At 45.7% G+C, this 142,580-nt stretch overlaps 3 protein-coding genes, 1 long non-coding RNA gene, 1 other non-coding gene and 1 pseudogene across 19 annotated transcripts; 2 read left to right on the top strand and 4 right to left on the bottom strand.

Moving 5' to 3' along the window:
- Positions 1 to 24,829: 24,829 nt before the first annotated feature.
- On the top strand, positions 24,830 to 40,956 carry P2RX4 (purinergic receptor P2X 4). Its single transcript, XM_086347695.1, has 12 exons — positions 24,830 to 25,053; positions 27,778 to 27,925; positions 31,022 to 31,093; positions 31,210 to 31,282; positions 31,732 to 31,828; positions 35,016 to 35,096; positions 35,201 to 35,342; positions 35,869 to 36,005; positions 38,934 to 39,027; positions 39,150 to 39,215; positions 39,581 to 39,676; positions 40,379 to 40,956. The coding sequence occupies exons 1-12, from the start codon at positions 24,920 to 24,922 to the stop codon at positions 40,403 to 40,405; spliced, it is 1,167 nt and encodes a 388-aa protein (XP_086203821.1). The 5' UTR covers positions 24,830 to 24,919; the 3' UTR covers positions 40,406 to 40,956.
- LOC147355416 (uncharacterized) lies at positions 28,090 to 40,425 on the bottom strand. Of its 2 annotated transcripts, none has more exons than XR_015144490.1 (3): positions 40,304 to 40,425; positions 33,173 to 33,257; positions 28,090 to 28,207 (listed from the first exon to the last, which is right to left on the bottom strand). It is a non-coding gene; the product is annotated as an uncharacterized LOC147355416 (long non-coding RNA). The 2 variants fall into 2 exon arrangements; XR_015144489.1 differs by lacking the exon at positions 28,090 to 28,207 and adding an exon at positions 30,736 to 30,851.
- Positions 40,957 to 43,085: 2,129 nt separating the features above from the next.
- On the bottom strand, positions 43,086 to 95,609 carry CAMKK2 (calcium/calmodulin dependent protein kinase kinase 2). 9 transcript variants are annotated; one of them, XM_086347690.1, is made up of 17 exons: positions 95,504 to 95,609; positions 77,206 to 77,720; positions 73,186 to 73,233; positions 72,459 to 72,512; positions 71,696 to 71,747; positions 69,365 to 69,498; positions 67,493 to 67,529; positions 61,038 to 61,082; positions 60,844 to 60,932; positions 59,574 to 59,773; positions 58,932 to 58,985; positions 55,989 to 56,062; positions 55,815 to 55,902; positions 54,593 to 54,721; positions 49,624 to 49,724; positions 49,082 to 49,124; positions 43,086 to 46,292 (listed from the first exon to the last, which is right to left on the bottom strand). In XM_086347690.1, the coding sequence occupies exons 9-17, from the start codon at positions 60,923 to 60,925 to the stop codon at positions 46,128 to 46,130; spliced, it is 936 nt and encodes a 311-aa protein (XP_086203816.1). In that variant the 5' UTR covers positions 60,926 to 60,932; positions 61,038 to 61,082; positions 67,493 to 67,529; positions 69,365 to 69,498; positions 71,696 to 71,747; positions 72,459 to 72,512; positions 73,186 to 73,233; positions 77,206 to 77,720; positions 95,504 to 95,609; the 3' UTR covers positions 43,086 to 46,127. The 9 variants fall into 9 exon arrangements, with proteins under 9 accessions (XP_086203816.1, XP_086203807.1, XP_086203808.1 ...); XM_086347681.1 differs by having other exon boundaries at positions 61,061 to 61,082; XM_086347682.1 differs by lacking the exon at positions 95,504 to 95,609 and adding an exon at positions 94,594 to 94,873 and having other exon boundaries at positions 61,061 to 61,082.
- Positions 79,663 to 79,735, bottom strand: TRNAR-CCU (transfer RNA arginine (anticodon CCU)). Its single transcript has one exon. It is a non-coding gene; the product is annotated as a tRNA-Arg (tRNA).
- An 8,343-nt stretch (positions 95,610 to 103,952) lies between the features above and the next one.
- Positions 103,953 to 139,247, bottom strand: ANAPC5 (anaphase promoting complex subunit 5). 6 transcript variants are annotated; one of them, XR_015144476.1, is made up of 17 exons: positions 138,955 to 139,247; positions 135,522 to 135,601; positions 134,990 to 135,099; positions 133,950 to 134,142; positions 126,535 to 126,601; positions 123,639 to 123,740; positions 122,481 to 122,671; positions 118,274 to 118,355; positions 117,519 to 117,608; positions 116,177 to 116,358; positions 114,470 to 114,605; positions 108,781 to 108,855; positions 106,889 to 107,706; positions 106,316 to 106,423; positions 106,086 to 106,233; positions 104,645 to 104,807; positions 103,953 to 104,286 (listed from the first exon to the last, which is right to left on the bottom strand). XR_015144476.1 is itself a non-coding variant. In XM_086347654.1 (17 exons), the coding sequence occupies exons 1-17, from the start codon at positions 139,159 to 139,161 to the stop codon at positions 104,075 to 104,077; spliced, it is 2,268 nt and encodes a 755-aa protein (XP_086203780.1). In that variant the 5' UTR covers positions 139,162 to 139,247; the 3' UTR covers positions 103,953 to 104,074. The 6 variants fall into 6 exon arrangements, 3 of the variants coding, with proteins under 3 accessions (XP_086203780.1, XP_086203781.1, XP_086203782.1); XM_086347654.1 differs by having other exon boundaries at positions 106,889 to 107,010; XR_015144477.1 differs by lacking the exon at positions 134,990 to 135,099.
- LOC147355412 (tetraspanin-33 pseudogene) lies at positions 128,433 to 130,548 on the top strand (annotated as a pseudogene).
- Positions 139,248 to 142,580: the final 3,333 nt, after the last annotated feature.

The raw sequence follows: 142,580 nt of genomic DNA, 5'->3' as shown, positions 1-142,580 counted from the left end.
CACATCCACATTTGGGGAGAGTGGTACACCCCCAACTCCACAAGGACAAAAGCTTCTATACTCAGGACGCTTCTGGCCCTCACTCTATGTAACTCTTCATCTGGCTATTCATCTGTATCTTTTATTATATCTTTTATAATAAGTGAGTAAATGTGTTTTCCTGAGTTCTATGAGCCACTACTGAACCTGAGGAGGGGGTTATAGGAACCCCCAATTTATAACGAGTTGGTCAGAAATACAGGTGACAGCCTTGGATGTCTGAAGTGGGGGACAATCTTGTGGCACTGAGCCCTTAACCTGTGAGGTTTATGCTAACTCCAGGTGATTCATGTCATAACTGAATTGCAAGACACCCAGTTGGTGTCTAGAGAGTTTTGGAGAATTGCTTGTGTTGGAAAACCCCACACATATTTGGTGTCAGATGTGCTATGAGCAGACTACAGGTAAACAGGAGTTTTCTTTTAGGCATTTGCCGGGGTCCAGCCCCGGCTGATCCAGGGTATTCGAAGGAGAGACGGCATCGGGGATCATCAGGAAACAATAGATCAATTAAGCGTTAATTAAAGATATAAAGAGTGGTTAAATAAGGATAGCTCAGTGAGGAAATTCAGTGGAGAAAAGAGGCTGAAATAACTCAGCCAGAAGGTGAGAGAAAGAACGACATGGGGAGACCAAGTCTCCGTGAACAAGGCCCGCACTTTATTTTTCAAAGTAGTTTTTATACCTTAAGTTATGCATAGAGGATAATGGGGGAAGGGGTAGAGTCATACAGTAAGCCAGGCTTTCTTCCTGCAAACTTATCATATGCAAAAGTTTAGGTGATTTGCATCATCTTCTGGCCCGGAGGCCTGTTAACATTTTAAGACCCTTTCTTCAGAAAACTTATTTTTCTCTAAAGGTGATTAGGCAGGCGCCACCCTCCAAAAGCATTAAAGTTGCATTCCTATAGGGCAAAGGTGTGGTGGGCTACAACAAAAAAGAATTAACTCAAGGGTCCAAGGTTACAAACATTAAAGCTACTACTTACACCAATTATATTAATCAATACACTGCCAGGGACACAGCAGGTAAGGGATATGGAGACTTAGCAGCAAACCTTGGCCCAACAAGTGAAAAACCCTTCACCAATACAATTTCTAATCAATCTTTTAACTGCTCAAAGGAGTCTGTATTTAGACAGTTTAGAACATCTCATGCCTCTCACAGCTGGGAGGCTTTGAGCAATCACATGTGGCCGGAAAAACCTATTCAGGCAGGCTAGAGGATTTCCAAAGGAGTTTGTAGATTGAGACACTATCACACCCAGGAACTTTATTAACTGGAGCTATAAGTTAACTCTTTTTTCAGAGAGAGGTAGTGGGGGACAGCCTCCCCCAAAAGTCAGAGGTGTAGGTGAGAGCACAAAGCAGAAAGTAGGCAGACTTTGGTTTTGGGGGTAGATGCTCGAGAATTTCCAGGGGGACTCCTGAGGCTCGATCCCGCCTTTGCGTATGCCGAGCCTCCTTCCTCATGACCTTTGCCACAGGCGGAGTTCCTCACTCTGGCTCCTGGCAGTGATAGAATTCCAGTTGAGCTATTTCAGATCCTGAAAGGTGATGCTGTGGAAAGTGCTGCACTCAATATGCAATATGCAATATGCACTCAATATGCAATATGCCGGCTCCTGGCAGGCATTTACTAGAGATCAAAGATAAATAAGTTGCTGCTCTCATGGTGATGCGAGGAGATAAATGTTAATCAAATAATTCAAATAAATGTAAACTTGTAACTTATGATAAGTATCATGATGAAGAAGATGTTTTCGGAGCCTGTAATAGGGGGACTTGACCTATTTGGGGAAATCAGAGAAGTCTTCCCTGAGGAAGGAGCCCTTCAGCTGAAATCTGAAGGATAAATTCTAGATGAGTTAGATGAGCTGGGGAGGAGAGAGTAATCTGGACAAAGAGAATAGAATGTGCAAAGGTCCTGGGGCTGACAAAAACCATAGAAGCTTTGTAGAACTTAAGAAGACTTGTATGCCTATTCCATAAATAGTATGGAGAAGTAAAGAATGAGGTAAGACTGGATAGGCAGGGATTGGACTGCATAGGGTCTTGAAGGCCATGGCAAGGAGTTTTGTCCTTCTCTTAAGAAAGACCAATGGAGACCCATTGATAGGTTTTAGGTAGGAGCCTGGTAAGATTATATTTGATTTTTAAAAGATAATTCTGATCATTAAGAGTGGTGGTAGATATAGTTTTAATTTTCATTTCAGTCTTTCCCTACTCCATGAAACATCTGTCCCAAACATGCAGCAAAACAGACTGATTTTCTATTCTCTCTTGCTCTTCCCCTTGGGCTTGCAGGATCTTAGTTCCCTGTTCAGTTCAGTTCGGTCACTCAGTCATGTCCGACTCTTTGCAACCCCATGAATCGCAGCACGCCAGGCCTCCCTGTCCATCATCAACTCCCGGAGTTCACTCAGACTCACGTCCATTGAGTCAGTGATGCCATCCAGCCATCTCATCCTCTGTTGTCCCCTTCTCCTCCTGACCCCAACCCCTCCCAGCATCAGAATCTTTTCCAATGAGTCAACTCTTCGCATGAGGTGGCCAAAGTATTGGAGTTTCAGCTTTAGCATCATTCCTTCCAAAGAACACCCAGGGCTGATCTCCTTCAGAATGGACAGGTTGAATCTCCTTGCAGTCCAAGGGACTCTCAAGAGTCTTCCCCAACACCACAGTTCAAAAGCATCAATTCTTAGGGATCAAATCAAGGGCCTCTCAAGTCCTAAACATTGGACGGCCAGGGAATTCCCATTGTGCCTTGAATTTTAGAGTATCTCCTGTCCCAGGTAGATGGGGATGAGAACATTCACTGACTTTGAGTCAGGAGCAGGAATGTGCCAAATCTAGAGACAAGGGGCAGTCAACAGAGCCTACAGATGCATTCCATCCTGTAGTGTAAAGCCTAAAATCAAGGTCTAATATCACATGCTGCCTTAACATCTGGTGAAATCAGGAGGGTCTAGCTTGGCTTAACTGCAAGTTTCTCTTCTGATAGAAAAGGTCACCTAGTTCAACAGCTTTCCCTCCTTATTAGATGGACCAGATGCAGTTCCTGCTGATCCCTGCAGAGTGGATTTGAGTTCCCCAGCAGGCCATGGAATTATCCAGAAGAGCCAATGACATCCCCCTGTGGGAAGCACAGGACACCGCACCTTCCTAATACTACCAAGCAAGCATGACTTTCACTGCTTCTGGTTGTGCACTCTGTCCCTAAATGCCATCCCCATGTGACCCCGCAAGGCATGTGGTGCCCATCTTCCCTGTGCTGTGAGTATATGTGACTAATGAATTGCTGCCTGTTTCATCTATCCAGTGCTAGGTGTCGTATGCTTGGCCATCCCCATACCCTTAGGGTGGGAATCCCTCCCTTACCAATGGGGTGAAGAGGAGGTGATTCAGGTACCCTTAATTCCAGTTGCCCTAAAAAATTAGAGGCTTGGCTTCTGTGTAGTCACTGTGCAAAGTCCTGTTTCCTAGAGCCCACGAGACCTGGGACCATCACCCCCGTTTACTTAATTAACCATTTGAGGGCACTGGGTGTGGTCACACTTTCCGCTGCTTGTGTGTTTTTCAGCGCATACTCTGATCCTATGCAGTCATCATTCTGGGAATCCCAAGTCCCCTGACTGAAATCCTTCCGCTCCCTTTTGAATGGATGTAGTTAGTCATCACTGTCTTCTTTCACTTTTACTGTGATCTTTCAGATTCCTCTTTTTTAGTCCCAGGAGGGTTATGAATCTTGTTTCCAAAACAGATGATGATCTGTGGAGAGGATTTTGCATTTCCAACATTCTTATTTCTTCTAAATGAATTATGAAGGTCACATGAATCTGAGTCTTCAGGAATCAGAGGAGGCTAACACTAGTCATTTTAATCAAATAATTACTGTACTTGACAGGCTTGGATAGGAGCCTGAGGCAAGCCTGTGAGGACAGTTTAAATTATGAGTTATATTTTACTTCCCCAAGCAAACAAGAAGCTCCTCAAAGGCAAAGGGCTTGGCTCTGCGTGCCTGCTTGCCTACTCCAGCACAGTGGTGCAGTGGGGAAGAGCTGGGACGCTGGAAACTGACCACCTGGGTTCAAATCCTAGCTTGCCCATTAATTTGCCAAGTGGCTTCAGGCAATTTATCAAATCCTTAGAAACTTTCACTGTATCTTTGTGTCCAAGGGTTGTATTAAATATTAAATGTTCTAAGTGTAAATGTATGTGAAGCACTCAGCACACTGCCTGGTACAGACTAAGCGATCAATAAATGTGAGGCATGATTATTATTTAACTATGTCTAACGATGCTGGCTATATTGTTATTTGGACAGTACCCAAGCATCACTCCTAAGCTCTGCTGCTGCTGCTGCTGCTAAGTCAATTCAGTCGTGTCCAACTCTGTGCGACCCCATAGACGGCAGCCCACTAGGCCCCGCCATCCCTGGGATTCTCCAGGCAAGAACACTGGAGTGGGTTGCCATTTTCTTCTCCAATGTATGAAAGTGAAGAGTGAAAGTGAAGTCGCTCAGTCGTGTCCGACTCTTAGTGACCCCATGGACTGCAGCCTACCAGGCTCCTCTGTCCAAGGGATTTTCCAGGCAAGAGTACTGGAGTGGGGTGCCATTGCCTTCTCTGTCCTAAGCTCTAGGCCCCTATATTTAACTGCCTGTGGGTGAATATTCTACTTAAACAGTGTAGAGGCACCTCAAATAAGCACAGAGGAGAAATCATCGTCTCCGTTTCCTCCACTCCGCCCACAGGTGCTCTTCTAGAACTCTGAAGCTCGGTTAGCAGCAACACCTGCCATCAGCTCAATTTCCCAAGCCAGAAATCCAAGGGACAGCCTCAGCATCCCCCATCTCTTTCTCCATTCCATCCAATCCCACACCAATTCATTCAGCAAAAATGTATTGAACACCCTGGCACTATGTAGGTACGGTACCAGGTTAAACAAGTGAACAAGAGGTTAGGTGCAATGGGAAAGATGGGCAAGCAATGTGTAAATAAATGAAATGAACATAGCCTGGGACACAGGGTCTGAAGGAAACAAGCAATGTTCTTTAATTTTTTTAAAATGGAGTTACTTATCTCTTTTTAAAAGAATATTTATTTATTTCGTTGTGCCAGGTCTGAGTTGCAGCACCCAGGATCTTCTATCTTCACTGCAGCATGTGGGATCCTCAGGTGCACCATGTGTGATCTAGTTCCTTGACTAGGGATTGAACCTGAATTGGGAGAGGAGAGTCTTAGCCACTGGACCCCCAGGGAAGTCCCAGCAATGGGGTTACTTCTGACAGGGGTCAGGGATGGCCTCTCCAAGGAAATGACATTTAAACTAGATCTGAATAATAAGAAGGAACTAACCATGATGAGTTGGAGGCAGAACATTTCAGGCAGAGGGACGGCAAGCACCAAGCACCGAAGTGGGAAAGAAATGAGTACATCCCAAGAATGGGTGGATGGCCAGTGTGACTGGGACATTTACAACAAAGCCCTTACCTTCTAGTCTAGCCAGGAAGGGACACAAACTTACTTATTTTCTTACTGCTTCATAAACTGTGTGGTCCCATCTCAGTGAGACAGAAGCTCAAAGAAAGGCAAAATAAAAATCCATACTGACAAGAATAACCACAGGGGGCTTCATACAGCTTATGATACATGTGCTGGCCCTCCTAGATGAAGACTGCAAATATTCAGTGAGATGAGAAGAGGGATTCCCAACAGGACGTGGCACCAGCCAGGTTCAGAGAAGTAAGTATGATATGTGCTGAGATTATAAGTAGACTTGACTGGCTCCCCATGTTGGGAATTAAGTGGATTAAAATCAAATAACGGGTGATTTGGGGAAATCTTTTTTTAAAAAAGGCGGGGGTTGGGGGAGGGGAGGACTTCTCTGGTGGTCCAGTGGTTAAGAATCCATACCTTGCAATGCAGTGGACACAGGGTCAATCCCTGGTTGGGGAACTAAGATCCCACATATCACAAGGCAACTAAAGGAAGCCTGAGTGCTGCAAAGACCCAGCTCAGCCAAAATTTTAAAAATAAATTAAAAAAAAAAAGGGGGGGGGGATTTCGTAGTGGTTCAGTGGTTAGGACTCTGTGTTTCCACTGCAGTGACTGCAAAGTTAAGATGGAGCCATTCTTGGGTTGGCGGGTGAGGTGAGGAAAGCAGTGACTTAAGAACAGTCTTCAGACAGCTATGAGGATGGTGGGTGAAGGGGGAGATCCCAGGAACGAAGATTACTTTTAGACGTCTGCTGGAATCATGTCAGAGGGATTCAAAACAGCAACCTGGACTACTAATTGGGTGGTGGTGATAGAAAGAAAAGAATCTGAGTAAGAATTTTAAAAATTCCATTAACTCCAACACTAGAAGGTTGGTTAAATAAATTATGGAACACTCATATAACAGAGTTGTATGCAGCTATTTAAAATGATGCCATAGAAGGATAGTAAGTGACACTGAAATATGTTCAAGACAAAACACAATTTGCATGATGTTTCTTGCTTAGGGAAATGCGAATCTTCAATTAGAGTTCATTTTTTTCTTGCAAAGATAGTATTTATTACAAACCTTTAACCCTGAATGCACATCTAAAGAGACAAAGAATCACCTCATTCCACACTGGAAAATGTCACGGATAATGACAAATTCAGAGACAGCAGGAAAGGTTGATGGCATTTCTTGAAATCCAGAAATCAAGTTTAAAAACCATCTTTTGGGTTTTCCTATACCCTGATTTGTCTTGGGTAAGTCACTAATAGCATACCCACCACCACCAAAATGTATATATTGAAGTCCTAGCCCCCATTATCTCAAAAAATGACTATGTTTGGAGACATAGTCTTTAATGAGGCAATTAAGGTAAGATGGGATCACATGGGTAGCTCCTAATCCAATCTGACTGGTGTCCTTATAAGAAGAGGTGCTTAGGACACAGGCAAAGAGGGAAGATCAGATGAAGATACAGGGAGAAGATGGCTATCTAAGAAACAAGGAGAGGAGCCTCAGGAAAAATCAACTCTGCTCACACCTTGATCTCATACATCAAATTTCTGCTATTTAAGCCCCACGCCCACTCCCCCGCCACAGCCTATCCTGGATCGGGAAGATCCCCTGGAGAAGGAAATGGCAACCTGCTCCAGTATTCTCGCCTGGAGAATCCCATGGACAGAGGAGCCTGGTGGGCTACAGTCCATGGGGTCACAAAGAGTAGGACACGACTGAATCAACTGAGCCCCCACACATGCCCCAAGTCTGTGGTGCTTTATTATGGTAGTCCTACCAAATAACTCTCTTCCTTTTAACTGTGATGAATATATTTTAAGTACAAAGTCTAATGCTTGAGTTCGTCAAGTATTTGTTACTCAAATACTTATATACAGAATTACCTTACGATCCAGCTATTTTGCTCCTAGGTATATACCCAAAAGAACTGAAGGCAAGGGCTTGTACACAAATGACCATAGCAGTACTATTGACAATAGCCAAAAGATGGAAACAACCCAAGTGTCCATGGAGAGATGAATGGATGAACAAAATGGGTTATACACATACAATGGAATATTATTTGGCCATAAAAAGGAATGGAGTATTGTCATTATGCTATAGCATGGATGAACCTTGAAAACATTATAGTAATTGAAGTAAGCGAGACACAAAGGCCACATGTTGTATGACTCCATTGATATGAAATATCCAGAAAAGACAAATTCATACAGACAGAAAGTAGAATAAAGATTACCAGGGGCTGCTGGTGGGAGAAGAAAATGAGGAGTTCGTGTTTAATGGGAACAAAGCTCCTGATGATGAAAAAATTCTAGAACTGGATAATGACCACAGTTATACAACACTGAATGTGTTTAACTCCACTAAATTGTACACTGAAAAGTAGTTAAATTTATGTTATGTATATTTACCACAATTTTTTACATCTACAAAAGCAGAAACCAATGCTTAGGCAACTGTAGGATTTTTACATTTCATGGAAATTTCCGTATATCATTAAAAGCATAAACTTTTTTTTTTTTTTGCAGCATCTAGAATCTTTGTGACAACAGAGGATGAAATGGTTAGGTAGCATCACCGACTCAAAGGACATGAATGTGAGCAAACTCTGGGAGATAGTGGAGGATACAGGAGCCCCGGTGTGCTGCAGTCTGTGGGGTTGCAAAGAGTCCAACACGACTTAGCAATTGAACAGCAGCAATAATACATTGTTTTAGTCTGAGTTTCAGTTGGAGGCTTGGCTCAGCTTGTTGTTCGTACATTTTGTTCCCTCCAAACACATATAAATGTATCCTGTCAGAAAACATTCCAACGGAGATCCCCAGCCTGGTCAGCAAGCCAGGAGAATAGTATTTGTTCAGGACACGATCCCCAGCCTGGTCAGCAAGCCAGGAGAATAGTATTTGTTCAGGACACGCAAGGTATAAGGGATAAGCCAGTGGTTGGTGGATATATATCTTACCTTGGGCTTTCTTAGTGTGGAATTTGAGGCACTGGCCTTGCCTGAGGCACTGACTTTGCCATCCACTATCAGGAAAGACATTTTCGCTCTTCTGGGAATAAATCTGCCTTCAGCTTCGGATAAAGCACCAAAGGACTTGGTTCCCACAGGCACTTGCTGCTGCCTGTGAGGATTCAGGCTCATAGGTAGGGAGGCATCCATGCATACCATGGGCACATGCATACCATGCCCATTCACAGTCTGAGAACTGCCTAGAGAGGCACCTGAATCAGCTTTGCTTGCTCAGGGTGCATCCACATTAGCTCCTGTGCTGCTGAGAGAGCAGAGTGGCTCGGCCTCCAAGGTGGGTAAGGTGAGAAAACCCACATGCAGCCAGGCAGCGCTGGTGGGTAATTACTTTGAGTGTCTTTGCGATGCGGAGGTTTCAGAATTTGCCACAAAGGCATCATCAAAAAAAAAAAAAAAAGTGCTGGGGTAGGTTGTCCTGGAGAGGGACAGCAGCGGCCTGGAGAGTATAGGGTGGGTTGAAGCTGCTGCCTCAAAGAAACAGATCCAAATATTGAAGTGAAGCAGAGAGGGGTATAATCAGAGTGAGCAGAACATTTGAGCAGAGGAAGGAATCTCTGTGGGAAACTCATGTTGTTTTTTGGATTTTTTTTTCTTATGGAGAGCTGATTAAAAAAAAAAAAGTACTTATTTACTTACTTGGTTGCATCAGGTCTTAGTTACGGCACATGGATTTCTCTCTAGTTGAGGCACTCATGGATTCAGGAGTTGCAGCAGCACGTGGGGTTAGCTATCCCCTGGCATATGGGATCTTAATTCCCTGACCAGAGCTCAAACCCATGTTACCTGCACTGGAAGGTGGATTCTTAACTCGTGACCCCCAGGGAAGTCCTAGGAAACTCAGTTTATAAAATAACTGGATTTGAATAAACCTCATCTATAAAAGTCTAGATTTACAAAATAAGTAAATAGGATGGGTAAGCATGATTTTTGCTTATAACAAGGTAAGATTCCTTTCAATAACGTTTGAATGAAATTATATAAACGTGGAGTCCTCTCTTTTAGGATTTTATCTATCAGAGTAACAGGAGATGTCCAAAGCCTGAACTTCAATTGGCTAGCTGTGAAACCCCTCTAAACCTCAACTTAGTTTTCATATTTGCAAAAGGATTGGGCTAAATATGATCTCTAAGCTATCTTTAATCTCATAGTGCTTCCTCCAGTGCATAAAATCCATTTGTACTTGTACTCTACAAGACCTTTTAGAACTAACACCCAAAAAAGATGTCCTTTTCCTTATAGGGGACTGGAAGGCAAAAGTAGGAAGTCAAGAAATACCTGGAGTAACAGGCAAATTTGGCCTTGGAGTACAGAATGAAGCAGGGCAAAGGCTAATAGAGCTTCGACAAGAGAACGCACTGGTCATAGCAAACACCCTCTTCCAATAACACAAGAGAAGACTCTACACATGGACATCACCAGATGGTCAACACCGAAATCAGACTGATTATATTCTTTGCAGCCAAAGATGGAGAAGCTCTATACAGTCAGCAAAAACAAGACCGGGAGCTGACTGTGGCTCAGATCATGAACTCCTCATTGCCAAATTCAGACTTAAATTGAAGAAAGAGGGGAAAACCACTAGACCATTCAGGTATAACCTAAATCAAATCCCTTATGATTATACAGTGGAAGTGAGAAATAGATTTAAGGGACTAGATCTGATAGACAGAGTGCCTGATGAATTTAGGACAGAGGTTCGTGACACTGTACAAGAGACAGGGATCAAGACCATCCCCATGGAAAAGAAATGCAAAAAAGCAAAATAGCTGTCTGAGGAAGCCTTACAAATGGCTGTGAAAAGAAGAGAAGTGAAAAGCAAAGGAGAAAAAGAAAGATATACCCATTTGAATGCAGAGTCCCAAATAATAGCAAGGAGAGATAAGAAAACCTTCCTCAGGAGTCAATGCACAGAAATAGAGGAAAACAATAGAATAGGAAAGACTAGAGATCTCTTCATGAAAATTAGAGATACCAAGGGAACATTTCATACAAAGATGGACTCAATATTAAGGACAGAAATGGTAGGGACCTAACAGAAGCAGAAGATATTAAGAAGAGGTGGCAAGAATACACAGAAGAACCATCCAAAAAAGATCTTCACGACCCAGATAATCACGATGATGTGATCACTAACCTAGAGCCAGACATCCTGGAATGTGAAGTCAAGTGGGCCTTAGAAAGCATCACTACGAACAAAGCTAGTGGAAGTGATGGAATTCCTGTTGAGCTATTTCAAATCCTAAAAGATGATGCTGTGAAAGTGCTGCACTCAATATGTCAGCAAATTTGGAAAATGCCATGGCCATGGCCAAAGGACTGGAAAAGGTCAGTTTTCATTCCAATCCCAAAGAATGGCAATGCCAAAGGATGCTCAAACTACCGCACAATTACACTCATCTCACATGCTAGTAAAGTAATGCTCAAAATTCTCTAAGCCAAGCTTCAGCAATATGTGAACCGTGAACTTCCAGATGTTCAAGCTGGTTTTAGAAAAGGCAGAGGAACCAGAGATCAAATTGCCAACATCCGCTGGATCATGGAAAAAGCAAGAGAGTTCCAGAAAAAACATCTGTTTCTGCTTTATTGACTATGCCAAAGCCTTTGACTGTGTGGATCACAATAAACTGTGGAAAATCCTGAAAGAGATGGGAATACCAGACCCCCTGAATTGCCTCTTGAGAAACTTGTATGCAGGTCAGGAAGCAACAGTTAGAACTGGACATGGAACAACAGACTGGTTCCAAATAGGAAAAGGAGTATGTCAAGGCTGTATATTGTCACCCTGCTTATTTAACTTATATGCAGAGTACGTCATGAGAAACGCTGGGCTGGAAGAAGCACAAGCTGGAATCAAGATTGCAGGGAGAAATATCAATAACCTCAGATATGTAGATGACAACACCCTCATGGCAGAAAGTGAAGAAGAACTAAAGAGCCTCTTGATGAAAATGAAAGAGGAGAGTGGAAAAGTTGGCTTAAAGCTCAACATTCAGAAATCATGGCATCCAGTCCGGTCACTTCCTGGCAAATAGATGGGGAAACAGTGGCTAACTTTATTTTTTGGGGCTCTCAAATCACTGCAGATGGTGATTGCAGCCATGAAATGAAAAGATGTTTACTCCGTGGAAGGAAAGTTATGACCAACCTAGACAGCATATTAAAAAGCAGAGATATTACTTTGTCAACAAAGGTCTGGTTTTTCCAGTGGTCATATATGGATGTGAGAGTTGGACTATAAAGAAAGCTGAGCACTGAAGAATTGATGCTTTTGAACTGTGGTGTTGGAGAAGACTCTTGAGAGTCCCTTGGACTGCAAGGAGATCCAACCAGTCCATCCTAAAGGAGATCAGTCCTGGGTGTTCATTGGAAGGACTGATGTTGAAACTGAAACTCCAATATTTTGGTCAGCTGATGCGAAGAGCTAACTCATTTGAAAAGACCCTGATGTTGGGAAAGATTGAAGGCATGAGGAGAAGGGGACGACAGAGGATGAGATGGCTGGATGCATCACTGACTCAACAGACATGAGTTTGGGTAAACTCTGGGAGTTGGTGATGGACAGGGAAGCCTGGCATGCTGCGGTTCATGGGGTCGCAAAGAGTCGGACAAGACTGAACAATTGAACTGAACTGAACTTGTACTTGACATCAGGCTTACACAAAGTACATAGCACATCATATGGTAAGTGTGGTCAATGAATTTACTCTGTTACTTAAAATCAAACATCCATACCATGGCCTCTGAGGCCCTGCTTGATCAGGCCCCTGACTACATCTCAGGGTCTGACCTCACCTCACTCTCCTCCTTGCCCACTTTGCTCCAGGCCTTCTTTACATTCCTGGAACACATCAAGCTCATTTCTACCTCAGGGCCTTTGCATTTGCTGTCCCCTTGGCCTGAGATCCTTTCCCCACTGATTTCCAGCAAGTTGACTCTTTCCGGACATTCAGATCTCAGTTCAAAAGTACTTCTTTACAGAGGGTCTCCCTGAAGCTAATAGATAGAGAATTCAACACCCACCAAGAATCCAAATTCTTTCAGGGTACACATGGAACAGTTACAAAAATAAACATGTATGTATCTCCTTCAACATATTCCCAATGAAAAATATGATATAGATCAGGTTCTCCAATGGCATTTCAGTGAAATTTGAAATTAATTTTTGAAAGATAATTGTTTAGAATATTTGGAAACCAAATAAAATATGGCTCAATGACTCTTGGAAATATTTTAAATTGGATGATAGTGAAAACACCACATGTCAACATTGGTGGGGCACAGACAGTGAAAGTACTACATTAAAGGCAAATTTATAGCTTCACATACACTTATCAGAAAACCAGAAAGGTTGAAAAAGACACGAGCTAAGCATTCAACTCAAATACGGGGAAAGCAGCAGCAGAACCAACGGAAAGAAACAAAAAGAAAATAACTAGGAGAGCAGAAATCAACAAAATACAGAACAGCTGAGACGCTACGAAAACTAAATGCTTCCATGAAAAGATTAATAAGATAGAAGTCTTATTGGAGGTGTGTCTAAGAAAAGGGAGGGGGGAAGCAAACACATTATAGAATAAAAAGTAGAATATAACCACAGTCACAATGGATTTAAAAAAAAATATTAAAAGAGTTATAAACGATCATGGGGTAATAAAGCCACATGGCTTTCCCTGACTGCTCCTACTTAGTATTGTTATCGTCTATTATCTGTCCCCTGGAATTGAAATGTAAGCTCCTTGAGGCAGAGATTTTTGTCTCTTTGGTTCACAGATAACCAGCAACTATTTGATGAACGCACAGATGAATGTCCTCAATAAGCCAGCACAATGAGGTCAGATAAGCTCTCAACAGAGATGTTTTGGTCTTCCGCAGATTTGCCCAGAGCAAAGACAACTGAGAAGGAATCCCGCTAAAGGTGTCTGGGATCCGATCACACCACTGGCACACTGTTCTGTACCTTAGTAATTTCAAGAGCAACTCAGAGGAACTACGAATTTCTGCCTCAGCAGGCCACAAGTGTGCAGCAATCCTGAATATGAAGACCAAAGAAGTAAAACAGTTTGGTGGTCCCTCAAAAAGCCAAACATAGATTTACCATATGACTCAGCAACTCCACTCTTAGGTATATACCCCAAAGAACTGAAAACCCAATTCAGAGCAACACTAATAGACGAATGCTCACAGCAGCACTATTCATGACAGCCAAAAGGTGGAAGCAACCCAAATGTGGATATGAAAGTGAAGTTGCTCAGTCGTGTCCAACTCTTTGTGACCCCATGGACTGTAGCCTGCCAGTCTACAGAGGACAGGTTCCTCTGTCCATGGAATTTCCCAGGCAAGAATACTGGAGTGGGTTGCCATTTCTTTCTCCAGCAGATCTTCCCAACCGAGGGATCAAACCCAGGTCTCCCACATTGCAGGCACTCTACCATCTGAGCCACCAGGGAATCCACCCACAAAATGTGATGTATCCATACAAGAGAATACTGTTACTGTGACTGTTGTTGTTTAATTGCTCAGTTGTGTCTGACTCTTTTGTGACTCCATGGACAGCTCCTCTGTCCATGGGACAAAAATAAATCTGAAAATTGTCCTGATGTTTATTTACTATTTCCATTTTATTCTTATATCTTGCTAATCAAGTGTTAGTTTGGTTTCAATACTATACAAGCATTCATTCCTCAAGATTGCTCCTATGATTGCTCCACTGAACACCTGGATATTGCTCAGATATTTGCTTACGACAGTTCGCGGGTGGAGCTAAGTAAGATATTTTCAGCTGTTCTGTCAGAACAGGACAGAGCTTGTCATGTTGCCAGCACATGACCATGATAAATATGTCCTCTTCAACTTCCATAACTTGAAAACCGGGTGGATGTTGGAGCAATCCCACAAATGAAGCTTTGTGCACTGTTTGAAGATACTTTCTGAATATTTTCCAGAGCAAGTGAAAGATTATTCCTTCACTCACATTTTAAATTCCTAACATCTTGAGGCCTTTATTATTATCCAAATTATCATCTAGCCAACAAAACTCCTAATAGTCTATCCATCAATTTATTCTATTAAACGTATAAGCTATTGATAGAACTTCAACATGTAAGGAGATATTCCACTTCACTTATAACTAGAATGCTCATCTACATTTGAAACTAAATGTTCACATATTAACAACATATCCCAGGCCTCATTCATATACATTTTGATGCTCTGATTAGAGATGATGGTTACTCAAGGGCTTCCTTAGCGGCTCAGCTGGTAAAGAATCCACCTGCAATGTGGGAGACCTGGATTCATCCCTGGGTTGGGAAGATGCCCTGGAGGGGGGCATGGCAATCCACTCCAGTATTCTTGCCTGAAGAATCCCCATGGACAGAGGAGGCTGGCGGGCTATAGTCCATGGGGTCACAAAGAGTCAAAACACAACTGAGCGGCTAAGCACAGCACAGCACACACAGCATGGGACCCCACATTCATGTGCAAGTTCAGAGAGGCCACACACAGTGCTGAAATAGTCATTTGACCACCTGGCCTTCCAAAGGCTGAGACTAAAACCCAAGCCAAATGACAGATTTGGGCAAAACAGAAGGCTGAGGCTGATGGTGTTTCACCCCTAGTAAAGAGGCGAGACCAGGGAGCCAGAGGAGCTGAGCAAGCTGGATAATTCTCAGGGTAAAAAAGAGGCATTTTTTGCCCTCACTGACCCAAAGAAAGTGACTGCAGTTTGTCACCCCATTTTCCATGGAATTTCCTACTGTCAAGGAAACAGAAAAAGGGAAGCAACCAAAGAGATAGGATGCTACCCTCCACAAACACTTCCTGTTGTTTGTGCTAAAACTTATACAGCTCACGTCAGCACACCCTACAGCACAGCTCTCGTCACACACACCTAACACTGAGAGTTCTAAAACTACTCAGGTGCACAGTGTTCACTAAGTTTTCAGGGCCTACACTTAAGGTTAGAAAAGAATTGAGAAAATCCCAAGAGGATGCTTTGTTATTTGCTTATGTGAACTTAGAGGTTATTCTTGTCTGTGTCCAGACAACAGAAATTCAGTCATTATTATCAGGTGGATGGTTTTAGAGTCTAATGAATCCTTGCTTTCCTCTGTGCTTTCATCCTCTCCCAGTCACCAATTAGGAAGAGAAATCTCTTACCGACAGAGGCCTAATAACTAGAAAAAGCAAGAAACTCCAGGATGTCTTATAAAACATTTATGAGGTTTGGGCTTCTTCGGTGGCTCAGAGGTAAAGAATTCACCTGCAACGCAGGAGATGTGGGTTCATTCCCTGGGTCGGGAAGATCCCCTGGAGAAGAAAATAGCAACCCATCCCAGTATTCCTGCCTGGGAAATCCCATGGACAGAGGAGCCTGGTGGGCTAAAATCCATAGGGTCGCAAAGACTGAACACGCACACACACACACCATGAGGCTGAGCTTTCACTCAACTGTAAAAAGGGATTCTGAGTATTACTCACTTGAAAGTGGTTTGCAAAATAGAAACTGCTGTGAAGAGCCAAAGAAACCTGAATTCCCACTATGCTGGATTTAGATTTGCTACAGGCTGTTTATTTGGCTAATAATCCAAAAATTGCAGGGGTGGGGCAGGGATGGAGGATGGGGAGAGACAGTCTATATGTTCCAGAAAATTCTTTTGTCTTTACCAGAGAAGAAAGCTGATGGGTTTTCATTTGAGACAAATCATATAAAAGGTACACCTTTGATGGTTTTTGTTGTTGTGTTTCATTTTCACTCAGGCTTCCAAGAAAGCATAAGGTTATCTGATACAAGATCAGGAGAAGTATGAGTTAGAGGCTACATTTCTTACAAAGACTCCCTGCTTCTTGCAAAAGTCTTTTTATTTTTTTAAACAGATCTAGTTCCAGTTTCGGAGAAGGCAATGGCACCCCACTCCAGTACTCTTGCCTGGAAAATCCCATGGACAGAGGAGCCTGGTGGGCTGTATGTAGTCCATGGGGTCGCTGAGGGTCGGACACAACTGAGCGACTTCACTTTCACTTTTCACTTTCCTGCATTGGAGAAGGAAATGGCAACCCACTCCAGTGTTTTTGCCTGGAGAATCCCAGGGATGGGGGAGCCTGGGGGCTGTTGTCTATGGGGTCGGACACGACTGAAGTGACTTAGCAGTAGCAGTTCCAGTTTAACCTGTACCAGTCCCCAGAGAATGAAGCTTGAAGTGGATGAGTGGAGTGGGGTGGGTGGCGTCAACAGCCTGTGGGGCCCTGGGTCAGAATCCACGCTATCATGAGCCTTCCCGAAGCTAGCTGACTTAGTCATTCTGGCGTTCGCCAACTCATCCTGCTTGCCATGGACTTTCCCAGTTTTAGCAAAAGTCCACGTCCCTGGGCTTCCTGGGTGGCACTAGTGGTAAAGAACCTGCCTGCCAATGCAGGAGACATATGAGACGTGGGTTTGATCCCTGGGTTGGGAAGATCCCCTGGAGGAGGGCACAGCCACCCATACCAGTATTCTTGCCTAGGAGCCTGGCTGGTTACGGTCCATAGGGTCACAAAGAGTCGGACATGACTGAAGCTACTTAGCATGCATGCAAGCACATCCCAGGAAACTTCTTAGTCCCAGGCAAACCAGGATGTTTATCAATCATCTGAAGATTTACCTCCCTTGCAGAAGCCATACCTTGTTTAAACAAGACACCGAAAGCCGGATTCAAAGTACTACAAACGTTTCAAGTTAAATCTCTGTATTTTGCAGCCTTTGTTTCTGTGTGTCACCAATCTCATCATCAGCCTCTTTCTACCACTGAATAGGAGGCCCGTCTAGTTACCACAAAAAAGTCATAAAGAACACTAAATGGTGCAACATTTTTACTCAGTTAAAGATCTTTATTTTCCACCTTTTTTTTAAAGAAAAAAAATCTAAATTCATGCAAATAGTCTTGAATTTTTTTTAAAACTTCAAACCTGTTTGGCTGATTTATTTTCTGTGTTTATAAAAAATATGTTGTGGGGAGAAATAATGATTTACCTGGAGGAATAATGATTTACCTAGTTGAGTTAGCTTTGTACGTCTCCGTCAAGCTCCAGTCCCTTGCCATGTATTCGAGTATATATAGAAAAACAACACCAAAATCCTCCCCAAAGACAATAAATCAAGCTGTCCCAAGATTAAAGACTAAAAGATAGTAAATTAAATTCTCTGTGGCTTAATCTGAATTAAGAATCTTGTGCTTATAGTGTTGCTATAGAGTTAGTAACTGTATTAACTTCCTACTGATGCTGTAACAAACTACAGTGGCTTAAGAAAATGCAGATGTTATTTTACAGTTCTGGGGATCAGAAATCCAAAATGGGTCTAATGGGCAAAAACCAAGGTGTTGGCAGGGCTGTGTTCCTTCAGGGAGGCACTGGGGGAAATACACTTCTCACCTTTTTGAAAAAAGCTTCATTGCTTGGTTCACGGCCTCCAATTAGCAGTCTCATCACGCTCACCTGTGCTTCTGTTGTCACTGGCCTTTTCTGACTCTGATTCTTCAGTTCCTCTCTTCCATTTTTTAAAGAACCCTTGTGATTAAAATCAACTGGATAATTCAAGACAGTCTCTCAAAATCTTTAACTTAATTACATTAGCAAAGTCCCTTATGCCATATGAGGTAACATATTCACAGGTCGTGAGGAGGAGAACCTGGATATCTCAAGGCGGTCATTGTTCTGCCTCCCACAGTAATTAAGACACCATCTTGGAAAGTTATCAGATTTGACGTTAATAGGATTGTATCTTGAGGTCCTATGTTCTTGAAGTCCTATTATCTTAAATCTGTTAGGTAATCCTTCCAAACATTTAGGTATCTAACAGTTTCTAAGTAAATCTGAAAAGATATTACATTACAGGCTAACGTCAGGAAACAGGATGAAATGTATGGGGGTTCCAATAATGATCACCTCCACAAGCACAACTTCTCCCATTTCAAGGTGACCCCCCTAATCCTCATTATTGCTTAAACTAACATTACATACCAAGCAATGGAACCACAAAAAGAGTCCCATGTAATATTACACAATTATTTAGAACGGACAAAATTTCACAGCATTTTAAAACTACATAACGAAATCTTTAAGAGCAAAAATCTTGAAATAAAACAGACATGGACTCAAATCCTGACTCAATCCCTTGCAAGATCAAGCCCCGGTTTTATTTCTCAGTGTCTACCTCACAGTTCATGTGAGACTGAATGAAAGGAAACCTATAAACTTTTTAGCAGCATGTTAGCTGTGGTTATCACTGTCATAAAAGCGATATACTTGACACAGTAACATCGACCCCCATTTTACATATAAAGAAACCAACTCCCCCAATATAAACAGCTCTTCTAAAGGATGCATAACTAGTAAATAATCTTATACATATCCCAGTGCCTGGCACACATTGTATCCACTCCTGAATACCTTTGTTTTCAGCAACGTCAGATACAATTCCCTACAGGCTGACCTCACAATTGTTTCATCACCTCGAGTATTCACAGCTTTTTCCCCTATCCGTCCTCTACTCAAAGGATGTGGTCTCTGATATCATTTCGCTTCCAAGAAACCAAATGTACTGAGATTTCAAGACACAGTTTCAAAAACAGGTCCAGCTCGTCTGCAAGAATATACTTTCCACTTTTTCCATTTCGATAAGCTATAACTCCTCCCCACCGCTGATCATACACCTGATAAGGAACTGAAACTACAATATATAAAGAACACTTACAACTTAAAATAGACACATAACCCAAATACAAAATGGGCAAAGGATCTCAACGGACATTTCTCCAAAGATGTACAAATGGCCAATAAGCACATGAAAAGCTCAACATTAATCATTATGAAAACGTAAACTAAATGTTTATGTATATACACGCACAATGCACATTCACATATATATATGAGTGTAGGCCAATCATATTTCATATTAATTTCTTTCAAGTCTCCTAATGGGGTATTAGAAAATATTTCTTCTTAAAGGAATGTTGAGTCTGACAGGGTTGCGATCCAGTGATCTAGCAGATATGATCAACACATGGCCTGTTAGATAAGAGTCAGGGTTTTTTCCTCTGCTGTGTTCCACAAAGGCTTCAGCCTTAAGGACTCCATGGGAAAAGCAACAGTAAAATTAAAAGTAACTTATTCCTCACTTTTGCTACCAACTTGTTCTTTATTTAGGGAATGTGCTGTTTCTGGAGATATATAATTATACATGTGGAGCTCATGCATCTGTCATTATGTTATACAATGACATATTTTACAATGTCTACAGTGCCAGATAAGTGAATCTTGCATCTATAAATGCCTGAACGGTAATTTAAACTTTTTTTTTTTTCATTGAAGATACTCCTGAACAAAAGATACAGCTTCATCTGGCTGACCGTTTGCAGCTCAAGGCCACTGTAACGACATGCAATTAAACGCCCTAACATGAGACAGGGTCAGCTACTGCTGGCCTCTCGACTAAATGATCCCAGACAGATGAGGTTTTTGGAGTTCCTGGCTCTGCTTTTTATAGGAACTTCTTTCTTTTTATGGGCTATTAATTAATTTATTGCTGCTTTTAGCACTGGTAGCCTCAAGCAGTGCCTCCTACCTCTAAGATGCTGCATTCGTACAAACATTTAACACCCACATTACCAGTGACAGTACATTTTTCATCTCTTGGAACCTAGTGCCATAGCCAAAGCCTTTCCAACCACAACTTTTAAAAGTTTACTGGCTTAAGAAAAAAACGAAGTTCTTACAAGCTTATGGGGGTACCTTGAGGGCAAAAGTGACCCAAGGAGTCAGAACCAGGAAGTGGAAACTCAGCAGAAACCAAAAAGGCCATTTTCTTAGTATCCTCACCTCTGCTCCCTTTGCCTGCCCATTTCTTTCTTTTGATTCTGTAAACTCCCTTTTTCGGCTTCCAACTCTACAAACCCTGAAGTTACATCAACTCACTTGCAGAGAACCAAGAGCTACCTCTCTCCCAGTGCCAATCTAGAGGAGAGAAACCAATCTAGAGGAGAGGAAGGCCCTTTTGAGTTAAGTTCCCCTATGGTCCAGTTGATCAGATCGTGTAGTATAAAAATGGCTGCTGGGGCCACCTTGGTGAGGAAGGGCAGTTTCTAAGAGGACAAATGTTGTGATAAACTGGCTTAATGTGCAACAAAGGAATCGGATAATCCAGACTGCTGGAGCTTAAGATTCTAAAATAAGAATTAACTCCATATGAGGGCCTGAGGTGCTCCCCTATTAGGAAAGAACATGAGGTTTGGCCCCATTATGTGGTAGGTACTTCTTTTTTTTTTAGGTCTTTGATTGTCTACTCCCTGTGTCTTTCTTTCTGTTTTTAACTTGATATACTTCACACACCATAAACAGCTTTCCTGGTGGCTCAGCAGTAAAGAATCCACCTGCTGATGCAGGAGACACAGGTTCGATCCCTAGGTCTGGGAGATCCCCTGGAGTAGGAAATGGCAACCCACTTTAATATTCTTGCCCGTCTCCCATGGACAGAGGAGCCTGGCTGGCTACAGTCCGTGGGGTCGCAGAGTTGGACAGAAATGAGCACACACACACACATACCATAAAAGCCACCTTTTTAAAAATGTGCAATTCAGTGACTTTTAATAGATTCACAAGAGTTCTGCAACTATCCCCATTATCTATTTTTCAGACCATTTTTATGATCCCAAATAGGAACCTCAAACTCAGCAGCAGTCACTCCTGATTATTTTGTTTCCCTAGTTCTAGGCAACTACAGATCAACTTTCTGTCTCTATGGATTTGCCTATTCTGGACATTTCATAAAAACAGAACCGTACAATTTGTGGCCTTTTGTCCTTGGCTTCTTTCACTTAGCATAGTTTTCAAGATTCATGCACATGGTAGTATGTATGAGTGTTTCATTTCTTTTCATGGCTGAAGATTTCATTATATAGATGGACCATATTTATTTATCCATTCATCAGCTGATGGACATTTAGGTTAATTCCCCTTTTTGGAGCTTACAAATAATGCTACTATGAACATTTATGCATGAGTTTTTATATGAACGTATCTTTTTCATTTTCTTGGTATATACCTAGGAGTAGAAATGCTAGGTCATATGGTAATTGTTCAACGTATTGAGAAATTGCCAAACTGTTTTTCTAAAGCAGCTGCACCATTTTACTTTCCCACCAGCAGGATGTGAATATCCCAACTTTCTCCAGCCTCATCTTTTTGACTGTCAATTGGTTTGATTACAGCCATGCTAGTCGGATGAAGTGGCACCTCACTGTAATTTTAATTTGTACTTCCCTAGTGACCAGTGATACTGAACATCTTTTCATATCCTTACTGCCATTTGTGTATCGTCTTTGTAGAAATGGCTATTCCAACCTTTTGCCCATTTTTTGTCATTTTACAGATGAGTTATGAGTTAGAGAACTCTTATTTAAGATTCTAGACCCTTATCAGATATATGGTTTTCCCTATTATGCGAGTTGTCTTTTTTCAGTAGTGTCCTTTGATGCACAAAAGTTTTAAATTTTGATGAAGTTAATTTATCTTTTTTCTTTTTGTCAGCTGTACTGCAGGTGTCCTAAAAAGCCACTGTCTAATCCAAGGTCACAAAAATTTACACCTATGTTTGCATATGACTCATAGTTTTAACTTTTATATTTAGGTCTTTGATCCATTTTGAGTTAATTCTCATAGATGGTAAGAGGTAGGGGTACAAATTCATCATTCGTGTTTAGATATCCAGGTGTTCCAGCACCATTTGTTGGAGAGACTATTCTTTCCTTATTGAGTTATCTTTACTAAAATCTTTTCAAGAAAAATTTCCAAGGTTTTCTCAATAACTGACTATACTCAGGCACACAATACGGAACTCAATGTGATTAAGACATATGCAAAAAGTCCCAACTGTCATCTGCAGTCACTTTCACTTTATACACTAAAATTACTCTGGCTAACATATTGGATATTCACTATCTTAATTGTGGTGATGGTTTCATGGGTGTGTACATATGTCAAACTTATAAAATTGTATACTTTAAATATGTGCAGTTTATTGTATGTCAATTATGCCGTAAGAAAGCTGTTTTTAAAAGAGATGAACTAAGGGCAAGTAAATGAAATAATTTTCTTTTCCTAATTATTTTTCAGGATCAGCTTCTCTGGTTGGCCCTAGGGGTACACTATCAACTAGGCACTCACAAAAGCTTTTTATTTCTACATTTCTCTTAACTGAGTATTGTTTCAGGACACAATCAAACATTTAAATTTCAGATCTGTAAGGCAGGGACCATCATTACTACGAGATAAGTATTGAGAGCTGGAAATGTGTTTGACTTTTAAGGAAAAGTATTTTGAAGTCTCTTTCCAATGAGAACTGAGTGGCTCAGTTTTCCTTTTCTGCATAAAATTTAAGCCCCACCTCCACCCCAACGGCACAAAGTTCCATTTCAGCAGAGACTTCATCTGTCTGTTCCCCTCCTATGCCTAGAACACTGTCCAACATACAATAGGCACTCAGTAAATATCTGTCAAAGAATGAAATAAAATCCCATTTAAATTATTACCACCTTTTCCTGGGGCCATTTTGGACTGAGGGAGATGGCAGCTCTATTCCTCCCTCTAACATGACAAGTCCATCTCCAGAGGCACGTACTGTCTTCCTCAAATTTTATTATTCACCTTCTTATATTTGGAAAAACAAGGCGATGTGGCTTAGGAATCTCACTTAAAGGAAAAGAACTAAAAGGGTGTGTCAAAGATTATGCACAGGATCCAAAAACTAGAAGCAATCAGATGAGAGCAGTTAGGGAAATTATCCCTAACTGAGTAAACAATCCATAGATTTATAATGACAAGTCTGCGGTAACATGGAAAATGAAGTGTGAATTAGGAACTGGAAAGCACTATGCTTACAAATTATATACAACTATCTGCTAGAAAACTTACTCCATAAGGGTAGGATGTTTGGGTTTGTTCTGTTCACTAGACAGTCCCTGGTATATGCAAGGTGTTTATTAACACTTGAACGAATCAATGAAACTAAATATAAAACATACTTATGAAAACATACCTGAAGGGAATGAACACAGGTGGAAAATTATGTTCAAGTGGTGCAACTGTGGGTGTTCCTTCCACTTTCCCTCTATTTTCCAATTCTCCCTAAAGTTGTGATAAAACTTTCTCAGTTCAAAGGATGGTCACAAAAATCCCTCACCAGGCTCAGGCTGCTTCCTCCTCTGTCCTGCAACTAGGAAGCATCCGGATTGGAGTAGGGATGTGCCTGCCTTCAGTTTGGGGAGGGGTATTTTACAGCGTTTCTGGCTCCAGCCAAGAGCTACTTGCTGCTGCTGCTAAGTCGCTTCAGTCGTGTCCGACTCTGTGCGACCCCATAAACGGCAGCTCACCAGGCTCCTCCTTCCCTGGGATTCTCCAGGGAAGAATATTGGAGTGGGTTGCCATTTCCTTCTCCACCAGCCAAGAGCTCCTGGGGTACCAAATATTTAGGCTTTTCCCCCTGGTGGCTTAGATGGTAAAGGGTCCACCTGCAATGCAGAAGACTGGGGTTCGATCTCTGGGTTCCCGGGGGCGGGGGGAGATAGAGAAGAGAATGACTACCCACTCCAGATTTCCATAAACAGAGGAACCTGGTGGGCTACCGTCCATGGGGTCGCATAGAGTCCTGCATGACTGAGCAACTAACTCCCCTCCCCCTCGCCCCGCACCCAGCAATACAGAAGGCGGCCGCTGCACCGCCCCCATTGGAGCCTGCACGAGTTTGAACTTGCAGTCGGACTACACTTTCTCCAAAGCTGCCGCATCCTTAGCCTCCCTCCTCTCCGCCTGCAGTCACTTCTAGACATCCCACGGGGGTCGCACTGCCCGTCTAAGGTGGGGGGTGAGGGGGCAGGGTATCTTGTTCCCAAGGGGGAGGTCACTCTCTGAGGGCTCTATCTCACCTGAGCTTCATTGGTCCTCCCTGGACCTCCTCTTGGGGTCATTCGTCCCCTTAGAGTTCATCCCCCTGGAAGGGGGTCGCTCGCTCCATTATTCCCTCGCCCCTCTCCTCAGGGATCATTCGTTCCCAAGGAGGAGGTCACCTCAGCCCCCGGGCTAATTCCCCCTGAGAAGGTGGCTTGTTCTCCGGCCCCACTGAGGCGGCTGGGCACTCGTACCCGAGGGGCAGGTCACGCCTTCCGCCCGGCCCCGTCCCCTCAGGGTCAGCGCCGCCTCCTTCCGGGCCCTCCCCACCGCGAACGGCGATTCCAGGCGGGGCTCCCGGGCAGGGACGCGGCGGCGGGGCCGGCAACCGGGCCTAGAGCGCAGAGCCGGGCGGCGCGGCGGCGGCGCCATGACGGGCTGCTGCACGGTGCTGGGGGCCTTCCTGTTCGAGTACGACACGCCGCGCATCGTGCTCATCCGCAGCCGTAAAGTGGGGCTCATGAACCGCACGGTGCAGCTGCTCATCCTGGCCTACGTCATCGGGTGAGCGCGGCCGCGGGCATCCGCTTCGCGGGGGTCCTGGGGTCAGGGCGTGGCCCGAAGGCCGGGAACTCCTCCTGGGTCCCGGCCGCGCACCTGCTCATCCTGGCCTAGGTCCTCGGCTGAGCCCCGCGAGCGCCCTCCAGGTGGGGTCCTGGGGACAGCGACCCGAAGCCTGTGACATATCCCCACTCCCCGAATCCTCCATCTACTCCACTCCACCCCCAGCCTCGAGGGGGACCGGCTCTGTCCCGGGTCTGGGTCCGGAGACTGCTTTGATGTTGTGTCTTGAAGGCAAAGCCTAGCTAGACCTTCATCCTCGCCATTCCTGCTTCTTGCCCTTCTCACTTGCTCCCCGATGGCCTTTGACGGGGGCTGGGAGGGCTTCGCCCTAAACCTCTCACTCTTTGCTCTTCACTTCCCATTCTGATGGTCAGCTGACAGAAGCCAAGTTTTGAGACTTCCACTTGGTTCCTTTGGGCTCTGTGGCTTCCTGTCCTTTCCTTTGAGCATCATGTGGTAACCCAAGATACCAGGTCACACTTTGAAAAATCACTTAAAGTTCATTTCCTTCATATTGTGGGGTTGTTGGAGTCTTTGGTATAAGCACCAGCCCTAACCTCATCATTTGCCATGCTGCCCTCTTTGCTTACCTATCCTGCCACCATAAGTCCTTACCGAGTGCTTAACGTTAATTGGTGTACCCATTACACTAAAATTAAACTCTAGCCAGGAGGTGGAAATTAATTTACCAACTGGGCCCGCCTTCATGGTCCACCTGGAGTGTGTACAGGTGCTGAGCTGACAGATGTTATCTGCTGCATCATTTTTTGTTTGTTTGTTTTGTTTTGTTAAAAGGCCTAATACAGTGTTCCCCAAACTGCACATAGAGCCATTTGGGGATCTTTAAAATATACTGATTACCGGCTCTCAGACCCAGATCTTCTGATTGAAGTGCTGTAGAGTATGACCACCTCCCCAGGTGATTCTGATGTGCAGCAAAGTTTAGGAACCAGTGTCTTAGTGTTTCCCAAACCTATCTGATCATGAGAGACTCATCTGTGGAATTAACGGTAACAGGAATCCACCCCCCTCCACTGGGGTGGGGCTCGGAATCTGTTAACACTGCCTGAAAGAATCCACATGATCTGGCAGGTTTGGCTTCTAACCATCCATCGGCACAGCAGCAGTAGGTACTGACAGTGTTCACTAAAATGGCTTTCCAGGTATGGAGTCTACATCACAACCACCTGGCCAACCCCCAGGTTTGGATTCATTAAGTCACAAAGTATCGTCACAACCAACCCAGTGATTGGGATGGACCCCTCAATTTTGAAACCCATTACTAATGGGTTGGGCTTCCCTCATAGCTCAGTCGGTAAAGAATCTGCCTGGAATGCAAGAGACCTGGGTTCGACTCATGGGTCAGGAAGATCCCTTGGAGAAGGAAATGGCAATCCACTTCAGTATTCTTGCCTGGAAAATCCCATGGACAGAGGAGCCTGGTGGGCTACAGTCCATGGGGTCTCAAGAGTCAAACACGACTTAGTGACTAAACCACCACCGCTAATGGGTTCACTAAACTCACGGTGCTAGGTTGGACCTTTGGAATCAGGAATTGTCATGCAGCTTTTTCCTTTTGGCTTTTGCTGCTCGTAGGAGGATCAGTTTACACCTACTCTGGGGTATCTTAAAGTTCTAGACTACACACAGTACACTGGCACTTGTACTGTATGGAAGCCAGAAGTCCCATGAGGCTGTTGCGCATTTGAAGTATTCCTGCTCCGAATCGAAATGTGCTGTCACTGTAAAATGCACGCCAGATTTCAAGGGCATAGTACGAAAAAAAAGTTAAATATCATATTAACACATCTTATATTGATAATGTTAAGATATATTGGACATATTGAGTTACATAAAATACATCATTAAAATTAATTTTACCTGTTTCTTTTTAGCATCACTACTAGAAATGTTTAAATTACATATATGACTTGTGTTGTATTTCTGTTGGGCAATGCAGCTTTTTTTTTAAATCAGTTTATTTTGGGCTGCACTGGGTCTTCACTGCTGCAACACCGGCTTTGTCTAGTTGCGGCAAGTGGGGGCTGTTCTGCGCTGCAGAGCTCGGGCTTCTCATTGTGGTTGCTTCTCTTATTGCGGAGCATGGGCTCTAGAGCACTGGCTCAGTAGTTGTGTTACACGGGCTTAGTTGCCCCAAGGCATGTGGAATCTACCCTGACCAGAGATTGAACCCATGTCCTTTGTGTTATCAGGCAGATTCTTAACCACTGGGCCACCAGTGAAGTTCCTGGGCAGTGTAGCTTTATAGGGTTCCTGTGGAGGGTTGTCTGCCTCTGTTATGAGGATTTTTAAGCAGTAAATGCTTTGCTTTTATATGTCTTGCTGTGATCAAATCTGACTCAGGATCTGAATTTAGGGGATTTGGAAAAGAAAAAAAAGAAAAACACCATCTCTTAACTTCCTGATTCAGTTCCTCTTGGTGAAATTGTGATCTCTTTTCCAAATGTGATCAAAGGTAATTCTTCCTTCAAAAAGAGACTGAACACTTCTCAGTTATCTAATTGTGTTATCAGTCACAGGATGAGGTAATATTTATTTATATAGCGACTGTTGTGAAACCATTTGTTTCTGACTTCTGACAGCAACTCACTGTCCAGTAGGCTCTCCATATCTGCAATTTAAGAGACCTGTTTTATTTTATAGGTGGGTGTTTGTGTGGGAAAAGGGTTACCAGGAAACAGACTCTGTGGTCAGCTCAGTTACTGTGAAAGCCAAGGGCGTCACCATGACCAACACCTCTAAACTTGGATTCCGGATCTGGGATGTAGCTGATTATGTGATTCCAGCTCAGGTAAGCCTCCCACTGTGACTCTGTCTTTTAAAGCTCAGGCCTGTAGTTCACTGCTTTCCCTTTGACTTTGCCCACCTGACTGGTGATCGGCATGCCCAGAGTGCTAATGATCACCAGTGCCCACACTGATTGTTCTAGTCCAAGAAAGCAGAGTAGACAGGCCTCTTTTTGGCTTAGGGTCCCACAGGCAATATTCAATCAGCTGTGTTTCTTCAGCCCTAAAACATGGCTGGCTTAAACATAGGAAGCTTTCCATATGGACATCTCGGTCTGTCTCAGGCCCTGAAAGGTGAAAAAGCATATGTTTTAAATCCTGGGAAAAGTGCAGGTGAAACTTTCACCTTTCCACATTTTATGATTTAACTTTATTGTTGTAAACCTGCAAGGTAGATCTTTTCAGTCATTAGAGTTGTTGTTGAGTTGTGGAGTTGTGTCCAACTCTTGCATCCCCATGGACTGTAGCTCACCAGGCTCCTCTGTCCATGTGATTTCCCAGGCAAGAATTCTAGAGTGGGTTGCCATTTCCTTTTCCAAGGGATCTTCCCTACCCAGGGTTCGAACCCACATCTCTTGCATTGTAGGCAGATTCTTTACCACTGAGCCACCTGGGAAGCCCCAGCCATTAGAGACCCAAAGCCAAACAAGAAGGAAACAGACCTACCCACACCTACCCACATGGGATTCCATCAGGAACAAAGGGAAGGGAAGAAGCTGACACAGCATCGTAGTCTTCCATCTGTTAATCCACAAGCTCCAAGTTAAATATTGACTCTCTTTAACCATGATATGACTGTGATCCATAGCCAGTCCCCACATATCTTTCCAGATGGCCCCCATGCTCAGGTGACTGGGCTGGCCAGGTGCAGATACGCTGCCAACTCTTGGCTCAGAGCAAGGACTTTAGAAACTCTTTTTTTTCTTCAAGTGTGTTCATTTTCCTTTTGCCTTCTCAAGGAAAGGGTCTAGGGGGATGCCCAGAGAGAAGTCAGAGCTAATGGAGCCATAACGGTCAAATGGAACAGAGGATTTATAGTTTGCTGGAGGCAGCTGGTCCTGTAGGTGCCTGTCCCGACAGAGAGACCTCTGCTTCCTGCAAAGCCACAGCCTCATCGAGGCAGGTTCTAGGAATATCACGCTCAGCCTGTTTACTGAACACGCAGAAGGATACGGCACCCTGCTTGTGGCCCTTGGTAGAAGGGAAAATACAGCAACTTCTCCTTCCATCTCGGATCAGGGCTGGGGTCCACGTGAGTTCTGCAGGGTTCTCCTCACGAGCTCTCATGATACCCTTCTGCTTCTCCAAAGACGGAACACAAATATCTGTTTGCACCACATCTACTCAGCTCACCTCCAGACCGAAATTTCTTTAAACTTAAAGGAAATAAGAAATAGGAACCAAAAAGTAAATCTCACTGACTGGTTCAGGTCTAACTCAGGAGCGATGTGGGAGCAGTCTTCTGTAAACACCGAGCGAGCAATGTGTCTGTGTATGGAACATGGGAGCCTGACAGGGCACCTGCCCCGGGTCTCCTGCCCCATCATCATGCCTCCCCCTCCAGCCATTTCCTCCACTCCTAACATGCTTTGCTCCAGGCCTGTCCTTGAAAGGGGCTTCCCTGGTGGCTCAGACGGTAAAGCGTCTGCCTACAGTGCAGGAGACCTGAGTTTGATCCCTGGGTTGGGAAGATCCCCTGGAGAAGGAAATGGCAACCCACTCCAGTACTCTTGCCTGGAAAATTCCATGGACTGAGGAGCCTGGTAGGCTACAGTCCATGGAATCGCAGAGAGTCAGACATGACTGAGCGACTTCACGTTCCATGTGTCCTTGAAAGATGCCAACTGTTCCCAGAGCTTCCATCACCTTGTCAGACCTGGGGGTGGAGACATCTGGAAACTCTTTGGTCCCTGAGTTTCCTTGATGGCTCCCCGCACTGACTGCTCTTCCTGGAAGTGTGAACTGCTCAGAGCATTTCATTTTAGAGTATCAGTGGCCATTGTGGAAGGTCCAACTTGAATTTGCAGGACCTTTGTCTTTTATTCCATGTACTAGAAGGTCACTACCCACTCCGGTGTTCTTGCCTGGAGAATCCCAGGGATGGGGGAGCCTGGTGGGCTGCCTTGGGAGGAGGAAACAGAACCTTCTCTAAGGGAGAAGTGTCAGTGGCTAACCCTGATTGGGTCTTCTGTATAGTATGTTTGATGTATTTACTTTAGTTCCTGTTAGGAAAGAGAACCAGCCAAACTTGTGCTCTCATGTTTCTGGGCCTCTGAGGTAGTCCAGTTGGCAAAGGATATTCCAGGCACTTCTTGGCTCTTTTCCCTCAACAAATCAAGCTTTATTAAGGAACTGTTTCAGAGTGTAGACATGTTTTATTTTTTTTTTAATGGAGGTGAAATTCACGTATTGCATTATTAACCAATTCAGAATGACAAATTCAGTGGCATTTAGCACATTCACAGGGATGTCCAACATCACCTCAGTCTAGCTCCAGAACATTTTTATCAGTCTGAAAGAAAACCCCACACTCATTAAGTTATCACCTTCTCGTCCACCTTCCCCCCCACCCCGACCCCATTACACCCACTAACCTACTTTCTGTCTCTGGATTTGCCTCTTCTGTACATTTCATATCAATGGGCTCACAGACTACGCGGCCTTTTGTATCTGACTTCTTGGACTCAGCGTCATATTCTGAAGTTCATCCACCTTGTAGCCATGTCCGTGCTTTGCTCCTTTGTATGGCTGAGTCATATTCCATCACAGGTGTGGACTGCAGTTTGTTTATCCATTCACCCATTAGACAGTTTATTTATCCATTCACCCCTTGATAGATGCAGAGTTATTTCCACCTTTGGCCTGTTGTAAATGCTGCTGCTGTGAACACATGTGCAGGTGTTTGAGTCCCTGTTTCCAGTCGGTTATAAACTGTCATAGGCAAGAACGGGAGACCCTAAGATCAGTGTTTAATTACTTCTGGTGTGGCATGTGGGAGGAGTGAAAGGTGCTGTCTTAATAATGTCCGACCCTCCTTGTGGCTCTGCCTGGCTCCCCTGAAGGTCACACGCAGCTCTGTCTCCCCTCTGCCCTCTCTGCAGGAGGAAAATTCTGTCTTCATCATGACCAACATGGTCATCACCATGAATCAGACGCAAGGCCTCTGTCCTGAGGTAGGGAGCTTCTTAGAGAAGAGCCTTGGGCCTCATACCCCCATCTCCATCCTTGTCCCTCAGTAGGTGGGGCCAGGCTGTGTGAAACCTGTTTTCACTGGTTCTTCCTCCTCCAGATCCCGGGTAAGACCACTGTGTGTGAAACTGATGCCAACTGCACTGCCGGCTCTGCAGGCACCCACAGCAGCGGTATGAATCTGTGACCATGACCCCACAGGAGACACTTAGGCTGGGGAGGGCAGCCTCCAACCAGACTGCCTCCCCGTGGTGAGGGAGGGGCCCTCTCAGAGGGAGATCTCCGTGGTGGAGGAATCCCCCGCACCCCCCAGTGCCTTCACATGACCCAGACGGGGCTCCCGGGACCCTCTCGAAATTCATCTCTGTCCTTTGCACCCCAGAAACCATCCCAGATCTTGCCCTGTCCCGTGGCTCAGCATCACCCTGTGATCGGCAAAGCAGAGATGTGGCTAGGTCTCAGGCAGATCTTTTCCTCCAGTTTGAATCTCTGGACAGTGTAAATCCCAGGATTGGAATAGCTTGAGACTGACTGCATAGGATGCATGGCAGAGCTTCCACTCTGACTCACAAAGTAGAAAGTAGAAGACCCCCACAGACCTGGGTGCCCCTCTCCCCTGTAGGAGTCGCGACAGGGAGGTGCGTGTCATTCAATGGGACCTTGAAGACATGTGAGGTGGCAGCCTGGTGCCCGGTGGAGGACGACACAGAAGTGCCAAAGTGAGTCCTACTCAAGGAACGCAAGTGTCCTCAAGGCTGGGTCTCGGGCTTGGGGGAGGCAACCGGGAATTGGGCTTTGTGCTCTCAGTGTCAGCCTGTGCTGGCAGGCTTCCCTGGGCTGACGGTTCTCAACCATCAGTGGCGGATGGGCCACGGTGTTTATCACCCATGATAAGAGTGCAGATGACTTATTTCTATGTTAGAAATCTGTCAGTTGCAAGTAACTGACAGGAAACAGTTCTCAGGGCCTTTAGCGGGTATGTGCACACACACACACACACACACATATGCATGCTCACACACATGCATTCACAGTGGGGGCGGTTTATTGTTCAGCTAACCACAGAGATCCCAGCATGGCTAGATCTGGGCCTCAGGGGACAGCGTCTGAGTCTCCACCTCTGGCCTCTGCTTTCTTCCTTGTTAGCTTCATTCCCAGGACCCAGGACGTATCCCAGGTCTCCCTGCCCAGCTGTCCATAGAGGTTCTGTGTGTGCTCAGTCATGTCCGACTCTTTGCAACCCTATGGACTGTAGCCCGCCAGGCTACTCTGTCCATGAGGATTCTCTAGGCAAGAGTACTGGAGTGGGTTGCCATGCCTTCCTCCCAGGGATCTTCCCAACCCAGGGATCAAACTTGTGTCTCTTGAGTCTCCTGCATTGGCAGGCAGATTCTTTACCACTATGCCACCTGGAAAACCCATAGAGATTCTAGACCTGTCCGTCTTTACATTTTCAGCCACATCTGTCAACCCATCCAGCCCATTCCTGTGGTTGGGGGATGGATTTTGCTTATGACTCAGGCCTGGGTCACAGGCCTTCCTGGCTAGAGGTGAAGTCAGATCCACCCAGATGACACAGGCTGAGTGGATTCTAAAGGAAGCATGGAGTTCTGTTACCAGAAAAAAGGGGAGCAGATGCTGGGCAGGAAGATTATTAATGTTCATGGACATGTATTTGATAAACTAGAGCAGGTTCAAGGTTGCCTTGAGTAACATTGAGTAACACAGCCTAACTGTGATCATCTGTGCTGTGAGTGGGTGGAGCTAGAGGTAACGCTTTTGGAGTCTGGAATCGCTAGCAACCTGGAGGCCTTCCTTACTCAGAATTCAGACTGAGGCCTAGATAAGCCCAGGGGAGCAGGTAACCAGATGAACGTCATCCTGAGTGTGTCTCAACACAAGACAGTGTTGAGATCTGCAGGTTGCTGAGGGCAGCGGCTCCGGCTACGGAAGGGAATTCCACAAGACAAGGAATCCTAGCGTTCTGGGGCTGGAAAGGACCTTATGGAGCTGGTGGCCACGTGTGGCTACTGAGTTCTTGAAATGCAGCCTGGGGGACTTACCTGGTGAGTAGGTGGTTAAGACTCCGTGCTATCAATGCAGGGGTCATGGGTTCCATCACGGCCAGGAAATTAACATGCTGCATGCCTAGGAAAGAAAGGAAGGAGGAAATGCAGCTGGGTCCAAAATGAGCTCTCAGGGTAAAATACACTCCAGGTTTTGCATACTTTAAATTATTTAAGAAAAGGATATGTAATATCTGATTAGGGCTTCCCTCATGGCTCAGCAGTAAAGAATCCACCTGCAATGCAGGAGATGTCAGTTACATCCTTGGGTCAGGAAGACCCCCTAGAGAAAGAAATGGCAACCCATTCCAGTATTCTTGCCTGGGAAATACAGTGGACAGAGGAGCCTGGTGGGGTACAGTCCATGGGGTCACAAGAGTCAGACACAACTTAGCGACCAAATCACAGTATCTCATTAATAATATTCTTTGTTGTTTACGTGTTGGAATATTATTTTAGACACATTGAGTTATTATAGAAAAGTTCATTTCACTTGTTACTTTTTAATGTGACTATCAGGAAACTTAAATTACAACACAGTTTGTGTCTTGATCCCTGGGTTGGGAAGATCCCCTGGAGAAGGGAATGGCACCCCACTCCAGTATTCTTGCCTGGAGAATTCCATGGACAGAGGAGCCTGGCAGGGTACAGTCCATGGGGTTGCAAAGAGTCAGACACAGCTGAGCGACTAACACTTTGTGTCTCACAGTATATTTTCACTGCACAGCACTATTATAGATTACATCAGTGTAGGATGGTTTTTAAGTGTTTACTGATAACATGAAATAACACTGAGTCACATGGAGAGAAAGGCATTCCTGTCTTCACTCTTACTCAGCCCTGAGCCAATGTCAAGGAGGAGGTGCTGGTCAGGAGTCTGTATCCCTCACTGATTTCCATTTCTCACCAAGAACAAGCCCCAGGCTCAGTACACGACAAAATGGGAACCACAGTTTGTAATGACATTGTTCTGACTTAGTTATATGTATTTGAATGATGACCTCTGACTTGTGGCAAATGATATTTTTTTATAGTCATGATGGAAAGTTTTATTTCGAAATGAATGTCAATTAAAAAAAAAGGTGAGTTGAGGGATTCTCTGGTGGTCCAGTGGCTAAGACTCTGCACTTACGCTGCAGGGGGCACAGGTTCAATTCTTGGTCGAGGAACAGAGATTCTGCATGCCAGGTGATGCAGCCAAAAAAAAAAAAAAATTCGACCAGGGTCCGGGGGCCTCCTCCACCAAGGGGTCACTTCACAGTACCACATCCCCCTGTAGAAATGCCCTAAGGCAGAGTACCCGCCCCCCATCTCGGGACAGATTCTGCTCCTGCCGTCAGCAGAAGCTGACGTGGCACTTCCGGGAAGAGGTGGTGCAGCAGCAGTCTCGCGCCGCATGCTGTTTCCAGCCTCTAGGTGAACTCACCTTTGCTTTCACTTGTTAAACCAGATCTGTTGCGGACACCTGAGGTAAGCCCTGAAATCCAGCACCTGCCAGACCCAGTGATTGCTAGGGAGGCCAGGAGGCCCTGCCCCTCCCACCCAGGTCGGTAACTGTTCCTCGGGTTCTTAAATTCCCATGGCCTCAAGGAAAAGGCCCTGCCCTTCTGTGCTTGGAAGAAACCAGAAACCTTGGTTTACTGTCTCCTCTCTTGACCTAGTGTTTATGCAAAGGAGAGTAGCAAAAAAAAACAAACCCATGAGAAATGTTTTACTTTTTTTTTGGCAAAGTGATATTGTAAGACACACGTGTATCTGCTGCTTAAAAATATTACCTAGGTATATTAGGAGTGTACATATGTTTGTACTTTTATTAACAATATGTTATAATTTTTTTCAGGCCTGCTTTTTTAAAGGCTGCAGAAAACTTCACTCTTTTGGTTAAGAACAACATCTGGTATCCCAAATTTAACTTCAGCAAGTAAGTGGCGACCAGCCGTGTGAGTTCACCAATGTCTTGGAGAAACTTCTGGCTCTTCTTTGAGGTTTTCCTCGCTCCTATTTTCTGCTTCCTCCTGACTTTAGGAGGAATATCCTTCCCAACATCACCACCGCCTACCTCAAAACGTGCATTTATGATGCGAAAACAGATCCCTTCTGCCCCATATTCCGACTTGGAAAAATTGTGGAAAGCGCAGGGCACAGCTTCCAGGACATAGCCATTGAGGTGGGTGCAGGTCTTGGCTTTTCTTTAAAAAAAAAAAAAAAATTATGTATTTATTTATTTGGCTGTACTAGGTCTTAGTTATGGCTTCCTTGGTGGCTCAGCTGGTAAAGAATCCGCCTGCAATGTGAGAGACCCGGGTTTGATCCCTGAGTGGGGAAGATCCCCCGGAGGAGGGCATAGCAACCCACTCCAGTATTCTTGCCTGGAGAATCTCATGGACAGAGTAGCCTGGCGGGATACAGTCCATGGGATCGCAAAGAGACATGACTGAAGCGGCTTAGCATGCACACATGGTCTTAGTTGGAGTGCATGGGATCTACACTGTGGCATGCGGGGTCCTTAGCTGCCTCATTCAGGGTGTTTAGTTGTGGGACCTAGTTCTCTGATCAGGGATTGAACCCAGGCCTCTGGCTTTGGGAGTGGAGAGTCTTGGCCACTGAACCACCAGAGAAGTCCCAGTCCTGGCTGTTCTAGCACGACCTTTGACACATCACCTTCTAGAACGGGCTCTGCTCGCACCCCACAGGGAGGCATCATGGGCATCCAGATCAAGTGGAACTGCAACCTGGACAGGGCCGCCTCCTTCTGCCTGCCCAGGTATTCCTTCCGCCGCCTAGACACCCGTGACTTGGCCCACAACGTATCCCCAGGCTACAATTTCAGGTGGGTGCGAGCTTGGGCCCCATGCCTCATGTGTTGGGGGTGATGGCAACTGGATCACTCCCCAGTGGGGGCCTCCACGCCCACCCAAGACCAAGGGCAGGAGGGGAGGCATGCTCCAGGGAGAGTGGTCCAAGCAGGGCCTCGCCCCTGTGGCATTCCAACCCGTGAGAGCCCTCCCTGCCTTTTCTTGCCTCCAGGAGAGTCTGCCTGCTTTAGCTTTCCCAGACCAGCCTCCACCAGGACCGTGCCACTAATTCTGAGGAATGGCTGAGTCTGTGGTCCTCCAGTCCAAAGGCCTCTGGGGCCTGACTCGTGAATTGGCTTCTTAGGTGATCTGGCCCCTAGAATCTCCAAGGAGCAGGGATACAGGTTTTCGTCTCAGGAAAGGCCTTTGCTGGTACATCCGTGTGGGAAGTGCTGTGCATTCGTTCCCCAGGACTGCCCTAACAAACGACGACAAACTGGCTGGCTCCAAGTGGCAGGACTCTGTTCTCACAATTCTGGAGAACAGAAGCCTCAGATCAGTGCATCTGCAGGCCAGGCTCCTGTATATACAGGCCAGTGTACCTCCTGGCCTCTTCCTGCTTCTGATGGCTCCTGACAACCCTTGGTGGTCCCTGGCTTACAGATGCATCGCTCCAGTTTCTGCCTCTGTCATCCCATGGCCTCCTCCTTTCTGTGTCTGTGTCCCTGTGTGTCCTTCGTCTTTTATAAGGACACCAGTTGTATAGGATTTGGGGTCCACCCCAATCCCGTATGACCTCATCTTAACTGTGATTACATCTGCGGAGACCCTATTTGTAAGTAAGGTCGCACCCACAGGTTCTAGGTAGACATGAACTTGGGGGACAGTATTCAAACCAGTGCAGCTGGTAATCTGAGGAGAGGGCTGAGGGACCAGTCACTTTTTGGCTGACAATTGTCACTTCCTTGACCCAATGAAATCTGCACCATGTACATTTTCATGCGGTCTTTGTTGCATTTTCCACACCAAAACCAAGCACCAGGGAGGACCATCTGAGCAGGCTGTGCTGTTGTGTGCTAAGTCGTTTCAGTCACGTCTGACTCTTTGTGACCCTGTGGACTGTATAGCCTGCCGGGCTCCTCCGTCTGTGGAATTCTCCCAGCAAGAATGAAGAATGGTGCTCTTGTCCTGCACTTATCGCCCTCTAGTGGTGATGAAGTGAAGTGACGTGAAAGTTGCTCAGTCCTGTCCTACTCTTTGGGACCCATGGACTACAAAGTCCATGGACTTCTCCAGGCCAGAATACTGGAGTGGGTAGCCTTTCCCTTCTCCAGAGGATCTTCCCAACCCAGTGATAGAACCCAGGTCTCCCGATTTCAGGCAGATTCTTTACCAGCTGAGGCACAAGGGAAGCCCAAGAATACTGGAGTAGGTAGCCTGTCCCTTCTCTAGTGGATCTTCCTGACCCAGGAATCTAACCGGGGTCTCCTGCAGTGCAGGCGGATTCTTTGCCAACCGAGCTATCAGAGAAGCCTAGTGATGATGTGTGGAATCAAATGCATGCAGGATCTGCTGTCCTTTTGAACCATCTGGTTCACTGATTAGAAGGGAAGATACTTACATTTTTTCCTAATAAGGAAGTCTGATTTGCACTGCTCTATCTCTGTGGTTACACAGTTCTTGTAGAAACCACTGTGGAAAACCCTCCAGCTTGGGCTGGAACCCCAGAACAGAGAAAAGTCCTCACAAGGACACCCGTCAGCATTAGTCCCACCTGAGTTCCCCAGGCCTGGACCACAGCATGGAAGTTGGGAGCCATACAGATCTCAGGCCACAGCTTAGGCTCCTGGTGGATCCCCTGTGTAACATGGGCAGCAACTGGTAAAAATCTCAGTGGTTTTCCCCACAACATTCCCTCTCTTGTTCTTTTTAAGTGGCTTTATTGAGATATAGTTCATATTCTACACAGTTCACCCATTTAAAGTAGAATTCAGAGGGTTTTTTTTTAAAGCATATTCATATTCAGAGTTGTGCAATGATTACTGCAATTTTAGAATGTTTTCATCACCTCAGAAAGAAACCCCAGCTTCTTAAGCTTTCACCTCTCTATCCTTCCATCTACCTCAGCCCCTGGCAACCAGTAATCTACCTAATTTACTGATTCTTGAATTTCATAGGAAGGGACTCATATCATAGGGGTGGCCTTCTGTGACTGGCTTCTTTCACTTAGCATCATTTTTTTCCAGGTTCATCCACGTTGTAGCATTTATCAGTATCTCTCTTTTTATGGCTAAATAATATTCCACTGTGTGGACATACCACATTTTTTTCATCTACTCTTCCTACTGATGGGTCAAAGGTTCTTTAATTTAAAAAAAAAAGGTCCATTGCTGATGCTGTCTTTCCCACCCACAAAGCAGTCTTCATGATTGCTGCTGCCTGGCCACCTTTTATTAGTGGCCACGGTCTCCTTTCTCAGAGAGGCAGGGGGCTCAGCAGTGTCAGGAAGGACTTTCAGAGGAGGAAGTTCTGGTTTTAAGTCGTAGCAGGTGACAGAGATGACAGATGGGGGATCTCTTTGTATGCCCTTCTGCCTGCATTCCAGGCCTTCTGCACTGTGGGCCCAGGCGCCCTCCTCCTCAGCAGGCCAGCCCTTCTCCCACATGGCTCACATTAGCCAGGAAAGGCCTTGAGGAGCTAGAAGACGTGAAGTGAAGTTGCTCAGTTGTGTCCGACTCTTTGCGACCCTATGGACTGTAGTCTACCAGGCTCCTCCATCCATGGGATTTTCCAGGCAAGAATACTAGAGTGTGGTCTATACAGCATGCAGGCTTGAGTGAATCCTTAGCCCGTGCCAACTCTGCCAGGGCCTCAGCAGTTCACTCTGACAACCCTTGCCAGGATCCAGATGCTGTCTCAGGCTGCCTGTGCCTTTGCACTGTAGCCTGGCCTTCTCTCCACAGGTTTGCCAAGTACTACAGCGACCTGAACGGTGCTGAGCACCGCACGCTCATCAAAGCCTATGGCATCCGCTTTGACATCATCGTGTTTGGAAAGGTAGCCTGGCCACCGGCTCCCCTTGTTCAGAGCCCAGTAGTCTTCTTCTGGGTTGGTCGGGGGGCAGAGGGCCCACTCTCTACCCCCATCACAACTTTTTCTTTTTCTCCTATCGCTCGCAGGCTGGGAAATTTGACATCATCCCCACCATGATCAACATTGGTTCCGGCTTGGCACTCTTAGGGGTGGTGAGTGGCTCATTTAGACCTTCCAGTTACTCATCCCCACCCCCCACCCTGCCCCAGGGTTGCAGCCCTCCCAGCAGTGGCTAGCACAGCAAATTGAGACTCTCCACTGCCACCCCGGTCCTTCCCCTTGACCCCAGACTTGTTTCTAGACTCAGCCCTCCAGCCTCGTTTCCCTTTCCCCATCCTGCTGCCTCCACCTGCCATTCTCTAAGAGCATGCCCCTTGGGGCCTAATCGTTTGCCCCGAGAGATGGGGGAGCCTTTCCTTTCCTTGGAGGATCCCAGGTGTCATGGGAAGGGGCACGCACAGAAGAGCAGAGACCACAGCAACTTGGCTCATTCTTTCTTGCCCTGCGCCACATTCAGGCCACAGTGCTGTGTGACGTCATAGTCCTCTACTGCATGAAGAAGAGATACTACTATCGAGAGAAGAAATATAAGTACGTGGAAGACTATGAGCAGGTAGGCCGCCTCCTGAACTCCCAGCAGGCAGGCCAAAGCACCTGACCTCACCTGCCTCTTGTACCAGTGGTGAGAACCCAGCACATTTAGGTGTATTGTCCACCCAGGCGGTCACACACCACTCTCATCATCCACTCCATTTCTAGACCATCCGTACTAACATTTGCTTCATACTTTTCTTCAGATGGACTCACCCTTTAAAATCTAGCACCATTTTAAACAGTGACGTCTCAGGCTAGTTAGGGCTTCCCTGGTAGCTCAGCTGGTAAAGAATCCACCTGCAATGCAGGAGACCTAGGTTTGATCCGTGGGTTGGGAAGATCCCCTGGAGGAGGGCATGGCAACCCACTCCAATATTCTTGCCTGGAGAATCCCCATGGACAGAGGAGCCTGGCGGGCTACAGTTCATGGGGTTGCAAAGAGTCGACTGAGCGACTAAGCACAGGTTATTTATGAGAATGTAGCATGACGAAATCTGTATCCACACTCTACTTAAATTTGACTTGTAGAGCAAGAAAGGTTGGGTACCTCTAGGACCTACCTGAGTACTTTCAGTTGTGGAGGGTCATCCAGATGTCCTTGGGGAAAGTGCCCAGCCCTCCTTTGTCCCAAATGGTCCAGGCTTACCTGTAGGCAGCAACTGGTGGGTGCACACGTATCCATAAGCACATCAACTGACGACAGGCATGTTGCTCTTTGCAGGGTCTTGGTAATCAGATGGACCAATGATGCCCACCCCTCACCTGGGCTCTCCACAGGCCTCATCAGAGCACAGCGAGTAAGGAGAAAAGGCTGCCACGTCATCCCAGAGAAAGTTCCAGATTCTGAGTCATCTCCACAAGCACTGCAGGGTTGCCCAGCTGCTCCTGCGTTCTCTGTGTAGGGTTTGTGCAGTAAACCACTCTGCACAGTGGCAGCCAGCTCACCTCTGCCGTGCCTTCAGTTCAGCCTCACTGGGCTGAGCTCCGGCCCAAGGCCAGTGATGCGGCAATGGCTGCCTGGGGGCCTTCTCCAAGGCCGGCTTTCCTCAGAATCTTCCATCTCCAGCCCCCTGGGAGACCAGGCCGGTCCTCCAAGGCCCGACAGCTCCATTAAGCACTTTATGAGAAAGGCAGGACCCCGGGTGTGGTCGTAGCTCTTTAGCACTCTGGGCCGCTGTTCCTCTTCCCCCGACCGAGGCTTCAACCCCACACTCGTGAGGTGGAGCCAGCGTTTTTCCTTTGTGAAGAGCTACACTAAGATGACTGAGGACCAAGCATTAAAACAATTGACTTTCTTAATCTCTGTGTGGTTTCACAGCATGGGCTAGAACTTTCCTTCCTTCCCTTTTATTTCAACCAGTAAATCCACCTGTTACCCCAGCTCACTGTGTTCAGAAAGGTTCCTGAAACAAGTCTATTGCTGGAGCTTAGTTTTTTTTCCCCCCTACTTTAACCTTCTCTTAAAAGCCTAAGAAGTCTGGTTCTTCATTAGCTTATGTTCCTATGGAGTTTACAGGATTTTTTTTCCTGTGGTGTCTTACCTGTGCTTACATTTTACATAAAAGTGTGGGTGTATACTACAGGGAACACAGTTTTAGGGGACACGAAGTTGGCTTATGCTCCCTCCCCATTTGCCTTCCAGAAGCCTTGAACCAAAAGCAGCACCGGCTCCATCTACCTTGCCACCGGTTTGAAATGTTAATGAAGCTATTTCTGGCCTGGCCTTCACACCCACTTCATTCTGCATCAGGTGTTCAGCATCTCCTTAAAGGAAGCAGCCCGCCCCTCCGCCTTGTCAGGAATTCATTTCCAACTGTTAAAGGGAACATTTATTTTAGAAGTGCTCTGCTTCTGTGGGGTAGATGACAACCTGGGCTTTTCTTGCTTTGGGAGGGAAAGAAAAAGTTTACCAACCCCTTTGAAAAAGTTTTGGTTCAAGCTACCTTCTCCCCCCAGCCATGGGACACAGTGTGGATCTTAGTTCCCTGACCAGGGATCAAACCTACGCCCCCTGCATTGAAAGACAGATTCTTAACCACTGGACCACCAGGGAAGTCCCTTGAGCTACTGTTTTTGAAAAATGCCTGCTTGAATACACAGGTCCCATGGAGCTGGACTGTTTAGGAAAAGTTTATTCTCTTGCAGGCTAAGGAGTCATGGTTGCTGGAGTGGGAGAGACTTCTTATGCCCCCCGCCCTTTCTAAAGATGGGGTGAGGGCTGGGGCACTGATCTTGAACTCGCCAGAATTGCCTTGTGTTCTGCTAACAGCCCCGCTTGTTGGCACTCCTTGGCACGGCCTCTTAAGTAGAGCTTTTTCAGCCTTGCACCCATGGATGACCTTCCAGGAGACTCTGAAACCCCTAAAACTCTGCAAAGTGAGGCACCTGTGGGCATTTCTTCTTGCTTTCATCAGATTCTCCATGGGGGGAGGGGAGCCTTTAAATAGCAACAGCTGCTCTTGACTCGAAGGCCAGTATTTCAGGGCTGTTATTTCTGCAATAACAGGAGTCTTTCAGACTTCATCCACTGTCCCCTGATAACAGAGAACTGAAGTTCAAAGCCAGTAACGCAGTGCCGTGGGCTGGATTCACATTTGAAGTGCAGGGAACCTTCAGCCCACAGTCTGGAGAAAGCAGCAGTTCTAAAACAGTCTCCAGACGTCATGAAAACTGGCAACCATCAAGGCTCTGCAGAACACTGAATTAGTTGATATTCGGAGCCTTTTCTGAGCCTGTTTACAGATGACGACCCGTAAAATGGGCTCAATACCCAGCTTATGTGGTGGAGTGTCACGTAGCATGACTGCCCACAAGATGTATTCAGTGTGTGATTAAAACTGCTCCCATAGCGGCTCACCTGTTTGGGCTCCACCAGAAAATTCTATCTGGCAGTGAGCTGCCTCAGAGCAGTGCGTTGCAAACTTCAGCATCAAGTGAGTCACCTGGGGCCCTTGTCTGAATGGGGCCTGTGAATCTGAATTGCTAAGCCACTCCCAGGTGACGCTGGTACTGCTGACGTGGGGACCACCCTCTCAGTAGGGAGGTACTCTCGTGCTCAGTCGTGTCCGACTCTTTTTGACCCCATGCACTGTGGCCCACCAGGCTCCTCTGTCCGTGCGATTTTCCAGGCAAGAATATTGGAACGGGTTGCCACTTCCTACTCCAGGAGATCTTCTGGATCCAGAGATCGAATCCTCATCTTCTGCGTCTCTGCATTGGCAGGTGGATTCTTTACCACTGCGCCACCAAGAAGACCCAGGGAGGTATTAGGACATGCTTAAATTAGGGACTTGCTGAGTACATCAGCCCTGACTCGGGCATTCAACTTTGCTGCCAGCCTAAGGAAGGCAAACAGACATGAGGACAGGCGACCTCAAGACCACTGACTTAAACAACCAAAAAAAAAACCATCCCCAAGAGGCCGAGACTTTGCACCATTTTGCTGTTTATTTCAAGTTTACAGAGAAGCTTAAACATTTGTGGAAAAACACTGAAGGCTTATTTTTTAAGTTCATGTACTTTTCAGTGATAAATACACAGTATTTAACTTTGTACACCTGATAAAAGGAAAATGCATAGTAGAAAGGATCAGGAATAAAACAGAAGCATCGGGCATGAAATCAACCACAGAATAGAAAAGTCAGTAGTCCCATGAAACTCAGCCTGTAAAGCTGGAGAGAAGATTGAAATCAACAACCTTGAAACCTTCCCTAGCACCTTGGAAGCGAGTGGAGGTCTTGGTTCTTCCCCCTGGTGACAAGAAGCTACCCTTTGGAAGATGGGTGAGAGCGACAGGTGGAGCCTATGTGTCTAAATTGCACAGTTCTTCGCCTCGTCCTGAAAGGCTTGGAGGACGAGAGCCCTGGCTTACGAGAAAGGCCAGACCAGCGGGTAGACGGCCTCTCCGGCCCCAAGTGCCAGCAAGGGGCTAGATAAGGCTTTGTGGGAGCCACTGGCCAGGCTGTGGAACAGATGGGGAAGTGAAACAGGGAGGAAGAAAGATGGATAGAGAACATGTGCTTCTTCAAGGCCACAGGTGCAGGCCACTGCTTGCTTAAAAATTGGTCCCACAGATGAGCCAGTAATGGAAGAGAAGGACAGGCATCCTTTTTTGCTTACCTAGAAAAGTTGCTCATATCAGCTTCTGCCCTTTCCTGACAGAGTTGGGTTTTGGGGAAAAAAATCAATGTTTGTGCTCTAAGGAGTGTAGACAAACCCCAAGAGTCTGCACTCCAAGTAGCTCTAATGCTTTTTGTTACAGCCCTCTCTGCTTATCCTTTGCTCAGTGGGGTGGTTCTTTTCCACAGCTTTCTTTGGTGTGTCTTAGTGTTAAAAAAAAAAAAAAAATAGTAATGAAAATGGGCCTCCCCCAACCCACCTGCCTGAACAGTTCAGTGCCATCTGATCACTGGCTTTCCACATGTGAAATCTTCGACGGAGAGTTTCATGGTGGGAGAAATGGCATTGCCGATGCAGTTGTGTAAACACAGGAGGAGTTCTGCAGAGGCTCTGCATGCTACCAGCCCCGCCCCTCCGGGCGAGCCCCCCACTACCAGGTCAGCATCCACATGGACTAAGACGAAGAGCCGGCTGACTTGAACCACTGCAAGGTGCTTACTGCAAACTAACCAGACTCATTTGTTCCCAGGAGGGGTGGAGCCTGTAGATTTAAACAAGCACAGGAGGAAGAAGTACTGGATTACAGAAATAAAGAAAGCAGGCCAGAGGACCCTCCATCAGATGGGTGTCCTTGGCTCTAGGAAACCAGCCTTCTCTAACTCTGTACTGCTTATAAGGTAGAAAGAAGAGTCTGGCTAAATGACAGTCAAGAGCTTACGAAGATCTGTGGAAGCTCTGTGAACGCACTTGGCAGCAGACACAAGACCTGCTGCTCTGTCTCTGCAGAAAGGGCCCCTTTCAACAGGGATCAGCCAGAAGCTACAGGAGAGCTCATACTTCTGATCCTGATTACCGACACTATTTTCCTCAAGGCAGATTCCACAAAGCACTGGGAATCCCCCAGGCCAAGTCCTTCCAATTTTCCTCCCTCTTGAACTTCAGTTACCCACACGGGACCCTGGAAGAAGTCACACTTGAACTGCAACCAAACTTCCCAATGTTAGTTGGAAGTCAAAAACATAAACTTTTTTCTTTCTGGACTGCTGGCTACAAAAGGGGACTTCCTGTGCCAAGCTCTGGTTGCCTTGGACCCGAGGACTGCTCTAGGTTTCAAGAATCTTCTCTAAAAGGGTATCCTATAGTTATTGTTTAGATCGTAACAGAGCTTTGCCAATAAGGATGATCATTTATGTCTCAGCTAAATGAAAGTACTTCTTAACTAGCCCTCCACAAACTGGATAACTGTTTGTTTCACTGACTATAACAATCAGCTACTGCTGAAAAAGAAAACAGAATCTTAGCAGCCTCTAGAATACACAGGTTATAAGCAAGCTGAGCTGCTAATATACAGGATAGATGTCATTGGCGCTAACTCTGATCATACACCTGAAGCCATGGGATAGCTCCTGGAAGCCCGAAATAATTTCTGAACTGCTCAAGAGTTCAGACTAGTTAGAAAATTGAAAGTATTTGTTGTTGTTGTTTACTCTTAAGCCATGTAATGTACATGGAAGTGTAGGATTTAATTTCACCCTGAAGTTTCTGTAATTTAACAGGAGATTGACTAGAGCCCCTTCAACTACTTAAGAAAAGTTTCAGCTCTGAGCGGCTGTCATAAACACACTCGTTCAGTCCTTGAGAGGAGATGTCCCACCATAACCACCAAATGCCCTTCTGGGAATGCAAAATCCGCACCCCAGCACCCCACCCCACCCCCACCAAGCTCTTATGTATCAAGCCCTTTCCGTTTTCCTGATTACAGCTCTACTCATTAAAAAATTTATAGTCCTTCTTAGGAATAAGTTGGGTCGAATCAGGCTGCAGCTACTGAGGGCTAGCCCTGTCCTGACCCCATGAATCCACATTCTAGAACGTGCCATGATTTGGGGTTTTGCACGAAGTCACACCTGCTCTTCCTCTCCCTTTCAAATGCAGCCAACTGTGGCCTCGGACCACACCACCAGAGTTTCCCGCCAGTTCTTCCTGATGTTCAAATCTCACACACATTCAGTTGGTATCTCTTAACACCATTCTGAGTTCACAAGGAAGGATTTTTGGCATAAAAACGTCTTAAAAAGCAATTGTCCCCCAATGCACGAGGCTTTGGGTCTGCAACTCCTCACACCCGCCCATTCAGCCAGCCAGCGGCCAAAGTCGATGTCATGGAGTCGTCTTTTTTTTTTTTTTTGTCCCCTTTAAAACAAGAAAGAAATCAAACAAACTAAAAACAAAACCAGAGATGACTGTCAAGGCTCTACACACGTGCTCGGTTTCCCGTAGGACATGCTGCTATGGAAACACAGGGCGCCGCCAGCAGAGGTGAGACGTGCATGCGCAGTCGCGGTCCGGCGCTACTCCATCACCTCGTCCGGCCGCGCAGGATGAGTGTGCTCTAGGGAGCAGGGGCCTGGGACCCCCCAACTCTCCACGCCAGGGCCGCCTTTCATGAGAGTACTTCCTCCTCCCCTACGGGGGCCGGTTCGGGGCCCTGGAGGCTGTCTTCGCTGCCTTGCTTCCTGCTCACCGAACAAAAAAACCCACATTAAGTCCTGGGCGACGCGGGCAGGGCCCTGAACCAATGTCTCTGGCAGTCCTGCACTGCCTGGACCATTATTTACTTCCGTTTTTAGAGTCTCTCCCCCTTTTTTCTTATGTGAAAGTTTCAGAGGAGACCTTGCATCCCTTTGGTAAATGGAAAACCAGCATCATGTGCCAAAAATAGCAAGGCATATAAACTATAAACATAGATGTGAACCTATGGGCTGACACCTGAAACCATAGCACAGAGCACAGGTCGTATGGGCTCCACACTGGGGCCTGTTTACAGAGAATTTAGGCATCTTCGCTTCCCCCGCTTTAGGCTCTAAGCTCTTGTGGGGCAGGAACCATACTGTCTTCAGTCTCCAGGTGTGTTTCATGGGGGACACGAGCAGGACCACCCGACTCGGCCTGGTACAAAGCCAGCCTTCAGGACATGGTTGTCAACAGAAATGTGCTGAGCACACAGGCCCAAGGGATGCCTCTGACAGAGAGAAGGGCCCTCATCTTGGCAATGTGTGACCAGAGCAGAAGAGACTAGGTTGGTGGGAAATGTCCCCATGTTCCCAAGAGGCCATACCCTGAAGTGTCCCCAGCTAGAGCTGCCTGGGGTGACGGATATGGGCCGCGTGATGGGAAATGTGAGGGAAAGTCCCTAAGGAGAGGCCCAAACCCTTTACCAACATTAAGCAAAGAATGCCTGTCCTAAGGACAGCCACTGGGCTTGCCACATAGGACTGGTATCTACTGAGTGCCTTTGGCCAGAAGGGACACTGCCCTGTGCATCAGGCAAGGGCATGATGTCCGTACATTCCTAGGAATAAACTCCTCTTTGTTTAAAAATCACACACATTGGCTATTATGTTTCTGCCAAAGAAGAGAGGGTCAAGTCTCTTGGGAGGAGAGATGTAATTGGATATCCAGTGAGGCCCAACAGCTGTCTGCTCATACCAGCTGGTCTCACTACTGACGGGCCATGGGCCCAAGGCCTCCAAAGACTGCCTAAGCCCTCCAAAGACTGCCTAAGCCCTAAGAGCCCCAGAGTGCTGGACTACTGGGACAAGCAAAAGCATCCACCCGTGGGCTAAGGGCAAGGGCAGATAATCCCCAGGTGCTTCTGGGATGGAGATGAGGGAAGAGAGAGGCAATAAGGTCTTTTGGGCCAATCTCAGTCTTTGGTGTCCTGTAACTTTGATCTCATTAAAAACAGAAGATGAAATAAACAGACTCGCACAAAAAAGGAAGCAAACCATAAAACAGGTTGAGAAGAGAAGGGACAAGTATAGGCCAGCCCATTAGGCTTCAACCTGTGACCTTGTAAGGCTCACACCGTTAAGTGGGGCCACCTCAACTCGCGGCTGTAGAGATGCTTGAGAACACCGTGGCAGGGACGGAGGCAGCCTTCCCAGGCTGTCCATGATCGGTTCTGAGGGCTAACTGCCGTTTTCCCTGCTCTGGAAGAGCATAAATGATCCACAGATGGTCTTCCTACGTTACTGTATGAGCACCTGGCTCCTATGGTGGCCAAGAAATTGCATCTCGTAAGCCAACTCCTAACAAACAAATGCCGCTTGCATAGGCATCGTTCAGGGCAGCATTATTCATGCGTGACAGTCCCCAAAGTGGAAAATGTATTCATCACCGAATGAATGGAGAGACAGAGTGTAGGTATATCCATACAACGGAATATGATCTAGCCATAAATATGAATGAAGTTCTGACACGTGCTGTACCATAGATGAACCTCAGAAATATTAGGCTGAGTGAAAGAAGCCAGACACAAAGGCCACAGACTGTATGATTCCATTGATATGAAATGTCCAGAATATGTCAATCTATAGAAACTGCAAGTAGCCTCGTGCTGGCTGGGGGATGGGGGAGTTGGGTGGTCAGAGACAAGGGTACAGAGTTTCTACTTGAGCTAATGAAAATATTCTAAAAGTGACTGTAGTGATGGTTACACAGCTCGGCAAATATATTAAACTCTATTGAGTTATATACTTTAAATGGGTGAAGTATATGGTATGTGACTTATAGCTCAACACAGCAGCTTTTGAGACTTAGAAATGATTGCCTGGAGCTCCCAACTGAGAATGAGGTGGTGAGATGGGCTCGGTGGGGAGAGTCCCAGGACTGCTATCCTGTCACAGGCACGGGGTGGGGAGTGATCATCCTGTCATCTCAGGCTTGCAGGGACAGAAATGCTCCTCTGTCCTGGGAGGTGCTAGGACAGCTAGGCTGGGCATGTGTTTGGAAGAGGATGGTGGACTGGGGGGAATAGGTCCAGATCCTCCTCCGAACCAGGGGAGCTTTCACACTCATTTGCAACAGGCTGGACGGGGACTTATTTTTTAGGTCTTAACCCATCAGAGAAGAAGGGGCAGATGCTGCAGGGCCTCAGAGGGGGAGTCCCCGAGCACAGCATGCCTGCTCTAGGCTCTGACCACCAGCTCAGATCAGGGGCGGCCTCGGCCCATGACATAGCTTCAAGGCCGTTGACGTGCACCGAGCCTAGGTGGGTGCCAGACTAGGTCTAAGACCCGAGTGAGTTCACAGGCATTCCGGGTGGAGCGCCATGCACCCGCAGCCCCAGCCCACATGCACGACCCGCCACCAGGTCCAAGCCCCTGGATGCCCCGTTTTCCTCCTGGGTCTGGAGGCCCCCGGCTGGATGGAAGGTCCGCCTGGGTGCAGATGCCCCGTGCTCTGCAGCTGCCCCCGCCCCCAGGCCCCGGCAGAGGCGAAGGCACAGGCAGGCAGGCGTTACCTTGGGCTCAGACAAGGGCTCACACTCCCTGGTTGGTTTTTTGCTGGAATCGCCAGAGGGGAGGGAAAAGGGAAGTGAGAAGGGACACTTGGCACCCACGGCATGCCTGTCCCCCAACCCCCAGAGACACTCAGACCCCGAACACCAGCTTCACGGAGCTGTTGCCAGGGTGGTCAGGAGCAGGATACTCCCCCTCACTGTGAGACGTTTTGGGGGGTGGTGGTCCCATGAGTGAGACTGGCCTTGCTCACTCTTCATAGGGCCACAATCCCACCATCAAGCATGCATTCTCTGTGGTCTAACAGCCTGATAATCAACCATTCTCCCACCCCTGTTAAAATGCATGTACCCCTGAAGAAAGATAAAAGTTCCCTGTCAGTCAAGGAGGCAGGCTGGGTCCAGGGTGGGGCAAAAACCAAAGCCAGCAGCTTTGCTCTGACTTCCCCAGAGAGCCTGGCAGGGCTGATCTGAGTCTGGACACCGCTGGGCCCAGAGATGGTGGGGCAGGGCGGCCTCCAGCTCCCCACCCCAGGGATACTCACCCGAGCAGGTTTCCAGGCGCTGACAAGGAACGCTCCTCCCGCCGGCTGCCCTCAAACGGGTTCCCGAAGGAGCGTTTTCGTATCATGGTCTTCACCAGGATCTGGAAAGGAGAGGAGGAGGCTCAGCCACCTGGGTGTGGGGGTACTCCAGGCAACAGCCTCCCTCGTGCCATAGCACAAGTCTCCCATCTTTTTCTCTTCCCCTCCCCTCATTCCCACCCACCTGCACACACACACCCTGCCCCCTGCCAGTTCCCAGGACTGATTGCTGATGGCGAGCCTTTGAGAAACATCCACCCAGGATACAGGAGCCAAAGCCATCACCAAGTCTCACTGGCCCACAGCCAGAATCTTCCACAGCTCCCTGGCTGTCAACAAGATAAGGTCTAAACTCCTCAGTCCGACATCCGGAGCCTGTCACAGCCTAGTCTCAGCCTACCCGACTGCAGGAGAGCTGGAGAGCCTGTCACAGCCTAGTCTCAGCCTACCCGACTGCAGGAGAGCTGGAGAGCCTGTCACAGCCTAGTCTCAGCCTACCCAACTGCAGGAGAGCTGAAGAGCCTGTCACAGCCTAGCCTCAGCCTACCCGGCTGCAGGAGAGCTGGAGAGCCTGTCACAGCCCAGTCTCAGCCTACCCGACTGCAGGAGAGCTGGCCTGCACTGTTTGTCCAGTGTCCGTGGTACCATCCGTCTCACCTGAGCCATCGCTGGACAGGCCCTCCTGGCCCGTCAACCTGTCTCCTCTTCAAGGCAAGGCTTTTACTGGCGGTGAAAGCCGTCTACAACCACCCCAACAGGCAACCAATTACTGCTTCCCAGGTATAATCTGAGAGGGAGGGGGATCACTGCACTTTTAATTTAAATGTAATTCACACAGCTTAAAATTTACCACTTTAAAGTGTACAGTTCAATGGTTTTTAGTATATTCACATCACCACTATCTAATTTCAGAACATTTACATCACCGCCAAGAGAAACCCAGTACCCATTAGCAGCCACCCACATTCCTCCTCCCCAGTCCCTGGCAACCACCAATCCACTTTCTGTCTCTATGGGTTTGTCTTTTCTCATTTCGGATAAATGGAATCATTCACTATGTAGCCTCTGGGGTCTGGCTTCTTTTACTCAGCAAGCATGATGTTTTCAAGGTCCACCATGCTGCACTGCTTTATTCCTTTGTATGGCCTGGTAATAATCCTTTGTGTGGATACACCACATTTTGCTTATTTGTTCATCCACTGCTGGATATTTGGACCATTTCCACTTTGGGGTTATTGTGACTAAAGCTACTATGTACATCTGTGTACAAGAGTTTGTGTGGACATACTTTCCACACAAAATGTTTTCATTTCTCTTGGGTGTACACCTAGGAGTGGAATTCTCAGATCATCTGGTAACTCTCTGTGTAACACTTTATGGAGCTGCCCGACTGTCTTCTACAGCGGCTGCACCATTCTGCAGTCCCAGGAGCAATACAAAAGGGCACTAGTTCCTCGGAGTCGGGGGGGGGGGTTCATTTTTGTTGAGGATGAGAAGCTTTGGTCCCAGTCTAAGGAGCTGAGGAGACATCCCAGGATACGGAGGGTGGCCCATCCACAAGTTGGTGTGATGTGAGGGCAAGAGAGGTCTGAGGTCCTGAAAGCCCTTCTAAACCTGAGAGGCACTGGGAGCCAGCCTGTCCACAGCCATGAGATGGAACTCTTTGGTGTCCCCCACCCCGCCCACCAGGAGACAGACAGGGTCTGCAGCTTGGTTGGGAAACACATGCCAGAGGAGGCGATCTTTGGGGAAAGGGTCACTACCCCTCTGTCACGTCCCTCAGCCACTGCTCAGCTTCCCTCCTCTGCCTCCCAGTCTGCCCCTCAGCGCATCCTTTTTTTAAAAAAAAAGTTAATTTGGCTGCGTCGGATCTTTAGTTGTGGCTCGAGGGGTCTTCACTGCATCATGTGGGATTGTTTGTTGCAGTGAGGACTGTTTAGTTGGGGCACTCGGGCTCCAGAGCATGTGCGCTCAGTAGTTGGAGTGCAAGGGCTTAGCTGCAGAAGCATATGGGATCTTAGTTCCCTGACCAAGGATTGAACCCATGTCCCCTGCACTGCAAGGCAGATTCTTAACCACTGGACCATCAGGGAAGTCTCTCGCCCTATCCTTTCTGAAACCCATATCTGATTCCCTCATGCCCTGACTTGGTATCTCTCACCCCTATGAGTTTGGAACTTAACCTGTTACAGGCCACGGAGCCATGGAAGGTTCATGATGCTTTTGGCTGCTGTCGTTCATGAAAGAATTTTCAAAGTGGCCTCAACACCTGTATGGCTCTGGCCTCCTTCCAAGTAAAGTATGATGTCTCGTCAAGCTGTTTCATATACTAAGCCTCTGGACTTTAAAAAAAAAAAAAGATTTTCATGCTAAAAGAGTAGGGGGAAGTGTTTTTTAAAACCACTGATTTACTAAAAGGTGGAAACCACCAAATGTCCATCAACTGATGAATAGTAAAATATGCTCTATCCCTACAATGGAACACTATTTGGCCCTAAAAAGGAATGACTGGGTACAATGTGGATGAATCTTGAAAACATTAACGTTGAGTTAAAGAACCAGACACAAAAGGCCATTTACTGTACGATTCCATTTATATGAAATGGCCAGAATAGGCAGGTCTACAGCAACAGTAGATGCCAGGGGTTGGGGGTGGTTGGGGAGGGAAGAGTGAGTGATTGTCAACAGGTATGGGGTTTCTCTTGGGGATGATGAAAATGTTCCAGAACTACAGACGTGATGGCTGCACAATACTATAAATGTATTAAATGCCACTGTATTGTTCACTTCAAAATGGTTAATTTTATATTACATGAATTTGACCTCAATTTAAAGAAAGAAAAGAAAAATGCTGAGATAAGAGAACGAAGGCCATACCCCTTGACAAGCACGCATGGTGCCTCACTTGCCAAGGCCCAAGCTCTGTGGTTCCTGGAACATTCGGACCCGTTTCGCTCCCCCAGTGAGCCTGGCCAGCCCTCAGGACCCAGCGGAAGGGGCTCCTACCCTGCGAAGCCTCCCAGTCCCGCCCCTCTCCCCGCTGGCCTGTCACTGTGTGGACACTCAGTGTGTGATGGCACCAGAGGGTGATTTTTTCCAGATTCATCTTCCTCAAGAGGCCAGAAGCCCTATGAGGGCTGGCACTGTCCCGTGCTCATCTCTGTAACCTCATGCCTGGCACACACAGCTGAAGCCCCCACGGCCTCCTTGTCCCCCAAAATTCAGTCTCCATGTGGGACCTTCCTCAGGCCAACACTGATCATGCCACTCCCCTGAATCAAATCCTGCAGGTGCTTCCCACACTTCTGGGACCAAGATTTAAATTTCTGCTGTGGCCTCAGGACCTGTGTGCTCTGGCCCCACCTCCTGTCCAGCCTCATGCCACCCTCCCTCCACCTCCTTTGCCCTGTTTCAGCTGCCCTGATTTTCTTAAGGTTCCTCGTGGGCCTTGCCACCTCCCAACAGAGGGTCGCTGCATTTGCTGCTCCCTTTTCAGGAACACCCCACCCTTTACCCTCTTGGCCTGAACACCCCGCCATCCTCTTAGCATACGCCTTCCAGGAGGCTTTCCCCAACCCATCACCTGGGCTGCATCCCCCCAGGAGGTTCCCCTCGCAGCCCCTCTGTTACTTGCACGTTTACTTGTTGGTTCTTTGCCCAGCATCTGCAGGCACCATCTTGGTTTTATTCACCTCTGTATTCCCCGCTCCCACCACAGGCCTGAGACACCACTCAGTGTTCCAAGAAGTGTTTCCTGAATAATCAACGCCTATTTCAGACCTCTAGGATCAGACGCCTTCTCCCAAGAATATTCACAACCAGGAACAGAATAACCCACAGCGGGTGCTGGGAGCCCGACGTCAGCTGCCTTCCCCACCACAGGCTCAGGACATGGGTGTGGTGGGCGGACGAGAAGGAGTGGGTGTGGGTGAGTGTTCAACAGTGAAGATCATGCAGAGGCCCCTCGTCGAGGAGGAGGAGGAGGAGGAGGAGGAGGAGGAGGAGGAGGAGGATGTGAATAGATCCCCCAGGGCTCAGGTTCTAGAGGGAGAGAGAGAGTGTGTGGGGAAGCAGAGGGCGAGGTGCAAAGCTGGGAGCGAAGGAGCCAGCACTGGGGCTCCTAAGGTCACTCGAGGCTGGATGCAGTACCTGGTCCCCCCACAGAGCCCAGGGCCCTGCCTGTTGGGGCTGGTGTTAACTGAACACACCCAGGACTCCCGAGGTGGCCATGGTGAGGCAGCCCACTGGATTGCTCCCCTAGGACTGCTGCCTAACCCCTGGCCCCCTGAGGGTCTCCATCCTGGAGTCAGACACCCTCTGGGCACAGTCTTGGCAAGTGGGTGATTCTCTGAGTCTCCAAGGTGATTCTCTAGCTCCATCTTCCTGGATCAGGTCCCAAATTTAAGGCCATAAAAGGGGATCCAGTAGTCCCTGAGCAAACACCCCCCTCTAGGAGATGGGAAGAGTCACCCCGGCAGTTGCCCACACTGCAGAGATGAGACGAGCTAAGCCGTCTGCTCTGGGGACAGGAGACCCAGTAGGGGTAGCCCCTCTAAAGACACCGTGGCTCCAGCTCCCCCCAGGCACCTGCCCTGAGCCTTCTAAAGCTCCTCCTTCTCCCCTGGACAAGCTCTGAAAGCAGGAATTCCACAAAGGGCAGAACAATCCTTAGAGAGGGGCTACCCTGTTTAAGTAACCTGGGACCCAGCTGCAGAGAGAACTCAAGCTAGAAGATGCAGGGGCCACCTGGCCTGCTGTGTGACCAAGGCCCAGGGGCTGGGAGCTGTGGGTGAGAGGCAGACTTGGCCAATCCCTGACTCTCAGGCCCAACACCTGCTTCTCAGTTGCCTGCCCGTGTCCTGGTTCATCCCTGCCAGGCTGCCTGTGGCTCTCTGGCCCTGCTCTTGAGCAGCAGTTCATCCTGCCTTACCACGGTTGCCAGGCTGGGAATGTGTTTGACCGAATTCTCGACCTCCTCTTCGGTCACCTCGACCAGCGTGCAGTTCTCGTCCTCCGATGGCAGCGGCTCCGCCCCATGCCTCGTGACCCAGGGGTGCAGCTTCAACGAAGGACAGGAGGGGTGAGGGGCCGTTGCCACTGGCTCCCAGAGACCCTGCCTGTGAGCAGAGCCAGGGAGGGGACGCGGGAGGGGAGAGCCAGTGGCCTGAGGTCAGGGATGCAAGACAGCAGGCAAGCCAGGCAGAAGGTGGGGGTGAGCCAGGTGGGAGGAAACATGAGATAGATGGAGGGAGGGAGCCACAAGGCCAGAATGTGAGCTGGACTGGATTCTCCATCTCGCCCCGTGTCTTGGCAGAAGGGCCTGGAATTTGCCATCTGCCTTGCATGGTTGTCCAAGGAGCACCTATCACTCCTCTGCAACTCTCTCTGATGCCTGGAAGGCTCAGCTCAGAGCAGGCAGCATCCTTCCCATTTTACAGAAAGGGAAACTGAGGCTCAGGGTGGCACAGGGAGAACACTGAGAAGAACACAACTGGGAGGGGACTTCAGCAGAGGTCTGCCCCCCAACTACCTGCCCCTTGGATCCAAGCCTTTATCTGTAACATTTCGGGCTGCCCCCTCTTCAACTGCTAGTTAGCCGAGATGCCTAGTTCCCGAAGGAAATCTCTAGATTTCTGAAAGGTCCATGTGTGTGTACGTGGCTGCAAGGGATCAGTAGGGATCTTATCTAATGCTGTTCTTGCAACATAGCGGAATTGAGCAGGCGAGGGTCAGACGTAGATGGTCAAATTGCTCACTAACTTCCTCTTACATCCACTGTATTTTCTCAAAGGGATAGGAAGCGTCAAGGAAAAGACCCCAAGATTTCGGCAGCCACAATGGAGCATACAGAGACTCTGGTCTGGTCTAGGGAGGTAGAGGCCATCAGTTTAAGCCAAGTGAAGCAAGTGCTAGCTGCCTGGCTGGTAGCAGATCCCACTTCCACAATCACAGTGAACACAAGTCCCAAATACTCCCCGACCAGCTCCCAGCACCCCAGAGGCCACAGGGCATGGGAGGGCAGTGGTGCAGAAGAGAGTGTGGCACTGTAAACAGCGGAATGTGGGGCCTGACCGAGGCAGGGCTGAGCCAAAACACCCAAGCAGAGGAGATAGGCTGAGCCCCTGGCACACACCCCAAGGGGCAGCAGATACCTTGATCTCTGGCACCACAATCCTCGACTCAGGGTTCTTGTCCAACATGCGCGTGATCAGGTCCTTCAAGTCCTCGGCTATGTCAGGCCTTGGGGGAGGAGATACATCAAGGGTGGGAGACGTCACCAAGGGCTTGGAGAAGGTAGCGACTTATGGTACGTGAAGGATACTCACTGATCTGGAAATTCCAGAGCCTGGCTCTTGATCTTACTGTGTAAACACATGATCCGCTCGTCCATGAACGGGCACTGCGAAGAGAGGTCAGGGACACAGCGGCCATCAAGGGCTGGCACAGCTGTCCTTCAAGGGCAGGCAGCACTCCACATGGGTCACAGCAGAGAAAGAAACAGCCCAGCAGCCCAGTCCAGGGAGGAGGCAGTTCCTATTCCCCAGAGATCTAAAAGGACCAGGAGTATCTTTCCAGAAGGGTTAGAGCCTTCCTAACTACACTGGCTTTCCTCTGTAGCTGTGCTTTAATTTACCTACATAAAATGTTAGTCACTCAGTCGTGTCTGACTCTTTGTGACCCCATGGACCATAGCCCGCCAGGTTCCTCTGTCCATGAAATTCTCCAGGCAAGAATACTGGAGAGGGTAGCCATTCCCTTCTTCAGAGGATCTTCCCAACCTAGGAATTGCACCTGGGGCTCTCCCACTGCAGGCAGATTCTTTACCATCTGAGTCATCAGGGAAGATCATAAAGCAAAGACCGAAAGCAAACACTCACTTCACCCACCTGCCCTGTGAACATTAATAATACAAAGAAAAATACAAAAGACAAAGCAGCAGTAGCTGCGATTGATGAGGGCTCAGCCTGGGCCAAGCATTGTATTGAGGTTTCTCAGGACCAACATCTCATTTGGCTGTTACCTCTGCCTGGAATGTTCTTCACGCCAGTATCTGCATGGCTTGTTTTATTCCATCATTTAGGTGTCTGATCAAAGCTCAGCCTCTCAGGGAGGTCTTCCAGAGCTCCTGTCTAAAATGGACACCCACTCCACCTCCATATGATTTCTCACCATCACATGTCCCCTCCTGACATTATATTCTGTATGTATTAGGGAAATTTCCCTGTGGTCAGTGGTTAGGATTCTGCGTTCCCACTGCTAGGGACACAGGTTCAATCCCTGATTAGGGAACTAAGATCCCACATGCCACATGGTGTGGCCAAAACATAAAACCATATGGATTTATTCACTGTTTAATTCCTGCATGGGAATGTCAGCTCCAAGAAGGCATGGATTTTTGTCTGTCTTGCTCACTGCTGACACCCAGTGCCCAAGAACATCCCTGGCACAAAGTAGGGGCTCAATAAATACCTGGTGAATTAATGAATGCTTGAATTATTTCTGCTGATCCTCTCAGAAGCCATAAAATATAGTAAATACTGGACTTCCATGGTGGTCCAGTGGTTAAGAATCTGCCTGCTAATGCAGCAGACCCGGGTTCCATACCTGGTCCAAGAAGATCCCACATGCCACAGGGGAACTAAACCTGCGAGTCCCAACTACTGAGCCTGCACTCTAGAGAAGGCACACTGCAGCTACTGAGCCCACGCGACACAGCTAGAGCGCAGCTCCCACTCACCGCAACTAGAGAAAACCTGCGCACAGCAACGAAGACCCAGGGCAGCCAAAAATGAGTAAATAAATAATTCAAAAAATAGCAAATATTATTCTCATTTTACAGAAGAGAAAAAACAGAAGCTCAGAGAGGTGTCATGTCCTAGGAAGCATGAAACTGGTATTTAAGCCTAGACTGTACCCTGAAGCCTGTTCACACACCACCTCCTGGGTGACAAGGCGATCTTCTCACAGGGGGAAGGGCCTGACCCAGGAGGAGCTCAGGGATTGTTTTGGAAAAAGAAGCCTTTATGCAGGGTGCTCAAAAGGCTGCAAAAGGTCACAGAAAGTGACCTTGTCTACTCCTGTCCAAGGAAAATGATGCCATGAAAAACAATAACTTGAGATGTCAGGATTGCACAGGTGCATCCATTTGACAACTCAGTAAATAGTACACTTTTAACATCTGTAGATTCCCTGATGTGTAAATATTAGCCCAAAAGAAAAAAATGAAAGCCACAGATAGTGAGCTCTGGCAAATGACTGCACTCTGAAGCATACGTAAGAAGGTACAATTCTTACAACTTGACTACAGGATTGAAAATTTTCTAATCAAATGTTGGGTTGTGGGGAGATTATAAACTCCTTTACTTCTTCATGGGATCAGTTTCTTAAGCTTTCCTCAACAGGAGCATAATAAGCTCAGGAGAAGGAATAATTCTCATTTTTACTGCTCACATAATCAGTCTGAACTGTAGAATTAAAAATGCTGCTGCTGCTAAGTCGCTTCAGTCGTGTCCGACTGTGCAACCCCATAGACAGCAGCCCACCAGGCTCCCCCATCCCTCGGATTCTCCAGGCAAGAACACTAGAGTGGGTTGCCTTTTCCTTCTCCAATGCATGAAAGTGAAAAGTGAACGGGAAATCGCTCAGTCGTGTCTGACTCTTCTCGACCCCATGGACTGCAGCCCACCAGGCTCCTCCATCCATGGGATTTTCCAGGCAAGAATACTGGAGTGGGGTGCCATTGCCTTCTCCAAGAATTAAAAATAGAAGCCCCTAAATACGAGTAATATAAAAATAACAAAAGAACAACAAAATGAAGACAAACAGCACTCCCTAAATCAATAATGCCAAATGTTTTAAATCCCATTCCAATTCTATTCTTCTAACAACAGCTTCTAGGAACACTGTTGAGAAGAACATCAAAGCAGTACCAGGCCCAGAAAGAAAGACTGCAGTTATTGATTAGTGATGCCTATCTCCTGTTTAGAAGTGAAAAGAGGTGCACATTTGCTGTCCTTGATCTAAATTCATCAACTGTATTTACAACCTCTAGAGCCTCTGCCAAAACCCCGTTTTAGCAGGTTGTCTTTTCACAGATATGACTGCTATGTACAGCTATGTATATTTGGGAAGGCATACTTTTTCATATTCAGATCTAACTGTGGAAATAAAATAACTTTTAAATGAGTAAGTACTACCTCCCTGCAAGGGTAACTATTAGTCCAAGGGAGCCACCCACAACACCCAGGACACAGGACACCCCACCTTACCTGGCCAAACACAAAGCAGTACAGTGTCACACCCATGGCCCAGACATCCAGTGCCTGCAAGAAAAAGAGAGCTCAGTGTGAGGGGGCAAGGGGCAGTAAAGGGCATAACCTTCTTTCACCTGTCCAGGATCCAATCCTCCAGCTTTCCTTTGGGGAAGCATCTCTTTTTGACTGCTCAGACCATGGGAGTTTGAATAGGGCTGCTCCTGCCCATCAAACCCCACATGACTGAGCACATGATTCAGGCCTGGCCAATGAAAGCAACACTTTCCCCAGGCAGTGTGATTGGTTCAAGGATGGGCACATGACCCGGAACTGTCCAATCAGAGCAACACTTCGTCAGGCACAGTGATTGGTTCAAGGATGGGCCACACTGGGCCAATTACAGCCAATCCTAGGATTTTCATTTGAGTCCTACAGAAAGAAAAATGCTCTTTCCACTGAGGCTTGTAAACTGGTAGAAAATAGCCTGGAATTGCTAATGACGTTCACCTGGGGAGGAAACTAATTCAGGAAAACAGAGCTGAACCCCACTCCTCACCCACAGATCACTCTTTACCAGTGAGTTAGATTTTTGCCACTTACAACTGAAAGGACCCTAACACAGGCAGAATTGCATATCTCAGGCAGGTCCAAACCTACCTTCCCAGAGAAGATCTTCCGGGTTTCCGAGAGCGACTCAGGAGCCATGAAGGCCGGGGTGCCCACAGTGTTAGAGAGAAGGGCATCGCTGCCCTTGAACTCATTGCTCACACCAAAGTCCGCGATCTTGATGTGCCCATCTTCTCCCACCAGTAGGTTGGAAGGTTTGATGTCCCGGTGGATGATCTTCTGGTAGTGTACTGGGGGCAGGATGGGAGAGAGGGGACAGAGAATCCACACGAGGAGCTCCATGTGGCCCACACAGCCCAGAGACACAGGCAGGAGGCCCTCTGTTCTTCCAGGGTCCCAGGCCCTTCCCAGCCTTCCCCTCCCAAACCTGTGAAACACTCTCAGCTCTAAGAGTTAAGGGGAATGTCTCTAAGGAAGCTGGCCCATCCTCCAAAGTGAGGAGTGAAATACTGACTGCCAATAGTAATTGGTAACCACCTGCCACAGTCTAAGTCATGTGTGCATGGAGAGCTTTTGCTGAGCTTGGCTCCCAGCTAGAAGCCTTAAAACTTGTGACAGTCAAGCATGTTTTCATTTATTAACGCCACCTCACAACCTGTTCACCAAACCAACAATGACTGGAACAGGTATGATTTGAAGTGTGAAACACAGCAGGATTGGGACTTGGCTAACGGTTCCTGCCTGGGTGTCCGCCCATGGGCAAGGACAATCCTACAATCTGGAAGACCCAACTGTGTTTCCGGGGTGGTGATGATGATGATGATGATACTGGTAATAGGAGCAGCAGCTGCTTTTACTGAATGCTAAGTGTTAAGTGCTTCCCATTCACCCCATTTCAGTGTCACAACAATCCTGTGTAATAACAGGCAAAGGGTATGAGTCAAAATGTTTAACAACCAGTAGCAGAAAGGACACCCTGCCAATCAGAACACTGATGTCCTGGCTGATTTCAGACCTTGTGAGAGATATTTTATTCCCATTTTACAGATGAGGAACTAAGGTTCCCAGAGGTTAACAGGATCCCAGGGTTCCTGGGAATAAAGGGTGATGCTAGGAAATTAACAGTGCCTGGTAGAAAGAACTGGATAAACAGTCACTAACACTATTGCTCTTAGTTTTTCTGTGTGGCCAGAAGAAGGGTTTCTGCTTGGAGCGGGTGTCGCCATAGCTCAGGCAGCTCTGTTTCCTGCCCACCTCCCTGTGCTTCAGGAGGGAAGTAAGAAACCTTCTACTTTCCATCCATCTATCTGGGAACACTAACCACCCCCTGGGTGAGAGTCCTCCTGTGAGCCCCGCTTACAGTACTCGATGCCTTTGATTAGATCCTGGAAGTAGAAACGGGCCTGGTCTTCAGAGAGTGGTTTGAGGGTGGGCACTTCCATCACAGGCCTGAAAGGTCGACACACACATGAAAAGCAAACCAGAGACGCCAGCCTTTGCCTCCTCCCACCACCTCATTCAGCTTTGCAGCTCAAGAAGCTTTGGGCCTCATACCTGCTGGGAATGGGGACACTCACCCTTGGTTGACCAGTTCAAACACTGTAGGATAGAGAAGGGGGTGAATGGTTACACTGGAAAAATGGAAATCCATCTTCCTCCCCTCCTCCCAGCTCCCAACCACCCCTAGAAACACTGAGAAGCACTGAAACTAACATGGGGGCTGGGGAGGGGAACAGTCCACTGAACCAAAACCACAGAAGGTTCTGCTTTTCTAAGTTCCCATCAGGAAGCTAGGGGTCAGAGATTTCTGGTGTCCCTGGGACCCCAGGCTGGCTATACATCTGGTCCTCAAAACAGCTGAGGACCCTCTGCCAGAGGAGACAAAGCAGGGAGACTGGAAACAGGTGGGGACAGCCTCTTTCATTGTCTTCTCATACCTAGGTGGGAGGGGGTGGGAGGGGAGTCCCAGGGATACGACTGATGCTAAACCATGTCCTGTCACTCATCCACGTCCTGAGCCAAAGACCTGCCAAAGAACAGGTCTAATGTGGATTTACGTGGACACAAAAGCAGCAGCCCTAGGGGTCTACTGAACCCTAGCAAAGTTTCAGTTCAAGAAACAGCAAGAACAAATTTCAATGACCCCTCTCACATTTTCCAAGCTGCTAGGCTGTGTCAGGCTACGTAAACCAAGAATTGTCGGATAATGTTGTTCCAGCTCTTTAGCACTCTGTGTCAGCTTGCGCTCCAACCAGTGACTTCAAATCAAATCAAGACTTGGAGCTAGAGGTGGGGAGGGTGATCTCCCTGCCACCTCAAAGGCCAGCTGATTCTGTTCCTCCTCAACAGGGCCTTTCTTGACTCACTACCTGCTAGCTTCCTCACAGCCCTGTGTATGTGGGATCCCCTACCCCACCATCAAGTATTAGATACACTACGTTTAGGGAATGCACAGGGTTTTTGTTGTTGGAGAGGGGCGGTATTTTTTGCATTTCTAAAAGTTGAGGTGAAATTTCAGAATATACAACTATTCCAAAGTGCATGATTTAGTGGTATCCAGCAGTCCACTGCCTCCAGGGCAAGCATCGCCTCTAATTCCAGCACATTTTCAGTCCCCTAAAAAGAAACCCTGTGCCCATTAGTAGTCGCTCCCCACACCCCTTCCCACAGCCCCTGGCAACCACTAATGTGCTTTCTGTTTCTATAGATTTGCCTATTCTGGACATGTCATATATATTGACTCATACAATATGTGACCCCTGGTAACATGCTTTTTCACTTAGCATGTTTTCAGAATTCATCCACATTGTAGCATGTATCAGTACTTTCTCCCTTTTAATGGCTGTATAATATTCCATAGTATGGATATGCTACATTTTGTTTACCTATTCATCAGCTGATGAACATTTGGGTTATTTCCACATTTTGGCTATTATGAATAATGCTGCTATGAACATTCATACACAAGAATTCCTGCACAAGTGTTTATGTATGGCTGTTTTCAATTCTTTGGGGGTACCTAGGAGCGGAATTGCCAGGTCACGTGGCATAGTTATTTTAATTTTGTTCTGCTTGAACAGATAAAACTGGGACTATGAAGCAGTACTTTAGGAAATGAAAAAAAACAGGACAGTGGATTTCAAAGTCCCATGCAGAATGATTTTGGAGTTTTCTGTTTTCTAGAAGCACACACTGGAGCTTCTTATGGAAGAAAAGTGTTTCAAAGCTGTCCAAAGGCTGAGATGGCCAAGGGGAAACAACCAGCTCCTCAGACAAAAAGAAGGCTTAAAGGTTCAGATCAGAAAAGGAACTTAACTCCCCCAGGGCCGCACCCTGTTTTCAGGTTCATCAACCAGCAATGGCCAAACCCGAGTTAGGGCAAATCTGCTGTGGCTTCAGGCTGTGGTTAGAAGCAAAGGCAATGGCTCTGAAGGTAAGGCTCCCACCAAGAGGAGCGCTGGGCTCCTCAGCTCCTGCTTTCCCACCTTGTAAACTTAACTTTCAAGAGCTGCTTCATGAATTTCAATGTTTCCTCCCAAGCGCCAAAACTCAGTTGGCATGAGGGAAGCTGGCCTGTTGAAACAGGTGTATTTTCAAGTCGCTCACAGTTTAACCCCTCCTGGGCCTGAGTGGCAGGTGGGAAGTTTTTAACCCCGAGAAATACTGATCATGTCCTCTACCCTTTGAGAGTCAGGCCTGCAGGTGCAGAACCCTTGCCGATATCTGCTAACTGGCTTCACACGCTGCCTATTCTGTCCTAGCCACATACAGCTTTGGCTGGAAACGAAAAAATAAAGTATTGGGATTGTTTCAAAATCACTGGAATCAACACACCAAAACCACATGGCTCCTTCCCACTTTGCCACCTCAAGAAGTGAAAAACTCTGTCCATGAAGCTGCCTGGTCCAAACGGCTTAGGCAATCCTCTCTGAGGCTTGAGTCATGTTCTTTACACACTCATTCAACTCCTCAGCTCAGTACCCTCCAAGGGGGACATGCTTGGCAGTCCAGTGGTTAAGAATCAGCCCTGCAATGCAGGGCATGCAGGTTCAATCCCCAGTCAGGGAACTAAGATCCCACGTGCTGTGAAGCAACTAAACTCATGTACCACAACTAGAGAAGCCTGCATGCCACAACTAAGACCAATCACAGCCAAATAAATAAATATTAAAAAGAAAAAAAAAAGTCCTCCAAGGGCCCCCTTCTCTCTCAGAGTAAAAGGCAGTCTTACAATGATGTGAAATGCCCTCTGCCATCTGGTTCCCAGGGTCCTGCACAGGTCTCACCTCCGTGAGGCATTCCAGGAGCCACTGTTTCCCAAGCCTCCAACCTGGAACTCCTGATTCCCCTGACCCTGCTCAGGTTAGCTTTTGTCCATGGTGCTGTCACCTTCGAGCTTCCCTCGTGGCTCAGCTGGTAAAGAATCTGCCTGCAATGTGGGAGACCTGGGTTCAATCCCTGGGTTGGGAAGATCCCCTGGAGAAGGGAATGGCTACCCACTCCAGTATTCTGGCCTGGAGAATCCCATGGACTGTATAGTCCATGGGGTCACAAAGAGTCGGACATGACTAAATAACTAAACACACAGCACAGCTGTCACCTCTAATACTTAGGTCGAGTGTATCCATCTGCCCTCATCAGAGCACTAAAATGCCCTGAGGGTGGAGGGCCAGGGTTTGAGTTTCATTCCCTGAAGAGCCTAGATCAGGGCCTGACAAACTGTGACATTTGTTGAATGGACAACCCACCTCCTCAAAAACAGCTCAAAGCCATTCAGAGTCAGGTCCGGGGCCTCAGGTGAGTGAACAATGCTGGGGATGCCATTCTGGGCCCCAAATGACCTTTTATATTTTGTGTTTTCTTCTGTGTTCCCCCAAACTTCACTTGTTTGCCTACCATGGTTATAATCTGGCTATATCTATATACTATGTAAACTATCATTTATTTCACACTTTTAAATTGATTTAGTATGAAAACTTTTAGTCTTATCTCAGGTAATAAAATCCATGAAATCATGAGTTTAGTGTGCTGGTTATAGTTTTTCCTATACAAATGGTAAAATAAGTCTAAAAAATGTTTTAAATGGTTGTCCATATACCACCTAAAATGATCTCATATATTTTTTTCAAATCATCTTTCTTCTTAAATTGTATTTGTTTTTGTCTGTGTTGGGTCTTCATTGCAGCAAGCGGGGGCTACTCCTCGTGGCGGTGCATAGGCTTCTCATTGTGGTGGCTTCTTTTGTTACAAAGCACGGGCTCTAGAGCACAAGCTCAGTAGTTGGGGCACATGGGCTTAGTTGTCCTGCAGCATGTGGACATTCCCAGAGCCAGGGATCAAACCTGTGTCCCCTGCACCAACAGGCAGATTCATTACCAATGGACCATCAGGGAAGTTCCTGTCTCATATATTTAAAGTGGTGCATGTACCACATTGAGAAATTGTGACTCTGTGATGTTCATAATCTTATATGAATGTTTCACAATTTTTTTAGGTTTTCATACCTGATGGTATTTATTGTGTACTTCTAAAATGTTTCTAAAGGAAGGGTTTTAAAGTTCTAAAATTTGAGGATGACCTACACACTAGATGCTCCTAAGGAACTGGCGTTACCTTTTCAGGTGCAATTGTGGTATTGTGGTATTGTGAGGGCTGCCCAGGTGGCGCAAGAGGTAAAGAACCCACCTGCCAATGCAGGAGACATAAGAGACATGGGTTTGACCCCTGGGTTGGGAAGATCCCCTGGAGGAAGGCATGACTCAAGTATTCTTGCCTGGAGAATCCCATGGACAGAGGAGCCTGGCAGACTACAGTCCATGGTGGTGATGGTTTAGTCACTAAGTCATGTCCAACTCTTGCAACGCACCATGGACGTAGCCCTCAAGACTCCTCTGTCCCTAAGATTTTCCAGGCAAGAATACTAGAATGGGTTGCCATTTCCTTCTCCAGGGGATCTTCCCAGCCCAGGGATCGAACCCAGGTCCCCTGCATTGCAGGCAGATTCTTTATCGACTGAACTACCAGGGAAGCCCCTACAGCCCATAGGGTGGCAAAGGGGCAGACACGACTGAAGTGACTAGGAGATGCAGGCTAAGGTTGTTAGGAACTAATGTGTCAGGATGTCTGCTACTTTACTTTTGGATGGTTCAGAAAAAAAAAAATAGAGAAATGGATGGGTGGGTGGCTAAACTGATAAAGCAAATATGACAAAAAGTTACTAACTGTTGAATCTGGGTGATAGGTAAACAGGTATTCCCTGTACTCTTCTTTCAACTTTAACATTTTTCATAATAAAACCTGGGTGAGGGAACTTCCCTCATAGTCCAGTGGCTAAGATTTTGAGCTCCCAATGCAGAGGGCCCAGATTCAACTGTATGGTCAGGGAACTAGATTCCACATGCCACAACTAAGACCCAGCACAGCCAAATTTAACAAACAAACCAACAAAAAATACCTGTGTGGGGGCAAGAGAAATAAAATATCCTAAGCAACAACAGCATCCTTGGAATGAAACCATAGCAACTACTCTAGGGGAAACTGAGTTCTGAGCTCCAGTTCCAAACCAGACCCATTACTTTATGATTCATCACTCCCTGTGCAGCAAAGGATCGTGCTGTGCTCATCCAGCAGACATCTGGATTCCGGGCTGGGCTTGGCCCTGCCCACACCACTCATCTCCTTGATTCCCCTCCTGGCTGTCATCTGTACCCACTCGAAATACACAAGCTTGTCTGAATGCCTCCCCCAGCCACACATCACCGGGACATGTGACCTGCTGATCATGCCTTCCTGGGCCTGATAGTCTGCTGTCCAGCTTTGCATTAGTCCTGCTCTTCCCTCCCTCATCAGTGCTTATACTGAGAACTGAGCGCTGTCCTGTATCCCTATCATTTTTTAAAATAAGGTCTCTGAGGACATACCTGAGTCCTTCTAGGTCTGTGTGCAGGACCCTTCAACAGGCCCTCAAGGCTCCAAATGCCCCACCAGGGCCACCCACCCCCACCCCAGGCCCTCCATCCTCACTTTCCCTCCCTACATGGTTTTCTCTCCTGCAGCCACATTTTTTAAACTCTAAGCTCTCACCAGCCCTGGGGCCTTTGACCTGCTATTTCCTCTACCTGGAATGCTCTTCTCCAGATTTAACAGGGCTGAGTCCTCGACATTCAGGTGCTAAATGCTCACCTCCTATCTGCAGTGGCCCCTCCATCTCTCTCTCACATCATCCTGTTTAATCTTCTTCAGAGCATCAGTCTGAAGTTGATCATCTGCTTTATTTACAGTTATCCCTAGGTATTCACAGGGAATTGGTTCTAGGAACCCTGTAGATACCAAAATCCACAGCTGCTCAAGTCCCTTAAATGGTGTAGTAGTTGCATATAACCTACACACATCCTCCCCTATACTTTAAATGATCTCTGGATTACTTTATAATACCTAATACAATGTAATATACCTAATACAATATACAATATACCTAATACTTATACAATATAATACCTAATACAATGTAATACCTTTACATTAATACAATGTAAATGCTATATAAATAGTTGCCAGTGCATGCCAAATTCAAGTTTTACTTTTGGGAACATTCTGGAATTTTTTCTTTGTAATATTTTTGATCCACAGGTGGTTGAATCTGCAGTTGCAGAACCTGCAGACACAGAAGGCCAACTATAGTTGGTGACTGGCTGTTTCCCCTAATCAGAACACCAGCTTCATCTTTCTTACTCATCATTGCATCCTTAGTGCCTAGAACAGTACCCAGCACACAGTAGGCACTCAACAGATATCAGAAGACGGATGAACAGGACACCCAGATAAAGTCCCAGCAAGAACTCCTCTCCACCTCCTGCTTTAAACCTCGGGTACAGCCTTCTGTGTGGGGCCCCGCTGGAGCAGGAAAGGGTGGGAGATGCCAGGCGCAGGGGCCGGATGGAGAGTTCCCCTGGGCTTTGGGCAGGTGTAGCTGCATGAGCAAGGGTGGCAGAAGGCAAGGGCTCTCTTACCCATGTACAGATGGTCCTCATTGGGGTCATCCAAGACCTGTTGGCACAGCCACGTGGAACAGGCCGGAGATGAGAAGCAGGGGAGAGGAAGAGAGAGAAAAGACATGAGCAGAGAGGAAGCAGCATCCACATGACTGCACTTGCCAACGGGAGGGCTGTGCTTTCCACTGTTTTTCCCAGTTAAGATGAAGGGCACAGGAATGTGTGATCCAAACGGCCATCTGGAAAATAAGCGCTTTCTAGCCCAATCTTCAAGGGTCCAAAGCACCCAGAAAGGAGGTTACATAAGGGAGGGGGCAGATTCCTCCCCTGGAAAATGTCTCAGCTTGAATAAGAAACCCACTTGTCTCCTAGGAGACAATGGATCAGCTGTCAGAATTGTCAAAATTCAAATTCTCTCCCCATCCCCCTGCCCCAGCAGGAAATGATGTCCTCTTGCCTGGAACTGCTGCAGTGCCTTCTTTCTCTCTTTCACAGCCTTCCTGTTTTCACCTTATCACAATTTCTATCTTCCTCTCTTCAAAGAGCAGGCACCAGGTTGCATCCACCTCGGCTGCCTCCATGGTGCCCTGTACACGACTAGGGACCTAGTAGATGCTCAGGGAATGTCTGACGAGTGAATGAACAGGCAAGCTGTCAAAGGGTCTTGTTGGGAGCCCACACACCACAAGGCATGAAGGAGAAGGGAGATCCCGCCAGGACCCGACACACACCCCAACCAAGCGCCCTTGGGTTTTCTCTAGGACGGCAACTCAAGCATCCATGGGTTGAAATTGTGAGTTGTTGTGACAGATGGAGATGGCCTGCAACTGCCATCTCTTCTTTTGGGAAGAAACAAAGGCAGGCTCCTGGGCTAGACTGATCCTCCCACCTCTTGACACATCATACTCAACTTCCCCAGTCAGCCAAGAGTCACAGGACAAGAACCCTGAGAAAGGGACGCACCCGAGGCAGAGGCCCAGGACAGCCAGCCTGGAACCCCTAAGCCCTGCCCTTCCAGGAAAAGTCAGACCCAGGCACTTGCCTATCTATAGAATTCTGTTATTTTTCTTTTTTAAAAAATCACATTAATGTATAGGATTATTGTTGATTTTAAATGAATTAAAAAATAATTTTTAGCTTCTCTATTTTAAATCCTAATGTGATAAATATAACCCCCATAAGCAAAAGGTTTTTACAATCTTCAATTATTTTTAAGAGCATGGGGTGGGAGGGAGGTTCAAGAGGGCAGGGACTTTATGTATATTCATGGTTGATTCACATTGTTGTATGGCAGAAGCCAATACAACATTGTAAAGCAATTCAGTTCGGTCGCTCAGTCATGTTCGACTCTTTGTGACCTCATTGACTAAAGCAACTATCTTCCAACTAAAAATAAATTTTTAAAAAAATGCTTCAAAAAAAGAGCATAAGAGGGTCTGGAGACCAAAAAGCATGAGAAATGCTGATATAGAACAGTTTTATAAGTAAAGTTTTATCAAAACATAGCCAGGCGCATTTGTTTACAGGCAAATGGCTGCTTTTATGCTACAACTATACACATTTGTGTAGTAGAAAAAGAACCAGCTCCAGAAAAAAAAAAGAACCAGCTCCAAAAAGACAAACAGGTAAAGGGCAAGCCTCAGTACTCCTCTGAGCCTCAATTCCTTCATCTGTAAAATGGGAGTAATAAACAGTCTAAGCACGGGGCGAGGATTACATGCAATGACGGGGTGAAGGAGCCTGGAGAAGTAACCACCACTCAGCCCTGTAACAGTGCTGGATGTGACGTGGCTCTACCCCGGAACCAGTGGTGTCGCATTTTGGTAATCACAGAGCCAAGGCTGGATCATCCCCATTCATCCTCCCTCCTCCGTGTCCCCCTCATCTCACCTCCACCAGCTTCACTACGTTGGGGTGGTCCAGCTTCTTGAGGATGGCAATTTCCTGGTACACCTGCTCAATTGGGCCCCTAGGCTGGATGCAGCCCCCAGGGGCTGGTCGGGTACCTCGGGGAGGGGGGCGACCTGGAGGAAACATGAACCATCCCAGAGTCAAGACAAAGAGACTCTCCTCTGCAGAGGGGGACTGTAAGCAGGACAATTTATGGGGGGTGGTGTCTCAGAAAGACTGGAGTGGCTGATGCCACCAGGGGCTTTAATCAGCCTTCTTTTCATCTGTCTTCTCTGATGCTGGAAACTAATGAGGCTGGAGACCCAGTCCCCTTGCCCAGCCTTCTGTTAATTCTCTTCTTCCTGCGCCATGCTCCGGGTCACAGTGAGCATCAAAAGTTCACTGAGGTACAAGGAAAAGAAGTCTGGGGTCTAGTGGAGCAATCTCAACATTCCCTCTCTGGGGCTCGGTATTCCCACTCCGTAAGAGGGACAAAAATATTATTCCTTGCCTCCACAACTCATGTGGAAATATAGGCGATAAAAAAAGTCAGGGATAGGAAAAGAAGTAAGAACTGATGAGAGGAAAAAAACGAACTTGCTTGGCCCAGTAGTGACTGACAGTCAGAAGGTCACAATGATGGAAAGGTCCACAGTGAAAACACTTACACTGCATATTACATGTAAGTGAAAAGTGAAAGTGAAAGTTGCTCAGTTGTCCAACTCATTGTGACCCCATGGACTATACAGTCCATGGAATTCTCCAGGCCAAAATACCAGAGTGGGTAACCCTTCTCTTTTTCAGGGGATCTTCCCAACCCAGGGATCGAACCCAGGTCTCCCACATTGCAGGTGGATCCTTTACCAGCTGAGCTACCAGGGAAGCCCTATTACATGTAAGTAAGGATCTAAATGTGACTAACAGAACGGAATGTAGATGTGTCAGCCTTGGAAAGTAAAAGCCGAGGTGCAGGTATCAGAAGTGGGATGTGGACTGAGGAAAGGCAAGTTCAAAGGAAAGAAACCTGCTGCACCTGCTGGAACAAGAAGGAAAGTGACAATGGTAGTGACAAGGGAGCTGAACATCCTGGAATCACCTCATTGCCCAGCTGGGGAAAGGGATGAGAAAGGACTGGTTTAAGCTGTCCTAGAGGAAGTCAGAAGTAAATGTCAGAAATTAATAAATCAAGAAATAATGACATAAGGATATTGTCTGGCTCAGAGTTCAGGTAAGCAGGATCAGGGTGCTGGTAGTGACAGGGTGGGGTTGGGGGATTTACATTTATATATTTTCTCTTTTTGGCTCAAGCGGACATTTTGCTCAGCTCCACTGGCAGGGAGCTTATGCTGGAGCCGCCTCTGATATGCTCACCTACACCCGATCACATGCAGTAATTACCAGCTCCTGAAAGAGCTAAAAGTGGTGGGTGGGGTGCCTATAGAGAGACGGAGGAGTACAGCAAGAAATCTGTGACCTCCATTATACATCCTTCTATTCTTTTGCATGTTGTAGATATAACTGAAATACCTTATGGTAATTAAATTTTGTAAATTGAGCATTTTAAAATGTGTAATGCAATGCTTTTTAGTACATTCACAAGGTTCTGCAGCCATCACCACTAAGTCCTAAACATTTCCAACGGACCCCCTCAAAAAAAAAAAAAAAAACCCTTATCTATCATCAGTCATACCCAACTCCCTCTTAACCCCAGGTTCTAGGAATCACTAATTTGCTTTCTGTCTCTGGATTTACCTATTCTGGACATTTCATGTAAGTGGAATCATACAATATATGGCCTTTTGTGTCCGGCTTCTTTCATTTAGTATGTTTTCAAAGTTATCTGTGTTGAGGTATATATCAGAATTTCATCCCTTTTTATGGCTGAGTAATACTCCATTGGCTAGACAGACCACCTTTTGTTTACTCATTCATCCGCTGACAGACATTTAGGATTGCTTCTACATTTTGGCTATTTTGAATCATGCTGCTACGAGCCTTCATGTATGAGTTTGTGTGACCGTGTTTTCAGTTCTCTTGGGTACATATGCCCAAGAGTAGAATTGTTGGGTCATATGGTAATAGTGCATTTAACTTTCTGAGGAACCACCAGACTGTTTTCCTCTAACAGATTTTTTTTTTTTTTACTTGATACCTATATTCCTTTCATAAATATTTTTACAAGAAAATGAATTTTTAAAAACCTCAGCCAGAGGCCCAGCACTATCTTTGGGGAATCCACCCAGGTCACACTCTGCAGGGGACACCATACAGTGAGTCTTCCCTGTCTTGCCCCAGCCTCTGCAACTAAAAAAAAAGGCCCGGCAAACTCACGTGGAAAGCCCGCCTGTCGGATCAGTTTCTTTTTGGACAGCACCTTCATTGCCTGTGGGAGAAAAGACCCCGCATCCTGATTAAAATGGAGAGGAGGATGGAGGGAGAGTTCCTTCCACTCCTGAGCCTGCCCAAGCTCTTGGCGCACCAGCAGCCTTGGGACCACGTAGTGAGCACCTTGCCATTGGAATGGGTCAACTCCACGGGTTATGTGGAGGCTGGACGTTCGGGGTCCCTCCAGCCTAGAAGGTACTTCTAAGGTTCCAGATCGGCTCTCCCATCTGGGAGACCACAAGCCCTGGGACTGGCTACCACTAAATCAAGACATGAGTGAGCTGGCATGATAGGCAAGGGATATTTCACATGTGGAGAAACTGATGTTCAGCATTTAGGTCATTTGCCCAAGGACACACAACTGGCACATGGGAGAGTCAGGATATGAACCCATACTGGACCGATTCCAAAGCCCCAGAAACAAGGGCAATTTATCTTATGACCACTTAGTTCTTGGTGCTATGGAGGATGTAGAAAGGGCAGCCCAGAGAAAGGATATGAGATATTTGCTGAATTTATTCACTCAATCTTCCTGGGCCAATCGCTTCACCTCCCCACTTCCCCACTTCCTTCCTAATGCATAAAATAAACGTGACCTAAAAATAAAATGAGACAACAGCTAAGAAAACCTTCCAGGAAACCAAGTTCTGGATAGAAGGCCTTTTCTCTGGACAAGGAGGAGGGCAGGGAGGAGGATGTGGGTACTCACGTAGTAGGTATTGTCATTTTCATTGTAGGCCAACTTGACCACGCCATACGAGCCCTGGAGAAAGGGAGATGCCCGTGACACAGTATCCAGAAATTATGATCCACAAAATAAGGACCCTAATACAGAGGTGACAAAGTGGTAGCCTATTGGCAAAACCTGCCCTGTATTGTGTTGGATCTCCGGTTTTTAGAATGTTTGAATTAATGGCCAACATTTAAAACAGTTCAGATATAAAAACCCAGATTCTGATGTGGATATGGAGTCATAATCATTTCCATGTGTTAACAGTTTGCCACAGTCCTCACCACTCCCTATTGTATTATACCTAGCATGTTTTTTTCACATATATTACTCACTTGCTCTCTATTGACATTTGAGTTTTTGAATTTTGATACTGTCCATCGATACTGTCCATTTGATACTTTTGATACTGATGTAAAAGCAAAAACAGATATGAGAATACCTTAAGAAGGAAAAAAAACCAACACCAGTGTTGGTGATACAGAATTACTCTGGAAGCTTTGTGAGCTTTTGTAGAAACACAGGCTGATGTAAAAACAAAACAAAATAAAGCAAAACAGACGGGCCATTAATAACAAAACCCTCCCCCTCCTAGCCTGTTCTCCAAGGATTCCTCACTCACTCCCAGCTCTAGTCGGGTAGAGCCACAGTATCCAAGACATCCTTGGTAGGTACGGAAAACCAGCCTGTCTCCTGGGATAGTTACCTTTCCAATCTCATCCTTCAGTGTGTACTGATTCAGCTGTACACAATCCTGGAAAGTAAGTAGAAACGCACAGAATATGAATTGTAAATTTGTAGCAAGATACATTTTTCACAAACAAACGCCTTAACCAGAATCCAAGTCAAGAAAGGGAACATTCCTAGCTCCCCAGAAGCAGCTCCCATATGCTGGCCCCTGTCCAGGGTGACCATTATCCTGACTTCTAGTACCACAGTTGTTTTTGTTTTGTCCATGCCACAAAGCACGTGGGCGCTTAGTTCCCCAACCAGGGACTGAACTTGTGCCCGATGGAAGTATGGAGTCTTAACCACTGAACCTCCAGAGAAGTCTCCACCAGCACAATTTTTTTACACTGTGAGACTGTAATCATATAGTATGTACTCTTTTAATACCCATTTTAAAGGTTCTTCCCACTTTTCAAACGTTCATTTTATTTACTTATTTTTTAAAAGTTAAGGTAAAATTAAACAATAATCCATGACTGCTATTCTGTAAAAAAAAAAGGCAAAATGATACAAGAAGAGAACATCTGAATGGCCTTAGGGCGGAGAAAGGTTTCTTAACAGTTTCTGAAAGGGTCTCTTTTGTACAAGAAGTGCAAAATATAAAAGGAAACAAATGATAAATTGGATTTCAAGCAAAGTTAAGACTTTTGCTCTTTGAAACACTACTAAGAAAACAAAAGGCAAGCCACAGACTGAGAGAAACAAATTGCAATACATAGTCAAAGGACTGGTAATCAGAATATATAAAGAACTCCTATAACTCATCAGTTAAAAAAAAATTGGCTAAAGATTTGATATTTCTCTAATGAAGATACACAAATGATCAATAAGCACATGAAAAGATGCTCAGCATCATTACTCATTGGGGAAATGCAAATTAAAACCACATTCACCAAATTGGCTAAAGTGAAACAGACTAACCAAACCAAGTATTGTTAGAATGTAGGGCAAATGAAACTTTCAGAGGCTGCTGGTGGGAATTTAAAAAGTACAGCCTCTTTGGAAAACAGTTTGGCAAAACTTCTCAACAGGCATTTCCCATATGACCCAGTCACTCTACATCCAGGTTCTCACTCTAAAGAAAGAAAAGGAAAACCCGTGTCTATGTAGAGACGGGTATACAAATGTTCACAACAGCTTTATTTGTAGTAATCAAAAGCTGGAAACCATCCAAATGCCCATCAACAGGTAAGTGGATAAGCCATGGTATATCCGTACAGTCCAATACTATTTAGCAATAAAAAGAAATGAACTACTGATATGTGCAAAAACATGGATAAATCACAAAAATCACTATACCGTGAAAGAAGCTAAGCAAAAAAAAAAGTACATACTAAATGATTCCACATATATAAAATTCCAGAATTTGAAAGCTAATCTATAGTGATCAAAAACAAGTCAGCAAGTACCTGGGAAAGGGGAAGTGGGGGAGGGATGCATTGCTGGATGTGCTGGAAAGGCCTGGGATCTTGATAGGGGTGATGGTTTTACAGATGTATACATACATCAGAACTGACCATACTGCACATTTGAAATATGTGCAGTTTATCTCACTTCAATTATACCTCAATAGAGTTAGGGGGAAATGTTAAGTGATATAGGAAACTGGGAAGAGAAGCATGATAGAAAGCAAACCATCAAGTGTTTCAGAGAACCCCAACTTTCCCTGGAACCCCCTCCCAAGCCCCAGTTCTATCCCTCTCCCCGAACCTTGATATCAGTTTGATGTATAAACTTCCAGGTCTTTTTCTGTGTACATGCACGCATACATGCACCTGCAGAAAATACAGAGCACTGTTTTGGGATGAGGTTAGGGGAGGCCTAAACAGTGTCACACTAAATCAGTTCTCAACTCCCTTTGACTGGAGGTAGTTCCACTCAGATCGGTATCTTTGACCTGGCCAGGTCAGGCCCACAGAGCTCTCCCCTCACTGCTGGGCTTTTTAGTTTGTTTCATGTTTCTCTCCAGTACTGTTTCATTCCCCCGAGTCCTGAAGGGATGTGACAGGCAGAGGTGGGGCCCTGCAGAACTGTCTTAGGGGGTCTCACTGCCTTCGAATCCAACCCCCACATACTGCTGAATTCATCTTCAAGAATCCACTCTGACCACATCAGCCCAGCTCTCTGCTGTTTCCAGGGTCAAGTCCTGACTTCATGGTCTAGCCTTCAGACCCTCGAAAGCTCTGACCTTGGCAGAGATGACTAGTTGCCCACCAAATACCAGTCTCTCCTTTCTTCCTTATAACTGGAACACTGGGTGGCAACAGTCCACGCTGGAAAACTGCAATTTTCCAGCTTCTCTTACACCTAAGGTGGCCATGTCACTATGTTCTGGCTAATGTGAGACAGGTAGAAATTGCTGGGTAGAGTTTCCAGGAAAGAGGACTGACTCAGGAGGCACACAGCTTTTGCTTTCCTTCCCTGTTCATTCTTCTTGCCTGGAATGGAGCTGTGAAGGCTTGAGCCACAACAGCCATTTTGACATCATGAGGTTTTAAGGACCAAAGCAACAACAGAACCATCTCACCAATACCCAGTGCCTAACCCTATGCATTTATTTTACATGATAAATAAGCCTTATTGTGTTAAAGCCACTGTTGTTGGGAGATTTGTTTCTCTAAGCTGATATAAACGGAAATTCTCCCTCCAGCCTTGTTGCCACAGTGTTCCCCTTTGGGGCCCCACACTCTCGCTAACTGAATCCCTAACCTATCCTGAATTCTATGGAAAAGAAATATGTTGGTGTACATAGCTGGTACTTAGCTGGAGTATGGTAATCATACTTTTAAAACTAAGATATTAGAGGAATGAGACTACCTCTGTCACCTAGGTGGCCTGTGGCTAGTTAATAAACTAGGAAATGAAACAAACAATAACAATTTTAAAATGGCTTTCTCCCTTGGGGGTCTTTGCTCATGCTGTGCTCACTCCCCTGCAGTGAACTCTCAGTGTGTACCCATCTCCAACTGAGAAAATTATACCTAGCCCTCAGAAGGTAGTTAAATATCAACTCCTTTAGAATGTCATTCTGGATTTCCAGCCTTCTCCCAGTCAAATTTATTCCTTCCTTCAACAAGGAATTTGAGCCACCATGCACCAGGCACTATGCCAGGTGCTAGGGACCCTGTGGTGAACAGGACTGTTCCTAACATCCTAGCTGGGGGCGGCAGGGGGACAGCAATAAACAACTTAACAGACACAGATAATCAGATGGTGACAAGTATTATGAAGGACAGTCAACAGGCCAGAGAGGGGCTGAAGGATGCTTAGAAGGGGTGTCTGAGAGGCCTTTCCAAGGAGGTGACATCTGAGTTGAGATTTGGAAGCCAGATGGAGATGGCCTTGAAGAGATCTGCAGGAGGGAGGGGTTTCAAACAGAGGGCACAAGAAGGTAAAGGCCTAAGGGAGCGAATGAGCTTGGACATCTGAGGAAGACAAAGAAGTGGGTAAGGTTGGAGCCCTGAGTTGGCAGTACAAAGGTAGGAGGTGGGGTAGGGGTGGATCAGGCCCTGTGAACCAGCTGGGGATCTGAGTTTCAACCTACCTCCCAGAAGTTTATAGTAAAAATCATGGGAGAAGTGCACTTACAGTGCTGAGGACTCTCATTGACCTGTCAGCCCCATTTCAGAGTCCCTGGCACAACTTCTAACTGCCATCGTGAGGGTCTCTTTGCTAGAGGCTCTCTCTGACCGGAAGATGCTCTGGGTCCAGGGACTGCCAGCAGCTGGTGTAAAAGGCCCAGCTCCCTCGCCCTCAGGTGGAATAAGTCTGGGGCTCATGTCCTACACTGTCCCACAGGGCTGCCCAGAGCAGGGGGGTCCCAGTTGTCCACAGTGATAACTGGCTCCATCATGTATGTTTTATTGACATCTCTCTGGATTTCCTAGGGTAGCCTTTCCAGTCAACTGGTTGCACCGGGATCCTTCCGGGGGACCCCAGCCCAAGGTAGAGACATTCTGGGTGCAGGGTAGGGCACCAGGGGCCGCCGCTCACGCACCTGCATCCCAGTGATGGAGACGTGGTGCGACTCCACCGTGGGCCGCCGGGGCAGCCGTGGCGAGGACTGCGGGGAGCCCACTGGCGAGTGGGGCAGCGCCGGATAGACGCAGCGCCCGTTGGCATCCAGCAGGGACCGCTCCTGCAGAGAGAGCTTGCGACCAGAGAGGTGGGGCCGGGCCTGAGACCCCGAGGCGTCAAGGGTGATCTCTCCGCCATGGGCCTCCAGGGGCCGGTCCCGGGTCAGGCCGTGGTCCACAGCGCAGACCGGCTCGCACTCAGTGACCACGATGAACGACTCCATGCCCAGGCGAATGCTCAGGGAGGAGAGGCCCCTCAGAGCCTCACAGGGCTTCTGGCCTTCGCTGCTGCTGCTGCCGCCCCCGCCCCCCAGCTCATCCTGGGGGGCGGCCCGGTCGCTGCTGGGCTGGCTAGAGATGCATGATGACATGGTGCATGTGCGGACCTCGTGCAACACAGACGCGCCCAGGCACTCCCATCCGGCAGCAGCGCCACCTGCAGGGAGAGGAAGGGTCAGCTGCCCCGACCCTGGGCGGCAGGGCTATAGCCAAGAGGGGTCTCTCCTGCTGGCCCAGGCCCATACTTCATTCCTGCTTTGAGTTGACGTCCTTAAAAAAAAAAAGCTTAAAAAACTGTGTGATCATACATCTTTTGAGTCTATATACAAGAGCTTAGGGCACTTTTCCTCATTGTATCCTTTTTTTTTTTTTAATGTATAGCTGATTTACACAGCAGTTACATTAGTTACTGCTGTACAGCAAAAGTGATTCGGTTATGTATTGTATACATTCTTTTATATTCTTTTCCATTATGACCCATCGTGCATGCTAAGTCGCTTTGGTTGTGTCTGACTCTTGGAGACCCCCATGGACTACAGCCCGCCAGGTTCCTCTGTCCAGAGAATTTTCCAAGCAAGAATACTGAAGTGGGTTGCCATAATCTCCTCCAGGGTATCTTCTTGGCCCAGGGATCAAACCTGTGTCTCCTGCATTGACATGCGGGTTCTTTACCACCTGGGAAGCCCTATGACGTATCACAGAACACTGAATCTAGTTCCCTGGACTATACAGTAGCCCCTGGTAGTTTCACATTTCCTTATTTTAAAAGCTCCTCCTCACACAAAACAAGAATCCCAAATTCAAACCTGTAGAAACCAAGTATGAGAAAACCCCCAAAATTGAGCACCCGCACCCCTACAGAGGTGGCACCTAGTTCTAGCTCAAGCCAATTGTTGTTAAGCAAGGACTGGAGCCTAGAATTGTCTGGTTACCTCCTCACCTCTCTCTCTCTTTTTTTTTTCCCAAGAGAAGATCTAAAGCCAGGATGTTAAATGAGATCTCTTTTTTTTGTTTAAGTCAGCAGTTATTTTAAATATTTTAAAATGCTGGGCAGGTGAAATGAAACACTTTTGCATGGTGACCTCTAGGCTGCATCATTTCACAAAAGCAACGATTCAGACAGCACTTTACAGTTTATAACATATCTTCCACACATCAGGATAATTTCACAGGCACTCTACATTGTTGGTTTGCCATTATAACCTCATTTTGTAAATGGGGAGACTGTGGCTCGAGAGAGGGAGAGGGATTTGTCCAGGTCTCCTAATGTGAAGACCATGCACACGGGAGTCCAGTCGCCTGGCCTGATCTCAGGCCAACAATTCTCAACTGAGGAGTAAGGGGTCAGGGGTCATACCAGAGGAAGAACGGGCGCTCAAAGAGTATGTGAGCCTGGGTGATTTGTGTTGTGTGAAGAGTCAGGCTCCACATACCTATGATCTAATGTTCCCCTAGTTCAGCCCCCAACTAGTACCTGCAAGATGAAAGGCAAACATGAGACTAAAAAAAAAAGAAGTTAACATCAAATAACTTGGTGGTTCCTCAAAAGATTAAACAGAGAATTACCATATGACCAAACAATTCTGTTCCTAGGTATATACCCAAATAGCTTTACTCACAACAGCCAAAAGGAAGAAAACCAACCCACACATCCACTGACAGATGAATGGATAAGCAAAATGTGGTCCGTCTACACAATGGAATATGACTAAAAAGGAACCGACACAGGCTACAACCCCCATGAACCTCAAAAACATGATGCTAAGGGAAAGGTGCCTGACACAAAAGATCACATGTGCATGATCCCATTTATATGAAGTTTTCAGAACAGGCAAATCCATACGGACAGGGAGCAGATTAGTGGTTGCCTAGGAGTGGAGAGGTGTTGGGGGAAATAGGGAGTGACTGCCAGTGGGTATGGGGTCTCCTTTGGGGGTGATGAAAATATTTTGGACCTAGACAGAGGTGATGGTTGCCCAACACTGTGAATGGACTAAATGCCATTGAACTGTACATTTTTTTAAACTATTTTTATTTTAATATTTATTTAATTATTTATGTGGTTGAAGCAGGTCTTTGTTGCAGCATGCGGGATCTAGTTCCCTGACCAGGGATCAAACCCGGGCCCCCTGCATTAGGAGAGCAGAGTCTTAGCCACTAGACCACCAGGGAAGTCCCTGAATTATACATTTTTTAAAAGTTAATTTTATGTTACATGAATTTAGGAAAAGAAAAAAAGAGATTGACACTCCCTCAGACTGTCAATTCCTTCTGTCTCTGGGACAGAATATTAACCTTTGGTTCGTATGTTTGACAAATTCTGCTGGACAAATGTCACAGGTACCACTGGAATTCAGGAAGTACATCCACAGATGGCAGCGCCACACTGATCACCCACATCACGAAGGTGCCAGGAAAACAGTGAGGACCGAGGAGAGATATTTTATGAATGAATATAATGATATCTCTTTAGGACACTGGGTGACAGTGGTGAGGGGTCGTGGAGAAGAAAGCACAGATGGGAGCAGAAAGCCAGTGCTTCCTGGAGGGCCTGGTTGAGGGCCAGAGAAATGCAACCTGCCCTCTTGGGTCAGTACTATGAGAGTTATTTATTTATTTATTTATTTTTGAGAGGTATTTATGGAATAATGTCTATGTATGCAATTTGGACCATGACTGGGCAGATGGGGGTCCCTTGTGGAGCAGGGAAAGACGACTGGGAAAGGCATTAAGGAAATAAAAACAGCATCCTAGCCCAGACATGGCATGATTTATGAACCCACAGAGTTCCATGTAAAGGAATGACAAAGTACCCAATCATGTGACAAGATGCTCAGCCTCAGTTACAATAAGAGAAGTGCAAATTCAAACTACAAGAAAAGCTTCCCTGGTGGTCCAGTGGTTAAGAGTCTGCCTTGCAATGCAGGGGACACTGGTTTGATCCCTGGTCCAGGAAGATTCCACATGCTGTGGGGCAACTAAGTCCATGCATCACAACTACTGAGCCTACGCTCCGGAGCCCACGAGCCACAACTACTGAAGCCTGTGTGCCCTAGAGCTCGTGCGCTGCAACAGGAGAAGCCACCAAAATGAGAAGCCTCAGCAACACAACCAGAGAGTAGCCCCTGCTCACCACAACTAGAGAAGCTCACACGCAGCAACACAGACCCAGCACAGCCCCAGATAAATAAACTACAAGGAAATGGTTTGGGGGGTCATCAAAAAGTTAAATGTAGGATTATCATTTGACTCAGCAATTCCATATATATATATATACACACATACATACATACACACACACATATATATATACATACACCCCAAAAAACTGAAAGCAAGGATTCAAACAGAAACTTATACACCCATGTTCATGGCAGCATTATTCACAATAGCCAAAAGCTAGAAACATCTCAAGGGTCTGTCAATGGAAGAATGGATAAACAGTATGTGGTTTGTTTAGACAATAAAATATCAGTCAGCTATAAAAAGGAATAACATTCTGACATGTGCTATAATATGGATGAGCCTTGGAAACATGCTAAGTGAAACAAACCAAACATTTAAAAAGCCAAATACTGTATGACTTCACTTAGATAACAGGCAAATTCAGAGAGACAGGACGTTTAGAATAGAGGTTACCAGAGGGTAGGGGAGAGAGAAACAGGCAGTCATTGCTTAAGAGGCACAGAGTTTCTGTTTGGGGTGAAGAAAAAGTTCAGGAAATGGATTAGCAGCGATGGCTGCACAACATTCTGAATGTAAACAGGGCCACTGAATTGCACACCTGAAAGCGGTTAAAATGGTAAATTTTATATTATATATATATTTTACCAAAATTAAGAAAATAACAATAAAGCTACAAAAAAATACCTTTTTTCCAACTATCAGATTGGCAAAGACAAAAAATATAGTAACAGCACTATTTTCATGGGGAGGATGATCAATCCTAGAGGCAATCAACCCTGAATATTCATTGGAAGGACATAAAACTGAAGCTCCAAAACTTTGGCCATCTGATGTGAAGAACTGACTCTTTGGAAAAAAAAACCCTGATGCTGGAAAAGACTGAAGGCAAAAGGAGAAAGCAGCAGCAGAGGATGAGATGGCTGGATGGCATCACTGACTCAACGGACATGAGTTTGAGCAAGCTCCGGGAGATGGTAAAGGATGGGGAAACCTGGCGTGCTGCAATCCATGGGGTCACAAAGAGTCAGGCATGACTGAGAGATTGAAAACAACAAATGACTTAGTAGCATCCTTATGAAGGAAAATTCACCACTATCTAATAAAATTCCAAATGCATATACCTTTGACTCAGCAATTCTGTACCTGAGTATTTAGCCTATAGGCAATCTCACACATAAAAAATGATATATGTACAAGATTATGTTGGTAGTGTGGTTTGAAATGACTATTTATGGTGGACTGAGTAAATAAAATGAGGTAATGTAGCCCAGGAAAAAATCATGCATTTATTTTAAAAGAGGTGACTCTGTACATCCTAACATGAGTTAGCTCCAAAACATGCTGTTCCATGGGAAAAAACCAAGGCACTAGCATGCTGCTGTTGGCACAGGGAGAAGGACTGTACATCCGTACATAATCGAGTATGCACAGCATATTTCTGAAAAGATACACAAGAAAATGATAACAGTGGCCTCAAGAGAAGATAACCAGTTTGCAGAAGTCGGGGTTGGGGGCAGGGTGGGAGGGACTAAATTTTCACTATATTTACATTTACTCCTATAAAAGTAAGTATGCAAATAGTAACTATTCAGAAATGAATTTTTAAAAGAAAGTTAACTGTAACCATAAGAGGAATTAGGATGATTAGGCCTGACTGCAGGAGCAGTTGGAGGAGGGAAGAGTTGACCCTGTCTCCTAACCCTCTGTCCCACTCTGGCTGCATCTGAGAAAAAAATCATTAAATGGTTCCCCTGTCTTGGCTTTCTCTTCAGTGAAAGAACACAACCTGAGTTCAATGTTCTCCATAGTCCCAGTCACTGTTACTTTACATATCCTTTTTATCATCCTTATTTCCCAGAAATGGAAAAGCAGAGCCCCTGAAGTTTGACTGCCTGGGGTTGCAGCCTCGGTTTTCTTATCTATAAAACGGGCACTCAGCCAAGTCATGAAGATTAACTGAGCTAAGAACTCAATATTCATGTTTGGTGCATGCTTAAAGTGCTCAAAAACCTCCTCTTCCAACAAAAACCTACTGAATGCCCACGACCTGCCAGGCTGTGTTCCAGAATGTTCTTCCTCCTGTGTATGTTCTGCAGCCTTGGCATCAAGGGCCTATGTCTCCTCCAAAAGCCTGTCCTCCTTCCCAGGGCCACTTCTGACAGGGCTGCGGAGTTCCTGAAAAGAAAACTAGTCTGGCAGCACCTGATAAAGTTAATGGAGAATTTTTTTTTTCTTGCCAACAGGAAAACAATTGCTTATCGATCGCCACTCCAGGCCAAGGACACCAAGCCATCCACTCCCGGCAAAGCTGTTTTTAATCAGTCTCCATGACAAGCTAGTGTCTGGCCTGTGCCTTGGCTCTTGAGGCCTGGAGGAGAAAGAAGAGGGAAAAATTGCACCTGCTGGGGCAGGGCCAGCGGTTGGGATGGAAGTCGGGACCTCTGTACTGGAGGGGCAGGTGTGTCCAGGTCTCAAGAAAGAGCCTCAAGGGACACAAACCTCAGTGCCTCAAGGCCACCTGGCAGTCAAGGCCTTGGCCATTCAGCACCACTGACCCCATAGAGTCTAAGCTGGAGTCTGATTGGTTTTAAGGTCACATATCCTCTGAGGTCACAGCCTTTAAAGGAGCTGATGAAAGTTATCAACACTAGGGGTAGGGGGTGGGGGGGTGGAATCACACACAAGACAGTGGTTTGCATTATAACAGCTACATCCAACTGAGCACTTCTTTACCAATCATGGTAAAGGCTCTGTCTAGGTTATCATTTAATCCTCACAGGCCCTCTGCAAGAGAGGGACAGCTAAACACTCGATTTTGGGGGGGCGGTGGGGAGAGTTGAGGTTTGAGAAAATTCGAAAAGTCCCCTCCTCGAGCCTCCTGCCCAATCCATGGTTCCTTCCCCAGGCCCTGAAGCCTCCCTACCGCCCTTGGCTGGCAACCCCTCCCTCGACTCCCTCCCCTTTCACAGGTGGCTCAAACGGAGGACCAGAACCTTCCTGGAGCAGATGGACCGGGCTTCAGGCCAGGATGAAGGGAACACTCCTTCCTCTGCCAGGAAGCCAAGTGCACAGGCCTCCAGGAAATGCGTTTCCTGGAGGCAGTTTCCAACCTGCCCTGCTTACCAAGTGCCAAGCCACCACCACGGGAGCCTCAGCACAGCAAGTAGCCAGAGAGCAAGCCAGCGATATGCCCTGACCCATGTCACAGGGTCCTCTGTAGGCTCCCCAGAGGTCCCAGCAGACACTCCAGGACAACAGAGGGGCCCAAAATAGCTGTGTGGATGCTGCCAAGGCCAGAGATGATGTCCTCCCTGGGATAACAGGCTTGGCCAGCCACATCCTCTCTCACCTGGGGAAACTGAGGCCTAGGGAAGTCCAAAAGAAAATTCACTCATCCATTCCTTCCTTCAACAAGTAACTACTGGGGACCTACTATGTGCCAGATAAACAGAATAAATGTAATTTCTGAAAAGCAGGCACACAAGTGACTCTATAAGCACAAACTGGAGGAGAAAACCAGGATAATATCAAAGAGAACAACACAAGGACCCTGGGAGGAGTACGGTCTGAGTGGGAGGGTCTGGGTCAAGAGAGGCCTCACTTGGGGCAGTTACATTTCGGCTGAGACCAACAGGGTGAGTTGGTACTAAGGGGGCAGCAACTTGTTCCAGGAGGAGGAAAGATCTTCTGAGAAAGCCCTGCACCAGGAAAGAGGTGGGAGAGGGGAGGCAGCAGAAAGAAGACCCCTGGAGCTGAATGGGGCCAGGGGACAGTGGGCGGCTGGGGGGGCCAGAGCACAAGAACTTTGTTGGAAGCTGATGGGAGCAGGCGGGGTGGCCCAGGCAAAGCCACAGAGGCCCCACTCAGCACCTGTTATGGGTTATGGAATCGTGTCCCCCAAAAAAGATATGCCAGAATCCTAATGCAATATGACTGGTGTCCTTAAGAAAAGGGGGAAATCTGGACAGACCCACACCACATGGAGAACACCATGAGAATGTGAAGGTAGAGACTGGGGTCCTGCGCCTACAAGTCAAGGAACACTCAAGACTGCCAACAGCCATCAGACATCGGAAGAGAGACAGCAACAGATTCTCCTTCACGGCCCTGGGAAGAACCAGCCCTATAACACCTCCATCTGGGACTTCCGGCCTCTGGGACTTTCAGCCTCTGGAACTTTCAGCCTGTTGGACTTCCGGCCTCCAGGACTGTGAGATAATGCATTTCTATCACTGAAGCTGCCCAGTTTGTGGTACTGTGTCATGGCAATCCTAGCAAACTAACACAGCTCCCCACCCAACCACACAAGCCTGCTGCCCCAGAGGCCACGATGCAGAGGGTATCTCCCAGAACTTAAGTGGGAGACCTGGGAGGCTCAGCTATAGCAGCTGACACAATGCTGAGACTTGACATCAGCTGGAATACTCCAGATTCTGGGTCTTGGCCCAGCCAAGCAGTCTTTATCAGACTCAGTGACACAGACTCTTAAAACTGTCTCTCCTTGTATAGTCTTTAGTTTGGAGGCATTGAAACTGATCATTTCCCCCAGAGACAAGGGTCCTTCCTTTACAGAGGACATGAGGGATGGTGCTGGCTTTTTTTCCCTTTCTTTCTTTAATCTATTATTTATTTATTTATTCTTGGCTGTGCTGCACAACTTGCAGGATCTTAGTGCCCCGACCAGAGATTGAACCAGGGCCCTGGGCAGTGAAAGCGCAGAGTCCTAACCACTGGACCATCAGGGAATTCCCATAGTGCTGGCTTTGGAGTGAACAGACTCCATCCCCATCACAGTCCCTGGAGCCCAAAGTCCCTCTCATGTGATGGGGGTCACCCAATGTATTTTGCTTGGCCTACACTGTGTTTAAAACTATTTGAATGAGATGCCAACATTTCAGAGCCAGGAGATTTCAGATAAAAAATCAAAACGTCCAGGCTCTTGAAAAACTGAACACTGATAACACTGGGCCTGAATTCTTTCCTGAACAACTCCCTGTAGCTGTGGACAGTAGACGCACTGGCCTGCATGCCACAGTCCTCACCACTCCCCTTTGGCTTCCCAATGCCAAGGACAGGCTGAGTGCCATGTTACACATCCTCCTTCTTTTCCACCTCTCACCACCTATCTCGCCCCTACACGCCCTACTCTGAGATGCACTGGACCTTAGTGCTATAAAGGGCATGCGTCAGTGATCACCTATTCCAACCGTTTCATTTCACCAATGAGAAAAGGAAGGCTCAGACAGATTTATTGATTTGCCCAAAGTTATGCAGTGTTCCAAGCAGGGCTAAAACTGGTTGAGTTTTTCAGAAAGGGGCTAAAAATGACAGGTACAGCCTTGCAATGTCCACATATTGTGTCCAGAAGGAAGTCCAGGCTGAGCCAAAATCTCTAACAAAGAGGGATACCTGAGCCCATTCCTCTGGCTCCCCGACACTCCAACCTGTGTGAGAAGCGAGAATGTGAAGGTGCGGTGTCTTATAGCACTCGGGAAGATGTGCCTGGGCACAGAGATGTCAGTGCAACTGAACTTGTAAGAGCGTTGCCTTTCCCTTTCTTGTTTATTGGACTCCAGGACCTAGAACTTTCTAGAACACTGCCAGCACTCAGTAAATACTGGCCAGAGGTCACTGTTTATTTTATTCATCCCAAGACCACTCAGAAGGTCAGACGTTTTCTTTAGCCGGCCTTGAATCCATCCAAGTTCCTTTAGTATGATAACAGCAGCCTGATTCACGTCAGGAATCAATCCTTGTGTGTCAAAGGGGACTCCGTGGAGCTGGCCATGCTGTCAGCTTTAGGGGTTCCACTATGACTCAAGTCTGGTCAACTGGGCATCAACTGCTCTATTCAAGTGATTGTTTCAAGAGTGGATGTGTGACCCAAGTCAGTCTACTAAAGTCTCATTCTAGGATTTTGTGGAAGTATTAAGAATGTCTCTTTCTGTGGAACACAGAGCAGTGAAGATGTACTTCTAGAGTTACCAGGGGCTTGGGAGAACCCTTCATTAGAATGAAGCTGAGAGAGAGAGAGGAGAGAGACAGAAAAGAATTAAAGTTGGAGATACTGTGTGGCACCTGGATCCAGCCCTACCTGCAGTCCATGTATCCCCAGGAGTTTTTAATCTACATGAGCCAGTAAATTCCCATTTATTGCATAAGCTAGTTTGCAGTTGGTTTTCTGACATTTACAACCAAAAGTCCTAACAGATAAATGATACAGAGTTGATTGACAGAAAAGCTTCTCCACTAAGCTCCCTGACAGATGATCAGTTCCCTACACTTTAAGGCTCCCAACCAGGCCAAACTGCCAAGCAGCTGAAACCCCTGACAGCCTTCACACTGACAGCTTGGCAGACACCAGCATTTTCAAGTTGCTTTAAAATTTTTTTTAATTTTAACAGGAAAAAAAAAAAATCAAAAACAGGGAAGGAAAGGGCTTATCAACAGGATGGAATGAAGGGAAGAAACTGACTAGTATTTTTAACACAAGAATCGACAAGTTGAGAAAGTGGCATTGACATATAACAGAGGGAGCTATATAACAGAGGGTGCTCAGCCTGGCATTCTGTGATGACCTAGAGGGGTGGGAAGGCGGGAGGGGAGGGAAACTCAAGAGGGAGGGGATATGTACAGAATTAAGGCTGATTCACATTGTTGTAGGCAGATACCAACACAACATTGTAAAGCAATTTTCTTCCAATTAAAAAAAAATTTTTTTTAATGACATCACTATAGCAGCAGCCATAGGAGTTGTAGATGCAATAATAGTGATAACTAGTCTTTAGTGCTGGCCTAGTGGCAGGCACTACCACACCGTACATGTATCATCTCATTTAACCATCACAACAACCTTATGAGTTAGGTACTATTATCATGCTTATCTCACGGATAAGGAAAACTGAAACACAGAATCTGAGTGACTTGTAATACTCAAAATTCTCCAAGCCAGGCTTCAGCAATTTGTGAACTGTGAATTTCCTGATGTTCAAGCTGGTTTTAGAAAAGGCAGAGGAACCAGAGATCAAATTGCCAACATCCGCTGGATCCTAGAAAAAGCAAGAGAGTTCCAGAAAAACATCTTTTTCTGCTTTACTGACTATGCCAAAGCCTTTGACTGTGTGGATAACAATAAACTGGAAAATTCTGAAAGAGATGGGAATAGCAGACCACCTGACCTGCCTTTTGAGAAATCTGTATGCAGGTCGGGAAGCAACAGTTAGAACTGGACATGGAACAACAGACTGGTTCCAAATAGGAAAACGAGTACGTCAAGGCTGTATATTATCACCCTGCTTATTTAACTTATATGCAGAGTACATCATGAGAAACGCTGGACTGGAAGAAACACAAGCTGGAATCAAGATTGCTGGGAGAAATATCAATAACCGCAGATATGCAGATGACACCACCCTTATGGCAGAAAGTGAAGAGGAACTTAAAAGCCTCTTGATGAAAGTGAAAGTGGAGAGTGAAAAAGTTGGCTTAAAGCTCAACAATCAGAAAACGAAGATCATGGCATCCAGTCCCACCACTTCATGGGAAATAGATGGGGAAACAGTGGAAACAGTGTCAGACTTTATTTTGGGGGGCTCCAAAATCACTGCAGATGGTGACTGCAGCCATGAAATTAAAAGACGCTTACTCCTTGGAAGGAAAGTTATGACCAACCTACATAGCATATTCAAAAGCAGAGACATTACTTTGCCAACAAAAGTCCCTCTAGTCAAGGCTATGGTTTTTCCTGTCGTCATGTATGGATGTGAGAGTTGGACTGTGAAGAAAGCTGAGCGCCGAAGAATTGATGCTTTTGAACTGTGGTGTTGGAGAAGACTCTTGAGAGTCCCTTGGACTGCAAAGAGGTCCAACCAGTCCATTCTGAAGGAGGTCAGCCCTGGGATTTCTTTGGAGGGAATGATGCTAAAGCTGAAACTCCAGTACTTTGGCCACCTCATGCGAAGAGTTGACTCATTGGAAAAGACTCTGATGCTGGGAGGGGTTGGGGGCAGGAGGAGAAGGGGACGACAGAGGATGAGATGGCTGGATGGCATCACTGACTCGATGGACGTGAGTCTGAGTGAACTCCAGGAGTTGGTGATGGACAGGGAGGCCTGGCGTGCTGTGATTCATGGGGTCGCGAAGAGTCGGACACAACTGAGCAACTGAACTGAACTGTACCAAATCACACAGTGATTTGGGAAAGTACAGGTGTGAAATCAAAGGCTCCCAGAGAGGGGGAAGCATTTGTGATCAAGGGCACAGCCCTTCTTTGCTGGTGACCTTGAGGATAACAATGCCTACCTCAACTACCACCACACAGGGCCCTGCACACAGCAAATGCTCCCTAAATAGAAGCTGTTGCCAAGAAAGCACTTCAGTGGCTATCAAGTTCAAGCCCCTTCAATTTATATTAAAATAATTTTTTTTCTAATCACACCATGCTAACTTAACTCTTTCCATCTTCCCTTCTAATTCTTATCCATATGCATCACTTTTTACAAAATTAAAAGCAGAGTGTGCCTATAATTTCGCATCCTTGCTTATCTGTGTCAAGAATTTTGCACACACTCTCACAGCTTTCATAATCAACACACTAGGGCTTCAAAAGTAGTGGTTGAGACCCAGGGAGGTGAGATGACCTCTCCTAGGCAGCCCAGCAGGTCCCAGGCTAGGCCAGGGTATGACCCCTGACCCCTGCAGTGTCCCCTTCTGCCCTGGATGCTGGCAGAGTAAGAACCTCCACTGTCTTAAGAGTTCCTAGACCGCTACTGTTAGGTCAATAATGAAGTATCGCAGAGAGAAAGAGCATCCCCCATCTCATGCCAGGTACCTAAGGTCAGGTGTGTGCAGATGGTCCTTGCCTTGAAGAGCATGAATGAATGGGTAAGTGTGGGTGTGGATGTTGGGGGTATTTAGAAAAGTGAGGTAGGAATCATCTTACTTCCTCTTCTCCCACTGAATCCCTCCCAGTCTTTTACTGAACCTAAGGAAGAAGTCCAGCAGTTCATGGGGTCCCAAAAAGAGCCGGACATGACTAAACGATGACAACAACAAGGAAGAAGTGGGAAACAATTGAAATTTCAATTTGTAATGAAAATAAAACACTTGACTCCAACATTCTGCAGCTTGACAAATCAGAGGGAGGGGGCCAACTGGGAATCTACAGGCATCCGGGCCTCGCCCACCCACAGCCCTTCTCCCTTCCTCTTCCCTGCTGTTTGGAGGTGATGCTAAATCTAGCTTCCTCCCTTCCCAGCTTTCAGCACAAAGCAGCCCCAGCCAGGGGCAAAGACGGGCTGGAAGCTGGCTCTGGGGGTCCAATCGTGTCCCCCACACTTGGACCCAGAGGGCAGTAGAATTGTCTGGGAACAAATCTAAATAAAATCTCTGCCAGAGGCCTTAATGGCAAAATCCCAAAGCGGTTTTAAAAACTCACAAGGGAGGTGTCCTTCCCTCCACACCCTGCCCCCCCACCAAACCACTGGTTCCCCAGTTAAACTTCTCCAACAGAGGCTTATCTCAGGCACCTCCCACTGTGTGCCTTCCCCACCCCACCCCGACTCACTTCCCACCCCCACTCACTTCCCACCCCATGCCCAAGCAGGAGGGGCAGAGGGGCAAGACCTTGGCCTTCCTCCCCATTTCCTTGGGGGACTATCAGTGTCTCCTCTCCAGGTTGGAATTAGCATTTTTATCCCTGCAACTGCCATCTCTCAACTATTTACAGAAGCCAACAGGGATAAAAAGGGACAACATAAAAATAGTTGCTCAGCAGCTTTCTGGGGGTGAGGAGGGTAGGGGCACAACACACTCTTCCCATTTTCTTTCTTCTTTCCTTTTCAAAACGGAAAAATGCTAGAATTGTTCATCTTTTCCAAACTGACCCTCAACAGTTCCAGACCGCTCACTCAGGCGCTCCTTAGGGACAAGGATCAAGTCCCAGCACTCCTTGGTTCCCAGGACGGAGCTTGTCACCAGCCCCTCCCAAAAGTGTGGGTTCAGTGAAAAATCACCAGCACCCTGCTCTGCCTCCTTTCTGCCCCTGGGCCTCCTTCCAGCCTTCCAAAACCATGAGCCAATCAACAACGAAAAATTTTTTTCTTCTATCCACTTTTTTTTTTCTCTATCCTTAAAATGTTTCATAATTGACAAGAAAAATTCAGCAGCAACACTACACACATGACTGAAACTGAAAACACTGGCAGCTAAAATAATTCCTTCCCCGTTTTGGTCACTAGCATCCCGCAGCAGGGAATGCCAGAGGTCTTTTCTGTGAAGTCAAACAGCGCTCCTTTTAAATATGCCCTTCTTTTTGGTTTTATCAAGGAAGGGATCCAATCAGGGAAGGAAGAAAAAGTAACCATTCAAAATCTTTTTATTTTTTTGAGAGCACAACCATTTGGAAATCATTTCCACACCATCATCTCCTGGGGAAGGTTGATTCCACTCCATGAGAACATGGGCATCGTTTGGCAGCATAAGGAGGCCAAGGGAGACATGAGTGCTCAGGACGAGAAGGTATGTCAGGAAACTATACAGATCTCAGGGGACTTGGGCCTTGATTTTCTCATCTGTAAAACAGAGCTGCAGCAACCTACCTAGAGGGTAGCTGTAGAGTCAATCTTCTAGAAAAATGCCCAACATACAACATGGCCCATAAGCAATGTTCTCTCTAAAAAGACTACATTCTCCCTTCTTCTCTGTGCTCCACTTTTCCCAGCCATCATATAGGAGGGGTTCAGGGACTGGAATTCTCTGGGCTTCCTCCCAGCTCATTGATCAGACCACTCCATTTCCATGTTCTTGGTGGGCTTTCCTGGCAAAGCTATCAGGACCTGAGCTGACTCCATGCCTGGCCACAGGGTGCCAGCACCATCTGTCTGGTGAGGCTTTCTCTACTCTGTGGATTTCCTTACCTGGAAAAGGATCTCACAATATACATACCAAAAAAATCACACAGGAACCTGCATTTAACAAATCATGACTGAAATGAATGAAACTGAATAAAATCCAGGCTTTCCCTGAAAATCACACTGTGAGCTGACCTGGGAAGTGATGGGCTTAGACTGGAGCTAGGAGGGTGAAGTGAGAGAGTTTTGAAAAGTAAGGGAGTTTCCTTGTTCCAGGAAGCTGGTCTCCAGTTGATTTCGGAGAACCTTTCTTCCATCACTTTCTCCCTGCAAACAGAGTGACAAAGTAATGTCGTGTACTCAGAAGTTTATTAGTTGGGGGCTGCGGAGGCAAAGGAAAGTACAAAGAAGTTTAAGAAAGTACAAAGGCCTTAAGAAGCTCTTATGGGGCTTCCCTGGTGGTCCAGTGGATGGGAACCCACCTTCCAATGATCCAGGAAGACTCTACATGCCACAGGGCAACTAAGCCACAACTACTGAGCCGGAGTGCTTGAGCCCATGCTCCACAATAAAAGAAGCAGTGAGAAGCCCACACACCCCAACTAGAGAGTAGCCCCTGCTCATCGCAATGAGAGAAAGCCCAAGTGCAGCCATGAGGACCCAGCGCAGCCAAAAATAAGTAAATTAATTAATTAAAATTTAAAAAAGAAAAGAAGAAGCTCTTATAGCAGAAACAATACAAGAAAACAAAATATAGTGTATCCATACACAGATTATTCAGTCATAGAAAGGAAGCAGTGATACATTCTACAACAAGGGACAACCTTGAAAACATTATGTTCAATGAAAGCCAGACACAATAGGTCCTACATTCCTAACAGGTCAGTATATAACAAGCATAGCCTTAAGGGAGAAAAGTCAGTTCCCAAAGGGAAATGGCGATTTCCTCAACTTTCCAGTTAAGAAGGCACAGAAGTGAGGCTGAAGGCCGAAGCCTGCATCTGGGTTATCTGGCCCAGCCCAAAGGGGAGGAGCTACTGGGAAAAGCAAAACATCTGTGCAAAATAGCAAAACAAGGCCCTCTGACCCAAAGGAAAATCTGAAATAGCATGTGCCCGAAATTACCGGCATCAGGAAACGAGAACCATATGCTTCCCACAACCACCATGATCCTGAACGAGCTACTCAGCCTCTCCAAGCCCATCCATGAAATGGGTTCATGATGCGGTCAGGGCAACTCCGTGGCCCACGTTAAAATCTCAGCCAAAAAGCCTTGAAAACAGGCTTGGCCTGCCCCACCCGCCTATCCCTTCCTCCTGAGAGAGGTGCTTCCCCACCAACCAGCCCATCTGGGATGCAGTTCTCAAGAAGGGGATTCCAGGTTACTCCAGAAAGCTCCCTCTGCTAGGTCATCCCATCCTACACCCCTTCCCTCGTCCTATCCAATCTCCACTTTTCAGCCCATCCTTCAAAGTTCAGCACGAATGACACCTCCTTCGGAAAGCCTCCTGTATTCACACCTGCCAGAAGGGATTTCTCCAGAATCCCCACTGCCCTCTGCTTCCTCATTTCCACAGCACTTATTCCTCCTGGTATTTCTCAGCAGGAGCACTCTTAGCCATTTACGGCAGGGCAATTCTTCACGCCTGCTGTGAATCTGGCCTGCCTGCAGGATATTTGGCATCCCCAGCTTCTGCCTACCAGAAGTCAGGAGTGCTCAGCTTCATTTTGACAACCAAAAGTCACCCCCACACTTCTCCAAATGCTCACCAGGAAGGTGGAAACACCTCTGATGAGAATTACTGCATAGTTATTAGTGAATATACTTGTCTACCAGCCCACTAACAACCTGGAAACAAACACAAGCCCAAGTCAATCAGCATCACCACCGTGACACCTCAGGCTGTTTTAGCAAACATTTCTGGGCTCCTCAAGAAGCCTAGGGCAGCCTTGCAAAGGCCTCTGTTCTAGAACAGGTGGTAAAGTGCACAGGCTTTAGGACCACAGCCTGGGTTGGCTGTGTGACCCTGGGCAAGTTACTTAGCTTCTCTGAGCCTTTCTATAAAATGGGCTAACTCCTAGCAAACTGCAGGATTGTTTTTAGCCTCAGTTTCCTCATCTCTATACAATGGAGATAAAAATCCCCACCCTACAAGATTTTGGTAGGCAATAAATGGGATAATGCCTGCAACACACAGTATAGTATTTAACACATGCTCTCAGTCAGTCAGTCATGTCTCTTTGTGACCCCATGGACTGTAGCCCATGGAATTTTCCAGGCAAGAATACTGGAGCGGGTTGCCATTTCCTCCTCCAGGGGATCCTCCCAACCCAGGGATCGAACCTGCTTTGGCAGGCAGATTCTTTACTACTGAGCCATCTGGGAAGCCCATCTAACACACAGTAAGAACTCCATAAATGCTGGTTATGAACACTATTATTATTATCCAAGTTAGGGGCCCATCAGATGGGCATTACTTTTTATCACAAAAACAGGCTGTGCGCTCTCCCTACAAAAGGCTGCTCTCTATACAGGAAGGGTTTAGGACCCGCGGTCCGGAAAGAAGTTCTAGGACCCACCAGGAAGCATGCACAGTTGGTTCCTAAGTTGAATGTTTTTGTGAGGCGCTTTGGCGGGGTGGGGTGCGGGGTAGGGGGTAACTCCCGCAAAGCCCTCCCCGTGTTGCTGCCCCTGCCTCCCCCCAGGAACAAGGGGCTCTATGGGGACACAGCTATCTACTTCTCTCTCCCCTGGGGGCAGAGCCACCTGAGGTGGGTGGTAAATAACAGCAAAACTCTATTTAGAGCTACATAGATAGCTCTATTTAGCTCTAGATATCTCTAGGGCTGTGGGAACTTCCAGACTGAGGAAGGTAAAAGTTGCCCCTGAGGAGGAGGGCACTGCACGACTCACCCCGGCCCAGCGTGCCCCTGTTAACTGCGGGCACTGAGATCCCCGGCCCCGCAAGCATCATCCCTCTGCCCCAACCTTACCAAGGAGACAGGAGGGGCTTCGGCGCCACCTCTTCAGCACCAAGTGAGAGCAGCAGGGCCGCTGGCAGAGCTGTGAAAACACCCCGCTTCCCAAACTGGGCAGTGCAGGGGGTGGGGAAGCCAGGAAAAGCGCAAGGCTGGAACCCGGCGCGGGGGGGCGGGCGGCGGGCAGCCCAGGCACCTAGACCAAAGCTGAGCGGGGACCGGGCCCAGCATCCCCGCGTCCCCAAGAGTCAGGTGGAGGATACCGGCGAAGGCACCTCCCCGCGTTCACAGAATGCAGCGGCCCCGAGGTGAATTTAGGTCAAAAAAAGACCAAGCTTGTGAGGTTCCGGCTGAGAGAAGGGGGCGGGGGCAGAGAGGGCCAAGAGAGGAGAGGCTGAGGGGCCCCCGGTTCCACAGCAGCCGGTCCAGGGTCCCGCCGCCAGATGTCCAACCCACCACGGCGCCGGTGTGCACCCACCCGAGACAAGAGGGGAGCGGGGATGGGTCGCTCAAAGTCTGTCAGCCCTCTCCGCCTGCGCGCCCCGGCTTTCGCCACCTGTCAAACGCGAGGGGGTGGGCCTAGGCCGCCTCCGAAATCCTAAACTGCCCCGACCGCCGGTGACAACGGTTCCAAACTCCGGGACCGCCCCTGCCACCCCGGGCCGGGCGCGGCCCAGCCGAGGCGGCCACCCCAAGGCCCCCTGCGCCCCGAAGACGCGGGGGAAGGGGCGCCAGGGGCCGCGTCCCCACGTGGCGGGGCGTGGGGCGGCGCACGTGGGGTCCCCTCGGCTTCGGGAACCCGGGGTCGGCCTCAGGGCTTTGTCTGCAATCCGGGCCGTAGTCCCGCACCCTGAGAGGGCGAAGGCGCCCGCCGGAGCTGCGGCGGCCGCGTCCCCGGCCAGCGGCCCAGCTCCCGCCGGCTCACCTGGGCTCCACGCTGCCGCCGCCGCCGCCTCCCGCGCTCTGCGTCCCCCGCTTGGCTCCGCTCGGCTCGGCGCGGCCGCGCGCTCCTCTCCGCGGCCCTGACAGGCGCGCGGGGGGCGGGGAGGGAGGAGCCGGCGGGTCCCGGCTCGGGCGCGACGCGGCCGCGGGCTGCGCGGAGATTGGCTGCGGCCTCTGGAAACCCCGGCGCGGAGCCACCCGCGCCCGCCGCGCGCCCCCGAGGGCTCGGCCGCGCGCCGAGGAGGGGAAGGAGGCGGGAGCCTGAGGAGACGAAAGTAGCGGCGCGGCTGAGGGCAGGGAGAAGATAGGGGAGGAGGCGGAGGAGAGGGAAGTGAGGCAGGGCCTGGAGCGGGGTCGGGAGAGGTTGCGGACCCGCGAGGAGGGCAGAGACCTGCCGGGGCGCGGGAACGCGGGAGACAGCACTGCAACTTTGCCTCCGCCCGCGGCGTCACCTGCCCGGCTTCTCCCCGCCGCGACCGCGGCACTTCGCGCAGGCCGGACGTGCCGGCTGAGCTCGCTTCATTTAGTCAGACGCTGGGACTGCGGGGCGGCGGCTGAGCCACGGAAACTTCCCCAAGCCTGCGAGTCACCCGCGGCCCCGCCTCGAGGCTCGGCTCAGGTCCCGGGCTGCTATCCCTGCCCCAGGCGCCCGGCGGTGGATGTGGCCTGGATTTCGGGTCACCACTCGTTCGGGGGACATCCTTCCGTCCCCGCCTCCCCAGAGACCGCTGCTCGGGGCCCGCCCTAAAGGCTGGGGACTGTGTTCCTTTCCCACCGCCACTCCACCTGCATGTACCGAACTACAGGAAACCCAATGAAGTTCTGGCTTTCCCAAAGACTACTTGAGATGCTTTTCGTGACAGACATCATATTCTTCCCAAACATTTTACCCCTTTGGCGCCTGACTTCGCTGGAACCCTTGGAGAGTGTTTAGTCTCCCAGCTGGGTGACAGCGCTCCGGGGAGGGGCTTAAGACCTCACAAGGGCTGCCTGACGCCGCCTGTCCTTGGATGGTTGCAAAACTCAGTCCTGAGTCAAGGTCCAAATTAAAGGTTCGATGTCCCTTTCAGTTTAGTTCCTCTGGCATTTTCACGCAGCAGAAGCGCTCACAAGCAATTCGGAGCGTTCCACTAAGATGACCGCCCATTCTGGTGTTATTCAACGTGCCAGCGTTCGTTGGTAAAAATAAAAACCTGGGAACAACTGTCCTAAATGTTTTCGGGAGAATGGATCAGTGAAACGTGTTATAGCCACTTGATGGGATATGATGCAATAGTTCAACTGAATACCTCATATCTATTTGTACAGACGGGGGAGAGCTCAAAACAAAATGCTGAGTAAAAAAGCAGGTTGCAGAACACAGTCTTTGTTGTTCACAGACACATTCCCTACATACAAGTGGTTTTTTTCATTGTTTTATTTTTTCATACAAGTGTTTAAAAGGCAAAGGGAAGGAGACGTATGTATACCCGTGGCCGATTCATGTTGAAATATGGCAAAAACCCTCACAATTTTGCAAAGTAATTATCCTCCAATTAAAATAAATTAAATAAATGAATAAAAGCAAAAAAAAAAAAAAAAAGGCAAAGGGGATGCATGCAAATGACAGTTTGCCACTAAGATAAGGAGACAAGGATAGAGAATAGACATGGGAAGCATAAGGAATGTTGTAAAGTGTCATGTGAAAGTGAAAGTCACTCAGTCCTGTCTGACTTTGCCACCCAGGCCAGAATACTGGAGTGGGTAGCTGTTCCCTTCTCCAGGGGATCTTTTCAACCCAGGGTTCCAACCCAAGTCTTCCGCATTATAGGCAGATTCTTTACCAGCTGAGTCACCAGGGAAGCCCAAGAATACTGGAATGGGTAGCCTATCACCTCTCCAGGGGATCTTCCCAACCCAGGGGTCAAACCCAGGTCTCCTGCATTGCAGGTGGATTCTTTACCAGCTGATCTACAAGGGAAGCCCTTGTAAGGTGTCATGCCTTTTACTTATAAATGAATTTGAAGCATATGGCAAAATTAATCAACAGTCAATTCTGAATGGCAGATGCATGGTTCTGTATTTTTCTATATTTTTCTATTGTCTGAAAAAAATATATTTTGGGGAGTTGATGGGGAGCATTTTGAACATGTCTGACTCTATGGCAGGAGTCAGCAAACTTTTTCTGTAAAGGACCATGTAGTAAATATTTTAGGCTTTGCAGGCTCTATGGTCTCTTTTGTAACTACTCAACTCTAACATTCTGGCAGCCATAGACAAAAGTAAGTGAATGGGCATGGCTGTGTTTGAATAAAACTTTATTTACGAACACTGAAAGTTGAATTTCATTTAATTCTCAATGTCACAAAATATTATTGTTTTGATTTTTCTTCAACTATTTAAAAATGTATAAACCATTGTTAGCTAGAGGGACATATAAAAATAGGTGACATGGCAGATTCAGCCCCTGGGCAATAGTCTAGCAACTCCTGCTTTGAAGAAACCAAAATAAATATTGATCTTTCCCTGTTGCTTGTTAAAATTTGCAATTCTGTGTTTACATTGTGTTACTCAGGTGTCTGTATTTTAGTAGAATACTGGAGCTAATACAGGCAAACACAGATATATCTGTGTGTGTGGAGGTCGCTCAGTCGTGTCTGATTCTTTGCAACCCCAAGGTTGCAACTCAACTCAATGCAACCCCATCGACTGTAGCCCACCAGGCTCCTCTGTCCATGGAAATTCTCCAGGCAAGAATGCTGGAGTGGGTTGCCATGCCCTCCTCCAGGGGATCTTCCCAACCCAGGCATCGAACCCAGCTCTCCCACATTGCAGGTGGATTCTTTACTGTTGAGCCACCAGGGACAGCTATGTAAAGTAAGAAGCTAGTTATGTGAGAAACGTATGTCCATTCAAATCTAAATTCAAACCAAAGACCCACTTCTGTCTGGAAGAATTTCCTGAAATGCTGTGACCCAGGCCCTCCTTGACTTCTCCCCTTTCTTAGCTCCAACAACAAGGACTGGCCCACTTACTTGATGCTCAGCAACTGTGTCTTCTTTTTCTTTTATATATTTATTTAGTTATTTGGCTGCACCAGGTCTGATTTGCAGCACTTGGGATCTTTAGTTGTGGCATGTGAGATCTAGTTCCCTGACCAGGCATTGAACTCAGGCCCCCTGCATTGGGAGCACAGAATCTTAGCCACTGAACCACCAGGGAAGTTCCCACTGTGTCTTTAGTCTTTACTTTTCACTCCTGCCTTCTGACTTGCCAATAGAGCTATATATTCCTGGAGTACAGGTAAATACCACAATGAAACATTTGCTTACTGTGAACATTGTGGTTGAAAGCAGTGACTTTGGAGTCAGTCAGACCTAACTGAAATCACAGCTTCGCTAGTTACCAGCTCTCTGATGCAAAGAACTGACTCATTTGAAAAGACCCTGATGCTGGGAAAGATTGAAAGCCGGAGGAGAAGGGGACAATAGAGGATGAGATGGTTGGATAGCATCACCGACTCAATGGACATGAGTTTGAGTAAACTCCAGGAGTTGGTGATGGACAGGGAGGCCTGGTGTGCTGCAGTCCAAGGGGTCACAAAGAGTCACACACGACTGAGTGACTGAACTGAACTGAGCCTTGCATGAATGACTTTGGGTTCATCAGCTGTCAAATGGGGATAATAAACCTAACTCAGAGGCTTGGCTTGAGGTTTAGATACAGTATTGTGTGTAGGGTCCATTGATGGATAAATGGATAAAGAAGATGTATAATATTTAAACCTAATAGAATATTACTTAACCATAAAATGAATGAAATCTTGCCATTTGCAACAACATAGCTGGAAGATACTAGGAGGGTATTATGTTAAGCGAAATAAGTCAGAAGGTGAAAGACACTATATGATTTCACTCATATACGGAATCTAAAAAAGAGGAAAACAAATAAATCGAAACTCATAGACACAGAGACACATTGGTGGTTACCCAAGGGGAAGAGGGTTGGGGATGGGCGAAACGAGTAAAAGGAATCACATGTATGCTGATGACTAGACTTTTGGTGATGATTACTGTGGAATGCACACAGACGTCAAATCATAATGTTGTACACCTGAAAGATAATGTTACATAACTATTTTACCTCCAAAATAAAAGATAATAACTCAGTGCCTGGCACTAAAGTGCTCAAAGGTACTATTAGTATACTTAGCACAGAGCTAAAAACCCCATCAATTAGGTGCAGTGCTTATTAAAGTGAATCAGAACAGAGCTGAGCAAACACAATTGCCTTTCACTAACATTCAGCCGCTGTTAGGATAGGAGTCATCCCACTCAAGGGAACTGTTTTCTTCTTAAAAGATATGAAATTAAGAATTGGCTTTGCTTTTTGAGTTTTCTTCTCCAAGAACACCAGAGAAACCTATTCTAGGCAAACAGCTCTTGTTGTCTTGACAACACAGATTGCCAAGAAAATAAGTAAACAAAGCATCTGAATCTTATTTTTAAGAAAACTTGGACAGTACAAGGGAGGGGATGAAAAGCAAGACTTTAAAATTATCTCGCCCACTAGGAAGGCATCAAAGTCCTGCCAAGACTTTGTCTTTTCCTTTCTGAACTGTTCTGTGTTCTACTCACGTTGTCCACTGGAATGTTCCACCTCCCAACATCCAGATAGAGACAGCAGAATTAATCGCACCAATGTACCTTATTTGATGAATTCTCTCCCATTCAATAAGACAGTAGAAAATGCTGGGATTAACAAAAAAAATAAAAGACACTGGTGGGGGGTGTGGGGGGGACCTTCCCTGGTGATCCAGTGGTTAAAACACCAGGCTTCCAATGCAGAAAGCGTAGGTTTGATCCCTGGTGGGGGAATTAAGATCCTACATCCCACATGCATGACAGAAAAAGAGAGAGAAAGGAAGGAAGGAAGAGGACCCCAAGAAGTTTCTTGGTTTTCTTCAACAGGCAGTGAGATTAATATGTGTGTTAGTCCCAAACATAAGCAACAGTATAAAAGGGGAAGTCATCAGCAGGAGCATACATGAAGTTCATTTGCCTTCTATGTATTTTGAGAAAGAAGATAATTAGCCTGGCCATCCAAAAATAACAAAACATAAAACACTCTTAACAAGTAGTAGTATTCGAGGTACCCAGATGAGCACAGGGCCCCCCAGGTGGCACTAGTGGTAAAGAACCTAACTGCCAGTGCAGGAGACTTAAGAGATGCAGGTTTGATCCCTGGATCAGGAAGATCCCCTGGAGGAGGGCATGGCAACTCACTCCAGTATTCTTGCCTGGAAAATCCCATGGACAAAGGAGCCTGGCCAGCTGCAGTCAAGTGGATCGCAAAGAGTCGGACACAACTGAGGCGACTTAGCATGCACACACACAGATGAGCACAAAGGCAGCCTGATGAGAAGGAATGAGAACCTTATCACACCTGCACTGAATCCTGACTGGCCTTCCCTAGTGAGGGGGCTGAGTCAGGTCAAGTCTCTGGGCCTCAGTTTCCTCACCTGTAAAATGGTATTTGGCTCACAGGCATTAGAAATGCTATGTGTGAAAGTACTTAGCTCAGCATCTGGCCTGTACTGGGTACTAGATAAATGACAACTGATTTGATCAATTACGTATTCAACAGACAGAATGTTCTCCCAAACAGTAAAGTACTTTTCAAAAGTCTGGGGCAAACAGCTGTAGGGTAACACAATAGCAACCTATTAGCTGTTATGGGTTTGGGTGGTGAGTGACTTAACCTCTTCATGCCTCAGTTTCCACATCTGTTAAATGGGATTATTATTATTGCCTACCTCTTAGGACAGTTGTGAATAATGTGTTCTTAGTCAGTGAAAATAACAGCACTCTGTAAGTGTCAAACTGTGTACTCACCTGCCCCAGGACTGAAAACACAGTAGCAAACCTTAGGGGGAGAGTTCCCACCGTGCCACACCCCTGGCATAGGTCATGACCCCACTCCTCTCTTTCCCTTTGAGGATCTATCCTCAGGTCTCTGGTAGAAACCAAATGCCCATTGGCTATTTACTTTTAGTTTTCTCCTCTTCAAACATCTTCCTTTAACCAAACCTTCTTTTTCTTTTATATTGGACTATAGCCGATTAACAGCATTGTGATAGTTTCAGGTGTGCAGTGCAGGGACTCAGCCATACATATACATGTATCCATTCTCCCCCAAACTCCCCTCCCATCCAGGCTCCCACATAACATTAAGCAGTGTATCTTGCACTATACAGTAGGTCCTTGTTTGTTATCCATTTTAAAAACAGCAGTGTGTACACATCAATCCTGGAGAAGGCAATGGCACCCCACTCCAGTACTCTTGCCTGGAAAATCCCATGGATGGAGGAGCCTGGTGGGCTGAAGTCCATGGGGTCGCTAAGAGTCGGGCATGACTGAGCGACTTCACTTTCACTTTTCACTCTCATGCATTGGAGAAGGAAATGGCAACCCACTCCAGTGTTCTTGCCTGGAGAATCCCAGGGACAGAGGAGCCTGGTGGGCTGCCGTCTATGGGGTCGCACAGAGTCGGACACGACTGAAGCAACTTAGCAGCAGCAGCACACATCAATCCCACACTCACTATCCCTTTTCCCCCTTCTTCCCTTGGGCAACCAGAAGTTCATTCTCTAAGACTGTGAGTCCATTTCTGTTTTGTAAATAAGTTCATTTGCATCATTTCTTTTTAGATCTGCATATAAGGGATGTCATACAATATTTCTTCTCTGATTTACTTCACTCACCATGATAATCTCCAGGTCCATCCATGCAAATCACTGAGTCTTATACCTCTACATTAAACCTCCTGCAATTATACTGTTCTGATTCTTCATTCCCAAATGCTTCACCAGGAAACAAAAAACAAAAAAACTAATTAGCTGTAACCCAGACAGTTATGAGTTTGGGGGTCACTCTGGTGTTTCCAAATTTCCATTTAACCTACTATTCCTTCCTGAAGAAGCCCAGCTCCAGTCAGCCAATCTCAGTCACAGACGGCCGGGAGCCGCAGACTCTCTTTATTAGCTTTGGATGCAGGCCTGGCAGGGTGAACGTGCAGCAAGCTGAGAACAGGGTCAGGCAGGAGACTTCACAGGGGTGCCAACTGTGCAGTCAAACAGGGCTCTGTGTTTAGAAGGGCCCGCACCTGGTTTAATGCTCTGCTTAAAATATAGGCCTGGTATTTTTATTTTATTCAGGGCCTCACAGTTTACGTAGCTGGTCCTGGTCAGGTGTAATGATGTCTGGTTTTTGTCACTCCACCTCTTGGACTTTCGTACACTAAGGGCAGAAAGATCCCTTCTTAGATTGGAAGGAGCTTAAGTACAATGACGAAAAATGACACTGGATGAGAGAATACATGGGAAGAATAGAAACTGATAATAGTGGTTACTGCCTGGGAGGAAGAATTACATTTTACTACACAGCCTCTAACAATATTTAAGTTTTACTGTCTATATATATAACCTTTCAAATAATTTTAAGATTTTTAAACATCAACATACCAATTAGTGTCTCTATCCATACTCCTTTATTTTCACAGCAGCTGTCTTTGGCCAGTGAACAATCGCACCCTCATGAGTGGGAGTTGTTTTATACTATTTCAAAGAGCTCCGGGGGTAAATTGTTTCCCATCCGAAGGTTTAAATTTAACAGAGAAAGAGCCAATGATAGAAGTTGCAAGATTTGGTTGGTTCCTTGTTGCTGTTCTGGATTTGAAACACAGGGATTTTTCTGTGAATTGCTGAAGACAAATTCACAAACAGAACAACAACCGGCTTCTGCTTAATTGCAGGGATGAGATATGTAAATTAGATACAGTGCATATTTGAGTGATAGCATCCACACACCTCTGAGCTTCAGACCCTTTCTCAACTTATAATCACCTTATTCAGGAGGAATTCCTTATCTCACCCCTCATTTACTTAGTTAAGTAAAGAAAAAACATACTCATGCAGAAGAGATGAGAAAGTCAACACCCACAAAGTGACTGAAATATGCTTCTTGTCATGGGTCCAAAAACCCATAAAAAGACCTCTTCCATCTTAATCTCCAGTCAGGGATTGACATGTGCTTGCAGGCACAAACAGGCCCACAACGAGCAGCAGTCCAACAGAACAAAGCAGGGCAGCTTCGAAGGAAAACTCAAGCCTCTGAAAAACTGGCCTCAACCCCCTTGAGAGATCTACCAATACTCACAAGAGCTCTTGTCTGAGCACAGATGCAAGATGAATTTTACACAGTGGTGGAGATTGTGCACGATTTCTAATAAGATATTGGCAGTTTTGCCTGGAGAGAATATAATCTTTAACACTTGCACTAATTTAGCAATAAACCAGGCATTTATTAAGAAAAAGTCAGTATCCTTTCTATCTTTTCAAAAGAAAGAAGAGGGAAAACAAATGTGTTTATTTTAGCAACAAAATAAGACAAGACTAATCAGAATGCAGTTTACTGGTAAGACAGACATCATATACATCATGTATGTGGAGGGAGGGAGTATGAACAAGTCCAAAATCTTATACTTTTTGCACAGGCATCCAGTGGGGGTGTTCTCATTAGAGAAGATTTATCAAGGGCACCCCGTGAAAGGGCAGGTCCTGATGCAGCTGCCGGAAGAGCATCGCACACCGATTCCTTTCCTGAGTCTTCCCCAGGGTGTGGTAGAGTCTGGCCTGGAAGTAAACGACGTCTCTGATTTGCTCTTTGCAGTCGACCTTTGCAAAATAGTTCTTGGCTTCGTTGAGGTTCTCAATGGCGGCCTCCAGAGCTGTTGGAAAATGGGGGAAATACCACACATTTTTAACTCAATGCTTCACATGTAGTTTTCAGACCTTCATATCTATTTTTATTGATTTAGCATGTACCAGAAACTTTTACATTCTACTCTTTGAGAAAGAGAAAAAAACAAAAAACAAATAAAAAACTAGGTCTTTAGTCCTGCTTTCCAACCTGGCACCTAGTTCTGCAGGGTTAAAATAACAATTCACTTGCCTTCAACCTTCATGCAAGCACGAAAGTGAAAGGACTTTAAATGGTGCATGAAATTTTCACATGTATTTGTGAACACTCAAAATTTTACAAGTGTTTTTAACAGTATTGCCTAAAAATCTTGTATGGTTTCCTACCTTCTGCTTTCTTCAGTGGCTCACAGGAAGCTGCTGATGCCACCTGGCACTTGGCCACCAAGAACATGGCCCGGCCTTTGTCCAGGACAGCCCCATCAGCCAAGATGGGCTCGATGGCCATATGGAGAAGACTTAAGGCCTGTTCTGGGATTCCAAGGATAAGCTGAAAAAGAAACATCATGGTGCTATACACACCCGCACCCACTGCCCACTACAGGAAGGGCTTCATTTCTGGCTCTGCTCTCCTGAATTGCAATGTCTGGCTTACTTTCTCCCTAACACGTACTATCTTTAATGTGTACCACACTCTTAGAGAACAGAATGCATGACCATCTGATTTCAGACTACAAGAGATAAAGGCGGGAATAGTTATTTATACTATAGAAAGGTTTCTGTCTCTACAAAAATCTTTTACATTGATGATTCAAAAAGGCTGAAGTAGCTGTGTAAGGGAGGACTTCCCCGGTGGCCGGATTCCCTCATAGCTCAGTTGGTAAAGAATCTGCCTGCAATGCGAGAGACCCTGGTTCAATTCCTAGGTTGGGAAGATCCTCTGGAGAAGGGAAAGGCTACCCACTCCAGTATTCTTGGGCTTCCCTTGTGGCTCATGTGGTAAAGAATCCACCTGTAATGTAGGAGACCTGGGTTCGATCCCTGGACTGGGAAGATTTCCCTGGAGAAGGGAAAGGCTACCCACTCCAGTATTCTGGCCTGGAGAATTCCATGGACTATACAGTCCATGGGGTTGCAAAGAGTCAGACACGATTGAGTATGGCCGAGTGGGTAAGAATCCACTTGCCAATGCAGGAGATGCAGGTTTAATCCCTGGGTCGGGAAGATCCCCTGGAGAAGGAGACAGCAACTTACTCTAGTATTCTTGCCTGGGAAATTCTATGGACGGAGAAGCCTGGTTCGCTATAGTCCATGGGGCCACAAAAGTGTCTGACATGACTTAGCGACTAAGCAACAATAAGGTGTGGATCCTACCAGGTTGATATACCCAGGAAGAAACAGTCCCTTCTCTCATGGTCTTTACAGTCTACAGGGGGAGATGGAAAACAAATGCAAAATGCAATTTAACTTCTAAAATATTTCACTGAACACATGACTTCCTTATTTCCTTATCTGTTCTCTTGTTAAATCAAGCACAGCTCTGGGCTGGCTAAGTCATTAATACCATGCAATATCCTCAGTGAAGAGGCGCATCCTCCTTTGTAAACACACAGCTCTGTAAAGCCAGTGCCACTGGGAGGTGTCAGCTTGTCACCAAGTTCACAACTCCAGACTTCCATGGAAGGCTTGCACAGTGAGACTCCATATCCAGATTTCAATATCGAGAAGCAAAAAAGCTCACTAGGATCCTTTTCAAAACCAGAGAGTAGTAACAGACTCACCAGTTCTCGAGTACTAACACGTGCTATATAAACAGCAATTGGTTTACCTGGGCAAAAGCCAAGTTCAGCACCGTTTCAGAGGCCAAGTGCTGCAACCGGTACTCCTTGGAGAGAGCCAGGGCCTGCAGGAGCACAGGCAGTGCGATGGTCGGGGAGGAAGACCGCCAGTACAGCTCCGCCACAGACAGCAGGACGCTGCCCACAAAGAGGAAGGCACGTGTGAGGAAAACCAGCACGAAGCACCTCCGAGGGCAGATGCACAAAAGCCCTCCCTTACCTGATCACCATCTCCGTGTTCCTGGTTCTCTGACAATGAATCAACAATTTCTGTAGAAGCTTGTGTGCCTCTGACATTTGGTTCTGAGCCTGTAGGACAATTGCTTTTCTGATACAGAAAGAAAATAGACACGAATGGTTATGTCACTGTTTTGTGAGGGTTTTAAGGAGAGTCAGCTTCAGGGTTAGAATTCCTGTTTCCTCGATTAGCATGTAAACCTCCCAAGGGGAATAATTGCATCTGATATAATTTGTGTTAAAAGAGAAAAAAAAAAGTGTATGTGTGTCTCTGTGAGCACATATGTGAACACACACACACACACACACATATACATGCACACAAGAAAAAAAATCTGGAATTAGAGATAGCATATTAGTGCTTATCTCTGAATAACTTTCTCCATTTTGCTTATTTGGATTTTCTAACGGCCTATAATAAATAGGTAATAAACAGAAAAGAAATTTTTTTTCCTAGGCCAAAGTTAATAAATTGATTCACGGACAAAACTAATAAGAATAAAGCCATTTGAGAATTATTTCATTCTGGGGTTGAGGAGTTTTCAAAATTTCTTACCTATATACACCCTCTATGCTATTAAGAGCTGTGATTCCTGTAACGAGCGAATCAGCTAAATGATATTTGCCATCATTCATTGCTCTGTCAAACTGTATTTTTTGATCACACAGCATCCATAACTAATGAGAAAAAAAACAAGTAAAAACAGAATGACAGATGTTCACCTCATTATTCAATAGAAACAAAAGTATTTTGGCTCGCTTAGTAAATATCCTTGCAATTCACACACATTTTTTTTTAGACTTAAAAAAAATTTTTTTAATATGTCAAGTATTTAAAGAAAAAGCACTAAATAAAATAAACACATGTGTGGCAACCATCAACTTTGTCAAATCACAACATTTTGCTTTATGTGCTTGAGAAACTGTTACATGTTGAGGTCCTTTGAAAATTCCATTCTCCTCTCTGTTTTCAAAGGAAACATTTGATTTGTTATCATTCCCATTCATGTTTTTATACTTTTACAAAATATTTACTCATCCTGAAACAATATATAGTATAATCTTACATTTTTTTAAACTTTGTATAAATAAACAGAATCATACTGTATGCATTCTTTGACAACGTGCTTTTGAGCTCAACATTATTTGGGCGGGGGGGGGATGCTTATGCATGTTAACACAAGTAGTTCTAATTAATTTCTTTTCACTGGTGTATAGTTTTCAGTTGTATGAAAATGTGACAACTTATCTGTTCTCGTGTTGATGGTAGTTCCAACTTCTCACTTTTCTGAACAGTGCTGCAGCAGACACTCTCCTACATCACTTGGGTGCAATACTTATCCTGGGTACACAGCAAGCAGCAGAGAGGCTGGGCTGTAGGATATATACACCTTCTCCTTAACACAGCGGCCACTTGTTCTTCAGATGGGTCACACCAGTTTACAGTCCCACTGGCAGTGCATGATATCTTATTGCTTCACACACTCACCAACAATCAGTGGTGTCAGATATTTTACTTCTGGCTGATCTGATGGGTATGACTATCTCACTGTTTTTTCATTTGTATTTCCCTTGATCAATAGCCAGGTTGAGTGCCTTTTCACCTATTTATCAGCCCTATATAGATGTATTTTGTAGAATGTGAGTTAAATTGTCTTTTTCTTTACTGTGCACCTTCTTTAAAAGTGAGCGTTACCACAGAACCACGCTTAATTCTTTTTCCCCACAGCATCCTTGGGTGCTAAGCTTCTCTTTAGTTTGCTCACCACCTTTCTGTCTGGGTACTTTGAATTTAGCTCACAGTCTGCTGAATGCAGCAATGAGATCCCAGCATAGCTTATAAGCAGATGGGCATCCACACCGTATCTACTGAGGTGGGGCCAACAACCCACGTGAATGGCAGCCTTCCTCTAGGGACCAACAGGAGGAGATCCTCAGGCCATGGTCTTTTATGATTTCAAATTCCCTAATTGTCTGAAGGCTAAACTGGATAAGGGGAGGAAGAGAAAGATGACCTTCGTAATAGATTTTCTTGGCTCCATCAGAGATGGAAATCTGTGCAACAAGGAACAGAGAGCCTAGGACTGCTTTATAAAGCTCATTCCCTCTGGATACAACATCTGCCCAAAAGGTTGGCAGCTGGAGCTGAGAAGTAAAAGACAGAGTAACAAAATGGAGACCTAACTCTTGATCTATCAAAGGACAATTGATTAGAGATATAAGGGATATTCATTTAAAACCATGAAGACAGGAATGAAAAAATATCCTACTTTAATCTCTTTTCAGAGTTTATTTCTCAACCTTGAACACATCTTACAGAGTCTCCTACGCTGACCAGACGTCACAGAAAGGAAGCAAGAGGTGACGCTCCAGTATTCTATTCTGACAATAATACACTACATATGGTCTTTTCAAAAATAAATTGATGACACACAAAAGGCAGGTTACCTGGGCATGCTGACTATTAGGTGGGAATCTCTCCTTCAAGTGCTTTAACACTTCTGAAGCAGCGGCGAAACAGCCCTGAAAGAGAAAGCCACGGTTTGTTTAGCACACCTGTGCTGATGCCCTGCCTGCTGCCCCACACACCGGATGTTGCTGCGACTCACCTGTTTTTGTGCAGCAACCTGGATGCCCCTAGGCAGAGAGTGGCAAATATCAAAGGGCCTTTTTTTTTTAGGCTCTAATGTATTTCACGTATACTTAAAATCATTTTTTTTAATTACATGTGTAACACATGTTCACTCTAGGAAAAAAACTTACAAAATACACATGAACAATGAGAAAAAACACAAATTACTTTTAATCTTCGAGAAGATAATCATAGTAATTTCTTGGCACATACCCTTCTGAACTTCTTATATGCACATGAATATGAAACATGTAAATATTCCAAAAATAGGTATATGTACCATTTTTTATACATTGCCTACAGTACTCCTTACCACACAATAGGCACTCAATAAATATTTTTTCAATGAGTCAATCTTTCCAGTGTCAACAAGCCCAAATCTATACACCATAGTACTTTATTAGGTGAATAAATTATAGTCCACCAAAATAATCTCCTTGCTTGAAATATTTTGATTGCTTCCAATTTCTTCCATTTTAAAAATGCTAGAATGACTATCTTACTGCATATATCTTTTCATACTTGTCCAATTATTTCCTTAGGATAATACCTTAGAAGTAGAATTGCTGGGCTAAGTGGTAGGCACGTTTACGCTTTTTGACACATGTATTACTAAATTGGGCTTCCCTGGTGGCTCAGATGTTAAAGAATCTGTCTGCAATGCAGGAGACTTGGGTTCAGTCCCTGGGTCAGGAATATTCCCTGGAGACAAGAATGGCAACCCATTCTAGTATCCTTGCCTGGAAAATTCCATGGTCAGAGAAGCCTGGTGGGCTACAGTCCATGGGCTCGCAAAGGAGTTGGACACACCTAAGCAACTAACACACACACACATTACTAAATTACCATATAGAAATGTACCAAATACTTTTCTTTTGTTTTTATTTGTCTTACATTTTGGCTGTGTGGTACGTGGGATCCCAGTTCCCTGAACAGGGGTCAGACTCGTGCCCCCTGCAGTAAAAGCAGAGTCCTAACCACTGGACCGCCAGGGAAGTTCCCTCAGAAATATACCAAGTACTTTTACGCTGGCATCCTGCACCTTTCTCCTCCCCTTATATTTAATTTTCTTTGCCTACTTGTTTGGTGAAACTGGTTATTTCACTGTATTAATTTTAATTTCTTTAATGACTAGATTGAAGTTTTTTTCATGTTTTATAATCATTTATGTCTTTTTCTGTGAATACATGTCCATGTCTTTTTCACATTCCTAAATAGCTGTTTATCTTATTAACCAAAAAGCTTTTCAATTTATCCCAATCCTCTGATTAAGTAATTTATCTTTGAAAAAAAAGTTTATTTATTTTGGTGTGCTAGGTCTTAGATGGGGCATGCAGGATCTTCCATCTTCACTGTGGCATATGGGACCTTTAGTTGCGGCATGTGGGATCTAGTTCCCTGACCAGGGATCAAACCTAGGCCCCCTGCATTGGGAGAACAAAGTCTTAGCCTCTGGACCACCAGGGAAGACCCTGATTAGGTAATGTATCTTCAGTCTATATAGAAGCTCATTTAAGACCACAAGTGAACTTCTATTTGAAGTAGATGAAATGCAAATTACAATAGAAGATCATTAATCTTTTTATTTTTGTGATTTTAACTGGCTAATATTGCCAGTTATTTTCATGACTACCCTATGGAGTTGGGCGTGTGGATGGCTGTCAAACCTTCAGGCCAAGTAGAAAGAACAGTGCACAATTGGCAATACTCGTCCAAAACACTCCCATCGTGACCTGTCACTTCCTGAGGCCGGGAGAGGAACGTGACACAACCAATCAGAATTACGCAGAGAGAGCAAAGGGAGCCAGCTCTCTCAACACTTCCTCTGGCCTGTAGGAGGAAGCTTGCCAACAGCAGCTCAGACCCCATCACTTCTTTACAGGTTCACCCAAGCGCCAGACACTGCCATATACCACAGGGCAGCACCCAGTTTATCTGGAGATCAATTTCAGGATACAACTTAGAGCACACACAAAGGAAATAAAAGAGCAAATAGAAACTTGTGATAAAACTGCCTTCTCCGCAGCTGGCCAAGCTTAATTTCACAGGTGTAAATCTAATCTGTGTAATTGAAAATGTAACAGTCATCAGCCCAGTGGGTTCATCTACATGGTCGATGTTCTAACATTAGAGAAGTCTTTCTAAGGCAGGTTGAAGAGCGGTGGGGAAAGGGACTGAATGGAAATAAAGCAGCCACTGTCTTCTAGCTGTGCAATTAGAGCCTTCCAATGGAACCAGGCGATGATGAGAGCTTTCACAGAAGCCCAGAGATGGAAGCGGGGGCGGGAAATGCTAAGATTAATACAAAGTCAAAGAGTGAGATTACTTTTCAGGTCTGCTGCTGCTGCGGCGGCGCTTCAGTCGTGTCCAGCTCTGTGCAACCCCACAGACGGCAGCCCATCAGGCTCTGCCATCCCTGGGATTCTCCAGGCAAGAACACTGGAGTGGGCTGCCACTTCAGGTCTAATCCCCAGTAAAAATCACAGAACAATTAACAACTGGCCTTGGAGAAAGTGTCAAGGCTAAAGAAGTGAGCCAAGACCAGATTTTTGTCAAGTAGTTCTCCATTCCAGCAGAAAAGAAATAATTTCTACCCCACATAACCCAAAAAGGACCAAAGGGAAGTTATTTCACTGTTTATTTTTACTTTTTTGGTTGTGCCGCTTGACTTGCAGGATCTTAGTTCCCCAACCAGGGATTGAACCTGGACACTCGGCAGTGAAATTGTGGACTCCTAAACACTGGAATCAAGATTGCCAGGAGAAATATCAATAACCTCAGATATGCAGATGACACGACCCTTATGGCAGAAAGTGAAGAGGAACTAAAAAGCCTCTTGATGAAAGTGAAAGTGGAGAGTGAAAAAGTTGGCTTAAAGCTCAACATTCAGAAAACAAAGATCATGGCATCTGGTCCCATCACTTCATGGGAAATAGATGGGGAAACAGTGGAAACAGTGTCAGACTTTGTTTTGGGGGGCTCCAAAATCACTGCAGATGATGACTGCAGCCATGAAATTAAAAGACACTTACTCCTTGGAAGGAAAGTTATAACCAACCTGGATAGCATATTCAAAAGCAGAGACATTACTTTGCCAACAAAGATCCGTCTAGTCAAGGCTATGGTTTTCCCCTGTGGTCATGTATGGATGTGAGAGTTGGACTGTGAAGAAGGCTGAGCGCCGAAGAATTGATGCTTTTGAACTGTGGTGTTGGAGAAGACTCTTGAGAGTCCCTTGGACTGCAAGGAGATCCAACCAGTCCATTCTGAAGGAGATCAGCCCTGGGATTTCTTTGGAAGGAATGATGCTAAAGCTGAAACTCCAGTACTTTGGCCACCTCATGCGAAGAGTTGACTCACTGGAAAAGACTCTGATGCTGGGAGGGATTGGGGGCAGGAGGAGAAGGGGACGACAGAGGATGAGATGACTGGATGGCATGACTGACTCGATGGACGTGAGTTTGGGTGAACTCTGGGAGTTGGTGATGGACAGGGAGGCCTGGCTGCTGTGATTCATGGGGTCGCAAAGAGTCGGACACGACTGAGCAACTGAACTGAAACACTGGGCAGCCAAAGAATTCCCTATTTCACTGTTTAAGGCTCAGGTGAGTGAGAAAGGGGCTTCCCAAGTGGCTCAGTGGTAAAGAATCCATCCACCTGCCAAAGTGGGAGACGCACGTTCGACCCCTGGGTTGGGAAGATTTCCTGGAGAAGGAAATGGCAACTCACGCCAGCATTCTTCCCTGGAAAATCTTATGGACAGAGAAGCCTGGCGGGCTACAGTCCATGGGGTCGCAAAGAGGCAGACATGACTGAGCAACTAAATAACAACAACAGTGGGGAGAATACTATGAGAAAGAGTCACCAGGGGACACTTTAAATGGGTGGATTGTGGGCCATGTGAATTACATCTCAATAAAGCTGTTGGGGGAAAAAAGTTAATATGAAGCTTATACCAGTACCTAACTGAATGTGCCCTGACTCATTTGTTACAAATGCTCCGCTTAACCAAGGCACCAGCAGAGGAAAAGAATCAATGTTAAAGAGGTTCCAGTGCCATTACAAGAAGGAGAAAGTGATTAATGTGCAGCATTCCTGGAGGAGAGCAAACAGCAAGAGCCGCTGGCCTGTTTTGATGTCAGGAAGCATGGGTGATGCTTCCCAGGTACAAGAAGAAAGCAGCTGATGGAGGTGCAGGCAGATGCCATCGGCCAGAGCCCATTCACGCCCTCTGTTTCCACAGCTAGTTAGAGAATTGTAAAATGCTAAAATATATCCAGTAGAGAGAAGTATTTACAGACTTCTGAAAGGGGCGGAAACCACTCAAGGATCTTCAGGCTGAGGATTAAAGAATATTGAGTGCTATGATGCAACCTAGCGATCATTATTATACCACAAAGAGGTGGAGAAAATAATATGATCAAGGAAATGCACTTACAGCAAGGCAGCAGTTAGTGAGTTAGCTCTAGATAAGAGCGTTCCCTGACCTTTTCTCATGAAAGTAGATGTTTTTGAGCAAAGGGAAAAGAAAGCCGAGAGCAACATGAGCAACCCTTGCATCAATCCCCTATAAAGAGATTTATGTAAAATTACTTGGGCTGTAAGTCAAGGTTATGCCCTACTCCCAATGTCTTTCTTTGGAATCAGTAAGCCTTGGGTTGAAGATCTGACACTGACATTCACTGGTCTAGGACTTTGCTCCCAGGAACTCGGTTTCTCTTCTGTGAAATGGGATGATACCAAAGCTGACCTGATGGGGCTACTGTGAGGAATCTGGATAATCACACATGGAAATCACTGAGCCCGGCACAGAACAAATGTACAACACACCTTAGCTGTTATCATTTTAGCTGTGTTCTTATTACGTTCTTCCCTTTCCCACAAACACACAGCTCTTCCACCCTAAATTTCAAAGGCTCCTTTTTATTCCATCTGTTACCTAGAAATAGCTGATCTCTTAGTCCCTTCCCTGATGCTGGAAGAGGTCCTCAGCTCCACAAACCTTGTAGACTCTGTACCCAGTCCATTTCTACTCATGGGATTTCACCCTTTCCGCCACTTCCATCCAACCAGAGCTGTCCAGTGCTTTTGTTGGAGAAGACTCTTGAGAGTTCCTTGGACTGCAAAGAGATACAACCAGTCCATCCTAAAGGAGATCAGTCCTGGGTATTCATTGGAAGGACTGATGCTAAAGCTGAAACTCCAATACTTTGGCCACCTCATGTGAAGAGTTGACTCATTGGAAAAGACCCTGATGCTGGGAGGGATTGGGGGCAGGAGGAGAAGGGGACGGCAGAGGATGAGATGGCTGGATGGCATCACCGACTCGATGGACATGAGTTTGAGTGAACTCCGGGAGTTGGTGATGGACCGGGAGGCCTGGTGTGCTGTGATTCATGGGGTCGCAAAGAGTCAGACACAACTGAGCGACTGAACTGACTGAGAGAAAAGAAACGGCAGAGCCTGTACTGCTCCAGAAGCACGCTGGCCGGGTCACCTGCCTACCTGCTCCGCATGCAGCTCAGCGAGGTGACAAAGCGCTACAGCGAATGACTCCGTGTTGTTCTGCTGCACGCCCGCGTTCACCGACTCCAGGCTGTTCATGCTCAGCAACATCTGGGCTTGCTGCAGGGCCATAGTGCTGGGGAGAGGACATAAAGGCATCCCCGTCAGTTGAGAGACCCAGGTGCCCCTCAGCTACACCCTACAGTTACCCCGGGAGGAAACGGGAGGAGGTGACGCCTCTCTGCAGGTTCTGGTTCCGTGAGAGCAGCTGTCTCCCAGTGCCAGACCTCCTGTCCTTGGGACAAGGAGAGCAGGAAAGCAATCTAGATGTGCGGCCTCAAAGGAAACACATGGTGGTTATGACACAACGGGGAGCTCCAAGTTCCAGACCTCTCCCACCCCATCTCTGCCTGTAATCTTCCCTGGGGCCACAGTATGTTAATTAGCTTTCACGGTAAATTCAGACTTGATGCCATCTTGGCACCGGCTGCTCTGACGGTGGAAGCAGTGGCCAGTGTCTGCATCTGTTTCACACCACACTGTGCCAAAAATTATTTCAAGTACAAAAACAAGACTGATACAATAGGCACTTCCTTTCATCACTGAATTCCTAGAAACAGCAGATTGTCTAGGTGAGAGGTGAGGTAGCAACAGGGCTCCAGGATTAAAAATCTGGTTCAGAATTTACTTCCAAGCTTGGACATGAATTTGAGCAAACTCTAGGAGAGACTGGAGGACAGAAGAGCCTGGTGGGCTGCAGTCCACAGGGTCGTAAAGAGTCAGATATGACTTAGCAACTGAACAGCAACAAAGGAGGCTAAATGGAATTAAACACCAGGCCAGAGATGGTCCAGAGAACACACCCTGGTTAACAGGGAAGCAGCTTTCATCACATAACAGCTTTGGGGTTAAGAGGGTGCTCAACTTGAGTGACTGTGGCCCATGGCATCTCAGAGTACGGGCATGGTGTTTGGAGTCCAAGGATCTCAGTTTGAGTGTGGAGGTCCATACTTGTTAACTTGTTAACTTGTTAACTTGTTAACTCAATTGTTATCTGGGGCAGATCAGATGTGTGAACCTTGTCCTACGTATCTGAGAATGGAGATCACCCCCCAAGCCACCTCCCAGAGCAGCTGGGAGGAATAAATAAAAACAGGCAGAGAAGGAGCTTCCCTGGTGATCTAGTGGTTACGAGTCTGCCTTGCAATGCAGGGGACACCGGTTCAATTCCTGGTCATGGAAGATCTCACATGCCTCAGGGCAACTAAGCCTGTGGACCACAGCTACAGAGCGTGATTCCTAGAGTCCTTGAGCCACAACTACTGAAGCCCACCTGAGAACGAGAGCTGCACAGCAGGAGAAGCCACTGCAGTGAGAAGCCTGTGCACCGCAGCTAGAGTGGGCCTGCCTGCAGCAACTAGAGAAAGCCAGCACGCAGCAACGAAGACCCAGTGAAGCCAAAAATAAATAACTACTTAATTAATTTTAAAAAGAAGTAGATTAAAAAAAAAAAACAGGCATAGGAAAAACCTTTGCAAAGCCTGTGTGCAAAGTAGAAAATATTTTAAAACTTTAAAGCACTTTCTTTAACCCCCTGCACAAACAACCTCCATCCATTTGGCCCTCAGAGCACTGGTCTGCTGGCTTCCGCTCATCTGTAAGAGGACTTGTGTCCTCGCAGCCCTGATGGCGGGCTTGAAGACGCACCTACGGCCATAGAGTCTCCAGATGGCTGTCTTCTGGGCGATGCTGATATCGATGAGCTCTGACAGGCTGTGTTTCCAGTGCAGGAGGTCCGAGTCCTTTAGGGCATCCATAAGTTTGTTTGCCGTCTTCCCAGCAAAAGCTCTCTGCTGAACCAGAGACTGTATTCCTAGGGAGGCGAGGTACTAAGGAGACAGACAAATGCACAACTCAAGATAGAGATGACAAGACAGAATTTGTTTTGCTCTTCAGAAAGTTGTGATATTTCAACATGTGCATAATGACATCACTATTTATAAAGAAAGTACCTGCAGCCTGACCCTGACCCATATGAGAAATGTTCCTGAAAAACTAGAGGATGGAAGAGAAGCTAATGGTACAGTGAGAAGGGCCAGCTCTGAAGCTAAATGGATCTGGACTTAAACACTGCCTCTGCTGCTGACTGTGTGACCTAGGGCCAGTCACTCAGCTTCTTAGACAAGCCTATCTGTAAAATGGGCATCAAACCTATCATGCAGACTTATTTTAAGGATTAAAATGAAATAGTACATGTTAAACAGTGCTCGGTACATTATGTAGTAGGAGATTAAGGAAAAAATGCCTATTAGGAGCATAACTATCTCTTCATTAACTTCTGGTATAATTTTCAAGGATGAAAGCTCAACTAAAAACAAGTCCACTTAAATCCATAACAAAAAATGTGCTTACAAAGTCTATCATTTGTTTTTGTTTTTTTTTGAGGCAGAATAAGGTTCTTTGAGCAATAGTAATCTAGATTCTACAGTCATTACTACTTCATGTGTAGGACTTGTACCCTTTCAATGCCCCTCAGTATCTGTCATTGGGGAATACAGGTTTACTGGTTCGTGGCTTTGTTTATTACTTCAAACAGGGATCAGTAAATTTGTTCTATAAAGGGCCAGAGAGTAAATAATTTAGGGTTTGCAGGCCACATTTGGTCTATGCCACATATTCTTCTTTGTTTTTTTCCCCCAACTATTTAAAAATGTAAAACCCATTCTTAGCTTGAGGGCCTTACAGGAGCAGGCAGTGAGCCAGGTTTGGCCTGTAGGCCATAGAGTTTGCCGGTCACTGGTTTAAAAATAAGTCTTTCTTAAACATTTTCTAAATAAAGACGTGGAAGTTTAGTGCTGATCAATACACTAAACAAAGATCTCATCAAATTGATAAATGGAACTTTCACGGATGTTATTAGGATAACAGGAGGAGAGAGAAACCTATTCAAAGAACTTAGTGGTTTGAGTAATAATTAAGGTCACATGAAACTACCAAGAATAAAACCACCCCAATTGTTTAAACAATCTCATAGAAAGATGAGCCTTACTGGTAACCCAAAATGAACAGCTTTCTTCACAGAATGTTCCAGCAGAACATAGCTATCAGATCTCTTCTGTCCCAGCACGTAAAGCCAGCTCTGGCAAGAGAAGTCATCAAAATGTATCAAAACAATGATAATGGCTAATGTTCTACTGAAAGCATCAGCATGGTTGTAAGAACAAATTAACAAGGGACAAAATAAGCCCTCTAAAACACACTTTCACAAATTATGAACCGAAATGAAACCCATCTAACACATTAAAACCATCAGACTGAAATAAACAAGCCATTTATCTTCTTCACCTCTGAGAGCCATGAGTGGCAAATGTTCCAGAAAAAAAAGACACGAGGCCCCTGGAAGGCTTGGAAGTGAGACAGTAAAATTCTCAGGTGGTTGCTGAACTGGGTTCTACTTGTTTGATGATGTGCGTGGTGATGACGCTTTGACAGCACAAGCTCTTATCCAGTTACCAGGTGCTGCAAACACATTTCCTTCATGCCAGTGTCTGGTGCAACAGTTTTGCATGGCAAACTGCCTTTAAATTTGTAGACAAGAAATGCCCCCGAACAAAATGGACGTCAAGAATTAAAAAAGATAAATACAACTGGGTTGCCTTTCCTGAATCCCCCTGACCATCTAACTAGTTTCCCATCACCATTGAGGACCTTCCAACTGCAAAACAACCTAATTCATATGGGGCCTTTCAGAGGCCAACAACCCAACCCACGGGCAGAACTTCCAAGACAGGAGGGTGACCTCACCAAGCAATGCTGGAGACACACGTGATCGTTGGACTCCTGGGCAATTCTAATTGCCTCCTGCAGGGCAAGCTCTGCCTGTTGACTAAGGACAGAATGAACATTAATAACTCATTAACAACCGCAAACATGTGTAAGCAACGGTAACAGGAAGTCATCTATATGGTAATTCACCAGCGTGCAGGCCTCTGGATTGGAAGTTGAAACCGTGGGCTTACTCCTCAGAGACACCCCCATCCCAGTAGCAAAAGAAACTAACAATAGAGATATAGAACATATCCCTGCTAAGGTGGAGTTCTACTAAAAGGGACCTGAAGTACTGGTTTTTCCCTATCTCAGCTCCTAAGATTTTTTTTTTTTTTAGTTGTCTAATGCTGAGGGCTTCCTGGGTGGCTTAGCATTAAAAGAATCCTCCTGTCAATGCAGGAGATGCAAGAGACACAGGTTCAATCCCTGAGTTGGGAAGATCCAATGGAGAAGAAAATGGCAACCTGCTCCAGTATTCTTGCCTGGGAAATCCCATGGACAGAGAAGCCTGGGGTGCTACAGTCCATAGGGTTGCAAGAGTTGGACATAACTGAGTGACTAAGCGCGTGCATGCGCGCACACACACACACACACCCCCTGCTGAGGGGAGGGACAAGGAGAGGATGTAAGATTTTACTTCTCATCACCTTCCTTTCAGCATTATTTGAAAAATTTTGTGAACTATGGCATTTTATACTTCTATAATTTTTTTCAAAATTAGTTTTGAAAAGTATTTGGAAGATTTTCACTTCTAAGATTTCTTTTTTCTACTCATGTGGTTCCTCTCCATCTGGGGTGTCTCCCCCAGCCTTGCAACTTTTGTGAAAATTCAGTCAACTAACTATTCTTGGCCCCACTGAGCCTTCACTTCTGAAAAAGTCCATAGAAATGGTATCTGCTTGCAGTGCTTAATTAAATATTAATACTATTGTATATCACCCTCTATTTAATGTTAGTTTTATTTCTTTAACCTGCAGGGGGCACCAGAGATGTCTTAAACTTGGAGTTTCCCAGTCTCAAGTCACAGAAGTTCTGTAAATGCTGGGTCACTGAGATCTCAAAATAGAATCAGAAATTCTATGGGTATCACTTATGTAGGGAAAATTTTATGCAAAATTTTTTTCAATAAGAGCAATATTAATTTTATTAATTTTAACAGGGAGAGCTGAATTCTTCCTCAATACTATCTATTTGGATAAGGAAACATTTTTACCTATTTCATATTTCTCTTAAATCCCCTTTAATGCTAAGATGCACCAGAATATAAGCTATTTGAAGGCAGGAAGCATATCTTCACACAGAGGCCCCTTATAAATGCCAGTCAATTTAACTTTGTTGAACATCTGATGACCAAATAAGTTATGTTATGTTTAGAAAAAGTCTTCTGGGAGAATTGTACAGATAGGACGCTAAACAGGACTAAAGAAAGATTATTCTTCCCAGAGAGGAAGAAAAAGTAGATAACCAACACAGAAACTTCAAAGTTTCTGGCAAATCCTTGAAGAACCAATGGTTTTCCATTGCTGCTAATCAGAAATGCCTTTGATAAAAATTATCATTAAAGAGCAAGAAGCAAACTGGTTGAAATATTGGAAACATGCTGGCTATCACACCGTTTGCAAAATGCCAGAGCAGAAAGATCTGTAGCCTCTAACAACAGCTTCCTATGTCATTCAGAGTAAAAGCCAGTGTCCTTACTTGGGCCTACAGGACCCTAAATGCTCTGACCCCTGCCACTTCTATGACCTCATTCTCCTCTATTCCCCCCTTACTTATGTCACCCTGACCACACCTTTTGTTCCTCCTCAAACATGCCAAGTAAATCCTGCCTCAGGGCCTTTGTACTTGCTGTCCTAGGCGACATGAATACTCTTTCTCCAAATACACACACAGATTACTCACTCCTTCAAATCCTTTATTTAAATCTCTGTTCAAATATTAACAAAGGTTAGGAAGGGCCTTAATATTTAAACAGAAATTTTACAAATTGAAGATTAAGACCAGTGCAATCATCTGGAAGAAGAGTGTTACTTATGAAAACAATAGCACTCATCACCTCTCTTTAATCCCTTATCCTGATCTATCACTACCTGATAAATTTAGGGTTTATTATTTATTTTTCCCATTGGAAGCTCCATGAGAACAGAGTATTTTTTTTTTTCCCCTTTTTTCACTGCTGTATCCTTAGCACCTAGAACAATGCCTAGCACATAGATTTTTAAGAAATTACCACAATCCTATTAGCTCAGGGGCAATTATACAGCCTCATAGCTCCAGGACTAAAAATAAAGAAGCCTGGAGTTGAGTAAATCAGAAATTAACTAGTAATTAATTCCATACAGTTAGCTGCCTATCCATTGATAATATTGCAAACACAGAAAAATTCTATACATCAACAGACTTATTATTTGTATCTACCAGACTACATACAAACTTCCAAATGCAAGGGCAAGCTGTGTGTAACACAGAAACAAGTTATTGGCAAATATTCAAATGGTGTTGCTATTTATTATGAGTACATAAAACATGAAAGGCTGTGATCAAAGAGGTTACTAAAGCTGGGCAGACAAAAAGATGTTGACTCTTAGAATACGGAATCTCACAAAATCAGAGAGTTCAGAGTAGCCTTAAACATTTTTTGGCTCAAGTATCAATATGAGGCTTGAATTCTCTGAATGTCACCCCCGCTGCACACCTGAGGACTCTGCTGACACCTTTCTCAGAAGGTTCTATACAAAGAAATCTCCTCCTCATAAACAGCAAAAATGTTTTGCCCTTTAACTGGCACTTACCAGCTCTCAATCTTCTCTAGTAGTCACACCCTTGATCAATCTAAGTCCTTTTCACATGACCTTCACTACAGAAAGATGTCAAATAAACGCTTGGCTAAACTGTTTCTTTTCCAGGCTAAACATTCTCACATCCTTCCCACACTCTTCATATGGCATGGCTTTGAATGCCTCCAGTGAGACTGTTCCCCAGGCAAGCTCCAGCTTGTCTATGTCCCTTTGAAAATGTGACAATCAGAAGTTATTAGAAATTCCTTACTGTTGCCTGGGCCATAGAGCAAGGTGCAGAAGTCTCAGTTCTTAAACTCTGGACACTACACTTCTAGAAATACACTCTAGTCTCTACTCAAAGATGCCTGTGACAGAAACTAATTTTTCTTAAATGGGAAAAAGCCATAGGGAGGCAGAGAGACTATCAGTAATTTCCTACCTTTTCACCATTATTCACATTATTTCATTATTTTCAAAATAGATTCCATATTTTGCAAGACTATCCTGTTAACTCTATTTACTAAATATTAATAAAATAACTGATCAATTTCCTATTTTTATTTATTAAAATCATAGGCATACCTTAATAATGGCATAAGTCAGTGTCACCTCACTGAGCCCCCTGAATGCCAACCAAAACCACAAACATGTGACTTTCGGCAATCCACATAGTCTTTTGTCAAATAAAGGCACAGCTTCCTTTTGGCTTTTTGAAATACTGAAAATAACTTTTACATACCCATTATTTCCTCTGAAAAATCCTGTTGGGAATCTTTGGCCTAATGACCCAATTTCCTTTTAATTCAGTGCCCATTGTTCTTAGAAGTAAAGCAAGAGGCCAAGCACTTAGACGGTAATGCTAAATTGTGACTCCAGGGGGCAGACTCTTTCATTATCTTCTGTTCAGTGGAAAAAGCTTCCTTCTTTGCAAGTTATTGACAAGCTCAGGTTGAACAATCTCTTTTTCTCTTTTCTTCCCCCCCCTCCTCCTTTTTTAAAAATATACAGCATATTTTTTAAACTTTTTATTTTATATTGGTGTACAGTTGATTAACAATGCTGTGTTAGTTTCAGGTGTACAGCAAAGTGATTTGGTTATATATCTATTAAATACATGTATCTATTCTTTTTCAAATTATTTTCCCATTTAGATTATTACGTAATATTGAGCAGAGTTCCTTTGCTACACAGCAGGTCCTTGCTGGTTATCTATTTTAAATATAAAAACAGTGTGTGCATGTCAATCCCAGACCCCCTAACTATCCCTACCCCCCACCCTTCCCCTCTGGTAACCATTAAGTTCATTCTTTAAGTCAAATACAGCCTATTTTTAAAAACACATCTCAATTAACATTTGAGAGATAGTTTCTTCAATTTCTACATGGACAAGTTTATACACTTACTAGTGACCAAAGCGGCAGTGCAGGGCAGCCAGGTTTAGAGCTGCATATCTCAAGCTCCGGCCATAGCCCTCTTCCCCATTACTCTTGCTTTCGGCTCCAGTAAGAATCAGGCGGTCAAAATAATGAAGGAGGCTGTGTGTTGAACTGAAAACGTCTTGAACTCGGAGGTTGTTTAAGTAGCTGAGGTAGTGCTAAGAGGAGGAACATTCAACATATTTTAAATGTTAAGTTCCTCTTGTGTTAGATTAATTCAGAGAGGTCCACTGGCTGTAGACATCCACGTATCCCCTACCCTCCTAAGTCACAGTTTAGCTTAATCTTTTCCCCACAGGCAGAATAAAATAGACTTAAGGTACAGTAGGTGGTTTCTTCCCCAGAATGTGTCCCCAAACAAAATAAAGGGAATTCCACCAGCATGGGTGTCAGAGTTTTGTCCTAAATACTCATCCACTGGTTATATTAGGATCCATGGATTATACATGAGGATGGAGGGGGAATCACCTAGCTTAGATATTAAGGAATTGTGTCAGTATAAAAAAAAAAGGTCTTAAAACCTGAATTCATACAAATATAAAACCAATTTTTCTAAATGTCCAAGTTAAAACCCAGTGAGACTTTTACTAGTTTATTAGTTTTCGAAGTTAATTATCTTCTATTTTGACACTATTTTCATTTTGTTTGGTTCACTGAATTAAAACTCCCTCCAGCAGGCAGATCCCAGTTACTAAGGAGCAAAGCAGATGTATTTCTACATGCGGATAAAGTCAGATGGCAAAACCCAGGTGCTATTAAGAAAGTTCTCAGGATAAAAATTCAATAAGGAATAGAATTATTTAACTTAAAAAATATATACACCAACAAAAACATTTACAAAAGAGGAGAAAAGAATTTTGGGGCCTCAAACTTTAAAAAATCAGTCTGTCATCTCCTTCATCTCCTGTCCGTAATTCACAACATCAGAGATGAATGAAAGAGAGCATCAATAGATTGAAGAAATCCCTCCTGGGTGGGGGAGGAGCCTAGGCTAAGTCAATTACATGCCAACCACAGGATTTCTTTCTAAGAACCCAGGTCAGCGGGCCAATCCACATTTACTTGACTATTCAAAAGTCTTGTCCCTGCTTTCTAATTTAGGAACAGATTCTGGAAGAGGCTCACCGCTTCAGCAAAATCAGGATTAAATTTCAACAAGTTGTTCAATTCTTTCTGCAAAGAAGCTGGAGTGAGGGCTTTGGTCTCATCATTCTTCAACAAAGAAGCCTGAAAGTTAAAAATGACAACTCTCAGTAGAAAGAAATGGCCAATAAACATATGGACACATATATTAAATATCTGATTACTTTCTTCTCTGCACCTACACTTTCCTCTTTTTTTTTTTTTTTAACAATTTTATTCATTTATTTATTTTTGGCTGTGCTGGGTCTTCATTGCTGTGCGGGCTTTTCTCTAGTTGCGGTGCGCAGCTTCTCATTCCAGTGGCCTCTCTTGTCACAGAGTGCAGGTTCTAGGGCACTTGGGCTTCAGTGGTTGCAGCACATGAGCTCAGTAGTTATGGCTCCCAGTCTCTAGAGCACAGGCTCAGTGGTTATGGCGCATGGGCCGAGTTGCTCCTCACCATGTGGGACCATCCTGGAGTAGGGATCAAACCTGTGTCTCCTGCATTGACAGGCGGATTCTTTACCACTGAGCCACCAAGAAAGGTCCTACACTCTCCTCTTGACCTTGCAGAACACTGTTTCCTCTTCCTGGAATTATGTCTCGCAACCACCAACCCCACCCACACACTCTTCCATGCAAAAGCCTACTCAGCCTTCAGGGCCCAGTTTAGATTTCAGCCACCTGCTTCTCCCATAAGCACCTACATGCTCCTATAAGCCCCCTGCACTAACCCTTCCTGCAGTACTTATTAAATTATATTACTAGTGCTAGCTGACCCCACCCCCAGACTGTGAGTGCCTTCAAGGCAGGAAGTATGTATTCATAGTCTGGCAAAGAGCCTTATGGCACACACTTGCCCTTCTCCTGGTTTTCTGTTTCATATGGATGTTACCAGCAACAATTATATAAAATATGTAGAAAACTACTTCTAAATTAATGATTAGTACTTAACTGGGTTCTAGACACTTCAATTTTACATAGACAAATTTTTCTTTGATTAACAATAACTTCTAACTCCATTTTAATTCATTGTAGCATTACAGGAGATTCCAAAAATATGAAAAAGCATACAGAAGAAAACAGAAAAGCACACAGAAAATCATCTGTTACTCCTCCATCCAGAAATAACACCATTTTTATGTCAGTGTATCTTATTCCAGTCTTTTTTCTGTGCGTGGGTATATGTATGTGTGTTTGCGTGTGTATGTACTTATACATATACACTGGTGGGCTGCCGTCTATGGGGTCGCAGAGTCGGACACGACTGAAGTGACTCAGCAGCAGCAGCAGCATGCACACTTTTTTAACAAAATTAGAATATATCATTTTACTATCTGCCCTTTTCATTTAATAATATATTATACATTTGTCTCATCATCAACTGGTCTTTGAAAATACCATTTTTAAAGCAAAAGTATCAATCCTTTGTCATATGTATTGCAAATCCTTTTCCCATTTTGTTGTTTGACTTTTAATTTTGTCAGAAAATGTACTAACATGCAGACATTTTTCATTTTTATGCTGAAAAACATCAAATGATCTCCTACATATTTTCTTCCACAGTTCTTATGTTTAGAAAGTTCCCCATCCAGAGATCAGTTAAAAGTTAATATGGAGTTCCTTCTAGTCTAATTATAACTTTAAATGTTTACAGTGAAGCCTTTAATCTACCTGTAAAGTACTGAGGTGCAAAGATGAGGTGAGGGTCCAGCTTCATTTTCTCCTCTACAGGTAACCAATTGTCTAGATGGGTTTTTCTTTTTTTTTTTTTTAATATCCCCAAAGCAGCATTTTTATTTACCCACTGAATTCCAAAACATTTAATTTAGGAGTCTGGCATTTCATAATCACCCATCTTGATTGACATGGGCTGACACACATGGCGCTGTCAGGATACACAAGGACAATAGCCAAAGAGTTACAAAAAATAAATCCATGATTCTTAAACAATTGCAACCAAAAAAAAAAAGTTACAGGTATCAAAACTTTAGATGCATTGCATTGAAAAGAAGGTTTGTGCACGTCATAATTTAAAGAGGCGAACAAGGTGCTACTGAAACCTCACGTTAAAGTTAATTATTAAGCTGATGGAAAGGAGCAAGTTTTCTAATCTGTCTAAAATTCATTTGCAGGGGTGACTCTATTATCTGCATCTAGATCTAAACATTACATCTTTCAGCAGAAAGAAAATTAATAATAAAATTAGAGGAAACTTAAAAATAGAGCAAAAATCAAAATTCTTTGCTGAAAACAACATGAAAGAAAAACGTTCAGCTTGTATTACCAAAAAAAAAAAACTAAAGTAGGTTTGAAAACACTAGTAAGAAATGTCTGGGCTAAAGTGTACTGGTGTTTGCAACTTGAAATGTATCAAAAAAATACGATGAAATGGTGACTAGATGGGTAGATATATGATAAACAGAGCGAAATATTAATTGTAGGACCCAGATGATGGGTATGTGGGTATTCGCTGTACAAGGCTTTTCAATTTTATTTCTGTTTGAAAATGTCCTTGATGAAAAGTTGGGAAAAGGGTAGTAAGTCTTCCAAATCACGCTTTGGGGCTGTGTTAGTCGCACACCATTACTAAATGAACATGCATTACGACTCTAATAGAGAAATAAAATCACATACAAAATAGGGAGGGACATATAGCTACAGTTGCATTGTTAGTGAAGAAAAAAGGACCAAGAGTAAGAATAATGCCGCTTTACTAATAAACCTACTCACATAACAAACATACGTCATGACAGCAGACGGTGAAGGACAGGGAAGCCTGGTGTGCTGCGGTCCATGGGGTCACAAAGAATCGGACGTGACTGAGCAACGGAACAGCAACAACAAATAATGTCACAGAATTAAAAAAAAAAAATGACAAATCACAGAACCAACTTACCTGTTGAGAAAGAAAAAATTCTGCTTGTTTTTGGGACAGAGGCCCACTGCACGATACCTCTTCTTCTCTGGAAAAAAATTAAGTAAAAACAATAAAGAATTAAACAATAGTGAAAATGGTAATGCTAACAAAGTCAAATAGATTCATCAGAAAAGCTTAAAAACTTTTAAAATTAATTCTCTTCTCAGGAATGATGCTGAATGTCCTGATAAAATTTACATGATTTAATAAGCAGATCTCAACTCTATACAGCCTCCAGCATGATCTTTCTAATATGCAGGTCTAGGGACTTCCCTGGTGGTCCGTGGTTAAGACTCTGCTTCCAATGCAAGGGATGCTGGCTGGATCCCTGGTCAGGAAACTAGGATCCCAGATGCCGCAAGTGTATCATCCCTGACTTAAAGCCCCTCTGGGGAATCCCACTGCCTTCCAGAATAAAGCCCACGTTGCTTAGCAGGGCAGGTGCAATGCTTCCTGAGTGGTCCTACCTCTCTCTCCTGCCTTCTCATCTACACCCCAGCCCTGATGAACTCCTTATAATTTCCTATCTATCAGGAAGGGCTAGCACCCCATAGAAAATACTCTGGGAAAAGCTGCTCTAATATTCTCTTGGTTTCACAAGGCAGCAAGTGTATCAGATTCTGCAGGTATCAGAGATGCCCAGGACCAGCCCCGACCCGGTACAACAAAGATCACTGAAACAACAGCGACCTAGAGGGAAGTGGAAAGAAAACGCATAGGCCAAGCTCTCAAACAGAAGAGTGAAGTGTCTGGGCAATAAGATGCCCTTTTCTCTTAACATATCCCTCAAAGAAAGTAAGCCCAAGTCCTGAAATAAATACGGCAGTACACAAAAAGGCTAGAGGCCAATGAGGATCTGGATGAAATGCAATACACTGCTCCCGGCCCACCCTCCTCTAAGGTCCATGATGCTCACCGTCACCAGATGCTTTATTTACTTAATCCTTTCCCCAAAAAAAGATTTGAGGTAGTTAATAAAGGACACAAGAACAATAAAAGTTAATAAAATAGAGAGAACCAAAACCACACAAAGCAAAAAGCTACAAATAAAGGCAAATAGATTTACTACAAATGAAGATCAAGTTTGGCCTTGGACATGAGTGAGCGACTTCACTTTCACTTTTCACTTTTTTCCTTGGTGGCAACAGTGGCCAACGTGAACAAGGTTGGGAAAAGCAAGTGAGAATACCACCGCACCCCCCATCCTTTTACTGACTCCTCCCGTGCTTCCTCAGGGCCTCAAATACATGCCAGAGAAAGTAACTCTTAACAGGCCACAAAGGTATTCAGTTTAGGAAGGGTGTTATTCATTTAGGAAAAGGACACCAATAAATTTGTTTATGAATCCAATTACCAGCTGAGACAGAATTTTAGACTTACAAGTGGCTGTATATCAAAGACATTTAACCTGGGCCTGTGAAGGGCTTTAGGAGCCCATGAACCTTGTAAAGCTGCATGCAAAATACACATTTTTAATGCGAGGATAGTGCATGGCATTCATCTGATTTTCAAAAGGACTCTGGAAACTCCTCTAAAGTGCTTAAATCACCCACTATAACTGAAATTTAAAAAATACAACAGGATTAGACAATCAACAAATGGAGCCGGGGCACACATAAAACACAAGTCTAGGTCCCTGAAAAGACAATGTCTTTATGGGCTCACAGTCTTAGTGAAGGCTAAGTCCAGCCCATGTGACGTGATGGCAGTAAGCAATATGAATGAATGAATGAATGTATATTATCTCTGCATTAGAAACGGGAGAAACCACTCCACTTGGAGTGATGAGGACTTTAAAAGTGGGGAAGGAGTGGAGAAATGATGAGGATGGAAGAAGGCATTCTAGCAAAGGAAAATAAAAGACACAGAATGGGAAAATGCCCAGCCTGTTGGAGGGATACGAGCAGAGCTGGATGGCTGGGGTAAAGGACCCAAGTTGAGGAACAGAAATTGAGGTCAGAAAGGTCAACTGGGGAACACCTCAGATACCAGGCCGGGAGACTCTGTCTCTGGAGATTCCTGAGCAGGGTAGAAACAAAACAAAAGCAGGGGAGGTGAAGGACTGAGACAGGGAACAGTTTCAAAACACTCAAGAAGGCCATGAGGACCTGAACGCTTGGAGGTATGTGACCAGAGGGGTGACCTGGCTCCCCTCCTCCTGACCTCACGTGCTCAGGTCACACTGTCCTCCTTCTGTCCCTCCGGTATGTCAGTCTGTCCTGTCTTGAGAGCTGTGAGTCTGCATGTGCTCTGACAACTCTTCTCAGGGCTGGTTCCTCTGTCAGCAAGCCCCCAGTCTTAAAGGGCCCTTTCCTGACAGCACTCCACAGTTACTCTGTATCCTCGAGCCCTAGGTATTCCTTTCCTTCGTGGCATACCCTGAAGTTACATTACCTGTTAATGGAGTTACCTCTCGACTCCCCTCTCACCCTCCCCACGTAAACTCCGCGAGGACAGGGACTTTCTCCTCCATGAAGACAGTGCAGCACCTAACACAGTACCTGGCCCACCAGAAGCACTGAATAAGCATTTGTCGAATAAATTAATGAAGTTGGGAGATTTTTATTAAATCATTGACAAGTGAAGAAACACCAAAGACTTTCTACTTTTGTTAGAAATTTTTGTTAGTTAAAAGGGACTTTGGGGCTTCCCTGGTGGCTCAGTGGTAAAGAATCAGCCTGCCAGCGCCTTTCTCCCCTGCCTCTTTCACCCCTGGCCCTTCAGCCCTCCTCCCCACAGAAGCTATGGAGCTAACAGGGCAGCCACCCTCTAGCCAAATCCTGGAGGTTTCCTCTGCCTGGCCACCCAAGCCAGTTCACCTGGATTTCCCCGAGCTCTTCTTCTGAGATCCACCTGCATTTTAGGCTTAGAGTGTGTCTAGGGAAGAAGGTAGGCTTCTGGGTGCAAAGACTAACCAGAGGCTTCAGCCCTCCCTTTGCTCTGTTCCAGAGAAACTCAACCTCCATTCCTATTCCTCTACACGAAGTGTCCAGGAAACAGAATCGGCAAAAGCCAGTGGGCCTAATGCCATTCTAATTCTTTTCTGGAGTGAAGATGGTTCCTCCTCTCTCAAGCCTGGGAATAAAGGCTCTTAAGTTGTTAGTTCCTCAAATTAAAGGCCACAGACCCTTCTGGGCCCTTGGTGTTCTCCCCGTGGGAGGGCAGTACTGCTCCCTGTAACCTTTAGCCACACTGGAGAGTCCCCCACCAGGGGAGGAGGACAGTTCTGGGAGTGCCCCCCCATCCCAGGTACCCCATTCAGTCGGCACCAGAGCAGACAAACAGCCACTCCCCCAGAGGCAGCGCTGGCCTGCCTGGCCGTGGACCCGGCCATCCTGCTGATCCTGGTGGGCATCCTGAGGTTCCTGCTCACCTTCTGCGGCTGCATCAGATGATCTCTCTGCGAGAACGTCTGCCTCCTGCAGATGCTCTCCCTCTGTCCCACCATTGTGTTCCTGCTACAGCTGGCAGCTGGGGTCCTGGGCTTCGTCTTCTCAGACAAGGTGCGGGGCAAAGTGAGTGAGATTATCAATAATGCCATTGTGCACTACCGAGATAACTTGGACCTTCAGAATCTCATAGATCTTTGGCCAGAAGGAGTTCAGCTACTGTGGAGGGATTTCCTATAAGGACTGGTCCCTGAACATGTACTTCAACTGTTCAGAAGACAACCCCAGGCATGAGCACTATTCTGTGCATTACTCCTGTTGCTTGCCTACCCCTAACCAGGCAGTGATCAACACCATGTGTGGCCAAGGTATGCAGACCTTTGACTACTCGGAAGCTAGTCAAGTCATCTACACCCATGGCTGTATTGACAGATTGGTTAACTGGATACACAGCAACCTCTTCGTACTTGGTGGTGTGGCACTGGGCCTGGCCATCCCGCAGCTCGTGGGAATCCTGCTGTCCATGAACCTTGTGAGTCAGATCAAAGATCAGATCCAACTATAGCTCTACAACCAGCAGCACCGGGCGGACCCATGGTACTGAGGATCCATCCTGCACTTCCTCGGTAGGGCAACAGGGGAGCCTCGTCAACTGACAGCAGTGGTTACAGCTGCCGGCGCCCAGTGGAGAATGGATTTTAGACCCGCAAGCCACAGCCCAGCGGGAGGAAGCAAACTCCACAGACAGCAGAAGGCAGGGTGCACAGGTGGCCCTAATCTGAGAAGAATGTGCCTCCTCCCCACCCCAGCTCTCAGCATTGTTATTTTGTATTCTCTCTAACCTCAATCATTTGGGTTGTTTTTGTTTTGTCTGAGCACAGATGCTTGAGCAACTGCAGTTGAAAAAAAAAAAAAAAATCCACCTGCCAATGCAAGACACATGGGTTTGATCCCTGGTCCAGGAAGATCCCACATACACAGAGCAATTAAGCCTGCGCATCGCAACTACTGAGCCTGTGCTCTAGAGCCTGGGAGCCAGAATTACCGAAGCCCCTGGGCCCTGAAGCCTGTGCTCTGCAACAAAAGAAGCCGCTGCTATGAGAAGCCCATGCAAAACAACAAGTGAGTAGCCCTCCCCACCCACCCCACCCCCTACTCTCTGCAACTAGAGAAAGTCCATGTAGCACTGAAGACCCAGCACAGCCAAAAATAAATAAATGAATAATTTTTTTTTAAAGGACTTCTGTTAGGTCCTTTATGGAGCACAGAGAAGATGTTGTTCCAGCGACTAATAGTCTCCGCTACAAACCCACACGGTGTAACCCTATAAGCCTCCTCTATTATTGCAGGAAACAAATGCTGCCCCGTAACAACAATAAGCAAATGAAAAGCTGAAGCTAAATGTCAAGTCTGCACGTTCTTCTGTAATGGGACTTTTTTTTTTGTGGCCACACTGTGCAGCTTGTGGGATCTTTAGTTTCCCAACCAATGACTGCGCCGAGTACTAACAACTGGACCACCAAGGAACTCCCTAGAATAACATTTAAATACATTTCTTCTATTTCAGTGATGAAATTCAGTTTACTGAATGCATACCATTTTCTGAAACCATACACCTTAATATTAGACATACTGTTACATTACACACAAATGAATTCTTAGAACAGGATCAAAACAATGTAATTAGACCTAAGTAAATCAGATTAATTTAGAAGAAAGTCAAACCTAATTTAAAAAGTCTGAATTTTAACATTTCTGAAGAACTGACATTCTTCTACTTTAAAAGCATATAAAGTAGCTAGGACAGAGATCACATTGTTTCCTGGAAGCTTCTTAAAAGAGAAATTTCAAAAAGAATAGCTACATTTGTCCAATGTTTACTATATACCAGGCACAGTTCTAAACACTTTATACAGATTTATCATTTAATTCTCACAACAACCCTCTGAGGCGGTCACATAAGCCCCATTTTGCAGGTTAGAAATTTGAGGTACAGAGAAGGTGACCTGCCCAAGGTAGGGAGTGGAAGAGCCAGAATTCAAATCCAGGGGTCTGACTCCAGAGCCAGACTCAACTCTACAAGGTACAGCCTTTCCGCTCCACGACAAACATTGTGAGCAAGTCTTGAGTTTTTGCAAGTACTCACTGGTACTATAATCTTCTTGTTCCCAGTGTGTGCTGAACAAATCATATAACCATACAAAGGCCACTCCTAGGAACTGCAGGGAAATATTCTCTGGCTATACCTGCCAGCTCCCAAGGGGGTTGGACCAGTCTATACAGGGCAGGTGGGGGCTTGCTTCTCTCAGAGCTCTGAACACACCATTACTGACAAGGTCATTATCTGTTTCCATGTCAGTCTTCCTCCCCAGACCGTGGGCTCCCTGAGATCACACACACACACACACGTTTTCCCCTCCAAACACAAGTGGTCTATTTGGGAGGTGATCCCAGGTAACAGCTGGGGAGAGGGGATGTGAAACAGCAAAGGGAAGGGAGTCAACACGAAGTATTTTATGGGGCAAATTACCAGTGCGGGCATTGGACAACATGTTCTGATTCTCTCACTGGACATGTCTCATTGGACGATATGTTCTGATTCTCATTCATCCAACACATATTCAGACACCACAAGCCAAGCTCTGAGGAAAAGGAGGTGACATATAACAGAGAAGGAGGGTCTTAACTCTCGATGGAGTACAAAGGCAAATATAAATGAGTAAGTAAATAAATGCAAAAGGTTGCTTACTGAGGAGATATATGAAGGAAAAAAGAAGATGGAAGTACTTAGGATGGAGGTTACTTCACACACGTAGTCAGGGAAGGCCTGTGGGAGGTCACGGGAGCCCAGTGGTGAAAGGAAGGGAGGGAGGTGAGAAGCCAGAGAGAGTACACCAGGCACCCCGAGGCAGAGCTTGGCTGGGCGTATTCAAGAAACTGAAATCAAGCCAGAGCTGTTAGACTCTGACAGTGAAGGGAGAGGCAGGAAAAAGAGGTAAGGAAGATGACAGGGGCCAGATCAGACAGGTACCAGGGCCACAGTAACTCCGATTTCTGTCTGAATTCCATGGACAGTCAAGGAGGGTTTGGGGCATAAGAACATGTGGTGTGATTTACATCCGTGATGGTTCCCTTGGATGTTTCAGGAAAAACTGAGAGTAAGGAGACAAGAATGGAGGCAGGGAAAGCAGCCAGGAGGCTGGAGCAGTCATCCAGGAAAAAGACCAGGTACTGAGACCATCGGGGAAGCAGTGGCGATGGAGAGAAGTGAACTGATTCCAAACATACTGTGGAGGAAGTTCTGGCTGGATATGCAGAAGGACTGGCTGTTGGGGTGAAGGACGGGAAGGACCCAGGGACACACCTAGGCTTTGGGCTTGAACTAGCTGAACAGTGCCACCACATCCCCAGGGCTTAAACTTTAGGAGGCACTCTATAAGTTTTCACAGAATTAATCAATTGTTAATTCACTGTGATATAATGAACACTACACTACCGCTCAGGATCCCAGCAGAAAACAAATGGCATATTCAAATGGGGTAACATGAGATAAGTTTAATAAAGGACCACTTTCAGAAACAGTGGCAGGGGATGGAGAAGCCATAGTGAGTAATACAGTCCCCAGGGCTGGGAACAGTGGGGCACCTTTCGCACCAGGCCTGGGAAACCTTCCCAGTAACCAGACCCTTGAGGTCTGCAAAGCAGGCCACCTGATGGAGGCGGTGACCCTACACCCAGTCCACCGTGACCTTGAAGGGAGGGAACCAGTGAATCAACACCCTGACCTTACTCTCCTCGACCCTCTGGATTTCCCATCAGTGCCTCCCAACCAGAAGTTAGAGGGGAAGAAACTAACCGATGCAGCCTGTAAAGGTCCACTTCCTGGATCTGGAGGGACAGAAAGATGACAGCCAATGCAGAAACTCTGGATGAGTGAGGATTTACTGTGCCTGTAATGACGCTATTTCACAGGAAAGGGATTCACACTGGAGAAACCCAAGTTACCTTATAGATACGTCAAGTTCTTCTTTTTCCATTTTCCTTTCGCCCTCCTCTCTGCTGGCCAGTTCCATATCAGCATCTTCCATGGTCTTTTTCTCACCATTCTGGAAGTACTGCTGAAGGGCAGTGTACAGTTTAAACACTTGACTGAAAGACAGCTTACTGTAGGCCAAGATCATGTGACGTAGAAATAAGCCTACAAAACAAGACACAGACCAGGCAAAGGCATTAACTCAAAAACTGGGCGACTCCAAGTCAATGACTATTTGTTGCAATTCTTCCTTCAAAATAATTGAAAAGAAGATACTTGGAGTTGTTGTTTCCTCCACAATGTTCTTTCATCACCTTTGAAGCTGATTTTCTCTTTATATTAAAAGCTCAGTCCTCCCACCCACACTCCACTTTTTATCCAGCCAATGTATCCTCTCATGACTGTTAGAACTATCAGAAGTTATTGTATTTGTTTACTTTTTACTATCTGCCCGCCCTTCTCCCCAAAACCACAAGAATGTAATCTGCCTTAAGAGAAAGGTTCCAGTCTCTCTTCAAGTCCAGAGCCTGGCACATGGAAGATCAACAAATAACTGATGGTAAATAACATAAAAACTACCAGGAAAGAAAAGTCAGGTGGATGGAGCATGGCTATAAAGCTAACAGAAAAGAATCAGGAAACTTCATGTATACCCTAGACTTATAAACTGTAACAATAATCTACTCTTACTCTCTTCATAAAACTTTAGCTGGTGACCCTGACTTAGTTGTGCAATGTGTACAAGTGAGCAGAGGACTGTGGGAAACAGCTGAGAAACCCTGAAAGGCTCCACAATCAGTCTAATACTCTGATGACAGTAGACAAAACAGAAAATGCTTTCCCACGAGACAGTTATTTAAACACAGATCAAAATGGCAAGGCAATGGATAAAACATGTCCAACATCCCCACTGCCTGTGCTCAGATTACAGCAGAGTTAACAACAGATGTGACTCAGAGAGCCATTCACTTCAGTGAAAATATTCTCTGCTCTCCTTAGAAGAATTTCATACCTACTACACTTGTTTTGTGAACCTCTGGTTCAGTTCCAGAAAAAGAATCTGAAAGGTCATCAAAAAATTGTTCCATATCCTTCAATTCGCCTTCAGCCATCAGTTTGATTCTGAACAAGAAAAATGAGGTAAGGATTTTAGGAAGGCCCTTTGAACATCTTCCCACATTTCATATTCCACAATCACCAAAAATGAATCTATTTGAAAATCCAAAATGTCACCCCCATATTCTGAAAAATATCATTGCTGATGTTTTCTTGATTATAAAATTTCTCAAAGTAGCGTATCAGCCAGTAAAAATGAAATTCTCTGCAACAACTAAAAGGAACAAAGTAGATCCATACACAATAATAAATTCTGAAGCAGTATATTTAATGCTATCCATTTAAAAAAAATCAAATTAAGGTACTTAGGAAAACAAGCCAGAATAACAAAGATATCTTTTTTTTAAGGAAATAATCACCATGTGCCATTTTCTAATTTCCATCTACTTTGACATCTTTTCATATATACAGAAGAAAATGGAGTTTACCTGATCTGCACTGAGTTTGCCAGCTGAGGACAAGATTCTTCAATTAATTTGTAAAGTTTAGACAGTGTAATATCTGGGCCCTGGGTAAAGGAGAGATTGAAAGGTTACAGAAAAATTTTAAAGAGCTGGAGATTGATAAACAGCTGCATACATGAATTCATTTATCAACCTCTCTGCTTTCTTTTTTTAAACTGGAATGTAGTTGATTTTCAATGTTGTCTGAGTTTCAGGTGTACAGCAATGTGAATCATATGTATATATACACATATATACACATATCCACTCTTTTTTAGATGCTTTTCCCATATAGGCCATTACAGAGTATTGAGTCATTTTCCATGCTATACAGTACATCCTTATTAGTTATCTATTTTATGTACAGTAATATGTATACGTCAATCCTAATCTCCCAATTTATCCCTCTCCCTCCCCTATCCAACCTTTCTGTTTTAAAGTTATTCAAACATGAAATCTCAAACCAGGAAGCAGAAAAAAAAAAACCTATCTGCATAAAACACTACAGCAATATTTCACATTTGCATGCATTCTCTCTTAGTTGGAGGAATGACTTAAAATGGAAAAAAAAAAAGCATAGAATCTGTAGTCTGAGGTTCTTTCATTCTCAGTTTGGTAATTGTAGCAAAGGTGTTGCCTCCCTGGGCCCTTCATCAGTAAGATGGAGATAACAATAACGTCCCATGTTTGTGGCAACGATTAAGTAAAATAATTCAAATTGTTTTGTACCCTGGAGAACATATACTAACACAGGGGTCCTATTTTTCAGAAACATAATCTCATTTGATCCTCCAAAACACCGGAAGGTAGGCAGTCATATTATCTAACCAAGTTCATAAAAGGTATCGTTAGAGACAGAGAGTATGTGACCTCAGCTATCAGGAAGATTTCAACCTAGCTGAGGTTTACAACTAAACACTGAATACTTTTGGAGAGTAAGTTGACAGTACACATGTCACTTTCAGTTGTGGATAACCCAGCAAGCCCGCTTCCGGGGAAGGTATGCTCCCCATACGTTTGAAATGAAGAAAAACTAAAGAATCTATAAGGCCGTTAATAAAGAGCTCAGTTATAATCTATAAATTTTAACATTAATTAAAAGTATGAGTTAAGGACTTCCCTGGCAGTCCAATGGTTAAGACTCTGGCTTCCACTGCAGGGGGCATGGGTTCAATCCCTGATGTGAGAGCTAAGATCCTAGATGCCTTAAAGTATGGCAAAAAAAAGAAAACTGCTTAATTTTTTTAAAGTATGAGTTAAATTATGTTTCTTTTCTCACTGTGGAATAAAATGCAGCCGTTACAAAGGATGAGGTAAATCTACTCAAATATGCTGACATGGAATGATCTCCAAGACTTACTAAGTGAAAGGAACAAGCTGTAGCATAGAAGTAGCACTTATGTGAAATGAACAAACAAAAAAAATGCAGAATTAAACAAAAAGGATACAAGTATACATACTTACAATCATACGCATCAACCTATCTATATACAGGTATACATAGCAAAAGGTCTAGAAAGATCCACTCTGAACCGTTACTCAGTAAATGTTAATAGCTGAATGAAGGAATATGAACCCTGATAATCTCTGAGGAAACAGGATAAACTTCCACTCTATCAACTTTAGTATCATTTAAAGTTTTACAATGAATCTTTGTGTATTAGTTGAGTAGTTAAAAATCAGCTAATTTTTAAAGTCAAACAATAAACAAATAATAAAGGCTGGAACTTAGCTAGATGTTATACATGTTGATTAAAATGCCAGGCTGGATGAAGCACAAGCTGGAATCAAGATTGCCGGGATAAATATCAATAACCTCAGATATTCAGATGACACCACCCTTATGGCAGAAAGTGAAGAAGAACTAAAGAGCCTCTTGAGGAAAGTGAAAGAGGAGAGTGAAAAAGTTGGCTTAAAACTCAACATTCAGAAAACTAAGATCATGGCATCTGGTCCCATCACTTCATGGCAAATAGATGGGGAAACAATGGAAACAGTGACAGACTTCAGTTTTTTGGGCTCTAAACTTATAACAGTAATGGAGACAGGACTGGGAGCTGCAAGTTCTAGAGACCCTGCTACTTTTATCTAACTAATTGGGCAAGTCACTTAATCTGTGTCCTCAGTACTCCTCCCCCTGCCCCAAAGAGGGTGATGGATTAAAAAAAGCCCTTTGTAAGGACTTCCCTGGTGGGCCAGTGGTTAAGACTGCCTTCCAATGCAGGGGGTGTGGGTTTGATCCCTGGTCAGTCCCACATGCCTTGCAGCCAAAAAAATCAAAACATAAAACAGAAGCAATATTGTAACGAATTCAATAAAGACTTAAAAAAACAGTCCACATTTTAAAAAAATTCTTAATTGAAAAAAAGCTTGTTATAAACTATAGTGTACTAGGCTTTGGGGATACAAGGTGAGAAAGAACAGGACAAACTAATGCCCTCATGGAGGTTACAGTCTAGTAGGGGAGAGAGACGTCCCTCATATAATCATCCGAATAAATGGAAAAACCACAACTGATCTAAGGGAAAGTGCATGAGATTAAAATGAAAATAGCTAAAATTGATGGAGCATTTATTATGTGCCAAACACTGTAAAATGTTCTCATGGATTTTCTAACTTAACACAGCCATCACATGACAGTTCCTCTCATTGTTTGCCATTTTACAGAGCAAAAGCAAAGACCCAAACACGTTATGGAACTTGCCCAAGTCGCACAGCAGGTAAGCAGTAGAGTTACAATCTGAGTCTGCAAAGGGAGATAAAACATGTAAAGTGCTTGTGTTAGTTGCTCAGTCGTGTCCGACTCTTTGCGAACCAATGGACTATAGGCCGCCAGGTTCCTCTGTCCTTGGAATTCTCCAGGCAAAAATACTGGAATGGGTTCTTGCCATTCCCTTCTCCAGGGGGGATCTTTCTAACTCAGAGATTGAACCCGGGTCTCCCGCATTGTGGGAAGATTCTTTACCGTCTGAGCCACCAGGGAAGCCCATCAAGTGCTTAGTACACAGTAAGTGATCAATGTTGGCTGTTACTTTTTTGTCATTGTTACCACTTATTACGGTCCTCTACGGTACAGCGTCTCTAACAGGTACCTCTAGGGTACCTGTGTCTCCAACGCTCCAGCCTACATGTAGCCTCATTCTACATAAAACGGAGGATCTGCGAAAATAACTCTTTCCCCCGTCACTCAGCTAATAAATGCTGGAGTCATATATAAACCTGCCCAGAAAAATGCATGTAAAGTGCCTGGTCCATAGTAAGTACTAAGTGTTAGCTGGTGGTAATAACTATATTTTTCTCAGTCCAAAAGGGCAGAGAGAGTATCCGATAAACCCCCGTGCCCCCAGCCCCCAGGGAGCTGTCCCATCACAGAGCCGGTGCACAGTAAGGGTTTGCTGGATGAACCGGAGACCCTCACCTGCAGCAGCGGCAGGAGCAGCTGGTTGAGCCTTCGCCGCTCCATGAGGCTAACGGCGCCCTCGCCCGTGCGGCCCATCTCGTTCAGCAACACTAGCACCGCGATCTTATACGGCGTCACCCAGTCCTTGATACCGAATACGTTGGCATGCACCACCCCATTGGTCATCATGGGGTTGAAGTAGAGGCTCTCGTGGACGCTGGCCATGGCGCTCACGAACTAAGTCCAGGAGACCCGGTGCGCGCCCCGGCCGGATTCCTGCTCAGGGAACCTCACAACCTCCCCTAGGCCTCCCCTGGCCCGCGGCGTATCCCAGGAAACTGCCTCGCGACGGCACGCCGATGACCAATCAGAGCAACGAAACCAGAGCTCTATAGCCAATAAAAATGCCCAACAATACCGTGATGGGTGGGGCAAAGGCGGCGCACCTAAAGACTGGGTCCCTACAGAAACTTTTGCAGGAGGGCAGGTTCCGGGTAGACATGGACTGGCACTGAGTGAAAGAGTCGACGCTTTCGGTCAAGGTCTGAACGGCTAGGAGGCTGACCATTTGTTCATTTAATTTGAAAATAATTAAAATTAAATTTTAAAGTGATTGAGATTAAGGCAACGAAGTTAGGGACTTCCCGGCGGTCCACTGGTTAAGAGTGGGAGCTTCCCCCTGCAGGGGGCCCGCGTCCGGGAGCTAAGATCCCGCTTGTCGCGGGGTTCAAGTAACAGAAAAAAAAGAAAAAGCAACGAAATTAAACGTGCACCTTTAAAATCTGTATTTAACTGATCAGGTTAATTTTATATTCAAAGTTCGGAAGTTTCATTTAGCTCTGTTTTAATGCGTGAATGAAGTTTTTTCCCCCCCTTAGAATTTCACAAATGCCATTTGCAGACAGCCAGGTCAGGTTGCAAGTAGCCGTGTATCCTTACGCATAATAGAAGATAATACCACCTCCATGTGGTGAATCTCTGTTTCAGTTCAGTTCAGTCGCTCAGTCGTGTCCGACTCTTTGCGACCCCATGAATCGCAGCACGCCAGGCCTCCCTGTCCCTCACCAACCTCCGGAGTTCACACAAACTCATGTCCATTGAGTCGGTGATGCCATCCAGCCATCTCATCCTCTGCCGTCCCCTTCTCCTCCTACCCCTAATCCCTCCCAGCATCAGAGTCTTTTCCAATGAGTCAACTCTTCGCATGAGGTGGCCAAAGTATTGGAGTTTAAGCTTCAGCATTAGTCCTTCCAATGAACATCCAGGACTGATCTCCTTTAGAATGGACTGGTTGGATCTCCTTGCAGTCCAAGGGACTCTCAAGAGTCTTCTCCAACACCACAGTCCAAAAGCATCAATTCTTCGGCGCTCAGCTTTCTTCACAGTGCAACTCTCACATTCATACATGACCACTGGATAAACCATAGCCTTGACTAGACGGACCCTTGTTGGCAAAGTAATGTCTCTGCTTTTTAATATGCTATCTAGGTTGGTCATAACCTTCCTTCCAAGGAGTAAGCGTCTTTTAATTTCATGGCTGCAGTCACCATCTGCAGTGATTTGGGAGCCCCCAAAAATAAAGTGTAACACTGTTTCCACTGTTTCCCTATCTATTTCCCATGAAGTGATGGGGCCAGATGCCATGATCTTAGTTTTCTGAATGTTGAGCTTTAAGCCAACTTTTTCACTCTCCTCTTTCACTTTCATCAAGCGGCTTTTTAGTTCCTCTTCACTTTCTGCCATAAGGGTGGTGTCATCTGCATATCTGAGGTTATTGATATTTCTCCTAGCAATCTTGATTCCAGCTTGTGCTTCACCTAGCCCAGCATTTTGCATGATGTACTCTGCATATAGGTTAAATAAGCAGGGTGACAATATACAGCCTTGACATACTCCTTTTCCTATTTGGAACCAGTCTGTTGTTCCATGTCCAGTTCTAACTGTTGCTTCCTGACCTGCATATAGGTTTCTCAAGAGGCAGGTCAGGTGGTCTGGTATTCCCATCTCTTTCAGAATTTTCCACAGTTTATTGTAATCCACACAGTCAAAGCCTTTGGCATAATCAATAAAGCAGAAATAGATGTTTTTTCTGGAACTCTCTTGCTTTTTCCATGATCCAGTGGATGTTGGCAATTTGATCTCTGGTTCCTCTGCCTTTTCTAAAACCAGCTTGAACATCTGGAACTTCATGGTTCACGTATTGCTGAAGCCTGACTTAGAGAATTTTGAGCATTACTTTACTAGCATGTGAGATGGGTGCAATTGTCCGGTAAAGTTTGAGCATTCTTTGGCATTGCCTTTCTTTGGGATTGGAATGAAAACTGACCTTTTCCAGTCTGTGGCCACTGCTGAGTTTTCCACATTTGCTGGCATATTGAGGGCAGCACTTTCACAGCATCATCTTTCAGGATTTGAAATAGCTCAACTGGAATTCCATCACTTCCACTAGCTTTGTTCGTAGTGATACTTCCTAAGGCCCACTTGACTTCACATTCCAGGATGTCTGGCTCTAGGTGAGTGATCACACCATCGTGATTATCTGGGTTATGAAGATCTTTTTTGTACAGTTCTTCTGTGTATTCTTGCCACCTCTTCTTAATATCTTCTGCTCCTGTTAGGTCCATACCATTTCTGTCCTTTATCGAGCCCATCTTTGCATGAAATATTCCCTTGGTATCTCTAATTTTCTTGAAGAGATCTCTAGTCTTTCCCATTCTGTTGTTTTCCTCTATTTCTTTGCATTGATGGCTGAGGGTGGCTTTCTTAACTCTCCTTGCTGTTCTTTGGAACTCTGCATTCAGATGCATATATCTTTCCTTTTCTGCTTTGCTTTTCGCTTCTCTTCTTTTCACAGCTATTTGTAAGGCCTCCCCAGACAGCCATCTTGCTTTTTTGCATTTCTTTTCCATGGGGATGGTCTTGATCACTGTCCCCTGTACAATATCACGAACCTCCTTCCGTAGTTCATCAGGCACTCTGTCTATCAGATGTAGTCCCTTGAATCTATTTCTCACTTCCACTGTATAATCGTAAGGGATTGGATTGAGGTCATACCTGAATGGTTTAGTGGTTTTCCCTACTTTCTTCAATTTAAGTCTGAATTTGGCAATAAGGACTTCATGATCTGAGCCACAGTCAGTTCCTGGTCTTGTTTTTCCTGACTGTATAGAGCTTCTCCATCTTTGGCTGCAAAGAATTTTCATTATCAGTCTGATTTTGGTGTTGACCATCTGGTGATGTCCATGTGTAGAGTCTTCTCTTGTGTTGTTGGAAGAGGGTGTTTGCTATGACCAGTGCATTCTCTTGGAAAAACTCTATTAGCCTTTGCCCTGCTTCATTCCGTATTCAAGGCCAAATTTGCCTGTTACCCCAGGTGTTTCTTGACTTCCTACTTTTGCATTCTAGTCCTCTATAATGAAAAGGACATCTTTTTTGGGTGTTAGTTCTAAAAGGTCTTGTAGGTCTGTCTTGCAGTTAAGTTTTGTAAAATCCTAAACAACAATCTTAATCTAAATTGGTAAGGCTTTCAAGTAATTCATTCTTCTATTCAAGAAATTATGTGCTGAGCTCCTTCTATATTCAAAGCCATGTTCTAATCATGGTGCTCAAAGAGGGTGAACTAAACCAGAAGTTGCAAACCGGTG

This window comes from Bos grunniens, chromosome 17 (assembly GCF_055505025.1).
Source record: "Bos grunniens cultivar Pamir isolate PY7600 chromosome 17, Bosgru_T2T1.0, whole genome shotgun sequence".
Lineage (NCBI taxonomy): Eukaryota > Metazoa > Chordata > Mammalia > Artiodactyla > Bovidae > Bos > Bos grunniens.
The sequence above is the reverse complement of the archived record's forward strand: the minus strand, read 5'-3'. Positions and strand labels throughout refer to the sequence as shown.

Bases quoted from the DNA above. Each gene is read 5' to 3' on its own strand.
- P2RX4 (XM_086347695.1), top strand. From the start codon at position 24,920: ATGACGGGCTGCTGCACGGTGCTGGGGGCCTTCCTGTTCGAGTACGAC. The intron at 25,054-27,777 runs GTGAGCGCGGCC...TTTATTTTATAG, and splicing joins ATCCTGGCCTACGTCATCGG to GTGGGTGTTTGTGTGGGAAA. The intron at 36,006-38,933 runs GTGGGTGCGAGC...TTCTCTCCACAG, and splicing joins TCCCCAGGCTACAATTTCAG to GTTTGCCAAGTACTACAGCG.
- CAMKK2 (XM_086347681.1), bottom strand. From the start codon at position 77,655: ATGTCATCATGCATCTCTAGCCAGCCCAGCAGCGACCGGGCCGCCCCC. The intron at 73,234-77,205 runs GTGCGTGAGCGG...CTTACTTTCCAG, and splicing joins TCTCCATCACTGGGATGCAG to GATTGTGTACAGCTGAATCA. The intron at 59,774-60,843 runs GTAAGCGGGGCT...TCCTGCCCCCAG, and splicing joins AATCAAAGGCATCGAGTACT to TACACTACCAGAAGATCATC.
- ANAPC5 (XM_086347654.1), bottom strand. From the start codon at position 139,161: ATGGCCAGCGTCCACGAGAGCCTCTACTTCAACCCCATGATGACCAAT. The intron at 116,359-117,518 runs GTAAGGCTCATC...CTGTCTCCTTAG, and splicing joins CTGTTCATTTTGGGTTACCA to TACCTCGCCTCCCTAGGAAT. The intron at 106,234-106,315 runs GTAAGGGAGGGC...CTTTGTGGGCAG, and splicing joins AACACGGAGATGGTGATCAG to CGTCCTGCTGTCTGTGGCGG.